The 124469-nt window shown below is 48.6% G+C and overlaps 2 protein-coding genes and 2 long non-coding RNA genes across 7 annotated transcripts; 3 read left to right on the plus strand and 1 right to left on the minus strand.

Annotated features, from left to right (window-relative positions):
- Window positions 1-15150: 15150 nt before the first annotated feature.
- On the minus strand, window positions 15151-27754 carry PRAP1 (proline rich acidic protein 1). Its single transcript, XM_043518738.1, has 5 exons — window positions 27542-27754; window positions 24611-24665; window positions 18518-18576; window positions 15517-15620; window positions 15151-15428 (listed from the first exon to the last, which is right to left on the minus strand). Exons 1-5 carry the CDS (start codon window positions 27547-27549, stop codon window positions 15235-15237), a joined length of 420 nt encoding a protein of 139 aa, XP_043374673.1. The 5' UTR covers window positions 27550-27754; the 3' UTR covers window positions 15151-15234.
- On the plus strand, window positions 22613-80161 carry CALY (calcyon neuron specific vesicular protein). Of its 4 annotated transcripts, XM_038409813.2 has the most exons (6): window positions 22613-22628; window positions 40955-41066; window positions 57371-57523; window positions 67457-67570; window positions 72515-72628; window positions 78862-80161. In XM_038409813.2, the coding sequence occupies exons 2-6, from the start codon at window positions 41025-41027 to the stop codon at window positions 79063-79065; spliced, it is 627 nt and encodes a 208-aa protein (XP_038265741.1). In that variant the 5' UTR covers window positions 22613-22628; window positions 40955-41024; the 3' UTR covers window positions 79066-80161. The 4 variants fall into 4 exon arrangements, with proteins under 4 accessions (XP_038265741.1, XP_043374670.1, XP_043374671.1 ...); XM_043518735.1 differs by lacking the exon at window positions 22613-22628 and having other exon boundaries at window positions 40844-41066; window positions 57374-57523; XM_043518736.1 differs by lacking the exons at window positions 22613-22628; window positions 40955-41066 and adding an exon at window positions 56940-57065.
- A 3366-nt stretch (window positions 80162-83527) lies between these two features.
- LOC122461044 lies at window positions 83528-85691 on the plus strand. Its single transcript, XR_006282733.1, has 3 exons — window positions 83528-84576; window positions 84712-84944; window positions 85403-85691. It is a non-coding gene; the product is annotated as an uncharacterized LOC122461044 (long non-coding RNA).
- An 18605-nt stretch (window positions 85692-104296) lies between these two features.
- On the plus strand, window positions 104297-106399 carry LOC119859075. Its single transcript, XR_006282473.1, has 3 exons — window positions 104297-104392; window positions 104560-104712; window positions 105699-106399. It is a non-coding gene; the product is annotated as an uncharacterized LOC119859075 (long non-coding RNA).
- The last annotated feature ends 18070 nt before the right edge of the window (window positions 106400-124469 follow it).

Here is a 124469-nt window from a genome sequence, read left to right on the forward strand (position 1 = left end):
TGGGTATGTCTAAGGGTGTGGGATGCGAGTGTCTATGTGTGCAGGTGCCTGTATGAATATGTGTGTTTAGCTGTGTGTGTCTGTGTGCAGAGTTTTTGAACATGCGTGTTTGTCTGGGTGTGTTTAGCTGTGTGTGTTTAGCTGTGTGTGTCTGTGTGTGGAGTTTTTGAACATGCATGTGTGCGGTGTGGGTGTGTGCTGTGAGTGTGCAGTGGGTTGTCTATGTGCGGAGAGACAGATCTATTTATTACATCCAGTTTTAAACTACAGCCGGCTCAGAGGCCCCCGAGCAGGGCCCCCGAGTTTGTCCTTGCTGTCCCTGCACTGCTGATACTGGCTGGCTATTTCATGGGATACAATTCATCTGCAAATCTCCTCACTAGTGTCCCATATGCTGATTCCATGCTGCTCATTCCTGCCCTTACCACAGCCCCCGGTAATTAGCCTTGTTACTAAGGCATCATTGCCTGTAATCCCCACATGCAGCAGGGCTGTCTCCGGTCCATGGCGCCAGGCTGAGGCCCTGAACTCACACAGAAGCTGCTTGGTTTGACTGCAGTGGTTTCCCCATGCAGTGGGGCCTGGTCTAGCCTTTCCTGCTGACACACCCTGTCACTGCCAGCACACCAGTGTCTCCAGGGAGTTCCTTGATGTGCCCCAGGGCAGACTGTGCCCCTGGGAATGGGAGGCATGGAGGGAGATCAGAAATGGACAAAGATGGAGGGACAGAAGGGCTGGTGTTTGACATCCCTTTCAAGAAGGGGATATTCTGGCTATTGCTGGTGAGAAACATTTGCACTCCAACCACGCAGACACAGAGCGAAGTGAAGATGCAGAGCACTGCGCTGGGCACCACAACTCAGCAGCAGCAGAAGGCATGTCAGCTACAGGAGACATTGTTTGCTCCCTTGCAAGGAGAGAGAGTATTTACATCTGGCCCCCTGGAATGAGGATCTGTCATACAGGGCATTGGCAAGGAACAGCACTGGATCACCTGGCTCCAGTCTCATAAACTGGGTTGGGCCCATACCCCTGCCTCCTGGCAGGGCAGTGTCCCCTGGCTGCAGGACTGCCAGCAGGAGAGCCATCCACCAAGGCCCTGCTCTGATATTCTGCAGTTTATTTTGGAGGACTTAGTCTTTGGTGGTCTCCCCCGGGACCTTGAGTGTGTCTCAAACTGAGCACCCACTCATGGAGGCGCCCCCAATTAGCAGCCACTTTTGATAGTGCAGCAAAGGGAGGCTCCTGCTCCCCATCTGTGCCAGAGGGAATCAAGAGTTTGTCCTTGCCTGTGTGCTCAGTGTCAGGGCTGGATGTCAAGCTGTCTGGAGTGGCTCATGACCATAGCCAGCCTCAGGGCAGACTGTTAGGAAGCAGAGCACACCCCCTGACTGGCTGTTAGTTCTGTATGTAGAATTCACCAACCAAGAATCAAATGTGAACTCCTCAGGCACTATACCAGCCTTATATGCACACACAGACAGTCCTCTTGGGTACACAGGTGAGCCTACCTTTGTGATAGATGGTCCCTTACACCAAGGATCACAGCAATATTCAAGTTACTCCTAGTACCAAAGGACCAGCCACTTACCCCAGGTCAAGTGCACCCTACATCTTTCACCAAAGACAACGCTTGTAGCCAATCTTATAATAAACTAGCTAAAGGTTTATTAACTAGGAACAAGAAATTAGAGTTATGTGCAAGGAGAAAGCAGGTAAACTTACACACACAAATGAGTTACAGTCTCAGGTTTCAAAAAGTAATGAAAGCTGCTATAATGTGCAAATTCTATGTCTCCTTTAGGGCTAACCCAAGCTGAACAGCTGGGGATCTCTTGCTTATGCTTAGACATCTTGCCCACTCCCTGAAGTCCAAGCAGAGTAAGGATAACAATTTCTTCTTCTCAGGGATTTTTATGCCCTTCCCCCAGTATTCAAGCCGTGATTGGATGAGCATTTGTGCACATCCCCTCTTTAGAGGTGTGGGGAAAACAATCAACAAAGTCTTTTGTCCTCTGATGTTCCCCAGTGGTTTGTCTGGTGTCTATGGGCAGGAGATGACACCTCTTATGGTAATCTAATATTTCACACTTGGTACTGCTTCTCTCCTGGCTGTTTCAGAGTAGCAGCTGTGTTAGTCTGTATTCGCAAAAAGAAGAGGAGTACTTGTGGCACCTTAGAGACTAACAAATTTATTTGAACTCCTGGCTGTGTACAGTTTTAGAGCAAACATGTTTATATTACCTTATAACATAAGTTATAAGGGTTACAGCGACCCACTAGCATTTCATGAAGTCCAAACACTAAACACAGCTCTGTAAATCTAATACCTATTTGAACACTACTAACACACCAGTGAATCAGACTGGTTTCCAACTCTGCATTTGTCAGCAGTCGGTGAGACCTAGGGGCCTTGGCATGAGCTGGCACGTGGTCTGCCAGCATCACACTGGGCAAACATCTTCTGTCCAAACCATTTTTCTATGGAAAATTAGGTAGTTCAACTCAGTGACCTGATTCCTGACAGGTCCTCACTTTCTGGGCAAAATGTCTTTTTTTTATCAAAACCCTAAATGCCTGAAAATGAAAAAATTATCAGTTTGGCTATTCTGTGTGCCTCTGTCCCCACATCCCACCCTCCACGAAGGAGCCACCATCTTTCCTGAGGGCAGCCTTGCTTCTGGACCACTGGGGAACAACGAGAGCTGGTGGCCATCTTTACTGGGAGCAGCTTCACCTTCCCCTGCAAAGGCTGTCAGGAAAGGACAGCCATGTTGGCAGTGGGCAGCCTGTGGTTCCAGTCCCACTGATGGTGGGGGGTGATGGCAGACATTCTGGCCTGGGGGACAAACCTTTGAGTTTGCAGACAGAAATCGGGAGAGGATGAAGAGGCTGAACTAAGCACCTGCTGTGAAGGGACTCATGTTGAACCTGGGAGAGGCGTCCCGGCAACAGCAGCGTAACTAGCAGGAGAAGCTGGCTCCATCCACCAAGTATTGCCTGGTCAAACTCTGTCCCCATCCCCCTGGTAGCTGAGCACTGCTGCTCTGTGAGGAGTTTGCCCGCTGGGAGCCAGGGATGGGGGATGAGGCAATGAGAGACTAAGGCCCAGGGCCTGAAAGGAATGCAGGCGCCTAACTCCACAGCAATCCAGGAGCTCAGTGGGAATGAGGCTCCTAAATCCCTTTGCGGATCCAGGGCTAAGGGACTTGCCCCAGGGGGCCTATGGGAGAGAAGGTACTTGAACCCAGGCTCCCCAGTCCCAGGCCAGCACCTGAACCATCCTTCCTCCCCAATCTCCCCAAATTCTACTGTCTGTTTTAATGGATCAGCTGTTGCTGGCAAAAGCCAAGCCCTGTCTGCATTAGGGACTCATCTGCATGCTCTGTCTCCTGCCCCTCTCAGCTCAGGGTAACCTCCACTGCCTGGTCTTGCAGGTCAGCTTGGCAGTACAGAGAGAAAGACAAAATGCTCATGTCCTGTTCTCCCCAAAGCATCTGGCCCTCCCCCTGCAACGTGATGGCTCGCTCGTGACACATCATGTTTTATAAAGATGCGTTTGAGCAGCCTATTAGTAACCAAACTCTCTGTGGCGGCGCAGAGCCCCCGTGCAGGGGGGCCACAAACCGCAAAGCCAGACTGAAGACTTGTCCATTCAAGAAGAGCCGGCATCAAAGGCTGGGAGTCGTCTCTGGGAAAATGTGCCAAAACATGGTTTGAATCACTCCGAAGTAGCCAGGGTAGTGCCGCTCCCAGCCAGACCACGGGAAGCAGCTGCATTTATTTCATATTCAGCTTATCTCTTTGCACTGGAGATTAAGATGACTTTAATGGACTGGCGTTTCAGAATGGATTTATTGAGCACATGTTGATAGAAACCAGAGGTCTGTGTCCCCGGGGCCTGAGTTACTCGGGAACGGCCTAGGGCCGCTGGAGGGCTGGGTGATGGGAAAGCTTTTGTCAGTCACTGTCTTTCCACGGGCTTTGCAGGCAGCACAATTACCAAAGACTCCCTGTGCTGCGTGTTGGCTGCGGTTCAGGCCACGTGCCCAGCTCAGCCAGCTGGTGAGTCGGCCATCTGAGGGAAGTGCTGGCAGTGGACGCTGCCTGGGCCACAGAGCTGGGGGAATGTTCAGTGCAGGTGCTGGGCCCTGCAGCTGGCAGACTAAGGGAGCCTGGACGCCAGCTGGTATTGAGATCCCTTTTCTGTCCTCAGTTACCCACAAGCCACTTCTCTGATGTCTGTGGGCCCAGGTCAAATCCCAGGGGCGCCGGCACAGGCGGAACCAGGGGGCTATGCTCCCCACCCCCCGCAACCTTTTACCAGCCATAAGAATGAGTGATGGGGGAGGAGGCAGAGAGGAGCGAGTTGAGGGCAAGGTCTTAGGGAGAAGAGGCGATGTGGGAGTGGGACCTTCGGAAAAGAGGCAGTGTGGAGGCGGGGCCTTGGGCAGGCAACACGGCACAGGGGAAGGGGCCATAATTTGGGTTCCTCTGGCTCCCCCCACTTTTAAGGCGCTTCCACCGCTCCTGCCAGTGACTCCTGGCAGCTCATTTCACCCTGGGGAGGATGTAAATTGGTGTAGAATCAGCCCAGTGCTGAGTGCGAGGACAGGGTGGGAGGAGATTGTTTGGGTTCAAGCAAGGGTTGGTTTGGGGGAGAGGGCAGGCTAAGGGGTCTGGTGGGTTATGGAGTCACCATGGCAACAAGCCATAAGGAGGTTTTTAGGGTTACTGGGCCATCTCTTTGTCAGAAATTCCCGTAGTTTTTGTTGAATTGGACACGCTGAACAAGCAGCTTGAAATTGTTCTCTTGTAACTGCAGTGAGAGTGCTTGTAATAAGCGCAACCACTACATCCTCATCCTCCGGTGGACTATCTGGTGAAGGCAAAGGCAGGCAAGAAAGGCAATCAGCGATCATATTTTGGTTTCCAGGCTTATATTCCAGTTCATAATTGAAAGAGAGTAGTCTTGCAGACCATCGAGCAATATGGTATCCTGCTCTTCCCAGTCCTTTCTTGATGAGCAACGTCGTCAAAGGGCTGTGGTCGGTGCCCAACTTGAACGTGCGGCCCCACAGGTAAGTTCTCCATTTTTCAGTAGCCCAGACACAAGCAAGTGCTTCTTTTTTCTCTCAGCATTACTTAGTGTCCTTGAAGCAAATGCAACAGTCCAAATGCATCCGATGAAGTGAGCTGTAGCTCACGAAAGCTTATGCTCTAATACATTTGTTAGTCTCTAAGGTGCCACAAGTACTCCTTTTCTTTTTGTCCTATCTGTGTTGTCCTCATGCAGTTGTGTGAGAACAGCCCCAAGTCCATAATCAGAAGCATCAGTAATTACAATTGTGGGCAATGCAGGACTGAATAGTGCAAGTACTGGACTATGTACAATCAAGTCTTTCACCATTTCGAAACTAGCTTGTGCATCTGTTGTCCACACTAAGGTTGAACTTCTCTGTAGTAATTCCCATAACGGTTCAATGACAGAAGCATAATTGGGAATGAATTTTGCATACCAGGAGGTAAGACCCAAGAAGGAACGTAAGGTTTGCAAATCTGTTGGAGGAGGAGGATTTGAAATTGCCAGGATATGATCTGGATCAGGTTTTAGTCCAACCTGTGAAATTGTATGCCCCAGAAAGGAGAGTTCAGTTTGTCTAAATTTGCATTTGGACCTACTGAGCTGGAGGCCTGCTGTGCTGATGCAATTTAGTACAGACTGCATGTTATTGTCTTGCTCCTCCGAAGTATTTCCAAACACAATAATATCATACAGACAGCACTGAACTCCCTGTTGATTCTTCAGAATCAATGACATTTTTTGAAAGGCACTTGGGGCAGATGTGAGACCATATGGAACAGGTTTAAAACAAAATAGTCCCTCATGTGTAATAAATGCTGCGAGGTCTCTGCTATCTTCATGCAACATGACCTAGTGCTATGCGCTCTGCAAATCAAGAGTAGAAAACATCTTTGCTCCATGGAGTTCTGCAAATACTTCTTCTATGTGAGGAAGAGGATGGCTGTCAATCACAATAGCTTTATTTGGCTCCCTTAAGTCCACACAAAGGCGAATGCCTCCACCCTTCTTCTGCGTCACTACTATAGATGAAACCCATTCGAGGAGTCGACCTCTTCAATAATGACCTTTTGAACAAGTTTTCTAAGTTCCTCTGAAACAGCTTCCCTGACTGAAAATGGTAAGCGCCATAACCTCTGTCGTACAGGCATCACATTATTCCGCATTTTAACTTTATGCAGAAACCCATAAGCACAGCCAAGTTTCTCCTCAACCTGGTGTTGAGTCCCAGCTGAAACTAGTGTGTGTACCACAAGAGTGCTTTGCTGAGGAAGATCAATTCATCCATTAACTACCCTGAGATTTAAAACAGCCAATAAATCTCTGCCATGGATAGGAGTGCTTTTGTGGACAATGTAGAACTCTGCAGTTACACAGCAATCACCAAAAGTAACTATTACTGGCAGGCAGCCATGTACTAGGATATGGTTTTTCAAATAGCACACCAAGTGAAGTTTGTGTTCAGTAAGAGGCACATCTTTAAAGTAATGCAGATAGATGGAATCAGGTAGTATAGATACTGCTGAGCCAGTGTCCAGTATTAGCTGAATAGAGTGTGGTTTGCCTGAGGGTATAGCAGAAACATTTACAGTGCACTTTATCTGTTCTGGAATATGTGCAGTAGTGATTTTGTCCAAGCTCAGCACAGTAACATCTGGTATTGTAACTGCATTCACCTGTTGATTGAACTGGCTACTGCGACATACTTTAGCAAAATGTCCAATCTTTTTGCAATGATTGCACTGAGCTACTTTTGCCGGACATCTGATGTAGCTTGCAAGGTGTTGTGGGGATCCACAGTGAAAACATGCTTTTACTGTATTTTGAATTTGCTGATTCGGTGATTTTTCATTAGTTTTCCTCTTGCAATTGTGTGTCTCCAGTAGTAGTGAACTTTTCTGCAAAGGAGTCACAGCCTGGATTGTGCCTCCTGTATCCATGCTCATTATTTTGGCTTCAGCTGTAGCTGACTCAATCTGGGTAGCAATGGTTATTGCTTTTTCTAGTGTAAGTTGTGGTTCTAGAAGTAAGTGTTCTCTTACATGAAGCATGGTTGTTTTCTCAATGAGCTGGTTTCTAATCATCTCATCTGCCATATTCCCAAAGTCACAAATTACAATCAGACTCCTCAGGGAAGCAATATACAATATACTCCATTATAGTTTCTCCTGGTTTCTGCTCATGCTGGCGAAATCTGTAGCGATTAGCTACTACATTCACTTTTGGCACAAAAAATTCTTTAATGCAGTGAGTGCAGTCTCATATTTATCATCTGCAAGGGGAAAAGTGTAAAATATACGCTGCCCTTCTGCTCCAAGGCAGTGGATTAGCAGAGCACGCTTTCTTACTTCAGAAATCTCTGTAGCACTGATTGCAAGCAGATAAGTCTCAAACATACGGATTCAGGTAGTAAAAGCAATTGGAGGCTCACCTGGGCTTTGCAGAAAGGGTGCAGGTGGGTTCAGAGGCAGAAGATCCATCCTCGTCGCCAAAAGTTGTATCAACCAAGCAAGGTACTAACAAGCTTCAACAGGACTTTATTTTCAAAGTGGAAACCTCTTTACCAAGCTGCTGCTGCACCCTCTGTAGGTTTCTCCCAGCCTCTCAACTCCTCCCCCCTCCTTCCTGTTTCCTGTCCTTTCAGACTCCCAACAGGCAGTGCTCCCAATTCTAATAATTACAAGCAACATCTAAACACCACACATCTCCATAGTTTACCACATCCTTTTACTCAGCTGATCCATGTGTTGGCACCCAGCCCTCCCATCCACCAGCATGACTGTGCAGGACACTGGTCCTGTGCTATCTTGAATGATAGCTGACACCCATTGCCACCCGGGGCCAAAGTTTTTAGTATAATCAGCTTCTCCAACAGTAAAACTATGTTCTTTAGCATATTTGTCATGTTGCTGCTTTTGGCTTCTGTTATTTTTACTGTATTTTCTCATTAAGTATGGATGGATAAGGGTTAACTTTGACCTTTTCCTTCCATTAGCATCTCTGCTGGTGACAGACCCGTGGTTGACTGCCGTGTTATCTGACCATTAAACAGGTAATGAGACACCTTCATATCTATTGTACCTCCAGTTATTCTTTTAATATCTTCTTTAAGTGACTGAATTGCTTATTCGCTAACCCATTTGATGATGGATGGTAAGGTGCCGACGTAATGCGTTGAATGCTGTTTTGCTTCATACATTTTTGGAATTTCCATGCTAGTAAATGAACTTCCATTATCTGATACAAGCTTTTTGTGTAAACTACGGATACCAAAAGTGGTCCTTAGTTTTTCTGTGGTGACTTCACTACTGGATGTATTTATGGGATAGATGTCTACCCATTTGGAATGTGCATCCACTAGTACGAAAAATATTTTTCCCAGGAATGGTCCAGCATAATCCCTATGTACTCTCCTCCACGGCTTCTCTGATCACAGCCAAAGATGATATGGAGCCACAATCCTTTTGACTCTCTTGACATATAGAACAGGATGTACCTCACTCTCAATATCCCTCTTTGCCCAGCACATGTAACTCTGGGCTAATCCTTTCATTTTAGCAATACCTGGGTGTGTCTGATGTAGTTCATCCTTTATTATGTCACGTCCTTGCTTTGGAACAATGACCCATACTCCTCATAATACACACCTGTCTTGCACACTAAGTTCACTGTGTCATTTATAATAAGGTGTGAGCTCCTGAGGCACTTTGGTCTGGGACCATTCCCTAAGTACCATTTTTGTGAATATGGGATCTACACTACTCCATGATTTTACCTGTAACACTATCACTGAAGGTGTGTCGAGGCAGTCCATTAGTAATGCTGTCTCTTCACTTTTGACTTTTTCCTTTGTCTCCGCTAAAGGCAAATGGCTTAAAGCAGCTGCATTTCCCAGCTTCTTCCCAGCTTTGTTTGCAATGGCATAGTCATAGGCTCTTAATGTCACTACCCATCTTTGGATTCTGGGTGATGTCATTTGTGGCACAGTCTTTATCTCAGGAATCAATGAGATCAGGGGTTTGGGTTCAGTGTAAACTGTAAACCTGCGCCCGTACATATATTTGTGAAACTTCTCCACCCCAAAATAACAGCTGATCCTTCTCTCTCTAACTGTGAATCCATATGTTCAGCAGAAGACAGAGTCTGGAATACAAAGCCATCTGATTTCTCTGGCCCACCCTCCATCCGGTGAGCTAAAATCACTCCAGGAGATGCATCACAAGTCAAAATCAGTTCTTTGTCAGCTTGATAATGGATCAGGACTTCTGAGGACTGCAGAAATAGTTAGAATCCTGAAACACTTGTTCCTGAGCTGATTTCCCATAGCATTTAATCTCATTTTAAAGTAACATATACAGAGGTGTGATGGGGTGGAGTAGGCCCAGAGGCCCCCTGCCGAAGGCCTCAGGGTCCCGCCACACCTGTCCCAGAAAAGGAGTGGAAGAGTCCTCCAAGCAGCCTAGAATAGCTCCAGGGAGCAGCCAATCAGAGCCCAGGAGGGCCATATAAAAAGGAGCTGCGTAGCCAGAGACAGTCAGTTTTATTTTTTTTTTTGCTGGAGCTAGAGGAGTGTAGATGGTGCTACTGGCTGGCCAAAAGGAACTGCAACACCATGGACAGCTCAGTGTGGGCGGGGACTGGGGGAGTCAGGAAGAGCTCCTGGCTGACTGCTGGGCCTGAACGTAGAAGAGCCCTGAGGTCAGGATGAAGCTTTGGTGAAGATTGGGGCTGCGTGGAAGTGGCCCAGAGAACTGAAAGCAGTTTAGTTAAAGAGACACAGTGACACGTGACTGCTATTCTTAGGGTCACTGGGCTGGGACCTGGAGGAGTGGGTGGGGAAGTGGCCTACAGTTGGACAGTGATGAGCCTCCAGAAAGGGTTCAGAACTACTTAGTGGCTGAGCTGGGGCCAGAAAAGACCAGAGAGGGTGAAACCATTGCCTCCCAAGAGGAAGCCCTCGGGGTATGGCTCGATACCAGGGCTGAGACTGGTTTAAAGACTGCAGACACACATGACCAGAAGGGTCACCTGCAACAGGTGGGTGCCAGAAGGTTACAGGAGGCATTAGAAGTTTTGATAAGTTTGGCAAAAACTTCCTGTAGTAGTTCAGTAAGCCTTCAGTGCTGAAATATTCATAGGTGCTGGGCATCCCAAATTGCTTTCACTTAATCTCTGACTGGGTGTAGCCCCTGGTCATCCACTTTATAACCCACAAATATCACTTCATGTGCCAAGAGGGAACATTTACCCCTTTTTAGGCACACACCTGCTTCCTTTAGCCTATTGAACACATCTGCTAGATGTTGTAAGTGTTCTGTGTCTGTGGTAGCTGTGATTTGTATATCATCCAGATATACTGCCACATGTGGAACTCCCTGGTCAATCTATCCATGGTTCTTTGGAAACTAGCAGGAGCTGAGGACACATCAAAAGGTAACCAATTATATTTCAACAGTCCTTTGTGAGGATTTACACAGACGTACTGCTTGGACTTTTCTTCCAGGATGATCTGTTGGTAGGCACAGCTCATATCTAATTTTGTGAACAATTGCCCTCCTGCTCAAACTGCAAACAGATCCTCAGTTTTTGGAACTGGTTATTGTTCTGTGAAACTCTATGTACAGTTAACTTATACTCATAATATAGGCATATGGAGCCATGTGGCTTCAACACTGGTACTACCGGCACAGCCCATTCAAAAAACTGCACAGGTTCAATAATGCCAGTTGCCTGTAATCTTTTTAACTCAACTTCAACTTTTTGTTTCATGGCAAAGGGTACAGACCTGGGCTTGAAATTACAAGGTGTGACATTTGGGTTTATAAGTAGCAGTCGTGTTAGTCTGTATTCGCAAAAAGAAAAGGAGTACTTGTGGCACCTTAGAGATTAACAAATTTATTAGAGCATAAGCTTTCGTGAGCTACAGCTCACTTCATCGGATGCATTTGGTGGAAAAAAACATGTTTTTTCCACCAAATGCATCCGATGAAGTGAGCTGTAGCTCACGAAAGCTTATGCTCTAATAAATTTGTTAGTCTCTAAGGTGCCACAAGTACTCCTTTTCTATTTGGGTTTATGTAGATTTTAGAAGTAGTGCCTTTTAAAGTGCCCAGTTCATCTTTAAATACTTCCTATGGGTATTTAAAACAGTTTTCAGAACTAGATCATCTTCTGATTTCAAGTGATACACTTTCTCTTTGCAGTTCAGTCAGCCAACCACCCTTTACTAAGCAAGTTAGGGCTAATGCCTGCAACCACTAGCAAAGGTAGATACCTTTCTTGGCTCTGGTGGCTAAACTTCACCTTAGTGGCTCTCAGCATCTTTACTACTTCTCTAGTGTAGATATTTAATTTTATCCTACATGTCTGCAATGATGGTGGTTCACCGTCTTTCCACAATGTCTCATATGCTTCTTGGTTCACAATAGTCATACTGCATCCCGTGTCGAGTTCCAATTGTACATTTTTTTTTCATTTACAGTCAATGTAATATGAATATGAATGCTTTAGGAATATTTGCTTCCATTTTTTCCATTTGCTTCCATTCTATTTGCTATAGGTAGTATAAGCTACTTCCTCTTCTTTTTCACTACTTTCCTCCTTCAGTATATGGAAGGTACCATGGCTATGAGGCTGTTTTTTATTGTGGTTTTGGGATTCCGCTTTCTTGGGTTGTTTCGATACTCTTCGAATGTGCTCAGTCAATCTGCAAATGTGACATGTTTCATGTTTAAATCTGAAAGCCATTAGGGTGTGTTTGCCTCCACAATGACAACACTCTCTGCTAGCTGATTGGATCTGTTTCCCAGTCTGCCTTGCAATTTTGTACATAGTACCATGCATTTCCTGCATGCTATTTCCATCTCCCCCAGCTCTTGTAGGTTGGGTTTGTAAATCCTGTACATTTTTTATTTGCAGACTCCATAGACTGGGCCAATTTCAGAGCTGTTTCAAATGCTAACTGTGGTTCAGACTGCAATCTCCTTTGCATTTCATCATTAATGCTGCAAATTAATTTGTCTCTTATCATTTGCGTCAGAGTCGCACCATAATTACAACCTTGAGCGCGCTTCCTCGGTTCTGCCACATATTCTCCTGCTGTCTCCCCGGATTTCCTCCAACGATAGTTAAACTAAAATTGTTCTGCTACATCGCTGGGGGTTGGCCTGAAGCAGATTTACGAGCTCATCAAAAGTTTTAGCTCCAGGCTTTACAGGGGCTAACAGATTTCTCATTAAACTAAGTCTTGGCCTCTATGCTGCCGGATATAATAGCTCTCGTCTTACCTGTAATATCATTACCAGTGAAAAAACAAGATAGTATTTTGCAGTTTTCATCCCACACTGTCACTGTCTTCACTACATCTCACACACACTCACACACACACACACAGAGTCTTTACTGTAATAAATCATTGCCAGACTTTCTTGTGAAACAAGTGATCAGTTTGAGCAGCTGACTTAGAGACCCTGATCCTTTGTATAGCCATGGGAGTCAGAACAGCTGTGAATAGGTCAATGCAAAGCCCTGTCCCAACTCCTCCCTGCATTGCATGGGGCATTTGGGTGAGAAATGGTTCTGTCCAGCCCTGACTTGTTATGGGTTGTCTGTTGCCAACATTGACCCAGCCCTGGATCTGGTGCTCGGCCTCAGTCTCAGAGGCTCTTGCAGGGTATTTGTTCAGCTGGACCTAGGCAGAGCAATTATAAACCCAGATGGACCGAACCCCGTGTGGGTGTGTGTGGGTGGGTGTTAATTCTTTCTCTCCATTAACACCTGCAGTGGGTTTAGAAGCACAGGATCCCAGGGACCCAAAGGCCACAGACTAGAAGAGACCCAAAGGCACTAACCCAACCCTCATGCCCCTACACAAGGGCTTATAGAAAAGCTTAGGGGCCCCAACCTGCTATCAGCCCAGTGGCAGCCCATTATGGGGCCTGGCCCCCTCCCTCTGGGGTGAGTGAGCAGGAAAGCAGGCTCAGAGGGCAAAGGAAGAAACTTTCCCCCAAAGCATCAGTTGGACCAGGCCCATTCTGTTCAGACTCAACCCTGAGGAGCCCTGGGGTGAAGGGGATCTGCTCATCCCATACCCACCCTGCCAAACCCCTTGGTGCCAGCAGGACCCACAGGCCATAACCCAGCAGGACGGGGCCACTGGGCCAGTAAGAGCCAGCACTGAAAAGAGCCCCATTGGTTCTTGATGGCCCTTTGGCTCACGGGGTGTCATGTGACTTGACTAGAGGCCCCGGTGCCCTGACGAGAGGACTAGAGGGTGTGGGAGAGTTAGAATCATAGAATATCAGGGTTGGAAGGGACCTCAGGAGATCATCTAGTCCAACCCCCTGCTCAAAACAGGACCAACACCAACTAAATCACCCCAGCCAGGGCTTTGTCAAGCCGGGTCTTAAAAACCTCTAATGATGGAGATTCGACAACCTCCCTAGGTAACCTACAGCAAGGGGGGAGGGTGAATGTGAGGGGTGCACTGTGTAAAGGGGCACACAGTGTGGGGGAAGGGATGGATGTAGGGCACACAGAGTGGAGGGAAGAAGTCTGTGTGGGGTGCACAGTGGGGAGGAGGGATGGGTGTGGGATGCAGCTGGGCTCTGGGTGGGGTGCACAGTGGGGAGGAGGGGTAGGTGTGGGATAGAGTCGGGCTCGGTGTGGGGTGCACGGTGTGTGTGGGAGGGGTGGGTGTGGAATGCCCAGTGTGGGTGGGAAGCACGGGTGGGGGTGGGGTGGAATGGTTTGCAGGGCAATGATTCTTTCAGGGACACATGGGGTGCATCCGCACTGCAGCAGCAGGAACCTCTCGGCCTGGGCACACGGGTTCCTGCTAGCTGGGCCTAAGCCAGCGCACCAAAAATAGCCATGTGGCCCTTGTGGCTCTGGTGCAGACCTGGGCTAGTTACCTGAGCTCAGACCCAGGGGACAGGGTGGGCTTGAGAGCCCAAGCAACTGCCTGAGCCACAAAGTCCAAGCTGCTATTTTTAGCTGCTAGCTAAAGAAGAGCTCAAGAAGAGCTAGCACAAGCCTCTGTAACCAGGCTCACTCCCCCTGCAGTGTAGACATGGCCACGGTTCCCTGTGCCTGCCTTCCTTCCTGGATTCCCCTCTGGCTGAAGCGTGTGGAGCTAGGAGCTGGGCTGGCTCTAGCAGCTATGCCTGCATTCGCACAAATGCCCTTCCCTGCCCTGTGGTGCACCAGTGGGTGATGAGGTCCCATGTTGGGGAGACAATGGCCCCCTTTGCCCCACCCCCCAGCTGGAGGAGGCTTATTTATTAAGCAGGAGCTGAGACCTTCCTGCTGAGGTTGGTGTCACTAAGGGTATGTCTATGCTGCAATTAGACCCACTCGGCTGGTGCCTGCCAGCTGCCTCGGGCTGCGAAGCTGTTCCATTGCAGTGCAGCTGTTTGGGCTCAGGCTGCAGCCCGGGTTTTGGGACCCCCCCCCCTCGCAGGGTCCTAGCAGCCCATGAGCCCGAGTCAGCTGGTACAGGCCAGCCCAGGTGTCTAATTGTAATGTAGACATGTCCCAGAATCCCCAAGTTTGGGGGAGGCAGAGAGGGGGGCATTCTGCTCCCAGGGGCTGCCAGCTTGCTGGGAGTGCACACTGATTCCAGGACTGCTGCAGTTCCAAGCTTTCAGCTGCCCCGAATCAGCATGTAGACACAGTTCAGCACAAACGAATAACAGCAGCAAGCTGCTCTCCAGAAGCAGCTCCATGCCTAGGGCAGTGCTACAGCAAAGGCCTCTCCTAGTCCCATGCTGGGGTCACAGCTGGATCACTGGGGGTGCCTGACACTTCAAAGCCATGTCCCTCAGAGAAGGGCAGATTTCATAATGATGCTTGTCGTACCAAGAGACCTCAGCCAGCCGACCATCTTCCTGCACCACCCGCCGGTCCCAGCAACTGCCACCAACTGTGCTAGCTCAGAGTAGAGCCTGACACAGCCTGAAGCCAGAGGCCTCTTATTAGCCAAGACACAGGGTCTGATAGGACAGGCGGGAGGAGGGGGCTGGTACATGCCCCCATCCTGGGAAGGAAAGAGCCAAGGGAACATACAGCCAAGGAGAGGAGGTAGAGGGGACGCTCAGCACAATCCCCTCTTCCTTTATTACTGGTGGGTAGACGGGATCAAATCTCCTCCCCTAGCCATGGTAGAGATGGTCTCTGTCTTCTTCTGGGCCATTGATGGCTTCAGCATACAGTGTCACTATCTTCATGGGGCCTTCCTCTTCTAGAGCACCGTCTGGCGGGTGGTAGATGTGGTCTCGGTCTTCCTCTGGTACCACTGCAGACTTGGCACCCAGCAGGGCTGGCGGGTCTCCAGCGCTCCTGGGTGCTGAAAATGGAGGAGGCAGGAGGAGCGTTAGATTTCTGGGCATGCTGAAGACGCCAGCAGAAGGAGTGTCATCCCTCAGCTTGCTTACCTCTTCTGCCTTGTGCGTCACTAGACAACAGCCTCATTCCAGGATCAATATCTGCCGTTTGTTCTTCATTCTCGGGTGGTTCAATAGCTTTTATGCCCAGAATACTGAAAAAAAGAAATATTAATAATAATAGCTTGGTCTTATATAGCCCTTTCCAGTTGTGCTTTACAAAGGAGGTCAGCCTCATTGTACAGCTGGGAAACTGAGGCATGGAGAGGGGAAGTGATTTGCCCAAGGTCACCCAATGCATCAGTGGCAGAGCTCACAATAGAAGCCAAGTCTCCTGACTCCCAGAGTTTTGTAACCCCTCCTCCCCCTCCCCGTTTTGGCCAGGAAATCCCTAACCACATACATGGAGTAATTTGCCTCATTAGCATTTCAAACATCTTCTTGCAGGAACGTTTCACCAAAGATCCCCTTAGAAGAGGCCTGGTTCCTTCCCAAGACCTCTACAGAGGTGAGTCTCCACACACATGACCAGAGCAGTGCTGCCCTGTTAGGAACATGTTCCAGCTCCTACTGGCCGTGTGATATTCCCTCACCCTGTGACTGGACAGGAGTAAAGCTGGGTGCATTATTCATTGTGAACAATATTAGATGCACCAGAATTTACTCTGTTTTGTTTGCATAGTCACAGATTGCTGCATCGCTTGGTTGGTAATTTTCATGCAATTCATTCAATGCTATATTTTTATTCGTAATATGTGATTGGGTATCTAAAGTCACATGGCATTGTTCCTGCTCCTTGACTGGCTACTGAAACCTATTAAACAGGAGAATAAAGAGTAGCCAATAAGGAGTGTTAGGCCAAATAACTGTTAGTGCTACAATTGTTGACTATTTCAGGATTCAGAAACATTTCCATGGAAACCTGGTGGTCATCTGAATTCTTGCAACTAAAGAACAAATAAACATGAATAATGCTTGGGAGTAGCAGAGACTTGTGATTTGGATTCATAAATTCATGAACTAGGATTTTCACGACTCAACCAGCTTAATTATAACCAGGAGAGAATTCAAAAGGCAAAGTGATGACCAGAGGATTAATTTTGGGCCAGTACCAGATACACCAGCATGTTCATTCAAGCTGATTGTTCCTGTGATGCTTGTGAAGAACAAAAATGCCATAGGAAAAAATAAACACTCTTTTTTCCACATAATAAAATTACAAGTGCTAGCCACCTGTGAGGATGCAAACATCATGACTGACCCGGAGGCAAATAATGAGATCAAATTCACTAGACTATCATAAATCTTAACTATGACTGAACCAATGGCTCAGTGGACAAGGGGACTTGTGTCTGTTTAGGCCTTTGGTGAATTTGGCACAATATCTCTGTTGTTACATACATCCTGATTTCTGAAGGGCACCCCTTTAAAGAGGCCTCTACCCCACCTCTAATTTTGTGCTTGCATCAGATGGCACGTGCAAGTAACAGGATTTAGACCTTTTCCTACCTGCCTGGCAAATACAGAGAGGGAGTGAAACACATAGATACAGACCTCCCCCCCCCCCCAACTTATGCAATCGTTCCATTCCAGAAAGCCTTGCGTAACTCGAATTTTACATAAGTCGGAAACGTATACCCATACATTACGCAAACATTTCCACAACTCGAAAATCCTATTTCTGGCTTATGGAATTTTTTCTGTAAGTGCAAAGTTGTGTAAGTCGGGGTCTTGCGTAACCCGGGGAGCATCTGTATATATTTATTTTGGCACAGAAGCCCATTAGGAGACAGTTATTTGCAAATATGATCTAATTAATTAATATTGTCCCAAGACTCAATACACTGCTATGCCCCGTGAAGGGGTAAATAGTAGTGATTTATTGATATCACATGACTGTTTTCAGACAATCACAACCCAGGGTTTTCTGTTCGTACACTGATTGCTATTAAAAAGTATGCCAAATTTTGGAATACAAGCCTCTGACAAACCCCCCAAAATCAATATCATTCTTTTAAAATTTCCTGCAAATTTTATTGTGGTTTTTTTTGGAAAACAAAAACACTTTTGGTTTTCATTTTTTTTCTTTTCTAAAACCATTTTCAGTAAAAAATGTTACTGAAAAATATTTGGTTTTTCAGAAAAAAAAAGGGAAATTTGATTGAAAGTGATATTTTTGCCATGACACTTTCATTTTTGACAAAAGCCATTTTTTTGGCAACTTTACTTTTCAATGAAAAAACTTTGTCATGCTCTAAACAACCCTAACTAACCCCAGATCTTCCACAATTAACGAACAGGCAGGATATGGCCAAATGGAAAGCAGTCATTAACCCCCCATAGCAAGCTTGGCCTCACTCATTTTTGCCTGACTGAGGAAAATCTGGGATTACCCGAGAATTCCCTCCATTACAAGAATCACTGGGTGAGGTTCTCTGATCTCTGTAATGTAGGAGGTCAGGCTAGATAATCATATGATCTCTGAATCCATAAAGAATTTGTCAAATAGATATTAATTCAAAAAAGAAAATGCAGAATTTCTTATGCATTGTAGCAGGACATGCTCCCTCCTAACTGGGGTTTTTCCAGGCTGCGCAGTTCCCAGGCCTCCACAGCTCCTCCTGCTGGGCCCTGAGCACCTTCCTGCCTCCCTAGGTTCTGGGCACTTCTGCAGCTTGCAGAGCCAGCCGTCCCTTCTCTGGGTGCAGTTTCCAAAGCCTGGGTTTTTGCGTCACCAGAGGTGGGGAATTGCCTTCACTTTCTCAGGCAATCCACGCAACACTGTCTACCCCAAAAGTCCATTCACATCTGGCCCATTGTTCAGTGCAGTCCTCTGTAGTTCGTAACATTTCGCAGTGGTCAGATCCCAACGCCCCCTACAAAGAAGGTTACATTAAATCCCAACCCACAATAAAATGTAACCTTTGCATTTAATACAATGGACCTCAAAGATGCTTAAACTTAATTAGGTAAGGTTTTTCAAGGCTATTGCAAGAAATTGTCATATCGGTCACAGTGTCAATGATAATAATATTAACAATAACCATCTTACATTTGCTTCTTAATGTCCTGTTCCAAGGAACCCTCCATTTCTTTGCCTTCTTTCAGAACCTGGAACCAAAGAGCAAGTCAGCAGCAGGGGACCTTCCCCCTTCACGGGACAGCTAATGGCCTCCAATGGGCACAGAGACAAGCGAGCAAACCCCTCCCGCCTCCCCTGCCCTGGCCAGCAGTTTTGGGCTTCGCTGTGAAATAATCCAGTCCTAGGTGGGTCAGCAGTTGTACCCGCACCGCCCCCCGTTGCACTGCGGTGGTGACCGATGCACAGAGCAGCGGTGGAACCCATTCAAGGTTGCACATTCAGCCCACAACAGATCCCAGAACGAAACGCACCTTCCTCACTTCCCAGCCTGGCGTTCAGCCCGTGCACCCAGACCTGCCCTGGCATTACAGCAGTGCAGTGCCAGAGCTCTCTGCCAGAGGTAGTTCAGGTGGTGGAGACAGCCATATTCCCAGTGGGGAGCTATCCAGAGGGGCCTTGTGTGGCGGAGGGGAACTGCCGGATCTTGTTGTGGGCCAGGAGGGTGGGGGACCAGGAGAACATGGAATAACTGTGACACTGAGTATGTTGGGTTATTTTATGTTTGGGAGTCAGGACAATGGAATATGCACCACTGTATAAGGACCAGACGGGTTGCGGGGGAGTCCCAGTGCACCAGCACAGCAGAGATAACTGGCATGCCTGCCCACCCCATCCCTGCCAGTGGGCAGTGAGTGATGCCCTGTCTCAGGCCAGCAGCGTGCTCCCCTCATGCCAGCAGCCCTGGGGCTCGCAGAAGAGAAACGCTGTCTTCTCACAGCTCAGCCAGTACCCACTCTGCCTCTTGGGCTGGGGAGCCAGCACTCCTTCAGCTCCGATCTGGAAGGATCTGCTGTTGCTGCAAGCAGGCCAGGGCGATGCAGCCTGCAATGACCATCATTTCATACTTGTGCAGGACTTTCATCGGGTCAGAGCAAGGCCTTGGCCAGGTTCTGCCAACACCACAGTCGCTAGCAAGGCTCAGGCCAGGTCCCGCAGTGGAAGGAGGGACTCTCCAGCTGGCCTTCGCGCTGGCCCGGCGCACCAGGACATTCATCCCTGTAGCAAAGCAAATCTTATGAACCAAGCCAGCATCCTATGCTTGTCCATGGGCGCAGACCCCAGGTACTTTGCCTCAAGGGCACTAGCTGTGCAGTGTGAGCGAGAGGAGAGACTGCGTGGGCTGCTACAAAGGCTGGGGCTAGGGAGCAGCTGTATCTGTCCATGCTGAAGGGAATGATGAGCTGTATAAGGCGGGGGCCCCTTTAGGATTCAGACGGGCACGTGCTGGGGCAGAGCCAGGCCCCACGAGGCCCTGTGAGCAGTCTGTGATGAGCGCTGGTGTTAAGTAGAGGGACGGCAGGCAACTGGCACATTACCCTGCTCTCAGCCTGGCCAAAGAGCCTGCAGTCGCTCCACATTGGTGGTGAATGGTCCTGCTCTCGCTGCCTGCTACTGGGGTGAGTCGAGATGAGGAGCTAGCGTTTCCCCTGCATCCTCCCTGGACTGCGGCACATGAAGTGAGAGGGTCCCAATGCATTGGCTGCTCCCACCTTCTCTCTGCGCTCCTCCCCCAGACTCCCGTCCTCTGTCCCCATGACTCACTATCCCAACAAACCCTCTGAACCCCATGACCCCTCCATAGAGCTCCCTCCTCTCTGCGCCCTCCAATGGGCAGCATCGCTATCCCACACCACCCACCTCCTTTCGTGGGGCATGGCAGCTCTGCAGGCCCCTGACTGCTTCTGGTCCAAGTGCATACTCTTCCCCTTTAACTTACCAGCTAGCGGGGCCTGCAGAACACTTGCTGTGGGAAACTGGGCCCAGCAGTAGTTCCGCGGCATGGGGAATGGGGTGGAGGTGATTACTAAAGGGCCCGGAGCCGGGAGGTTTGGGTGGCACTGGGCATCACAGACCTTTGAACACGTATCTGAGCCAAACCTCCAGCTGTGCAGTAGTTAGCCCTCATCCTGCCTCCCATTCTCCTGGAATGGGCACTCATTTTGGAGGGGAGGAACCTGCTTTTGAAGCACTTGCTGCTGAGAGCCAAAATAGCTGGCCATTTGCAAATCTGATTAAAACTCAACGCTGTGATGAATCCCCCTCCTGATGGGCAGTCTCTTCCGGAGCAGGAGAAGTCATTGGGAAGAGTTTTCTTTCTCCTCATTTCAATAAGGAAGTAAAGTAGCTGGGGTACAATTTCCAAACGTGCCTAAGTGCACATGTTTGACTTGCTATGACACTCCAACTCTAAAGTGCCTTTTGAAAAACAGGACTTGAGGTTCCTAAGTCAGTTAGGTGCTTTTGAAAATGTTCCTCTTGATCTCATCTGCAGAGGTTCCTCTCCTGCTTGGTCTCAGGGAACTGTGTCCCCTCCAGAGATTTGCATTATTTTTGGTGTCGTTATTTTCACTGGCCAATGAGACAACTTTCTGGTCTCTGAGCTCATCAGCAGCTGAGCTTTTGTGGGAAAAAGAAATGACGCACAAATAAAGTTCAAGGCCGTGATCCAGCAAAGGAATGACTCCACCATTGTTCCAACATGATGAACTCCAACCCTTTCATGTCTTCGCCCAGCACTGCCACCTGGGGCCAGAGTTCAGTAGGACCCAAGAGGGACATTTCTGGGCAGAACTGCAAGGACTGGCCAACCCACATGGGATCTCATGGTAGGTAACGACTGACTGCAGAGGACACCGCTCCAAAAATCTGTGTCTGCTGAATGAGTTTCCTCTTGCCTTGAGAGCCCATCGTGGCTCAAGGTCTCACTCATAAACACCACTGTGCTGTGCAAATAACCATCAGGGGTTTGGTGGGAGTTGGAAAGCTCTTAAGGGAGATGGGAAGTGCTCTCTTACTGTCTAGAATAGTCTAGGTATACTTAATCCTGCCTCAGCACAGAGGAGTGGACTAGGTGACCTCTCCAGCCCTAGATTTTTATGATTCCACGAGGAAGGTGCCTTCCATTCCTGGCTTGCTAGGGAACTCAGGTTCACCCTACACAGGGAAAATTCCTGTGTCTTTTGGTCTCTCTTTGTGGTCTCCTCTTTGCCCACTGAACCCCTGGCTGCAAAACCAGTTTTCTGTAGTGCAGACTGTGTGGGGAGTGCATAAAACCTAAGTGGTACCGTGTCCCAGATAATGGATGGACTTGATTCTGTGCACTCCTAAAACCTTAAAGATCAGGCACCTAATGGGCTTAGAAATGATGGTGTTAATTCTAATGCTTGACTGATGCTGTTGGTTTTGTTTTCCTCAATCAGCACACCTCACTGCTTTGCTGAGCTGCTATCGCCTCTGTGAGTGGCAAGGAGGTGTTTGCCCTGAATATTCCAGTGTCGTCGAGACAGGCTCACGTGCATGGGCACGATTTCACTACCTCCCATTGTAGAAACATGACCCATTATTACTGGGCTCCATGTCTGTGGGACTGTCATGATTTTGCTCTGCACCACACAGTTATACTGGTAGGTGTTTGCTGTTTGCAGGGGTTATGGTCATTTGGTGGGGCAGGGTCAGGGCAGCCTGTTGCCAAGCAGACTCGTGCTGTGTTGCATTTCAGAACCACATTTTCAACTACCACAGCTATCTCTGCACCTCATACTGGAGGACTCAGCCGTCCGGCTAGCAAACAATGCCATTTGTGACACGGGGACTGTAATGTCACACTGGAAACCAGTTTCTAACCAACTTTGATACTGGTATAAGAATGAGGAGGAATATTTTTGTTTAATTTGTAAGTCAGGGTGTGATGGAGTGGACGAGGCCCAGAGGCCACCTGCTGGAGGCCTTAGGATCCTGCCATACCCATCCCAGAAAAGGAGCAGTAGAGGAGTCTTCCAGGCAGCCTAGGGTGGCTGTAGGGGAAGCAGCCAATCAGAGCCCAAGAGGGCCATATAAAAAAGGAGCTGCAGTGCAGTACACAGGCAGTTCCTTGCTGGAGCTAATGGAGTGTAGGTAGTATTCCTGGCTGGCTAATGGGAACTGTAGTACCAGGGACAGCTCAGTGCTGACAGGGACTGGGGGAAGTGAGAAAGAAGATCTCCTGGCTGGATGCTGGGCCTGAACACATAAGAGCCCTGAGGTAAGGGAGAAGCATTGATGAAGGCTTGGGCTGTTGGGAAGTGGCCCAGGAAACTGAAAGCAGTTTGTTAAAAGGACGTGGTGGCATGTGGTAGCTATTCTTAGGGCCCCTGGGCTGGGACCTCATAGGCCACTGGGGAAGTGTTCTATAATTAGACAGCAGAAAATCCCCAGGAGGGGATCTGAACTGGATCCAGAAGGAACCAGAGAGGGTGAAACCATTTCCTCCAGGGAGGAAGCCCTGGGGGTAAGGTCTGATACCAGAGCTGGGACTGTTTAAAGATGAGACACACACAACCAGAAGGAGTGCTTGCTATTATACAGGGTCCAAGGTCAGTGTCTCTCTGGGCCAAGTTCACTGATGGCTCAAGTAACACATGAGGCATGATTCTCATTTGCACTGAGGCCCCTTACACTGCTCTGGCTGTGTAATGAGGCCTTTCAGTGGGTGTATGTTACCTTTACATGCACTGTAAGCCCCAGTAAAGGGGCTTCAGTGTAAATGAGAATCTGGCCCATTGAATGTTAGTGAAGGGAGTGGGGAAGGTGTGTTGCCCATACATTCAATGGGTGAGCAAGAGGCAAGGACCAGGAAAAGCGGCTACCAGTGGGCTGTTATCTAGCAGCCATCCCTCCCACCTTTCCTGGCTTGGGGAATTCCCCTAGTCTCTGCTCCCAGCCCAGGGAGCTTGGGTGGCTATGGGGAGCTCTGGACCCTTCACCTGTCCTAGGCAGTGAGCCTTGGGGGGCAGGGACTTCTCTTGGGCATTCCAGGGCAGGTGGAGGATCCAGAGCTCCCCATAGCCACCCAAGCTCCCTGGACTGGGGAGCAGAGACTAGGGGAATTCCCCACAGTAGCCTGGGCTCCTCTTACCACTGCCCAGCTCTGGCCTGGGTGAGGCATCAGGGGGAGGCGGGTGGAGCTCCTGTATGTGTTCCATTTTTGAAAAGGTGGGCACCCTTTCCTCGGTTCTATAATGAACTGAACCAAAGGCCAAACTCTGCCTGAATTCTGCCGCACTTGGAATCCAGATCTAGAGTCATAATTTGCACCTAGGACTCCCCTTTGTTTCCTCAAAAGAACCCAAGCAGCTGGCCCTTTAGGGAGTGAGGCTCAGAGCTGCTTTGATAGGCTGGAGCAGAGCTGGTAAACTTACAAGTGAAGTCAGCCAGAGGGGTTTTGCCCACATGCTCAGGGTCTAACTGATCACCATATTTTAGCACGGGGAAGGAATTTCCCCCAGGTTAGATTGGGAGAGACCCTGCGGGGTTTTCACCTTCCTCTGCAGCATGGGTCATTTGCTGGTTTGTACTAGAATGGTGCATTCTCTGTAACTTAAGTCTTTAAATCAAGACTTCAGTAACTCAGCCAGAGGTTAGGGGCCTACTACAGGAGTGGGTGGGTGAGGTTCTCTGGCCTGCAATGTGCAGGAGGTCAGAGAAGATGATCATGATGGTCCCTTCTGGCCTGACTGTCTATGAGAGCAAGAGCTAAGGTCGTTCTGCTTCTAACGGCTGACTTGAACCCTGCTCTGGAAGACAGTGCAGGCAGGGGCCTTGTGACTCTCAGCACTCTCACACATGCTTGGTAACAGAGGTGTTAAGGAGAGAATAAAGCATTCATCGGTGCGCTGCTTGCACAACATGCTTCGGCAGAAATATTTGAGCTGAACAACAAATGCACTGCAGCTATCAGCACTGGCTGTGGGGCAGTCAGGGATAACCAAGGTTGCCTTTTCATATGAACCAGAGGATGCATCAGTCCAGGATCCTACTAGGGTTTGGCACAGAGGATGTTACTATATCCGCTACGTTACCTTGAGTCAGCAGGATGGAGAAGGAATGGCAGATCCTCCTGAGCTATTGTGTGGGCTTGAAGGGAAGTTCCTGCAAAGTGGTGCCCTCGCCTATTGCAAGCACATGGTGGGGCTGTGATCACAGTGCACAACAGACAGAACTGAGAGGAGTTTGATGCAGACCTACCTGGGATGTGCTGTCAACTTGCAGAAGAAAAGCCAAGCTGATGCCAATGAGGAGCCTGGAAGGATTCCTGGAAGGGGAAGGTTAATTTTGGCAAAACAAATCCATTGGTGCTGCACCTGCTGCATGGCTGTGTCTGTCTGTTCCATTGGCTCCCACTAAACAGGCTCAGAAGTTCGAGGGCTATCGCTATTTCTAGCAGAGTTCCCCAGGATGGCTGATGCCAGTAATGTCCAACTCTCCATGTGTCTGGGGAGACAGCCTCTCACTGACAGTTTGCTATATGAGCAACTCCACAGTGAAAGTTGTACTGAGTTTCCATTTTATACCCAGGGCTGACCCTGGGTGGGTGGGCTGGAAGGGAAGATGGACACTAAACTTTGACATAACTCAAGTAAGTAGTTGGTGGTGAGTTGCTATTCCTCTGAAATGGGCCCTTTGGGAAAACTGTCCTGGCATGTCAGCCCACTTTCGTGTCACGCTAGCTAAAAAAGCATATAGCCAGGCCCCCCCCTCCTGCCCGTAGACTGAGAACTGCTCAGACATGGGGTGTCCACCCTGGGAGAGCAGTTTGTGGACAGCACCATGGGGAAGCTGTTTAGGAGAACAACCCAGGGACAGAAGATTAGGGGGTGCCCCCTGGGGCAGAATGACAGGAATGCTGTAGAAAAATTGTCTCATAATGAATATGCATGAGGGGACAGAATTAAGGTTGCATAAAGAAAGGCAACCTTCATTCTGGCATCTCCTAGCATTTCAGAGCCTGGCTTTGCAGCCTTAATTCTTTATACATAGGAGGTTTTTTTGTGAGTAATAACCTCGAGAGCCTTGCCTGCCAGGGCCGCAGAGTGCAAGGTGGAGTCAGGTGTTCACCAGGTGATAGCATGACCCAGCCCCTCAGCCTCTGCCTACGCCTGTGTCTGTTTAAAGCCTTACATTGGGGCGGAAGAGAAGTCCCCTAATGCAGTCCGATCAGAGCACAGTCCCGTTCCTGATGGAACCGACCGGGCAAGAGAGATTGGCGGGCCAGCCTAAGTTAATTGTGATGTCCCCTCACATGTACACCGCCCACTGTTACTAGAAATGGATGAACCCTCCCCACACACCCTGTATGGCAGGAGCTTAGCAGTGGCACCTGAAGGTACAACAGTGTAAAATTGCAGCTGCTATCCCCAGGGAGGTGGGGTCAGAGGTGCAGGGCAGAGGCTGGCTGCCCTATGCGATACCACTAACCACATGGCTGGCAAGCAGCAGCAGTGTGAGCGCTAAAGGCGCTAGGCCTCCCAGCAGCTTGGCAGAGGGAGTGCGGAGGCTGAGGGAGAGTCCGCCCATGAGCTAAACTCCCCGCCGTGGGAGGTGGTGGTGTTTCTAATGAGAGCTTTCTCTCAAAGAGGGGAGGGGAGGGGGAGCCTTTGCCATGGGCGTGGCTGCGTGTGTGCTCACACTGCCCTTTGTAACTGCAGATGCAATGGGACGCCAGTCACCTGATCAAAGTGCTAACACAGCTGGCTGGATAAGGGTGGAGGCGTGCCCATGGCTCAGGTACGCAGCTCCTCTCTCTGCTGTAGGAATGGCTGCAGGGCCCTGCCAATGGCTGCATAGCCTGGCTGCCAGACAGGGACGTTGGATGGCAAATAGCACTTGCCAGGACCTTGCCATGCAGATTTGGGGACACATCTGGCCAGATGCTAATGACCCTCACCACTGTTAGGGAGATGGGCCCAAGCAGCAAAATAACCCCAGGTCAGGGCCCCTCTCCAGTTACCACCAGGGCACCTGCCTGTACATGCATCATCAGGGCAGGCGGGCCATGCTGGGGCTGGGTGTGGGGGGACAGAGAGGCACATTCCTAGTGAACCTGGCCCCAGGTGCTGCATGGGACCGAGCCCCCAGGGGAAGGGCTGGTGACACAGCAATAGACTGTCAATCTCCAGGCACCAGCAGCCCTGGAAATCGGCTGGTAACTAACTGCTGCTCAGCTGTCAGCATCAGCTCATCCTATCTCCCCTCCACGGACTGAGGACCACTCCCCTGGGGGAGGGGCAGGTCAGGTGCATGGCAGCATGGAGTCTGGTGTGAATAGTCTTGGCTCCCTGGGCTGAGCCCCCTCCTCTCACAGAAGAGCCAAGCCCCCTGAAGGAGCAACTTCCCTGTTCCAGCATGGGTCTGGCATCACAGACCCAGAGGGGCCCATTCTTCTCATCCTGTGTGAGCTCCTGCAAGATAGGGGCTGGCTGAAGGGTTCACGGGGTGGGCTCGTGGGAAGACAGCTGTCACCTAGGTGGGCCGGTGCCACCTTGTTGTGGAACCTGGCTATAAGCAGGGCTAGAGGCAAGGCAGATGTGGGGCTGGGAGGCCCCTGATTAAGTCAAGTGGTGCTGGGTGGGGTAAGGCACTCAATTAATGGGGGGCTGGGAGTGCCTGGGCTGGCTGCTGGGCAGGTGTGGGGCTAAGGGAAGGCACAGCTGGACTTGGGGACACCCTGACACCATCAACAGAGCTGTACCCCACTGGGTGTCAGTCAATCTCAGGCGAGGGGCCGAGATGGCATCCTGCACTGCGCAGGGGGGGACTGGCGATGCTGTGACCATCACTCACACTGGGGCGGAGGGCTGCGTCAACAAGCAGGAAACTCCAGGAAACCCCCGATTTCATCATTAACAAATAAATCTCCTGATTTTGGGGGTCTGGCTTGTGATTTCTGAGTGCTTGGGGCTGGGGCTTCTATGGCCATGGGGCAATTATGGCTAATGGGGCCGAGGCCAGACCTCGAGCCCAACACGCTGCCCAGCCCTGTGTGCTAGAGAGACATCACACCTGTTGTTCCCCATGGCCAATACAACAAAAGAACCCATTCCCCAACCTAGTGGTGGTCGCTCTCCAGCTGCCGTGCTCCAAACCAGCGCCACCCAGTAAGGAAGGGAAGGGTCTTACCAGGCCATGTCTGTTTTCCCTGCAGTAGTACAGAGAGAGAACTCCGGTGGCTGGGGCTGATCTGCAGTGGACTGCAGTTGCTGCTTCCTGTCTTTTACGGCACTGAGGGCTGTGCAGACTGTCCAGAGTCCAGGAGCTGATTACAGGCCCTGATCTGCAAGTGCTGAGCTCCCTTCGCTCCCAGGAAGGGGAAGTGGGCTGAAGGTGCAGAAGCCTCTTTGCAGACACGTAGCTCTGTGCAGGATCCGGCCTACTACCCTTTGCCCCTTGAGCTGGGCTCTGCACAGGGGCCTATTCTGATCCCTATGGATATTCTCCCTGCCCTGCCTTCCCGACACCCTGAGCAGCTGCTCACCGCTTCCCTCATGGCCACTCCTTTACAGAGTCAGCAATGCAGCAGGAAGGAGCCCAAAACATGTCTCCCAGCAGGCTCGCAGTGGCTGCTCGCCCCGGTGGAAATGGAAGGGCCCACTCCAACTGTCAGACCAGCCCGAGCACAGCTCCCACTCAAAAAACAGGACACCGGCCTGGGGATCTGCTGCGTGGCTCTAGGAGCAGAGCTGGACCTGGGCACCTGGCTGTGTGTGTGAAGATGGGAGGGAGATGCAGTTTTGCTGCCATTAATTATTCCACAATTAATTTGCATCTGTTCATGAAGAGCAATTTTCTCATCTTATGAGAAGTGAGGTGTAGATTTTTCTGGCTGTCCAGTTAGCATTGCACACACTGCAGGGCAAGATGGGGGTGCTGGTTTGAAAGGGGCAATGGTCACATTGTCATGGAATAATCTGATCCAGGGGCAGGATCCGGAGATCGAGATGTGGGGGATAGAAGATGGGAGAGGAAAGAGGGCAGAAGCTGTGGAGAAGGAGAAGAAAGGGGCAGGCGCCAGGGAGCAGAGACAAGGCAACCAATTAGACATCAAGAGAGGGAATGATGGACAATCACAGCAAGTGACTAGCCAGCTGTTCCGGAGTGACCATTAGTCTGATAATCATCCATCTGAGCTGAATGAATAGACTGCCAGCCAATAGGCCTGGCTAGCACATGATCTGGGACCCCCAGGCTAGACAGACTCCTTCAGGTAGTTTGCTCATTTGCCAGCTCCTCTTGAGGGGCACAGGCAGAACCAACACAGGCAGTTTTAACTCGTTGTTAGCCATGCAGAGAAGGGACTGCACAGCACCAGGAATGAGCCCTAGTTCAGGATCTGAGGCTGAGATGAACAGCGTCTCTGCTTTTGTGGCCTGCCTTGCTGCGTGTCGCACATGTTGCGTTGGGCGTTCAAAGACCGTGCCATTTGATTGCTCTGTGCTGGCTTCCTACATAGAGAGCAACACTGATTGTCAATAACGTTCCCCAGCCAGGATTCCATCTTTCTAGTTACAAGATGCCCCTATGAATATTTTATGAGCTACGCTAACCAAAGGGGATAGAGGCATTAACTTGAAAGCTTGAGAACTTGATCAAAGAATATAATATGCCTGTGACCGTACTTCAAACACGGCTTAACCCCAGGGTAGCTGCTCATAAATATGTGCAAAGAAATCCCAGTTCCTGTTTACTGCACATTTCAATATTTATATTTAGCTGTTAACAGCTGTAACGTTTGAGGATTTAAAAATATGATAAGACTTTGTATTCTGGAGAGATGAATAACTGTAATAGAGTTGCAGTTATGAAATGCTCTTGGTATTTTTATATATTCTGGAATCACCATAAGTAGCTCCATAGTTAAGGTTGAAATGAGATTTGCACTTAAAGCAGGAGATAAATGTCTTTATTTTGTGCAACAAATACAGTGTATTTCCCCCAAATTCACAGCACACAATCGGAGAGTAAAGACTACATTTTCTAAGGCTACTCAAGTGAATCTGTTAATTCGTTTCTGAGTAAAAAATTAAATAAAAAGGGCCCTTTAAGACTTATTTTTGTGATTTTTAATAGTCCCTAAAGAGGCAAAAATTCACCATCTGTCATGAACCACCAGGCCAGGATCCTATAAAGATCTATGAACATAGTTAATTTTACACTCTGTGATAGTCCCATTGATTTCAATAAGACAACCCTTGGGTGAAGTCCTGCCCTACTGGAGTCCGTGATGAAACTCCCATGGTTTGTGGAGTGTAAAGTTACGCATATGCATAAGTCTTTGCAGGGGCAGAACCACAGTCATTGCTGGCACAAGCCATAAGTTTCCTTTGAAGAAAATGGGCTGTGATTAAAGCTGGTTGGAAAACAACATTTGTAACGAAAAATGTTGAAATTTCACATTTATTTCCATTCCACTGGGTAGGAAACAGAGCTGGTTTTTGTTTTTTCAAAAGTTGTAGTGAATTTTTTAAAATAAAATATTTATTGAAATAACAAAAACAACGCGGAGTCCGGTGGCACCTAAAAAACCAGCAGATTTATTTGGGCATAAAGCTTATGCCCAAATAAATCTGTTGGTCTTTAAGTTACTACTGGACTCCTCGTTGTTTTTGTGGATACAAACTAACACATCTACCCCTCTGATTATTGAAATAATTTTGTTTACAGGAAAAATATGGCTTTCAATAAACAAGATATGTCAATAACCACTTAGAGAATGTTTTTACACAAAAATTTCAATAAAAATATAATGAAAAATTATTTTTTTTTTAAAAAGGCCACTTGCGGGTGGATCATTTCCAATAGTCTAATTGTAACCAAGCCAATCTATTAATGATTCTTGTATGCGGTTGTTGTGATTATAATCAGGGCCAGGTCAATAGTTCAGGTCATCCTTAAGCAGTGTCATTGCTTGTGACATCAGAAGTCACTCAGCCAAACCTCGCAGTTCTTCTCCAGTTAATTTACATGCTCCCCCCTTCTCTTGCTTGTATGCTGCAGGAGGTTGGGGAAGGAGAGGCCCCGTGACAAGCCAAAGGACGCAAAGTTCCAAATGGAAGATGTCTGGCCTCATCTAGGAGGCACAGGACAACAGCGCTCTCTGCAATCGCTTTAACATCTGCTACGCTTTCATGGCATTGCAATTAATATAATGATGATTTCACAGTGCAAACAGAACCTGACATCATGGGTTAAACATTTATATGCCCAATGGCATAACGTGTAAAATGTGGAGCAACTAAAATGTGAAAAAAAATCCAACCTTTATGAATCTGCAGATCACTCCTCCCTCCCCATGTGTAGAGCCAGAGGCCAACTGCAAACCAGCCACAGCAACCACCAGCTTTATCTGGCCCAAAGTCACAGCAGATCGCTATGTGCCTCAGCGCACCCTCCATTGTCTTGCCTTGGCCGGTAACGTTTCCGGTGCTCCTTTCACAACTCTTTAGTCCCTCTAAGCGCACAGCTTTTTCCCCCTCCTATTTAACAAATATGCCCTCTCTGTAGCTCAGCTACTGCATGCAGTGTACACACTTATGATTCCTGCAGACTGGGAGCATCTGGATCTGACTGTTTGGATAAGGACAAAAAATGGATGGAATAGAATGGAATATTCCCATTTCAATTTCAAAGGCTGGCTAGCAACCCCTGTCCTTAACTATCCAAGGCCTGTCAGGTAGTTTACTCATGGCACCTCTTTATTTTAGAGTGTGCATTTGTTTGTCTTTATCATTAACTTTACCCAGCGTCCTTCCAATTAGAACATTGTATTAATTAACTCTTGAGCATGTGGAAGCTGTACACTACAATGACATGGAACTTTCCAGTCTGAAATTCATAATGACCGAATGAATACCAGGCTGCTGTTTCAATGCCAACATTTCGTTTTAGAAATGGTCAATTTTCAAACGAAATGTCTAAAATAACATCAAGCTTCCATGCAACAAACTCTCCCACTGCCTGACCTCTCGCATCACAACGTCCACTGCCCCGCATGGCTAATGGGAGGTTGGTGTTCTGCTAGGCTGTGGTCTCACGATCAGCTTTCAGTGCACCATCGCATCCAAACCTGATGCCCGTCCCCGCCCCCAGTTCAGCCTGCTGCCTAGACCTGAAGCCCCAGCTTACATGTGGTGCTGATCCAGATGCGGGTGTTTGTCCTTCTGTTGCTTTCTCATCATATCACCCAGGATTTTACTTTCTATTCTGGTTTCTAGTCACGTTGCTCATGGCATGACTGGAGGGTGCTCCGATATTACGTGCTGAGCACGGTACAAGAATCTATCTAGAGGAGAATGGAGACAAAACTAGCCAGTGATAAACGGAGCATGTAGTTTTGTGAATCAACATACTGAATTTAGTTCAGATCTGGAAAGTTTCCCAAATTTGTCCCAAAAGTTCATTTTTTGTTGTTGTTGCTGTTCTCCTGTTTCAAACAGAATTGAGGAAGCAGGTGCAATATCACGTGAGCTGGGCAACCGATTGTATGACAGCAATCTAAATGAGGGATACTCAGTATGACCTGTTTGCAAACTCTTACCATCTGGTGACAGGTTTCAGTGTGCTAGCCATGTTAGTCAGTATCAGCAAAAAGAACGGGAGTACTTGTGGCACCTTAGAGACTAACAAATTTATTTGGGCATAAGCTTTTATGGGCAAAAACCCACTTCATCAATGCATGCAGTGGAAAATACAGTAGGAAGATATATATACATAGAGAACATGAAAAAATGGATGTTGCCATCTTCCTGGGGAATCCTCACAAATGATGAAGCTGGTTGCAGAAACCAGGGCTGTCTCCTGAGCCATTTGGAGCCCAAGAAAGAGACTCCTGTCAGGTGGGTTATTTTTTGAAAGGTGTATTGGGATCAGCTCCATTTACATGCTTCCTTTGCCTATGTGTTGTGCTGTGATTGTGGGGTTCACTGTCCATGTCTAGAGCTTTTGGGAGCCATTCTGTGGTAGAGGAAAGATGAGGTGTCCAAAGAAATTCAGTGGGTATTGGGTACTTACCCCCCAACCTCCCAACAGTTCCGGATGTCGCGGGACCCCCCCCCCACCCCAGCCCCTCTGTCCCAGCTGTAGTAGAACATTTCCTACACTCCGGCCTGGATTAACCAATCCACACTCAGCACACTTGCACAGGGCCCAATTTTCAGGGGGCCTGCGACGGCCAGATTGGGTGGGAGGTGGTGTGATGGGCCAATCCTCAGTGGTGCTGCGACCCCATGGGTCAGGTCACAATGCCACTCACTGAGATTTGGCGTGGCAGCCCCTCCGTGTGGGGTGGGTGATGGGAGCAAGTGGAGCCACTGGGTGGCAGGGATCGGGAGGAGCCGCCATGGCCCAGGATGGAGCAGAGCACTGAGCTGTGGGGGCGGGAGGGGGGAAGAAAGATCCCAGGGCAATGAGTGAGGGGCTGGCAGTGAGTGAGGGGCTACAGGGTGAGGGGTTGGAGGCTATGGGGTGAGTTGCAGGAGCTCTGGAAGGAATGGGGGATGTTGGGTGGTGGTGGGGTGAATTGTGGGGGTTGTGAGGGAATGGAGGGTGTTAGGAGCTGTGGGGTGATTTGTGGGGACTGGGAGGAATGGGGGATGTTGGGGGCTTTGGGAAAATGGGGGATGTTGGGGGCTGTGGGAAGAAATGGGGGTATTGTGGGGGAATGGGGGATGTTGGGGCTGTGAGGTAAGTTGTGGGAGAATGGGGGGTGTTGGGGCTGTGGGGTGAGTTGTCGAGGCAGTGGGGAGGAATGGGGGGTGTTGGGGGATGGTAGGGTTGGGGGCTGAGATGTTTGTCCGTGATGGAGACAGATGAAAAATATTGCTTTCATTATTTTGAATGTGTTATTGTAATAGGCATTATACCAACCCTTCCCCAGAAGCATAATTATTGTATTGATGGTTTAGCCACTTGCAAAGTTGGGAGATGCGACTCCCTTAGGCACCCTTTAAATTCCCAGCCTTAGATATCAGTTAGCCAGTTCTTAATCCATTTAAAGTGTGCTATATTAATTTTATATCATTCCAGTTTATTAATCAATATGTTGAGTGGTACCAAAGCCAATGTCTTATGGAAGTCTATTACATCAACATTCTTACCTTTATCAATCAAACCTGTAATCTCATTTTAAAAAAAAAATCAAGGTAGTTTGACAGGATCTGTTTTCCATAAATCCATGTCAATTTGCATTAATTACTTTGCCCTCCTTTAATTCTTTATTAATAGAGTCCTGTATCAGCCACTCCATTATCTTCCCTAGGATCGATGTCATGCTGACAGACCTATAATTATCTGGGCCTTTGCATTTACCCTTTTTAAAAATTGGCACAATATTAGCTTTCTCACAGTCTTCTGAAATTTCCCCAGTGCTCCAAGACTTATTGAAAATCAGCACTAACAGTTCAGAGAGCTCATCAGCCAGCTCTTTTAAAACTCTTGCATGCAAGTTATGTGGACCTGCTGATATAAAAATGTCTAACTTCAGTAGTTTCTGCTAACATCTTCCATCAATACTACTGTAATGAAAGAGTGTTATCACCATATGATGAAGTTGTATCATGTTTTTTCCCCAAATTCAGAGCAGAAATATTTACTAAACACTTCTGCCTTTTTTGCATTATAATTGCTAGTTCTACCATTTCCGTCTAGTAAAGGACTAATACTGTTATCAGGATTCATTTTGTTCCTAATATATTTTTAAAACTCCTTATTGTCCTTAACTCTGCTGGCCATAGATTTCTCCTTGTGTCCCTTTGCTTTCCTTATCAGCTTTCTACAGTTCCTAATTTCTGATTTATATTTGTTATTATCAACTTCTCCTTTCCTCCCTTTGTTATATTTTACAGCCACCTTCACTTCCACTCTAAACCAGGTCATTTTTTTTAAAACCAGCCTGGCCTTCTTCCTCAGTTGTAAGACTGTGGCTTTTTGAGCATAGGAAGGTGTTCTTAAATGATTCCCAATGATCATTTACATTTTTCTGGTTTCAGAGTAGCAGCCATGTTAGTCTGTATTCGCAAAAAAGAAAAGGAGTACTTGTGGCACCTTAGAGACTAACAAATTTATTTGAGCATAAGCTTTTGTGAGCTACAGCTCACTTCATCGAGCTGTAGCTTGCAAAAGCTTATGCTCAAATAAATTTGTTAGTCTCTAAGGTGCCACAAGTACTCCTTTTCTTTTTTACATTTTTCTGGTTAAATTCTTCCTCCTAAGCTGATTTGAGTCAATTATTTTCAGCTTTGTGAAATTGGCCCCATTAAAGCACCAAGTACATATATTACTGGTCTGGACTTTATTCTGTTTGCACATTATAAATGTGATCAAAGCATGCTCACCTGTACCTAAGCTCCCTTTAATTTTGTTCTGTTATCAGTTCCTTTATCTGTTAGGATAAAGTATAAGAAACAATTTCCCTGTGTTGGCTGCAACACTTTTTGAATTAGGAAATTATCCTCTATAACAGAGGTGGACAAACTACGGCCCGCGGGCCATATCCAGTCCTCGGGACCCTCCTGCCCGGGCCCTGAGCTCCTGGCCTGGGAGGCTCATCCCTGGACCCTCCCCCACTGTCCCTCTTCCCCTGCAGCCTCAGCGCACCCCGCTGCTGGCACAATGCTCTGGGCGGCCAGGCAGCGCAGTTGCAGAGCCGCAGCCTGACCTGGTGCTCTGGCCTGTGCGGCTGTAATGCCGCCAGCCACCAGTGCTCCAGGCAGCATGGTAAGGAGGCAGGGAGCAGGGGGGGTTGGATAGAGGGCAGGGGAGTTGGGGGTGGTGGTCAGGGGGTGGGGGTGCGGATAGCGGTTGGGGTGGTCAGAGGGTGGGGAACAGGGGAGTTGGATGGGGCAGGGGTCCTGGGGGGCAAGTCAGGAATGAGAGGAGGGGTTGGATGGGGCGGCGGAGGGCAGTCGGGTGGGGGTTCCAGGGACGGTCAGGGAGCAGGGGGTGGTGGATGGAGTAGGAGTTCCAGGGGGGGGGTATCACAGAACGAGGGGGGAGTTGGATGGGGCAGGAGTCCTGGGGAAGCCGTCAGGGGGCAAGAAGCGGGGGCAGGGGGTGTCAGATAGGAGGCAGGGGCTGGGCCACGCCTGGCTGTTTGGGGAAGCACAACCTCCCCTGACTGGCCCGCCAATTTTGGAAACCCGATGTGACCCTCAGGCCAAAAAGTTTGCCCACCCCTGCTCTATAATGGTTAGAAATTCCAAGGATGTTTTAGTGCTGGGAGCACAAGACTCAAGCCTACATCAGTCAAATTGAAGCCCCCTGTGATCACCCAGCTTTGTTTCCTACACATTATAAATAGGTACACAAGGAGGCGGTCATCCTGTTTCCTAGTGTGATTTGGGGCCTGTAGCAGATACCAACTAGCACTCCATCTTGAGGTTTACCTGGTAGGACATAGAAGAAAATTATCTTGAATGCATATGGATCAGAGTTATTAGTGACTCAGAAACAGATAATGCCATTTTTGACATGGAGTGCCACCCCTCCCTCACTTTTTACCCACTTGATCCTTCCTAAATAGGTTATAACCATTGATTTTAACATTCCAATGGTGCAAATTGTCCCACCAGGTTTCAGTAATAGCAACTAGAGTGAACTGAAGTGCATGAATGAGCAATTCCAATTCCTCTGGTTTGTTACTCAAGCTCCAAGCATTGGTGTACAGGCAAGTCAATATTCTGACTCAGTTTGTTCTGACTGTCTTTGTTTATAGTGTGACAGTTCTCGGGGTGCCCAGGACTGTGAGTCACCTTGTTACCCCCTTGCCTCTAGTGAGACTTGCTTGTGTTTAACTGGGTGTCAGTTCCCTGACCGCATCAGCATGTGTGCCACCCAAACACTCTCCTCTATGCCAGCCCTTACTATGCTTTGCGGGTTAACGATCGGTGCACCCCTTTAAACATTCTCTAGTAACATCCAGCCTCTACTCCACTGAATACTCAGAGAAATACCAGGCCAGCTGTTCCCCAGGGACTAGTATGCACTCCAGCTTGTATGAGTCACTCAGGATCAGCTCCTTGTATAACATCGCAGTGCTGAGATAGATTTATAGTGAAGACAGCCCTAAGTTTATTATGAAACATTTGAGATTCAGGAGATACTAAGGATAGAGGAAAACCCACATATCCTCTGCAGCGTTTCAACCATGGTTGTGATCCTGTTTTCATGAGTGTAATTGCCCCACCAGATTACTTCTGAGGTGCAGGATGGAGGGCTGCCTTCCCCACATATCCCCCAATGGTCATTGTCTGTTCCTAAATCAGGATAATCCTCCATAGCTTATTCTCCAGCGTGTTGCCTCCCTGGTGATTTCACATCACTGCCGTTGATGCTGTATGTAAAGAGGCCTCCATGGTGCCGACTTACAATGCTTAGTTTATATGGCTGACTGAAAGACAGGTGAATAAACACCTTTTGTCTGGCAGAAACCTGTTTGTCAGCTCTGCCTTGATCCAGACTTCAGGAACATTTGTTCTGTATCTGTAGATAACTCCTTACATAGGATCTGTACATACCTGTCACAACATTAATGGCCAGCATGACCCCAGCTTTCATTTGAGACCTCAACCACGTTCTGTGGTGAATCAGCATGTACAGACAGCGATCAGGACATTCTGGTAACCCCCTTGCCAGCAGGCATTGGGGGCTTCTCAGGATCACATACAGGGACAGGTCTGAGACAGACACAGCCCAATGTTGTGTGTGTGAGAGCAGGCGCAGGCATATGTGCCTGTGAATATATGAAAGTATTTGCATATATGTGTGCGCTCGTGTGTGTGTCTGTGTAGGTGTGTATCTGCTCCTCCAGGTCCCAGCCCAGGGCCCTAACAGTGGTGGATGGTTCCACCACTGGGTCAGCAGGGATCCCACCAAAACACACCGACTCGTTTTCCAGCAGCACAACCAGACTAAAGCCTGGTTTCCCTGGGCTACTTCCATCTGGGAGCAGGGCTCCATAGTCCAAGGGTCCGCCATCTCCTTAGGGTACACGGTTGCTGGCAGTCCTGGCAACTCCTCTCCATGGACAGTCTCCTCCAGGGGCAGGGTGTTACACAGTGCAATTTTGGCTCCAGAGTTCTGCTGCAGGCTGGAGACATCTACTGTCTTCCCAGGCTCCAACCCAACTGAGCTACAGGGCCTGCCTTTTATACTTCTTGCCATGCCACTCTGCTTTGGGCATAGGGGGCGGGGCTGGTTTGACTCCCCCCACCAGTGGCGTGTGGCATGGTCCCTCCCTGTCAGGCTCAGATGGAGGCCACTCTGCCTCACTACAAGAGGCCTTGGTTTAAAAAAAATAGCATTTATTTTAAAGTTGAAAGTTTATTGATTAAACATAAGAAATTAAAAGAGGTTTTTATACTGAAATAGAATAAAAAATCATTAATAGGTTTTAATGAAATTTGTTTTGCATAATCACTTTGTTTTGTTTTTGGAGGCAAAATATTAAGGTTTTTTATGTTATTAACAACTTTTTGTGATGAACAGGAAAGAGTTCATTTTCCTGCCAGTCCTGATGGGTGAAGGGTATTTATTTCTCCTGTTTCTAACACCCAGACTGACACAAGGTGGAGGAGATACAGAATAGAGAAGGTGGGGGCGGCAGGGCTTTCAGGGATGCTGTTGGAGTGCTGGGCTGTTACAGATGGACACTCTGGCTGGCAGGTCAACTACGACACCTACAGTTTGGACCCTGGTTCGTGTCCCAACCAGGGACGTTCTTGGGGTGGTTTTCTGGGTTTTTTTAAGACAGGGCAGGACTGGTCCTCTCAGCTGGCTGTGCTGATGCAGTGCAGTTGTTTTCAGGAGATGCTGAAAAGGCAAGAGAGTGAGAGGGAGGCTGGGAGGAAGGAAGGTGGGGGACAGAAAGTAACCCAAGGGAAGGAAGGCAGAACAGGCTCTCTGTCTGTACAGTGCTATCACGTAGGGTCCCCCAGTGGGTGAGGACTGGATGCCATGATCATATGATGACTTTTACAGCTCATAGGTGAAAAACCAAGTTCCTTGAAGAAGAGCAAGGCCTCTTGGCGTTCTTCTCTGGAAGAAAGTCCTCTGGCCTATTGCTCCTTCTGTCTGGAGTCAGAGAAGATGAAGTGGGAGAAGATGAGCTGGGATGCACTGGGAAGATGAGAAAAGATTTTTTTTTCACAGTCTCCTTGTTAAGAACCCCAAAAAGGACCAACCACATAGTTCACCCCCTGGCTACTTTGTCCAGTACCGCTGGTTGGAAAACAAGTATTGTTCAGCAGAACAGTTTGACAAAAATGAAAAAAAAAAACTGTTTGTCAAAATTGCTCATGGAAAATATTTGTCTCTCATATGGTGAGACCAACATAGCTACACCAACCCTGCAACATGGGGCAACATGGGAAATCTTGGCTTTTCAGCAAAAAAATTAACACCAACATTTTTTATTTGCAAATACCACTGCCGTGGCTCATGGGAGTTGTAGTTACCACATTCTCCTCTATGGGCTAGGCTCCTCAGCCGGACTACATCTCCCATATGGCACAGTGATCTCTGCTCATGGTTTGTCACTGGGGTACCTCATGGGAGTGCAGTGGCCATGGTGCATAGTGCCATGTTCTTGTTCTTTTCACTGCTCAGGTATGCACTGTGGCTCACGCTCAGCATTTCTGACCTTGTGCTGTGTGGTGTTATGACACACTGGCCATTGTACAGAATCCCAACACACAAAACAATCTCCTAGCATGCTATGCCTGGAGGTGCCTGGCTATGTCTTGCACCAGCCATCCAGAATGACTCCCTCAGGGTGTCTCAGGGTGAATCATTTTGGGGGTCATGGTTGAGCTGGTTCCATTCTGTTTCAGAGATGGGCGGCACTTGGGTCAAATCAAATCAGACAGAGCTAAGGAATCTGAATTAAAAACGTTTATAACTGGACACTCACAGTGCATGTTTTGGGGGGAGTTAGTGTGTGGGGGTGACAGGTCAGAGGTGGGAAGATGAAGGTGGAGAGAAAGTACTAGAGTGGAGAGAAAATGGTCTAGTGCATGATGGGCAAAGGAGAGATTCATAGATGCTAAGGCCAGAAGGATCCATTCTGATCACTCAGGATACGTCTACACTGCAATTACACACCTGTAGCTGGCCCATGATAGCTGACTCGGGCTTGCGGTGCTCAAGCTAAGGGGCTGTGTAACTGCGATGCAGATGTTCTGGCTCAGGGTGGAGCCCAGGCTCTAGGACTCTGTAAGGTGGGAAGGTGCCAGAGCTCAGGTTGTAGCCCAAGCCCAAACATCTATACCACAATTAAACAGCCCAAGCCCCGTGAGCCCTGCTCTTTGTCTTGCTTCCAGATCTGCGAGCAGTGAGCAGGGTTACTGCTTTGGCTCAAGAGGTAGCAGTGTGTGCTGTGGTGATGAAGAGCTGGGTCCGAACCCCTTGGATAGCACAGGGAGGGGCAGGGAGAGGGGGACGGGGCCATCACACAGGATGGAATTTCTTGGCGGTTTCAGTTTAGTTTTATTTTACAAATCTAGGAAATTCCCCTACAAAGAGCTATGTTAAAAACATTGTTAAGGTTGCCAAGTCTGGCCCCAACCACTGCTTCCAGAGAGGTCTGGCAGCAGTACAGCCCCCAGCTCAGCCCTTGATTGAGAGCCCGAGGAGGCTTCATTTGCCCCAATTCTGTCATAGGTTCAATTTTCTTCTGAGCCCCAGGAATAAGGGGGTGACGCACGGAGTGCTGTGAAGAGACAGCTGTATGCCCTGTCCCCAGCCACACAGCAGGGTCAATCGCTCCATCCCAGGACCAACGAGGCCCATGTCCATTGGCCCCAAGTGCACAGTCAGCTCGCTGGGGAGCTGTGCTACAGCAGGACTCCAGTCCAGGAAGGCAGTGGATTGTGCACTCAGCTACTAGCAGCCAGTGAGCGGGGCTGCTCCCACACGGAGGGCCTTTACGAGGCCAGGGGAAGAGAAGGGGACCACGAAGCAGCATGATCAGAAAGGGCCAGAGGGCACAGTGAAGGCCCCAAGTTGGTGCTGCCGGGCAGTGAGGGCTCATATTGCCACCCTCTGGAAGCATGATGCCACCCAGAACCTCCCTGGACACAGGCTGAGCGGGCGCACGACACTGCCATTCAGGAGGTGAAGGACAAGCCCTGCCCTGCAGTGCCATGGCCCAGCTCCTGCCCAGCCCTGTCCAGGAGAGGGCAGGCTGCACTTGCCTGTGCCACGGGTGCACAGGGATTAGGATGGCACTTTGTACCTGCCCCTCCTGCCCGGTCGTCACTCAGCTGCCAGAACCCTGCAGGGAAGGGCAGGAAGGCAGGGTTCAGCCCTGGGGACAGCTCCGGGGGTCACTGTGAAGACCAAGCCCCCTGCCCCTGCCCCTGCCCCTGCCCCTGCCCCTGGATGATGCAGGAAACCAGTCACAGCTGGGAGTGACAGCTGTTTGGGGCTCTCAAGGACCTCATGCTTCAGGTCCTCAGCTGGCAGGGAGCCAGCAGGGGCTGTGAGCAGCTCTGCTCTTAAAGCACCAGGCTGCTCCTTGAAGCTTTCGAATTCTTCCCACAGCCCTGGAATACATCACCTAGGTAACCAGTCTTAACCAGCCAGCCTGCCTTCACCCCAGCAGAGCATTTACATGCAGAATCCTTGCAGGGAGAACAGCAGCGTTTTCCACCACGTAAGTGATTTCTGAATTCTTCCTAGCAGGCCGGCGGGGGTGGTGGGAATGGTCCCTGTGGAGCCGGGGCTCTGTGTCGGTTGCATGTTAATTATATAGATGGGGATTGGCATGGTATCCCAGGTGGCTTTCTCTGTCCTTTACCTTTGCATCGAGCTGGAGGAGACAGGAGTGGTGTATGGCTGGGTTTCAGGGCTGGGAGGGAGGCAATGTAGATCCAGGCGGCAGCCCGGACAGCATGGGCTCAGGGCTGGGAAATGATGTTGATACATCCATGGATTCAGTAGATGAAGTTTGGAGAAACTGCGGCATCATTGCCTTGCAAGGATTGAAGGGAATTCCTGTCTCCAACAGCAAGCTGCTTTTGCAACAACACACGGGGACACAAGATGGTTTGGAAATAGCCCACAGCAGAATATTTGCTTTTTTCTTTCTATTGTACTGGCTGGTGTTTTCAGAGTGCCACTCCATGGGATTATAAACCTGGCTCTGTCAAACTTCTCTGTGCATGGGTGTCCAGCACACTGTGCTTTCAGCCTCCGCCCTTGCAGAGCTCAGAGACACAAAGAGCTGGGGATGTTGGAAATTGATCAGATGAACCTGGATTTTCCTTCTCAGTGGCAGTCCACACTGAGATGCCGGCTGGCTGGTATTTCTGCTATCCGTGGCAGACTGCATCTCTGAGCCACAGCCACTTTGCTACAGGCAACAAAAATGGTGCTATTTTTTCCCCTCTTAGCCAAAGGTTCAATCCCTCCCCCGTTTAATGGCTCTGGGATCCGGGACTGCAGCATGGGCTGGTGTGTGTGGCTCACTCAGGCTCCGTACGCCTAGCTGATGAAATGCAAAATGCCAACGGACATCTGCACTTTGTATGTTTGCGCAGGAAAAGGCATTCACTTCACTCGACTTCTACCTCTTCCCCTCTGCAGTAAGCAGCGACTGGTGCTCTGTGTCCCCACCAGAATGGCTAAGGCTGGAGAGCATTTTCATCGCTTCATGTCGTTATCGGCAAACCGATTCCTATTTTCTGATTCCCTGCCCCTCCTTTTGCTAGCATGGTGGGTCTCAGAAATAACCCGAGCCTCGTTTGCATCATGGTGTGGGGCTGGGCCTTACTCACACAGCTGATGTAGCAGGTTCAGCTGAAGCAGCAGATCTAGCTTGTTTCCACCCAGTCGCTCACAAAGGAGTCAATATGAGAGGTGTCGAGCCCCGGCTGTCAGCCCAAAGCCAGGAACTCTGTCTCTGTTCTGTCCCTTCTCAGCCATTGTGTTAGGTTTGGACAAGTGCTTTGGTAGCATCAAATGGGAAAAAAACAAGCAAGCATAGTGCAGCCAGCATTACTGCAGGTGCATGGAACTCTAGCATGATAACTGCCGATCTCGGGGTCCCCCAGCAGCTGTGTTCTGTGCCCATCTTCACTGGCTTAGCATTGGAAGTGGGCCGGCAAATGTTTCCCAAGTGTTTTAGAGAGCATCGCCTGTATGTCTTCCAGAGGACGGATGTCACATACAGGTGGATATGAACCTTTAACGCATTCATGAGATTTTGGAAAATCCTTTGGCCTGGCCAGAGGCTCCATGATCCTGGGTGTGTCGGTTAACGGTGCGTGTCTGCTCACCTCTGAGCGGCCCGTGCTGGCTGGCCAATCAGATACATGGACACACCAGGCCCGCTGTTGCCTGGGAGCCACCACAGCCAGCATTATTCACAAGCATATGCTACGTACAGCGATTGATGTCTGTTGTGACACAAAGGATACACCTAGGCCAGGTGTTTCCTGCTGGGACAGTGAGGGAGCAGACTTGCCTGATGCCAAAGCAACTGATCACTCTAGGCTCTTTTCCAAGGAAAGTTACTATTGGACCAATTTCATACCAGGTATAACTCCTTTGAAACCCATCTGTGGCTTTCCCCAGGGAGAAGGGTTTGTGGACTAGGCTCTGTGTAGAATAACCAAGGATATCAGCCAGGGCAGCCTTGAATTGGCTGGAAAACAAGGCAGTGCCCTAGAGAATGCCAGTTTCCCAGGGCATGCCCTCCTCTGCTCTCCCTTCCCAGGGGGGTTCCCAGCTCGTTGCAATCAGCTCCCTGCACTGCTGCATTACTAATGTTGCTAGCGAGCCCTAACTGGCAAAAACCAGCAGTGGTGTGGCATTTTATCTGTAACTGTACGCCTGCCTGGCCACTGTCACCTTCGCTCACCACTCGTGTCCCCTCGTCTGCACGAGGGCTATGTTGCACTGACCCACGGACTTGGCTGCTGGTGAGCTCTTGCCCCCAGAGAAGCTGGTTGTGCTGGCCGAGTGGCCTGGGCAAGAGCTGTGAAGGGAAGCATGACAGTCTATGAGACCACACAGCTCACGTGCTACAGCCAGGGCTCCCAATCCTGCCCCTGTCGCTCGCTTTGGCTTTGGTCAAATCACTGACCCCCCAGTTCCTCATATATAAATGAAAATGCAGGGCCGGATTTCCAATTAAGCACAGTAGGCCCGTGCCTCGGGGCGTTGGCATTCTAGGGGCACCTAAAAGTTAAAAGTGGGTTAAAAGTTAAAAAGTGAATACATACAGCCGCCTTGCAGGCAGGCGGCTCCTGGCCTGGGCCAACTTTCTAATTGCACAAAACCAAATACCCCTGCCCCTTCCCCGAGGCCCTTTCCCTGTCCTGCCTCTTCTCTCAGGCCCCACTTTTGCTCACTCCATCCCCCCTCCCTCCATCACTTGCTCTCCCCGATCCTCACTCACTGGGTTGGGACAGGGGGTTGGGTGTGTGTGGGGGGGTGAGGGCTTCAGCTGGGGGGTGTGGGCTCTGGGGTGGGGGGTTTGGAGTGTAGGAGGGGGCTCAGGACTGGGGCAGAGTGTTGGGGTATGGGGTAGGGGACTCCGGGAGGGAGTTTGGGTGCAGGAGGGGACTCCAGGCTGGGGCAGGGGGTTAGGGTGCGGGACAGGGTGCGGGGTCCCAGTGGCGCTTGCTGCAGCTCCAGAGAAGCTGCAGCCAGGTCTCTGCAGTCCCGAGGCAGAGGCGTGGCCAGGTGGTTCTGCATGGTGCACGCTACCCTCGCACCTGGAGTCGCCACCCCCACAGCTCCCATTGGTCAAGGTTCTTGGCCAATGGGAGCTGTGGAGCCAGAACTAGGAGCAGGGGCAGTACACGCAGCCTCCCTGGCCACCCATGCACCTAGGGGCCGCAGGGTTCTGGCAGCCGCTGCTGGGAGCAGTACAGAGCCAGGGCAGGGCTATGCTGCCGACCAGACTTCTAACGGCTCAGTCGGCTGTGACAACCAGAGCTGCCGGGATCCCTTTTCAACTCGGCGTTCCGGTTGAAAACCGGACACCTGGAAACCCTAAGGCTGCTAAGGGTGCTGTGAGCCACGGCCGGGCAGGGCTGCTGCTGAAGGTGTGGGAGCATTCCAGCACCTTCCCAATCTCGGCCACCCCACTGCCTCCACCTCGTACCGGGGAGGGGTATGGCCGGAACACCATTCACTTGCATGGGCAGAGTTGGAACGTGGCTGTGGGAGGGACAGAAGACACCCGGGACCACTTGCTATGTGGAGAGGTACAGTCCCCACCTTGCGCTTCGCCTGGGGCAGGTGGGCTGTGCCCCGACTCGGGCTGGGAGCGCCATATGTGGCGGAGGGTCTTCTGCCTTCCCAGGGAGGCTGTGTTTACCTTTCTTTTCCTATGGAAGACACAAAAGTCAGCTGTAGGTGGGAGTGGGGTTGCTAAAGATGCTGTGCCTAAGGGTGTGTAAGGTGTAAATCCAGCCCTGCTAATGTGGTACATACCTGGCCAATAAGTTGGGCCAGCTGACTCGGGCAAAGGGACTGTTTAACTGCAGTGTAGATGTTCCAGCTAGGGCTCCGTCCTGAACTCCAGGACCCTCCCACCTGGCAGGGTCCTAGAGCCTGGACTCTAGTCTGAGCCAAAATGTCTACACTGCAATTGAACAGCCCCTTATCCTGAGTCAGCTGGCACAGGCCAGCCGTGGGTTGTTAATTGCAGTGTAGATGTACTTTGGAGGCCAAATTCCCAAAGTCATTTGGGCACCTGAAGATGCAGACAGACATCGAAACACCTGTAAAAATCGGGCCCTGGGAGCCTGTCCAGTGGTTCTGCCAGAAGTGACAGGAAAACCCACCTGGACTCTCAGACCAACTCAACTCTCTGCAGACATGGGGGCTGATCCTCAGAAGGTGGAAATCATCATCGCGCCATTGAAATCAATGGGGCTGTGGACATTTCAACGGCTGAGGATGTGGCCCATAGTTTATAGCTGATTGCTGGGACTAGCTATAATAATAAATAAGGCAGGTCCCAACAGTCCTTTCTCAGAGTCAAATCGAAACCTGAATTTCTCCCAGGTTTAGCCCAGCAATGACAGCTACTGGAGAGTTCACTGACGCAATGTACCAGAACCCATATCTGTCCTGACTGATGCTCTAGGGAGCCTGCTGAAGTCAGAAGTGGGTGGGTGGGATTTTGCTTTCAGTTTCACAGGGGTAAACCCAGAATAGCTCTACTGGGTTCTCTTCCTGAAAGAAATACTCTAGCTCAACCACAAGATATGGGCTGGATGCAGGAATCACTGGGTGAAATTCTCTGGCCTGTGCTATGCAGGAGCCCATACTACATGACCATAAGGCTTGCTGCTGGCCTTAAATCTGTGACTTCAATGGAGTTATTCCAGATTTGCACTAGAGAGCAAAATCTAGTGGGGTGTGTGTGGAGAGAAAGCAGACAGCAGTGTATGCGACTGGATGCACCCAAACTTGCTCTGAAACGGAAGAGGTGATTTCCCATTGTACGTGGCTGCTTCTCTTTGGGGGTATTAACTGGGGGGATGAGCCACGTTCTTTGGAAGTGTCAGCCAACCATTGTCAGAGGGTGGTTGCTTGGTGGGGTGTCAATACTAAGCTGCCCTGGGGATTGCACCACCTTGTATGGTTGTTTGTTGTTGAGGGATCGGTTAAAATAGCATTTTTCTTTTATGAATATATAATAACAAAATGCTGGTTGATCAGGAAATCATTCTCTCCTCTCCAGCTGCGGAGGGCCGGCCACACAGGGAAGCATCATTAACAGATTGCCCTGCTCTGCACGAACAGATTAATACACCGAGATTTAGAGGTGATCGATGGGCGCCTAATGAAATACTTTGAGTATGAGCGTGGGCACCATAGAATTAGCACCAATGAATGGGGAGTTGCTGCTGGAATCCTTGTAATGAGCTGTGATTTCGGCACCGGTGCCCCATGTCTGGAAACCCCAGGGAGGGAACTGCCTGGCTGTTACTTCCGTGGTGGCATTGAACATTTTCAATCAATAATTGTGATAGTCTTTAAACATAGCTCTCTGGCCTTAGTTACAAATGAATCCTGATTCCCCCAGGAGCTGGTTGCTTGTAGGGGCAGTGTGCTGGAAGAGAAGCTGAGCCCTGATTAGGGGGCGGGGTTTCTCTGACTACGGGTCCTATAAAGGTAGCCAGCCAGTCAGGCAGCGCACAGGAGCCAGCAAAGAGAGCTGTAAACAGAGGAGTTTGAAAGGGGAGTTTTGGGGGAAGACTAAGAGCCAGGCAAAGGAACAGACAGGCTAGTGAAGTGAGTGTGTGGTGTTTTCATGCTTTTGGGGGGTTTGTTTTGCTGTGGTTGGGTGTTTTGGTTTGGTTTGTGTTTCCCAGACTAACAGGACTTAGGTGAGAAGGCTATGACAGACACCGAGGCAGCAGTGGTAGTGACCCAAGTAGTGGAAGACACTAGGAAGATGACTGGATGTAGAAGCTGTGGCATGTACATGATCCTGGAGGGGGTACCTGTAAAGACTTTCGTCTGCATGAAGTGCCACCTGATAAGAGCTGAAGGAAGAGAAGATCCTAGGATTGGAGATGCAGGTGGAGATTCTGTTTGAGTTTAGAAGGGGGTTCAAGCAGATGATGGAGCAAAGACATGAGGAGGCTGAAGGGAAAAGCTCCGACTTGCAGATGGAAACAGGACCGAAGAACTCTGAGGGGATACTGCTGGGTGAGGAAAGTGGACAGTGGAAGCATGTGACTAGGAGAACCAGGCAGAGGAAAAGGCAGGCTAGTGAAGGAGAAACAGAGCTCAGGAACAGGTTTGCAGAGTTGGAAAATGAAGAAGGGGCACAGCAGGTGGTCACTGAAGGTGAGAGGACAAGGAAAAAGAGAAGAGCAGATAGTCCTATTGGAAGAGGGCAAGAGTCAGTGGAGATAACAACACCAAATATGAGCCCCAGGAAGATATGAGATGGGTTGCAGAGGATTGCAAGGGACAATAGGAATCGAGAGGACTTGTGGCCAGATGGAACCGGGGATAGACTGGAGAATTGCACCATTGCCAGGAAAAGGCAGTTCTACGTGATTGGGGACTCATTACTGAGAAGAATAGACAGGCCTGTAACAAGAACTAATCCAGAGAACAGAAGGGTGTGCTGTCTGCTGGGTCCTAAGATATGGGATGTGGACCTGAGGCTGAAGAGGATCCTAATGGGAGCCAGAAAGAATCCATTGATTATCCTTCATGTGGGAACAAATGATACGGCTAGATTCTCGCTGGAATGTATCAAGGGAGACTATGTCAGGCTGGGGAAGACGCTAAAGGAAATCGAGGCTCAGGTGATCTTCAGTGGGATTCTGCCTGTTCCTAGAGAAGGGCAACAAAGGTGTGACAAGATTATGATGCTCAACAGATGGCTCAGGCAGTGGTGCTATAAGGAGGGCTTTGGGATGTATGGCCACTGGGAAGCATTCATGGACAGAGGACTGTTCTCTCGGGATGGACTTCACCTGAGTAAGGAGGGAAATAGACTTCTAGGATGGAGGATGGCACAACTGATCAAGAGAGCTTTAAACTAGAAATTCGGGGGAGATGTCCAGGTAATCTCCATGCCAGTTATTCTCTTTGAGAGGGAAGAAAATGAAGTAAGAAAGAATACAGCTGTGGGTAGGAGAATGGACATAAGGCAGAAGGGCAGTGTACATACCAATCTAATAGGTAATATTGGCGGGAGAATGTCTGTGCCCAATTGGGTAAAGAATGTGAGCGAAGCCAAACAGCAAAAATTAAGATGTTTGTACACTAATGCGAGAAGCCTAGGTAATAAAATGGAGGAACTAGAGCTACTGGTGCAGGAAGTGAAACCAGATATTATAGGGATAACAGAAACATGGTGGAATAGTAGTCATGACCGGAGTACAGGTATTAAAGGGTATGTGCTGTTTAGGAAAGACAGAAATAAAGGCAAAGGTGGTAGAGTAGCATTGTATATCAGTGATGAGGTAGACTGTAAAGAAATAAGAAGTGATGGAATGGATAAGACAGAGTCTGTCTAAGCAAAGATCTGTGAGAGTGGTCGTCCTTCAGAATAGGTTGTAGATCCCTGATGATGCGCTGGAGAGGTTTTAGTTGGGGGCTGAAGGTGATGGTTAGTGGCGTTCTGTTATTTTCTTTGTTGGGCCTGTCCTGTAGTAGGTGACTTCTGGGTATTCTTTGGGCCCTGTCAATCTGTTTCTTCACTTCAGCAGGTGGGTATTGTAGTTGTAGGAATGCATGATAGAGATCTTGTAGGTGTTTGTCTCTGTCTGAGGGGTTGGAGCAAATGCGGTTATATCATAGAGCTTGGCTGTAGACAATGGATCGAGTGGTATGATCTGGATGAAAGCTAGAGGCATGTAGGTAGGAATAGCGGTCAGTAGGTTTCCGATATAGGGTGGTGTTTATGTGACCATCGCTTATTAGCACCGTAGTGTCCAGGAAGTGGATCTCTTGTGTGGACTGGTCCAGGCTGAGGTTGATGGTGGGATGGAAATTGTTGAAATCATGGTGGAATTCCTCAAGGGCTTCTTTTCCATGGGTCCAGATGACGAAGATGTAATCAATGTAGCACAAGTAGAGTAGGGGCATTAGGGGATGAGAGCTGAGGAAGCATTGTTCTAAGTCAGCCATAAAAATGTTGGCATATTGTGGGGCCGTGCGGGTACTCATCACTCTCACAGATCTTGGGAGACAGGCCAGTCCTTGCTTACAGACAGCCCCCCAACCTGAAGCAAATACTCACCAGCCACCACACAACAGAACCACTAACCCAGGAACCTATCCTTGCAATAAAGCCCGTTGCCAACTGTGTCCACATATCTATTCAGGAGACACCATCGTAGGGCCTAATCACATCAGCCACACTATCAGAGGCTCGTTCACCTGCACATCTACCAATGTGATATATGCCATCATGTGCCAGCAATGCTCCTCTGCCATGTACATTGGTCAAACTGGACAGTCTCTACGTAAAAGAATAAATGGACACAAATCAGACGTCAAGAATTATAACATTCAAAAACCAGTTGGAGAATACTTCAATCTCTTTGATCACTCGATTACAGACCTAAAAGTGGCAATTCTTCAACAAAAAAACTTCAGAAACAAAGTCCAACAAGAGACTGCTGAATTGGAATTAATTTGCAAACTGGATACAATTAACTTAGGCTTGAATAGAGACTGGGAGTGGATGGATCATTACACAAAGTAAAACTATTTCCCCATATTTATTCCACCCCCCCCATCCCCCACTGTTCCTAAGACGTTCTTGTCAACTCCTGGAAATGGCCCACCTTGATTATCACTACAAAAGGTCCCCACCCCCCCCAGCTGGTAATAGCTCACCTTAAGTGATCACTCTCGTTACAGTGTGTATGGTAACACCCATTGTTTCATGTTCTCTATGTATATAAATCTCCCCACTGTATTTTCCACTGAATGCATCCGATGAAGTGAGCTGTAGCTCACGAAAGCTTATGCTCAAATAAATTTGTTAGTCTCTAAGGTGCCACAGGTACTCCTTTTTTTCCCCCATCTATTAATTTATCCAAGAGAAAGTTCAGAGGTGACTTGATCATGTCTGCAAGTACCTACCCACGGAGAGGATTTCTGAGTATAAATGGCTCTTTCCCCTAGCAGATAAAGGCAGAATAAGAGCCAGTGGTTGTCATCCCATTTCCTGATTCCAGCAGCCAGGGCTTTAAGGAACACACCACAAATCATGAAACCTGCGATAAAGTCACCAGAGTTGCAATGCTGAAGCAAAGAATGCTGTATACAGCTGTGATTTCCTGGGCTATTTAGTAGAAAGGAACATAAGCCACAAGATTCAGATCCAGATCATTTTCTTAAACTTTTCTATAAAATATCTGCAAAATGCAGCCCAAAGTTTCCTTGTCTCTAGAGAGCTAGCTGTTTTAGGAAAACAAAACCAACTAAAGTTGGGCCAAAATTGAGGAAGAAGGCCAAACTGGTTTAAAAAAAATGACTTGGTTTAGAGGGGAAGTGAAGGCAGCTATATTAAAAAAAACCACCATAACAAATAGAAGAAAGGAAAAGCTGATAGTAATGAATATAAATCGGAAGTTAGGAATTGTAGAAAATTGATAAGGGAAGTCAATGGAAACAAGGAGAAATCTATGGCCAACAGAGTTAAGGGCAATAAGGAGATTTTAAAACATATTAGGAACAAAATGAATCCTGACAATGGTATCAATCCATTACTGGATGGATGTAGTACAGTAGAACCTCAGAGTTATGAACACCTCAGGAATGGAGGTTGTTTGTAACTCTGAACAAAACGTTATGGTTGTTCTTTCAAAAGTTTATAACTGAACACTGACTTAATACAGCTTTGAAACTTTACTATGCAGAAGAAAAATACTGCTTTCCCTTTTTTTTTGTAGTTTACATTTAACATAATACTGTACTATTTGTTTTTTTTTTTATCTGCTGCCGCCTAATTCTGTACTTCCAGTTCCAAATGAGGTGTGTGATTGGCTGGTCTGTTCGTAACTCTGGTGTTTGTAACTCTGAACTTCTACTATAGAATTATCAATAATAATGCAGAAAAGGCAGAAGTATTCAATAAATATTTGTTTGGTATTTAGAGAAAAACAGATGATATACTTTCATCAGATGGTGATAACACTCTTCCCATTTCACTAGTATCTCTGGAGCATGTTAAACAGAAACTACCAAAGTTGGACATTTTTAAATTAGCATATCCACATATCTTGCGTCCATGAGTTTTTAAAAGACCTGGCTGAGGAGCACACTGGACCATTAATGTTGATTTTCAATAAGTCTTGGAGCATGGGGAAAGTTCCAGAAGACTAGAAGAAAGCTAATATTGTGCCAATTTTTAAAAAGGGTAAATGAGATGAGTTGGGTAATTATAGGCCTGTCAGTCTGACATTGAGCCTTGGCAAGGTAGTGGAGTAGCTGATATGGCACTCAATAAAGAATTAAAGTAGAGTAATGTAATTAATGCAAATCATCATGGGTTTATAGAAAATAGATACTGTCAAACTAATTTAATACCTTTTTTAATAAAATTGAAAGTTTGGTTGATAAAGATAATAGTGTTGATGTAACATACTTAGACTTCTCTAAGGCATTTGGCTTGGTACCACACAACATTTTGTTTAAAGAACAAGACCAATGTAAAATTAATATGGGGCACATTAAGTGGATTAAAAACTGGCTAACTGATAGGTCTCAAAATGTAATTGTACAAGGAGAATCATTCTTGAGCGGATATGTTTCCATTTATGTCCCACGGTGATGGATTCTTGGTCCTATGCTATTTAACATTATTATCAATGACCTGGAAGAAAACAAAATCATCACGATAAGTTTTCAGATGACACAAAAATTATTGAGGGGGGCTGTGGGTAAGTAATGAAGAGGACAAGTCACTGATGCAGAGTGATCTGCATTGCTTGTAAATTGGGTGAAAGGAAACAATATGCCTTTTAATATGGCTAAGTATAAATGTTTATATCTAGGAACAAAGAAGGAATGCTGTACTTACAGGATGGGGGACTCTATCCTGGGAAGCAGGGACTCTGAAAAAGACTTGGGGCGTCAAGGTGGACAATCAGCTGAACATGAGCTCCCAGTGCAACACTGTAGCCAAAAGCGCAAATGTGATCCTGGAATGAATAAACAGGGAATCTTGAATAGGAGCAGAGAGGTTATGTTACCTCTGGATTTAGCACAGAGTGCGACCACTGCTGGAATCCTTTGTCCAGTTCTGGTGCCCATGGTTCAAGTAGCATGTTGATAATTAGAAAGGGTCAGAGAAGAGCCACGAGAATGATTAAAAAATTAAAAAACATCACTTATCATGATAGACTCAAGGATCTCAGTCTATTTAGCTTAATAAAGAAAAGGTTAAGGGGTGACTTGATCATAGTCTATAAATACCTACATGGGAACAAATATTTAATAAAGGGCACTTCAACCTAACAGAGAAAGGTCTAACACAATGCAATGGCTGGGAGTTGAAGATAGAGAAATTCAGACTGGGAATAAGGTGTACATTTTAACAGCGAGAGTAATTAACCTTTGGATCAGTTGATGAAGGATTGTGGTGGATTCACTATAACTGAAAATTTTTAAATTGAGATTGGATGTCTTTGTAACAGATCTGGTTTCAGAATTATTTTGGGGCCTGTGTTCTACAGGAGGTCAGACATAATCTCTTCTGACCTTGGAATCGATGGTTCTGAGTGCACCTGGCTCATGGCTCTGAGGAGAGCAGGCCTGGGTATCAGACACTGACCAGATGATTTTTCTGTCTGTTGAAGGAATCAGCCCTGTAAATCCCAGTGTCTCATTCACTGGGTGGCGTTCACCATAAAAACATAAGAACGGCCATATTGGGTCAGACCAAAGGTCCATCTAGCCCAGTATCCTGTCTTCCGACAGTGGCCAACACCAGGTTCTTCAGAGGGAATGAACAGAACTGGTACTCATCAAGTGATCCATCCCGTGTTGCCCATTCCCAGCTTCTGGCAAAGAGGCTAGAGAAACCATCCCTGCACATCCACTTATCTAGTTCTTTCTTGGCCCCTGTTATAGTCTTGGCCTTCACAACTTCCTCTGGCAAGGAATTCCACAAGGAGTGCGTTGTATGAAGAAATGTTTCCTTTTGTTTGTTTTAAACTTGCTGTCTATTAATTTCATTTGGTGACCCATAGTTAGTGTGTTTATGAGAAGGAGTAAATAACACTTCCTTATTTACTTTCTTCACACCAGTCAATATTTTAGAGACCTCAATCATATCCCTCCTTAGTTGTCTCTTTTCCAAGCTGAACAGTCCCTGTCTTATTAATCTCTCCTCATATGGAAGCAGTTCCATACCCCATATAATTTTTTTTGCCCTTTTCTGAACTTTTCCAATTTCAATATATCTTATTTGAGATGGGACAACCACATCTGCACGTAGTATTCAAGATGCGGACATACCATGGATTTATTTAGAGGCAATATGATAGGGATATTTTCTGTCTTATTACCTTTCTTAATGATGCCCAACATTCTGTTCACTTTTTTGACTGCCGCTGCACATTGAGTGGATGTTTTCAGAGAACTATCCACACTGACTCAAAGAGCTCTTTCTTGAGTGATCACAGCTAATTTCGACCCCATCATTTGGTATGTATATTTGGGATTATGTTTTCTAATTTGCATTACTTTTCATTTATCAACATTGAATTTCATCTGCCATTTTGTTGCCCAGTCACCCAGTTTTGTGAGATCCTTTTGTAGCTCTTCACAGTCTGCTTGGGTCTTAACTATCTCGAGTAGTTTTGTATCATCTGCAAATTTTGCCACCTCACTGTTTACCCCCTTTTCCAGATCATTTATGAATATGTTGAATAGGACTGGGCCCAGTACAGACCCTGGGGGATGCCACTATTTACCTCTCTGCATTCTGAAAACTGGCCATTTATTGCTACCCTTTGTTTGATGTCTTTTAACCAGTTACCAATCCAGCTACGCCAGCCCTCTCTGTGCCATACGTTAGTGCAGAGGTACAGGAGTCACTCGCTCATCGTGCATCTGTCTGTGTAGATGGCGCAGAGGCTGTTTATAATTGTGGAGTACAGGGGAGGACTGAGGTTTATTACAAAGAAGGTCTTGTAAACAGGAAGAGCATGTGGCCCAGGGGGCAGGTTTAATAGCGATGCCTGATGCACTCGGGAAGTGGATATAGCTGGTTAATGAGGAGTCCCTGCTCCAGGCGCCCCTCTCTGTGGCTGGGACCCCAGCTGGTATATGCACGGTGCTGGTCGCAGGGAGCACACATCCAGCACTTTCTGACTCTAGAGAGGCTGTGTGGCTTGTCAGGTCACTGCTGAGCTTCATGGGTCAGAGTAGTTCTGGGTGCTGGATGTGACCCTGGATGCTAAATAGCCTTCCCAGCCATGCCCTTGTCCCACCTTCCTGTCTTGCCGTACACCAGAGCCAACAGCTGGGATTCGTTATCTAACATCCCATAAGGTCCTATAAGGAATCAGAGGGAAGGAGCATAAACAGATGAATGACTCCGCCTGGCACAAGCTGCTCTCTTTCTCCTAGAGTGGAATCTGATTCTGGACTGACCCTGTGACACTCCCCCAATGACAAAGGAGAAGAAAATGGACAGAAAGACAGGGAGAGCCACTGGGACCCTGTGTCAGTGGAATGGGAGGGTTGGGAGCCCTGAACACTGCTCAGGCAGGAGGAATATATGGAAATTGCCTGTGAACAAATAACTGACAATAGCAATTATGGCGGGACTCTGAACTGGGGGCTGTACTGTGCCCCAGCCGCTTCCCATCCTAATCTCTTACGCCATTCCCAGGAGATGGAATGTTCTGTGGGAGTGAGGGCTGAGAGTACATATTAGTGGTTTAATGATGAAAACTTTCCGAGGGACGTTGCAATTATTCCCTAAACAAGAATCAGAAACCCTGGGCACTCAGAGCTAATCTTAAATGTGAAAGAATCCCAGAAGGTTGGGAAATGTGCGGCGAAGGTGCTCAAACAGCCGTAACTGGCCCTCCTTTTCTTTTGTTCTTTTCTTATTTAAGGACTGACCCTATGACTGATGGTTTGTGCTATTGGAGGTGGGGATGGATGGCTTTCATTTAGGGCTTTAAAAACTCATGGACAATGGCAGGGCACAGCCTGAGGCCAGGTGTAGCCTGAAAACTTTTGCCACTATAGTAATGATGGTCTAGCTAGTTGGTATAGTTACATGGCAATACCCTCACTCGTATAGACAAGACCTGAGTTTGGAAAAGACAGGCGGGGTAGAAGTTTGGATAATCAGCTGAGTACGAACACCCAGTCCCATACTGTGACCAAAAGGGCTAATGCGATCTTTGGATGCATGAACAGGGGAATCTCGAGCAGGTGTAGCAAGGTTATTTTACTTTCATATTTGACACTGGTGCAACTGATGCTGGAATACCGTGTCCAGTTCTGGTGCCCACAATTCAAGAAGGATGTTGAAAAGTTGGAGAGGGTTCAGAGAAGAGCCACGAGAATGATTCAAAGATTAAAAAACCTGACTTATAGTGATAGACTCCAGGAGCTCCAGGGGTGATTCAATTATAGTCTATAAGTACCTACATGGGGAACAAATATTAATAATGGACTCCTCAATCTAACAGAGAAAGGTATAACGTGATCCAATGGCTGGAAGTTGGAGTTAGACAAATTCAGACTGGAAATAAGGCATACATTGTTAACAGTGAGGATAATTAACCATTGGAACAATGTACCAAGGGTCGTGGTGGATTCTCCATCACTAGCAATTTTTAAATCAAGATGTTTTTCTAAAAGATCTGTTCTAGGAATTATTGTGGGGCAGTTCTCTGACCTGTGTTATGCAGGAGGTCAGACTAGATGGTCACAGTGGTCCCTTCTAGCCTTGGAATCTAGGAATAATTGTCCCATGACCCGGTCCCTTCCATCCTCATCTCTTTGACATCTTTTGTCACCATGTCTCTGAGGTGTTTGCATCCTAGGGCTGAAAAAGTCAGGTGTTTTGAAAGAGCTCTTTGGGGCTGATCTTCAGTCTCTTTGAGCTGCTCACATTTCTGAACGGCATCATAAAACCATGCTGAAAATACAGCTGACACTTGCAAAGCAGAATGATTAAAGTCAGGCTCCGAAGCCCACCCATATCTAGGCACCTGGGGCCAGATTTTCAGCATCTGACAGCTCCTATTTAAAGCACCTAAATGGAACAGACAGATTTTTGAAAGTGACCAACCCTCAGAAGAGTTTTTGAATAATAATTGGAGAGGCTAGCAGCCTGCAAGCCTGGCCTCTGTATTTAAGTGCTGAAGAGCTTGTACTCACTAGACTTTTGCATATCCCATGAACTGGTTGCCAATTATCTCAAAATACTTAACATCTCTGTATGGGCTGGTTCTGCTCTAGGTGCCTGACGCTGCCCTCAGAGCACCTGCTAAGCTCCTGCCAAAATCCATGGACTTCCCGTACTGCCAACTTTGGGAATTTTGTCACAAGTCTTGCAGTAGTTAGTGCTTTTCATAAAGCCCCAGCTCCTGGAGTCAGAGGAATCCCAGCTTTCATTTTTAAAAAAGTTTTAGCCCTTCTGATTGTGGAGGAAAGCATAACCCAAGTGTTTCCTAAGGGCAACAAAAACAAACCCAGCACTGACTATTAAACAAACCTCCTGGTTTTAACCCAGTATCCTGACTTTGGGACCTGACTGATGGGTTTTGAACACTCGGAGACACTGGCACATGCATGCATGAGCCCTTGCTATCCCAGTCAGGTTGGTTCTGAGCTGTAGTTTGTCTCTGGCTAGTTCAGGAGAGCTGCGCTCAGGCTGTGCTGTGTGTGTTTTTATGGCTTTGAGAGAGTTTTTGGGAGGCTTGGGCCGCTGACTGGTAGCACATTCATAATGTCATGGCAGGAATCACTGGAGGTGCTGTTATATACAGCCTGCAATTTCCTGTTCTCAGCCTGCCAGCAGTGTTCAGTCTTGGAAGGAATGCAGTGTAGTCATTCCATCAGTGTTACAGTTTCTTTGTAGGGGAGCTGTGCAAGCAGCAAGGGGCGGAGAGATTGCTCTGCCCCAATCACTCCGACTAGACCCCTTCCATGGGCCATGGTTGCTCCCCAGGCATTGGGTGTCAGTGTTGGGCACTTAGCTAAGGGGCCGGGAAGGGGAGGCTGGCAGTGGGTGGAGTTCTTTTACTGCTGTTCGGATATGCAAACAGCTGGCAACAGACGTGGTACAAAGTCCCCAATCCACCCAGTTCTGAACCTGGTGGCACTGGGTCCAGATCTGAACGTGTGGACCCAGCCCCTCTCTGGGAACACAGAGGGACGCTTCAGTGATCACGGCCTGACAAAATGGGATTCTGGGTAACCCGCAACAGTCTCTGGAAACTGAGCAACTGTCTGACCTGTTGCCTCTCCCTCCTTCCCTCTCAGCAGTGTTCTCTGACCATGGTGAAACTGGGCAGCAATCTCTGTGAGAAGCCGGACAAGGAGCAGGGTGCCGGCAGCAGCGATGACAGCTTTGACAACATCCCTTTGATAACACCACTGGACGTCAATCAGCTACAGCAGCCCTTCCCTGACAAGGTAATACCAGCGGCGCCCCTCGGTGGCCAACACCAAGTGCAAGTACCCTCTGGCCCTGCTCGCCCCTCATACGGTCTGATGGGGCAGCGGTGGTGCTTTGCTGCCTCATTTGCCCCTCAGGGGGTATTAACCACTTCCTGATTTTCCCAGGGCCCTGTGCTGTGTGTGAAACCAGCAGCTAAGCCCAGCATGCCCCCTGTGCCCGTATCCCACTGCTGGGGCTGGGTTTGCTCAAGGAGAATTGGACTGTGCCAGTCAGGATGTGCGCAGCCATGCCCCAACGTGTGCAGGGGAACTCAACGATAGTCAGTACAGCAGAATCCACCCCAGGCCAATGGCAAAGGCCACGGTTTCCTTCGTGAGTGAAAATTAACTCACGCAATTTTTTTCCGAAAAGGAAAAAAAAAATGAAGTGAATAAAATTGAGTTTCTTATGGATTCGGTTATGTGGGGGTGTGATTAGCCAGGGGCGCCTCACCTTTTCCCATAGGAGAGCCAAGCTTTCAGATGGTGTAAATTGGGCTCTTTGTGCCAGCTGGGGACCTGGCCCAGAATTGCTCTCTGGCCATGGGGTCTGTGCCTCTTTATTTGCTGGTTCCAGAACATGGACAGATGCTGTGCTTAGCCCGTAGCTAAGCTTTGAGACTAAAGCTAACATTCAGAACTGGCAGCACCCTGATAGCAGCTGCATTTCCCCATCACTCCCTTGCTCTCCCAAGGTAGGTTCCTCTCCCTGGGGCTCACTGAGCAAACATGTCATCTACATGCTGGCTAGTCAGTGTGTGCAAGCCAATGTGTGCAAATAGGTCTCTGGTTCTGTGCAACACTTTTGTTTCCCAGGAGTGAGGGATGGACACTTTTGTAGAAACGAACCAATTCAGGGAAATCCAAACTTCTTTGTGAACAGTTGGCAAACACAACAATGGGCTAGAGCCACCAAACAAGCCATCGGTTGTGGCAGAGGTAAGCAGCCCATCTTTGCCTGGGAAATACGAGGAACAGCAAGTCTTGAAGGCCCTGGGCCTGATTCTCATTTGCACTAAGGTCACTATACATTGCTGTGCCACTGTAAAGGGGCCTTACAGTGTGCATATGTACCCTGCCAGAGCAAATGGTGGAAAGGATCCTTGGTGTGAATGAGATTCAGCCCCTATGTGTTTGCTGGGGCCTCTGTGGAGGGCTGGAGGACAAGGCTGGAGTGAGGCAGGAAGCAGGACCAGGTGGGAAGGCAGGGCTCAACAGACAGGCAAATAGGCAGGGTCCATAGTAGCAGCTAGTCAAGATTCTAATACTTGCTCAGAAAAGTTCCTGTATCTCTTTCTGGTTTATATAGAGCTTCCCAGCCAATCAGTGGGGCCACACATCTCCCCCAGTCAGGAGCTTTGTGGGTGGGGCCCTTTGTGAGGTAGAGCTTTACTGGCCCCCTTCTCCAGTCATTCAGGGGAATGGCTGGGTAGTGGCCATGGTCTGAGGAGTACTGTCTGGGGATGCCCAGTTTTGAGGCCTACCATCTCACAACACATTCCTTCTCCTAGAGCACCCTTGGGCAGTCATGGGCCAGGTTTTTCAGGGTGGTTTTTGTGGAAGGCATTTACCAGGTCAGGAGCATGGACAGTGTCCACCAGTTCCCAGGAGCGCTCTTCAAGACCATTGCCTTTCCAATTCACAAAATAACCGAGTCAACCCCATCTGATTCTGGCCTCAAGGATCTTCTGGACAATATACTCATTGTGTGTTGAACATGTACTGGTGGGAGGGGCAGTTTGGAGTGGTGAGGAATGTGCCTTCGAGGACAAAGTGTCGGCCTTGCTATTTTTCCTGGATGATAGGAAGTTATGAAATCAAAGTGCAAAAAAAAAAAAAGGCCCGCTGAAATTGTCACTCGTTGAGGGCCTTGGCACTGCACAGATATTCAAGCTTGTATGTTTAGTGTACACCTGGACAGGATACCAGGCCCCTTCTAGATAGTGGCACCACTCTTCAAAAGCAGTCTTAATTTCCAGGAATTTTATCCAAAAGTTCATTATTTTGCTCTGTGAATAGGAGTTTCCTGGAATAGAAGGCAGGCACGGTTGTAGCAGTTGTTGAGAACAGCACTTTGGGATAGCACTGCTCTGATTGTCACATTGGAAGCACCACTGAGGTGAAGAAGGTGTGCGAGGTGTCGGGGTGGACCAATATCGGAGCAGAGGTAATTGTGAGTTTGAATTGCTTGAAGCCTGCTGGGCCTTGGGAGACCAAAGGAACCTGGTGTTTTTGTGGAACAGGGCACTGAGAGGGGTGATTCTCTCTGAGAACTTTGGCATGAACCCCAGGAGACACTGTAGTTCACAAACGCTCTGTGGCACCACCCACTGGAGGACTGCTGTTACCTTGCACACTTCCAGGCCAATACCAGCAGGGGACAGGATGAACCCCTGGAATTTTATGGGGGCTGAGGAAAGGCCCATTTTTCTAGCTTAGCCCATAGGCCATGTTGGCATAACCCCTTCAGGACAGAATGGACGTGCATTCTGTGGTGTTCGGTCTTGTCTCAAAAAATAAGTGTGTCATACAGGTTTGCTACCACGTATTGGTCCACAGTGTCTTGGAGCACATCATTAATACAATGCTGGAACATCACAGGTGCGTTTGTCAAACCAAAGGGCATCAAGAGATATTTAAAGCGACCTTAATGCGTTCAAAAGCTGGTTTTCTATTCGTCCCCAGCTCTAATGCGTACTAGGCGGCATGCCCCCCAGACTCTAGCTTTGTGAATACCCAGGTGATGCTCATGCAGTCCATTAGCTCAGGAATTAGTGGTAACAGGTATCAGTTTCTAATGGTGACCTGATTCAGGGCCTGATAGTCCATACGTAGTCAGAGGCTTCCATCTTTTTTTAAACAAAGAGGACTAGTGCCCCACTAGTCAACATGGATTTACAAATAAAGCCCTTGGCTGGGTTCTCCTGAAAGTAGGTATGCAGCGTGGCTAGATCAGGCTCCAACGTGGCATAGAGGTGCCTGAACAGAATGTTTACTACTGATTGTAGCTTGATCGGGCAAGCTGAATCCCTGTGCGGGGGCAAGGTGTCTGCGTTCTTTTTTTCAAAGACATCTCTGCAGTCACTGTATTGGGATGGCAGTTGAGGACCAGAATCAGTGGGTAGCTCTGCTGGGACAGCTACTCTGGCATGAAACTGCTGGGAAACTACTGCCCATTTCCTGGGGTCAAGCAGTGCTGGAGACAGTCAGGTGCCAAGCCAAAGATCAGAGCTGGAATCGGTGTGGGGGTAGGGCGTAGGAATGGGGACTGGGAACAGACACCGATTTGGGATAAGAAGAACAGGAACCAGGAACAGGTGGGAAGGCAGGGCTCAGGAGAAAGGCAAGTAGGCAATGTCCATAGCAGCAGCCAGCCAACGATTCCTCTGCTTGCTCAGACAACTTCCTGTGCCTCTTTTCTGGTTTAAGTAGAGCTCCCCAGCCAATCGGTGGGACTGAACATCTCCCCCAGTCAGGAGCTTTGTGGGTAGTTGGGGCCTTTTGTGAGCTAGAGCTTTGCTGGCCCCTTTCGCCAGCCAGTCAGGTGAGCTGCTGGGGGGTGGCCATGGTCTCAGCACTACCTGAGGACTGATGGCATGCGTTCGAGGCCTGTGTTCCCTCACAGCCCTCTGGTCAGACCATTCAGGCATGTCCGTCAGGAATGCACGTTAAACCATCTTTGACCAGAGTAAACCTGATGGGACTCAGCCTCCCGTGTCAGCCTTATTGAAATCCTTGTGCAGTTGGCTTTTTCCAACCAAAAACCATTGTCGGAAAAATGGCCAACCAGCTGTTGGCTGAGTGCCCTCTGCCCGATGGCCAGAGTTGGTGCCCTTGGGTTGGGGACTTGGGGCTGTCTCTGGCGTCTCTCTCCTTAAGCCCAATTTCTCAGCTGTGTTTTGGATGGACAGTCTTTGCTCCTCTCTGCTAACCTGGGGTCAGTCACTGGGGGGAGCAAGTGTCTGTGCATTTCAGTCTCCCCTGGCCCTGGCTTTTCCATCTCTCCTCTCGCTTTGTGCTTCACGGCCCCCGTTCTCCACTGCAGCAGAGGAGCGCTTGGACAGAGCGGAGACTGGTAGTGCAGAGAGCCAGCAACAGCTTCAAGCCCCTTGGCTGCCCAGCCCTGGAGAAGGTTAGACCCGAGGGGACTTACTGTAATGTCACCAGAATAAGCCTGGGCCCACAACACCCTGGCCCACCTTCTCCTCCCATTGGTGTGGGGAGAGGGTATGGAAAGTGGCTATGTGATCAGAGAGTCCCCAGCACAGAGAGCTCTGCTGGGAATCTCTAGCTCTTCCACGCTGCATAAGAGGCTGTATCAGACCAGAGAATAGGCCCAGTGTCTCCTGTGCCCCACTTCTCCCTCATTCAGGACCAATTTCCTCACCACTCCTATGTGGTGAGAGTTTGCCTTGGCTTTGTGCACATCTCTATTGGGAGCCCAATGCCAGGCTGCCGGTCATGGGCAGGGAGCCATAGTTTGCTGTTGCCTTATCTCTCTTGGTGCCAGTCACTCATGTGTTGGCCTCCAGCGTCACAGGTTCTGGAGATGGAGAGGAGCCGAGTTTTGGGGTGAGGATGTACAGAAATGAATGAGGGCTCGCTCTGGAGTGAGTGTGTGACTTTGGGTTGGGGGGTGTTTGCTGCTGCAGCTGGGGTGGTACCAAGGGGCTGGTGTCCTCATGCGGTGTTGATCGGGAGATCACAGCTGTTGTTACCAGGAGTTCAGAGCACAGACTTTGCTGACACATTTGCTTTTGGGACTGTTCTCCCAGTCAGGGTGATCGGCTGTTACCATTGGGCCCAGACCTTGCTCCTTATTGGAGAAGGAGTTGGGTGACGCGGCAGAAGGGCATCAGCCAAGGGCTATATTCATCCAGTGGTTTCTTTATGGCACAAGAGGTCTGTAGGGCTTCTCTGGGTCTGTGACAAGACAGTCTGCAGCTCCTCCGGTCATGTCCTCACTACAAAATTATGACGACCTAACTTATGTCACAAACAGCCACCACGGTTATTAAATCGCTTGTGTGTGTGTGCACACTCGACTTCTTGTGTCAGTGGTGCATGTCCTCACCAGGAGTGCTTGTGTCAATTGCATTGTCAGCATGGGGACGGCTGCAGGAGGCCAGTAACAGTCGACGTAACACAGTGTCTACACTGACACCTTGTCAACCGAATGACATTGAGCATGACTCCGTGCTGCTCGGGGAGGTGGCATTACTAAATCGGCATCAAGAGGCATTGAAGTGGGCGGGAGCCAAATTGAAGTGAACACACTTCCACAGCTAGGTTGATGCGAGGCAGCGTACGCCAACCTAACTGTGTAACATAGACCAGGCCTCCATCCGCCTGGTGAAGCGTGCGTGTAGCACACGTTGTGTTCAGCTACTGCTGGGTGCCTGCAGGCAGAGAGGACTTTGGTCAGGACGTGGGGACCCTTCAGGACTTGACTCTGAACTATCCTGGGGTTTGTTATTTTCCAGGTTATCCTTGGTTGGCACATTCTCCTGTGAGCGGTCATGAGAGGACACTAGTGTAACGTGCTGGGGAGTGCGTGTGACAGGTCCCTACTGCACTGATCTGCAGAGGCTATGTGCCTGTTACAGCCCCAGCTACGCAGCCCTTTTGCTTTTTGCCCTGGAGGTCCCCACTTCAATCCCCAGGGTGCTGACTGTCACAACAGCAGGACCCCGTCACCAGCATTCTGCACACCCTGTGGCCCCAGTTCTCAGCTGCCTGGTGCCCCGAGCGAAGGGAGGGCAGAGTGCTCACCCCCAGTTTGTGCTGGGGTCTGACCACATCAGCTGCAGGGAAGGCTTTTGGGCCAGTTTCTCAGCCCCACTCCATCCCATTTACATTGTTCCTGCAGAGCTTCAGGGAAGAAAACTGCACCGACAGGCCAGCAGACTAATCCCTTTGTACAGCGACTCCCTGGCAGGTGTGGACCTGGGTATGCCAGCCGAATCTCATTTCCTCTTGGCCTTCCCAGAAATAAGGTGCACTTTTTTAACAGTGAGAGTAATTAACCATTGGATCAACTGATCAAGTGCCATGGTGGATTCTCCATCGCTGGCAATTTTTAAATCAGGCTTGGATGTTTTCCTACAAGATCTGCTCTAGGGGTAGGGTCAGGTCTCTGGCCTGTGCTGCACAGGTGGTCAGACTAGATGATCACAGTGGTACTTTGGCCTTGAGATCTATGACACTGTGAACATGAATCCCCTGTTGTGATGCAGTGCCCAGGGCGGTCAGCCTCTGCAGGCTCCACTGTGCCTCTGCAAGCTAGTGATGGGCCCGTTCCAGCCGCTGAGCCCTCCAAGCGTCCCCTGGAGTGTCCAGCTCCTGGTCCAGTGGACACTCACAGTATTCACAGATACACTGCTCCCAAAGGAATAGTGCCCCCAGCCTACCAGTTCCATCTCAGATCACAGTTCCGCCTAACACACAGCACTTAGATCTGACTATCGTGAAAACAAGTACAAGTGTATTGAATAAGGTGTAGAGAGTTGAGTAGAAGCAAGTCAAAGTATTGAAAACAAATGGTGACACATCAAATCAAATCAAAACACGCCTCTAGAGTTCAGATTGAATTAACAAGATGCTCTCCTGTCTAATTCATTGTACCTCCCGCAAAGTCTTTGCAGCATTTGCCAGCCAGGCTGGCTCTGATCCCCACTCCCCTTTCTTAAGACGGAAGATGCTGAGGGTTTGGCTCCTTGGCAAAGGATGCTGGCTGTACCTCAGTACTCCCAGTTACACCCCAAGAATCCACTGTCTTTGCTTGTTAACAGGTCGCCCCCTGCTGGTTTTCTATTTTCCTGCAGCATCCCTCTCATAGGTTTTGCACTCTTTTGATTAGCATCAGGCTTGGTAATGCAGAGAGGCCTCCATTGTGATACATACAATGCATGGGACACACCTGACCAGCCAGAGATACAAGTGTTTCCTGCCCCTGCCTGAACAGAATCTGTCCAAACCCTTCACTTCCTGGTGACCTGCTTTTAATGTCAAGGCTTTAAGGACATAATTCACACTCTAAATACATAACTTCTTAACTATTACCCATACATGCATTTCACTATGACTAGGAGGACCAGTGGGCTATTGGCACTCAGAAGAGACCTGACATGCCACCTTTGGTGAATTATTAGGGATGTACCTCAACCAGGGGATCCCTATAAAGCTCCATGCAACCCCTCTGCCAGCTGGCATCAAGAGGCCCCTGGGTCACTCTTGGAGTAGGAGTCATGTTGAGGGTGGGAGAGGCATGGGGCCTTGTGTTCCGGTCATCACTAGCCAGTGGCATGGTCCCTAGGAGGCTGTTACCAGAGTGTAAATAGAGCCCTGTGACTGCTCTAATTTATGATGTGCTCCTGGCTGCCCCTAGGGTAAGGGGGATGGCTTAAAGCTGCCTTTGCTCCCTCCCCTCCCCTCCGGTTCTGAGCCAAGAACTGCTCAGCCAGACCTGAAGTTCTGGCCCTTTAAATTCGAGTTGTTTAGCAGGCGCCAGGCAGAGGAATCGGTTTCATGAGGTTCAGTGAACAGAGTGGAAAGAGAAGGCTGAGGTTAACTCCCTGACTGGTTCACGCGGCTCGTGTTTGCACCATATCATTCTGAATCGGTTCATGGATTTAATCAGCTCGTATGTTTTCCCACAGATTCAATGTTGTCGTGATTTCAGGTTCAGGTTTCAGTGCCGGAATAGTCAGAGTCTTTCTGGAGCCCAGAAAGCCAGTGCAGAGCTTTACCTGGTGCACGTGTTTGTAGCATGCACTGTTGTTAATGAGCACCATGAGGCCCAGCCATGGATGCTAGATGGTGTCTCTGGGAAGGATCCATCTGCTCAGCTTTCCCACATTATGTCATTGCTGTTCAGAACGTGCGGCTACCACAGCTGTCTCTGTGGGTCATAGGCACTCTCCTCCTTGTACATTGGGTGACGAGCGCTTCTGACCACCTCTCAGGGAAGTTTCCCAACTGGGGGGCTAGTTTAAATGGGTGGGGTTTGCCAAAGTGACTTAAAAGCCATTGAAAGTCGGTGGGAGCAGGGGGCCTTGCCGTCCTGTGTGCCTTTGAACATCTCCCCGTACTCCCCTGTTGTACCTGCGCCACTTGGGCGCTTGTGTGGATACCCCCCACTAGCTTCAATGGTGCTTCTTGGAGGCGCCCAGTGCTGTGTAACCGTGTCCGGAGTGACTGGCCCATCGCAGGTGAGTAGATCTCGATGGTGTGTTCGGGTGCGGTGAGGGCTCTTTTTAATGAGGCTGTTTGGGTGTCAGACCAAGTGTCTTTGACTTGGATTCCTTTGTGGAGGCTGTGGACATGTTTCCTTGAGATCTGGCCATCCCGCATTGCTGTCTGTTGGGTTTACGTTCTTTCTAGGCCTGCCAGAAGGACCCTCTCCTGCTGGAGCAGGGTGCTGTGTTGTAGGGAGCATATGCAGTGGCTCTCCCTGCTGGAGGCTGGAGGGTTCCAATGCTTTCTTCATCTATGGCAGCATCTAGGCAATCATTTTACTGTTCAAAGCATGATTCTTCCTCACTGGCTGGGGATTGCCTGGCTGTTCTGCTGGGGACTCTGTGTCGCTGTAAGGTGTCTTGTGCCCTAGTGTGCATTCAGAAAGGTCTTTTGGGTGCCCGGTTTTAGATGTGAATTGCTACCCCTCCACACCACGGGCTGCAGTCATGGCTGTGAGTGACTCTGCCAGCACATCGTCACCTGGGGGAATCCCTATCCACTGCTCCCCACAGAACTACACCCTTTGCACTGGGGGCCTTGCAGAGAACGGGGTAGGGCATTCGGTTGTTTCCTCTAGTGCAGTTATGCATCAACATCAAGAGATTGTACTCATGCCTGGCAGGCCCATTGTGTTCCCACTGGCACCGCTCGCTAATCATCCGTCTCCATTGATGATTTCCAGGTCATTCTTGCTCAATCGGCAAGTACAGAAAGGATGGCCCACTCTGAGTGCCTCCCTTCTGGGGCCTGGAGATGCCTTGCGGAGATCCGATTTCCGGAGAGCGACTGCTCAGAATTTGCTGAAAACAAGCCCCTTTGAAAGGGCCTCAAGTCAGGCTCCCCAAGTCATAATGACCATGGTTTCTGTCTCTTGCTAGCCCCAGCTCAGCCTGGCTCCTGATGGCCACGGTGTGTTTTCTCTGCACCATACACCATATCTGCAGCCAACTACAGCTCGCACCATGGAATCTGAACTTAGGCCGGCTTTGGCAAACGTAGGGACCAGAAGTTCGGCTCCTAAATCCACACCCAGGCATGTGAGTCAGAGATTGTAAGCGAAACTGAATAACTGGCTCCTGCTGGCTTCATTCGGTAGGAGCAGGGGGTATGCAGCACCTCTGACAACCAGATCACTTATGGAGTTACTTGCCTATCTTTAGTCATCCATGCTAGCAAATGGTGATCTGCCCTGCATTGAATCTGGCTGGAGGTCAGCTTGCTTTTTGGCTATTGGCCTCACTATCAAATGAGCAAGACTCTTGGGAGGCCACTTATTGCAGTGCCACTGAGAGCAGAACTCCCTTCTGAAATATGCTGAGCCCTCCTGGAATTGCCAGCAGCTCTGGGCTGGGGGGATTAGGGCAGGAGGAGGCTACAGGTTGCTTACTCTTGGTCTGAGCTTTGCTGCCTTACTACTTTTTCTGCCCTTGGCCCCCGAGCAGCCATTAGGGAAGCCCCAAACATTGTGAGATCCCACAGCAAACTCAGGGCAGCATTGGTGAATCACTACTTGCAAGTGGCCCAGGCCTGTTGCCCTAGGCCTTGTGAGCTCAAATACCAGGCATCTTCCAGCAAAGAGTCTGCTCTGCTTTTTGTCTCTCTGAGCAGTTGTTCCATGCAGCCTTGTCCGGCTGTATACAGGTCACCGCTCACTGATTCCTCTCCTCACAGGTGATTGTCAAGACCAGAACGGAGTACCAGCTCCAGCAGAAGAAGAAGTTACATGTCCCTGGAATTAAAAAACTGAACATAAACCTATATGATGAAGTATCAGAAAAGGTCAAGGTAAAGCATTCTCCTGTCCCCCCTCCCACCCCACCTCAGCGGGGATTGTGATTTGAGGGATTGTCTCTCACATTGACACTGATACGGGGAAAGTGAATAATCCAGATTAACTCAGACCAGCCCTGTTTTACCCAGGAGAGGGGCCAATGTGTCACCTCCCGCTCTCTGTCCTCAGGGGAGAAGCCAGCAGCCTGAAACCAGAGCAAGTCGATTTAAATTCCTTACAGAACAGTGCATGGGCTGCTCTGTGCTCTCCAGGGGCAGGAGGCTGGTGGAGATCCCACTTCTCTCATGGGTGGTGTGAGGGTGAAAGGGCAGAAGAGGAGGAGGGACAAGGGAGGGCCTGTCGCTGTAGAATGGTCTGTTCCTGGGGCTGCTTCCTCTGCTGGAGAGCGGAAAGGGTTAACAACAGTCCTACAGACAAGCCAGGAGGAGGGGGCTAGCATGGGATTCCCTTGGGGTGGCCAAGAGGCCCTGGTGCTGACCAGCCCCCCAGGAGGTCACTGCAGTGAGTGCAGGAAGGGGCCCTAGTCCAACAGCACAGGTGGGGTGTGGGGCTGCTCCCAGGAACAGGGTCTGGTTTTCTTCAGGAGACGCCACCCCCCCGGCATCCCACAGAGGCTCAAGTGGCAATGGAGGAGAGAGAGGGAAATGGGGCTTGCCGGGAAAGGGCTTGTTCAGGGAACAGCAGAGGAGTGGGGTTGTGTGGGTGAGGGGCAGACTCAGACAAGCTGGGTTTGAATTTTCAGTGCTCGGCCGAACCAAGTGCCAGAGCTGGGGCGTTTGCCCATCTCTTGAGCCCCTCCACCTTGGGGTCCCTGGGCCTGTGGCAGTGCCATGAGCCTGGACACCACAGATCCCTGTAGTTCATTCACCTCAGGCTTAGAGGAGAGGCAGGATGGAGCCTGGGGAAGAGGGGTTTGTAACCATTTCAGCACAAGGGTGTGGCTAGCTGGTCATTGCTGCTGTTCCCGCCCCCCAGGCTCACATGCCCCCTGGCTCTGACATGCACTTGGCAGGGACATCTGCAGGGAACACCAGGTGGAACCGGCCGTGACAGCAGACTCCCTTCCACACCGCTGATGTGGATTGGCATAATACACTCCATATGAGCCGGCCTCACTGCTACTGGGTTAACTGGCTGTCCGGTGACTTCTGCCTCCAGACAGGCAGATTGTTTGGAGGGCCCAAGGCCAAAGGTTCTGCAGTGTCCCAGTTTCCCTGGCGTGCTTTGTCTCCAGTCCCTTGAGAAGCCACACTGGCTGTTTCTTGTCCCTCTGATTTTTCCAGGATCATTGTCCTTAGCTGCATGTTATTTAGGGCCCGTTTTAGGACTCGACTGTCTTACCTCTCACTCCTGAATTTCGATCCTTCTCCCCATTGCATGTAGAGGTCTCTGGGGGCCAAATTCTGCCCTCCCTCTTCACACCGAGTAGGCCCTGGCTCAGGGGGAATCTGACCGTAGCTTTCTTCATTCCCCCCCACATGTGCTTTGTGGACACTTGAAACCCTTGAGCTGTGTCAGACTGTATAAGTGCAATAACGTTCCCAGTAAGGTACAAGAGACACATACCCTCAGGCTGGGCACTAACCAGACGAGATGGGTCAGGAAGACACCCCCACTCTGCCCCCAGACATCTTATTCCAGACCTGCCCATTATGCTTTCTTGCCCCTCCCTCTGCAGCCTCTGGTCCTGACTATTGTTGGGTACCGGACCCTGGGCTGTTGGTCCAGGGTGCTGAGGCCATAGCCCCATCCACACCTGTACAAACACAGCCCGGTTTTCAGTCCAGTCTCAACCTGACCACCTCTTTGACAGCCATGCAGTGACATGTGGCCAGGGGTGGTTAAAGCTGTTAGGTGCATCTAGCTGTGACTTTGCAGCCACAAACAGAGAGCCCGGTCTGAAAACCAGGCTCATGATGCATTTCCTGTGCCCCCTCCCCCTACTCAGATTCCACCTCATATCTTCTAAGGGGAAAAAGAAAAAAACGAGAACGAGCTAATGTGTCTCTAAAGATCAGCTTCATCTAATCTGGGAGTAAACCCACTAATGTGCATAAATGTAGGGTGATTGCCCAGCATCTCTGCACAGCCGAGTTAAGGTTGTTTGGATGCTTTTCCGTTATCCTTATCCTATTACTATGGTAGGATTTCTGTTAAGTTAAACTTTCCCTCTGCATTTCCTGGATTCATAACACTTATTTGGGGGATAATTGCACCATCCCTATAATGTTTTTACCCTAATTACTGACGTACTCTTAGCCTTAACTTCATCTTGGGGTATCTTTTGGTTTGCAAAAAATCACAACAATTAGATACAACAGCCTCAATAACTGTGTTTAATTATAACCTAATTTCTTCAAATGGAGCCTATGCACTAGATTTCAGTGAGTTTTAACTACATGGGAAGCCTGAAGAGGCTGGGCTGTTCTAATAAGGCCATTTGGGACAAGAACATGTCGGACGCAGCATGCTCCATTTCCTAAAGGACTCATTTGTAGTTTAATTTTAACTTCTATACTAATGAATGGGTACACTTGTAAATTCCCCGGCAATCTGTTCGATACTCAAAGGCTGAGCACTGAGGATATGGTGTGCTCTCCCAAAGAGGATGTGTCCCTGGTATGAGCACAAAACTCAGCTCGGCCTAAACTCTGGTGTCCTCACCAGCATCTCCCAGGTGTACTGGTGTATTCTGTTCATTGGCCTGGTCCCAGAGGCCCATTTCTCCCCCAGATTCCCGTGGGATATGGAAAATTCCCTCTGGCATTATAAAAACCAGGACCGTGACCTAGTCCCTCTTTCCCTTCTCTTTGATAAGTCATGTACCTGAATGCAGCATGCACTGGTAGTGGGGATTTCCTGCTTCCCGTACGGAGCTCTGCAACACGTCTAAGCATCAAGGTGAAATAAACAGCCATGGGATCCACGTAGCACTCACCTAGCATTACTTAGGAATCACAGTGAAGGGAGTGGGCTGCTTGGCCACTCCCTGGAGAAACAGAAGGGGCTGGGTTAGAATCCATTGGGTCTGCCGGAGAAGCTGTTTCCAAGAGAGGAGCTGGGTCTATTGGGGAGTGGAGGAAGCCCAAGTCATCTTCAGAAGCTGTGTGACCCTCCCAAAGTTTCCACTGGCTCTGAACTCCACCTGTGAGTTCCTCATAAGTTTGGGAACTGCAGCACATCCCCGCACAGAGTGGGGTTGCAGGGAGGTCAGTCCTAGAGCTGGGTGAAAATTTCCGGCCATAATTATTTTACTGAAAAAGGCAGATTTAGATCAACCAAAACATTCCGTGAATTTGTGTTGAATTTGCTGAATTGTTTTGATAAATAAAAATCCCCCAAAATAAAATGTTTCCTTTTGAGATGACGTCTCATTTTGAAATGGGTTTCAATTTTATTTTGGAAAAAAAAAACAACTGAAAAAGGTTAAAGCTCTAAAAATGAAACTAAACATTTAGTTGGACTCAAAACCATTTTTTGGGAACATTTTGGTTAGGGCAGCGAACTGGAAAATCAGGTGTTTGCAGAGCTCTGACCGTGCCCTCATCTACAGTGTACAACACCTGTGGGATCAGGGAGTTTGCACCAGTGCGGGTGATGGAGAGACCAGAGACTGAGCCACAGTGGCTGGCTCTGCACAAGTGGCACAATCTGGAATGGGCAGAGATGACGCAAGAGATCCCTGTCTTCACTGTCTGACTCACACCTGGGCCCTGGTGTTTTAATGCAGCTGTAAATAGCAGCTCTCACACTATGAGTCACAGCCAAAAATAGAACTTCAGAACCAACAAGCCAGCCCCCACAGGAAGCTTTCTGTTGGAGGAAGCAGGGAGAGTTCTTTGCAGCCACTGGGTATAAGACAAATAACATCAGACCATGCGCCACCCAGCCAGCCAGGCAAGGTCTGGAAGTGAAAATGAGCCTTCTCATGCAGACTGGGTGCCTTGTCTTAGCCGGTGTGCCTGAGGCAGGCACTGTGACACTGCCCATGCTCTGCAGCACCAGCAGCAGCAGGCATTTCCATCCCATGCTGTGGAAGGAGAAGCAGTTTTATTGAGCGATTTATAAATGATGTCACACAGGTTCTGTCAGGGCCAGTTCCTGCGGCCCGTTTCTCCCCCAGCACGGTATGAGTAACTTGCCAGTGACGTCACTCTATCTACTTATCTTGGGCCGACATGTATTCCCCACCCCGCAGCTGCAGAGACCAGAAGGGACAGTTCTAACCATCCAGTCTGTCCTCCTGCCCACCACAGGCTAGCAAGCCCCCCACCTGCCAGTGACTCCTGCAGGCAGCCCAGAACATGCAGTGGAGTTAGAGCAAATCCCTTTGAAAGAGACATTCTTTCCAGACTCCAAGTGATGGAGAACCCTCCATGTCTCTAGGTGAGTTGTTCCAGGGGCTAACTAACCTCCATTTAAAATGTGCTCCTTATTTCAAGTTTGTCCGGCTTTAGCTTCCATCCACCGGAACTTGTTCTCCCTTTTCTGCAATATTAAACAGCCCTCTATTATTAGAAATTTATGCCCCAAAGAGATACTTGTGGACCATGATCAAGTCACCTCTTAACCTTCTCCTAGATAAACGAAACAGACTGAGTTTCTTTAGTCTCTCACCACAAGGCAGGTTTCCAGACCTGAATCATTTTTGTCGCTCTCTTCCAAACCCTTTCCAGTTGGTCCAATTGATTAGAAGTCCAGGCACCAGACCTGAATGTGGTATCCGGTGATGGTCCCACCAGTGTCATGTACAGAGGTAACACCTCTCCTCTTGCTATAAGGTCTGTGTGGACACCTGTCCTGGCTATGGTGATGGTCTCAACAAGGCAGGGTATCCTCTCTCATTGTCTGTCAGTGCCTTCAGGTTTGGGGATTTTTGCCAAAAATCTTCGTCTGGGTTCATGCCACTTGTTCTGTTTTGTTCCCTTTCCTTCCAGCTGACAGGGTTGATTCTCATCACGGTGGCCTTCCTGGCCTGCCTGCTCATGCTGGTCATGTACAAGGCACTGTGGTATGACCAGCTAAGCTGCCCAGAGGGCTTTGTGTTTAAGGTAAGATGACCGCTGTCTTCCTCTGGCCTGTTTCAGTTATCGCCTTACTGATGGTGTTGCTCAGAAAGGAAGAATGCTGCCATCTCCTCAGAGTCAAATGTTTGCATTATACTGAGCCCGGGCTCGTGTATGGGCCCCAATCTTGCCTGGTGCTGAGGGCCCTCAGCTATCCATGCTCTCGGCTTTGCAGGATGAGCTCCCTTTGGGACTGTTGGGAGAAGGCCAATTGCCGAACCCTGACACTGGCCTGTCTCTCCCAGTAAGTGTTTTGTAAGCGATGTTCACATGGAGGTGGAGGTGAGCGTGGGTGAGTAGTGTAACCAGCTGGTCACAGTCACTGGCTGTGTTCTTCCTTGGGACACCCCACTTCCGCAGGGATCCTCCAAAGGGACCCCAGGAAGCATCTGACCTGCAGAGCAAAATGCTTGTTCCGCTTGACTGGGGCGAAGTGAAGGAGAGATCTGCTGATACAATCTGTCCCGTGGTACAAGCATAGGGATTGGTGTAGCAATTTGCCTACCTTCTTCTGATACTGTGATGTCCAGAACTGAACTTGGTGCTCTTGTGTTGTATCTGTCTATCCCCAGAGAATCTGAATAGCTCCCTCTTCTGACTTGATGCCCTTTTGTATGCAGCCCAAAACATAGGGGCTGTTTTACTGCTTTGTTTGGCAGCTCGCTGGGGCTGTGCTTTCCAGCACACTTCTAGCTCTCCCCCCAGGGCTTTTTTCCAAGCATGGGCCTTACACTGAGTACTTATATATCACGCCCTCTCCCAACCACTGGTTAGCTTGCATTTGCCCAGGATCAGTCCAGTGTGTTATTTCTCCCCCTTGGCAGCGCTCTGGCTTTGTGAGCCGTTTACACACCATTGCTGTACACACCCAGACTGGCCTCCAGCTGGTGCCCCTGCTGGGCGATTTCAGAGCGCAGTGCAGAGGTGCAGGATGCCACTAAGACTGGCCCTTTCCCAGTGGAAACACTTTTACTGCTTTGGGAAAAGAAACCCCCCATCTTCAAGCCAGCAGGCTGACTGCTGGGCAGCTGAGGTCAAAGGGCAGGGGAGGGGGGCCTCCAGGGTGTGGTGTTGGAGCAGAACTCTCCTTGTGCCTCCTCCTGGTGAGCCTTGACTCCTGTAATTGGCCTGTGGGTGGGGGGGAGGGCAGAATATCAGAGGGATGCAGCCTGCCATGTCTGGCTGGGGGCGGGTGGGGGGCGGTAAGGAGAGACCTTGCCGAGGGCCCAATTCAGTGCAGGGCTTTTTGCTAGTGGAAGCTGGTGCTGACCCAGTGGGAGGAGCCCACCTGGAGGAAAGTTCACAAGGAGGGAACAACAGTGGCACAAGGTGCCAACAACTCCGGTCCTGCCAGGGGCCCATGGCCACCCTCAATGCTGCTGTCTGGGGAGGGGCATGGCCAAGGCAGCTGGGATAGGGCTGGTCAGAAATCTTTTTCGATGGAAAATTGGGGTTTTGATGGAATGAAATATTTCATGGGAAGTGCCTGGTTTCCAAGGAAAGGTCCAAAAACGGGCGGCCTGAAAACCAAAATATTTCCATTGTGAGGTGCTGTCACGGTGCCTTGTGGGCACTGTAGTTCGGGTGCCTCTAACTCCCCATTCTCCTCTCTGGTCAGGCCACATTTCCCTAAGTGATGGGTGTGAAGGTCGAGTGGTTCCACCACTGCTGACGCTCTATGTGGGTGGGGCGGTACATGCTCACGCCGTGAAGAGAGGAGCACTGTGAAGCTGGGATGAACTGTGGTGTATCACCCAAATACACATGCTTCCCACCTCTCTCGCTGATCACACACTGTAACCCACCAGCCAGTGCATTCGCTTCGTGTCCCCTCCATGCCCAGTCCACGCAGGTTATGAGTCTGTGACAATCCGGGCCTGCAGAGTCTGGCTTCTCAGCCCAGGCTACAAAGATTCGTGTTTAGGGGCTGTGCAGTAGGCAGCCCGGCAGGTGTAATGCAGGGCAACCTGCTGCTGCAGCCTCCCCTGGCGGTACCTAATTCTGGAAAGTCCAGGAGAGGCAGGGAGTGTTTCAGGGAGTGATTAATGGCCCAGAGAGTGCCACAGCAGATGACACTAAGCTGTGGGGAGAGGTAGATATGCTGGAGGGTAAGGATAGGGTCCAGAATGACCTAGACAAATTAGAGGTTGGGCCAAAAGAAATCTGATGAGGTTCAACAAGGACAAGTGCAGAGTCCTGCACTTAGAAAGGAAGAATCCCATGCACCGCTACAGGCTGGGGACCGACTGGCTCAGAAGCAGTTCTGCAGAAAAGGACCTGGGGATTACAGTGGATGAGAAGCTGGATATGAGTCAGCAGTGTGCCTTTGTTGCGAAGAAGGCCAATGGCATATTGGGCTGTATTAGTAGGAGCATTGCCAGCAGATCGAGGGAAGTGATTATTCCCCTCTGTGCGACACTGATGAGTCCACACCTGGAGTACTGCGTCCAGTTTTGGTACCCCCACTACAGAAGGGATGTGGACAAATTGGAGAGAGTCCAGTGGAGGGTAATGAAAATGATTAGGAAGCTGGGGCACATGATTTATGAGGAGAAGCTGAGGAAACTGGGGTTATTTAGTCTGCAAAAGAGAAGAGTGAGGGGGGATTTGATAGCAGCCTTCAATTACCTGAAGGGGGGTTCCAAAGAGGATGGAGCTCAGCTGTTCTCAGTGGTGGCAGATGACAGAACAAGAAGCAATGATCTCAAGTTGCAGTGGGGGAGGTCTAGGTTGGATATTGGGAAACACTATTTCACTAGGAGGGTGGTGAAGAACTGGAATGGGTTACCTAGGGAGGTGGTGGAATCTCCATCCTTAGAGGTTTTTAATGCCTGGCTTGACAAAGCCTTGACTGGGATGATTTAGTTGGTGTTGGTCCTGCTTTGAGCAGGGGATTAGACTAGATGACCTACTGAGGTCCCTTCCAACCCTAACATTCTATGATCCCTCCAGCTGACCGCTAAACAGGGAGAACTGCTCTTTCAGTAACTTTCCAATGGGATACAATGTTAATAGACACAGAACTGAATGAGGCATGTCATTCAGCTACTCAAACCCTTCTGAAGGGTCGACCTAGAAGCAGTCCCAGCATCATAGCTTCTCCCTCTGATTCTCAGGCAGGGGCAGCTCCCCTTCTCCTCGATTCTGGGAACAGTTCAGTTACTCCAAAGCTGGATAAAAAAACGTGTGAAATTAGCAAACAAAAACTACATTCAGTGGCAGTTAATGTTGCATTAAGACTTGTCACTAATCCAAACTCTTTAAATGTGACCTCATATCTATTATATGACCAAATCAGCCCATCTGACTGTCACACATTCCATGCATTTGGGAACATATTCTGTCTTAACACAGCTGAGATCACGGGTAAGGTTTTGAGTTAGATGCAAATTTGATGCCGTTGGGGCATGTGTTGCTTTTGAGTATTGGCTGGAGATGGACGTGAGCTCTGTGGAGCACTGGAGGTGGCAAGGAATGCAGGAATCTTTCCACTTAACTGCTTATTTCCAAGCTTTTAAGTTTTTGGACGGATGCGATATGTACTGCATCAGCCTGAACAGTCACTAAACGTAGATTTTGTTTGTTTGTTAACATGTATGGTATGTTACACGCACCGATGGACAGACAGACAGACAGACACACACAAGTTAAAAGAAAATTAAGGTTGCAAAGCCAAGCACTCAAAAGTTAGGAAATGCCAGAATGAACCTTAACTCTGCCCCCTTGTGCGTATGCATTCTGATACAGTTTGTAATGATGTGATCGCAGACTATTTTTTCCACAGGAAGCAGTCAGGAGATGTGAGGGGATGGAGCATGCTCAGTGAGGGAAGAACCTTTGGAGATTTTCCTGCTAACATCTGTGAAGTTTCTATGGAGCATGTGTGAAATGCGATTTTTCTGAAGGCTTATAACTTGGCCAAATTTAAAAAAAGAATTTGCTAACCTGGGCAAAGGAATGTATTTCCCCTCCCTTTGTTCTCTGAAACAGCTGAACTGTTTTGACTGAAATTCCGCCCCACCAAAATCAGTCTGAGGCAAACAGCTGGCAGGGGAAATGTCAGGCCTGTTTGGCCAGCGTGTTGGGAAGAGTAGGGGCTGTTGGTTTGTTGTAATGCTTCCCCAGCAACAGGCTCAGGGAGCAGTGGCGGGGGCAGGCTGTTTTGGGTGCTCCATCAGCACAGCACAGACTGGCCTGTTGGGAGGCTAGTCAGCCAGGTGAGGGGTGGACAAGGGCAGGCCCCAGCTCAGCATCTAGCCCCCTGGAGAGTCCCAAGGGTCAGAACTATGAGAGGGCATCTAACCCACTCATTGGGACCAGTCTCAGATTCCTCCTGTACAGTGTGCCATGCAAGACCCATAGAGCTCGGGGTGATACAGGGGGTCCTGGCCCCAAAAACTGCCCTGGACTCAGTGGGGCCGGGATTTCAGCCCGGGGTCTTTTGCGGGACTTGTCTGTCCCCAGCAGGGTTTGTGTAGGGATCCCTGCCTAACTCCAGCAAGTCCTATTATTAGCTGCCAGTCTGTGGAGACTGCAAGGTGCCAGCAGTGGCCCCCTTCCCCCACCCTCCTCCACTTGGCCAACATTGACCATCTTCTCATGGGTCCCTGAGCACAGGGTGTCCATCTTCTCTGAGGGCTTCAGAAAAGGGGCAAAAGCAGGGAAGATGCACTGAGCTGGGATCCAGGAGCATATGAGTTCAAACCTCCACTCACTGCTATTGATATCTGTGTGCATGTCACAGCCCTAATTATTGGCCAGTGCTCGGTGCCTCGGCTGCAGTGAACAATTACATGCCTGTTACAAACAAAGGAATTGAGAGCTTGCTGGAGAGGCTCCCCTCCCATGTGACAGCACTGCTGGGGCAGAGATGAGGCAGAAGGTCCCCCTGTCCTTCCTTCCCCCAATAGTCTCCCTACCCTTCCCCTATCTACCTCCCAGACCATATTGCCTCCCACGCTGACACCATTGAAGCTAATAGTCTAGGTTTACCCCACTCAGGCAGGCAGGATTTGGCCCATCTAGCACATTAAGGACATCTGAGGCCTCTCCCCACTAGGATAAAAGGCAAGTTTTAAAGACACACTCCCTAGCAGGCTTGAACTAATATGTTCTCAAACTATAGGGCAGCTGGGGCAAGCTGCAGTTAACAGGTGTTAGCTGGTCAAGGTGAACCCTAGCGGGGAGCCACCAGCAAACATGGGGTTAAAATACAATCTGCCCTGCCTGCACGAGAGTTTTAAACTGGGTTAGTTCAAAGGGGCTAGCTGCCGTGTTTAAACATACACTTGCTGTCCTGGCATGGAAAGGCCCTATCTGATGTAGGACAGCAGCTGAGATCCTGCTACTAAATCACTTAGAGGCTTTTGAAATTCCCCACCCTGCTCCTTCCCTGGGTGGGCCCAGCCTTTCTCTTATCCTAACTCCTGCGTGTGCTTCCTGTGGGGAGAGCGGCTCGACGAGACTGGGGACCCCTCAGAAGCTGGAACCAGCTGGGCATAAGATGTTTGCCGTTAAATCCCAAACTCAGGGGAAATCACGTGGCTTCGGAACTTTGGGATGGTGAAAAATTCTCAGTTGAAATGATTTTTGACAGAAAATGGGGGTTTGGGCTTTTCAAGAAAAGTGCCTGTTTTCTGTGGAAAGACCAGAAACTCCCAAAATGAATATTTCAGCCTGGGGATCCTGATGCAGGGCCTCAAGAGAGTTGTAACTAACATGCTTCAGGTCCCAACTGCTTCATGTCCTCTATGGGCCGGGCTCCCTGACCAGATGATGTCTCCCATAATGCAACGCAGCCACGAACTCCCATGATGCGGCTGCCTCCCAGCACCAAGAGGGGCATCATGGGGGATATAGGCAGGCCCGGGAACCCAGCATATATAGGGGAATGGTGACCATGGCAGAGCTCAGAGCCCACCCACCCTGTTTCCCAGTTCGGACAATTGGACAGGGAGCAGAATTCTGCTTCCTGGTGCAAAACCAGAGGAACCCGTGTTGCCAGTGTAAAGAGACGCCGCTCCAGGGAGTGGATCAGCAGGCACTGCAATGGGTTGAGCTATCCTCCTCCTTTCTCTTGCCGCATGGAAGAGCATGACCCAGCACAGTTATTGGTTACAAGGAAGCTTGGGGCCCAGCCAGTGTCACCGCTCCCTCTGCTCTCTAACCAAAGCCAGCAGGTCTCATTTGCTCATGGCGTTTTCTGTTCTTTTCCCCAGCACAAGCACTGCACTCCCACCGCACTGGAGATGTACTATTCGGAGCAGGAAGTGGGATCCCAAGGAAGTCTCTACACGGCCATTAACCACTTAAATCAAGGGAAGAAAACCATCCCTGAACTGCCGTCCCCTTGGTTACCGGTCATTAATGCCTTGAAGGAAGGTGAGAAAGGCAAAGAGGATCCAGCTGGCATTCAGCAGTAAGGGACAGGAGCCAGACACACCTGGACTGTGGTTCCGGGAGTGCGTGTATTAACTTCAAGGAGAGTATTAACCCATTCAAAGCTAGTTTTGTGTCCCAAATCAACCAACAAAAAGACAATGCTGAAAGGGCGCCTAGGGCAGGAACAAATTGTTTTCTTTCTGGCACAGAGAAGAGATTTTGCTCCATTCTGAGAGATGCCCCTCTCCCAATCTCTTGAGCATAAAAACGTTGTCCGAATGGTTATTCTTTGCTTTTCTTTATTTCTGTGTATTTATAATGGGGGCTACAGGGAGAATCTGTCAGCGCGGTGGCCGAGTAGCCATTAGAACGCCATGCCATGCCAAGGCTGAGATGCGTTGCTCGTGTTTTTCTGCACCTCCATGGATAATTTGAGATGGACTGAAGTAATATTCTTCTTCGTGCTATACAGGGGTTAGCTTTTGTCTGCACACATTGCATTAGCCTCAGAAGGACCTTTCAGTCCCTGTAAAGTAGTGTTTCATTAATGGTTTTTTGACATGGTGGTTGCTGAGTGCCCATGACCAACTTCATGGCAGGAGGGAAGAAAATAGGCTATGGGCAGACCACAAAAATAGCAACCTTTTAGAGCAGCTAAGTGCTTCAGTGTTTCTATCCAGTGCTGTATGGAGGCAAATGTTAACACGCATTGCACTTTAATTTGAGTAAGCTTTTAAATGTCATTTATGCTTCGCTAGTCTCGGTTGCAATTTGATTGCTAATTACCAGGCTAAATCTGACACCATTTAATTACATTGCTGCTGGCTAGGGCACCTTTTTTTTGTTTGATCATTAACACATCTTCAAGTCTGTAGGATCTGGTTGGTGTGAAATCATTGTACCACTCTCGTTCGCACCGTGTGTTTGTCTGTGTGTGTGTGTGTATGTATGTGTGTGTGTGTGTACTGCTTTTAGGCCCTCGCATTGTGGAACATCATTGGCGATTTTACACCACTTTGTACATTTTTATAGAGATTGTGATTTGTCACCTTGCAGCAAAGCACTTCCAAATGCCAAAATGAATGTGGTGATCAGCAGCTTTTCTGTAAGTAAAAATAAATGTACATCTTCACCGTGGCTTATTCATTCTTCTCCCGGTTGTAATTGGTTTGGGGGTTTTTTTTGAGTCTTTCTTTGCAAGAACTCAGCAATGCTGACAGTTGTGCCAAGTCCAGTCTCCTAACACGGAAGGGTAAAAAGTGATAATCAAATTCACTGTCACTGCAGCATGGTCCTGTGTCAGGAGCCCAATGCAGTCATTGCTCTGGCATGAGGAAAAGTGCCATGGAATTTAATAGCTTCAGAGCGTCCTAGATTTTAAGGCCATTCTGATCACTCAGATTGACTTCCTGTATAGCACAGGCCAGAGAGCCTCACCCAGCGACTCTTGCACCAGTCCAGAACTAGGGCATGTCTGATTCTAAGGAATGACCCACACAATTGGCCTCCCTGTTGAAACATCTGTGCTGTTAAATATTTCATTTGCACGCCCCCAGGATCTTGGTTTTAGTTCAGTGCAAATCTGAAAAAGGCCAATTTTTCAGATTTGCAGTCTGGAGTCTGAACCCAGATTCTGTCCAGACTGAGCCTCAAATCAGAGCCCAAACCCTGGGCTTGCCCTAATCTATATTCAAACACTTCCTTACTCCCTTTCTGCTGTAGGAGTTGCTTGTAAAACAGAGTGGTTGGGAGAGGGGCCAAGGAGAATCAGTCTCCCCAGCCTTTCCCCAATAGCAACAGGCTCTTAGCACCACTGGGGCTGCCAGGTGCCATAGAGAAGGTTTACAATGCTGCAGGGTTGTCAAGATTTTTCAGTGCGTGCCGCCGTGTGGGCTGTCTCTACCTCTAATCTCTGGCTTCATTCGTTATTATCCACATTTGGCACTAGGACAAAAGTCATCCATGACCGTGACACACTCCTGGCTCTGATGCTGCACAGCACTGAACAAAGGAGCCCAGTATTGTCACTGTTTCACAGAGAGGGTGTGTGGCAGAGGTAGAACTCGAACCCATGTCTCCTACCTTAGCCACTGGCCCACATGCTGCCTGTGTTAGTTAACTGTTCCCTGGAGTGATGGAGAACCCCTAGCTCCATGGTGCTGACCCACGTAACAGATGCTGGGAGCAGGGTTTTCATAAGTGATCTGGGAAAAGGGGTAAACAGTGATGTGGCAAAGTTTGTAGATGTCCAAAGCAGACTGTGAAGAGTTACAAGGGGGGGGGTCTCACAAAACTGGGTGACTAGACAACAAAGTGGCAGATGAAATTTAATGATAAATGCACATTGGAAAACATAATCCCAATTAGAAAGATAAGGTGGGTGAGATAATATATTTTACTAGATCTTTATCAACTTCTGTTGGTAAGGGAGACAAACTGTCGAGCCACATGGAGCTCTTCTTCAGGTCTGCTTTCCTATTAGGCAAAGTGGTTAAGGATGCAACCCCATGCCCTGGGTGTCCCTAAACCTCTGACAGCTAGAAGCTGGGAGTGGACGACAGGGGACAGATCACTCAATAAATTGCACTGTTCTGTTCACTCCCTCTGAAGCCTCTGGCACCAGTCACTATCAGAAGACAGGATACTGGGGTAGATGGACCATTGGTCTGACCCAGTCTGGCCATTCTTATGTTCTTATTTCTTTCTATGTACAGTTATATTTACATGTAAATAGACAGGAAATGGAGATAGGTACCTGATACTCCATGTAATGACATGAGTGCAGTAAGAAAGCAATTTGAAGTACTCTTCTCAGAAATATACACTAACAGAATACAATTATAGATGTGAGTTCATGGCTCAGTCAGGAATTAGACAGGAACAAAGGTTCACTTTCAACTGCAGTACAATTTCCAAGGGGACCTTGTAACACTTAAACATCAGGCCTTCTGCCAGGAGTTGTTTCTCTAGCTGTGCCCAGGGCCATGTCAGTACAAAGGAAATGGAAGTATCTGCCTGGGAATTCCATGTCAGTCTAGGAGAGTGTGGTGGGAGGGTAATTAACAGGCACTGCCATGAACCAAGTGAAGCCCTGGGCTTAAACTTTGGTTTGTAGGATTTTGCAGTAAATACATGTATCAAAAAGAATAACTCTGTAGTAATTACCCTTTGGCTGCCATGTAGGTAATGTACCAGGATTCTTACAAATATGTGTTCAATATGAAAACAAAGGGGTAATATTAAGTAATTCAGGCATTAAAGTGAAGTTTCTCGTTTTCTGCAATAGCGTTAATTACAGGTATCAAAAATTAGAATCTCCCTGAATTACAAAGTAACTGTACTGTGATCAATGTCCCTGTATTTCATTATCTCTATGGCACTGGAAGAATACATGGATAAATACAAGAATAAATAACAGTTACTGTTCCAAAGAGCCCCGAGCACTGGAGTTACAGGCGTTGTTATTCACCTTGTACTCAGATACCTACTGATTGTTTTCTTTAGGAAAATGCTGAGTTTTAAGAAAGCATACGCCAAACAGACGAAGTAGATCCAGTCCCTGCTGGCTGAAGAGCCATGCACTGCAGCTGAGCTCTCCAGCATGAAGTTCCTACACTTCCTTCTTTCTCCAGAAAACAGGGGCGTTAACACGGAACACTATTCATTTCTTGAGTGTGGGGCTCCTCCCTCTCTGAGCATTGCCCTTTTGTACACAGCCTCTGTCCTACCCACCCCACAGAATGTCATAAGAATGGGGATCACATACTACAGCCCTTCAGCTGCATACGCATGTAGTCTGTGCCTCCATGAGCTGTCCCTAGGATTGCCAAGCATCCGGTTTTCGAGCAGAACACCCAGTCAAAAAGGGACCCTGGCAGCTCTGGTCAGCACTGCCGACTGGGCCATTAAAAGTCTAGTTGGCAGTGCTGCAGGGCTAAGGCAAGCTAGTCCCTAGCTGTCCTGGCACCACGCTGATCCCCAGAAGCAGCCAGCAGGTTCAGCTCCTGAGCAGGGGGGCCAGGGTGCTCCGCGCGCAGCCCCTGCCCCGAACACTGTCTCTGCACTCATTGGCCGGGAACTGTGGCCAGTGGGAGCTGGGGCGGTGCCTGCAGGCGAGAGCAGTGCGTGGAGTCTCCTGGCCCTCCTGCCTAGGAGCTGGACCTGCTGGCTGCTTTCGAGGCCCAGCGTGGTGCCAGCACAGGCAGGGACCCTGCCTTAGCCCTGCTGTGCCACTGACTGGGAGCCGGCGCAGGTAAGCCCACACCCCAACCCCCTGCCCCAGCCCTGAGACCCCTCCAAACCCGGAGACCCCTCCTACAATCTAAACCTCTCATCCCCAGCCAGAGCCCTCCCCCCCTGCTCCCTAACCCCCTGCCCCAGCCCAGGGAGGGGGAATGTAGTGAGTGGGAGGTGGGGCCTCGGGGGGGCATGGCAGGGGGGTTGGAGCATGGGTGGGGCTAAGGTGTTCGGTTTTGTGTGATTAGAAATTTGCCAGCCCTAGCTGTCCCACTAGGCCAATGAGATGAGTAAGAACTGCCTGGCAGAGTAAGGGGTGCAGGGTCAGGCACAAATTGATCTGAAAAGTTCACTGGGGAAAATCAGTTAAGGTGTAGGCTGCATAGCAGAATAAACAGACCCTTCAAGTGCTGAGGAGACCTCACTTCTCCATGTGCATCACACCGCCATGCTGGACTGAGTTAGAAGGGCCATGCTCAGGGCTCTGCTCAGCATGGTGTGTAGATATCCCAGGAGGTGGAGATCAATGCTGCTGAGAAGGCAGGCTGTTAGATCTACAATGCAAGGAAAGGGCCAAGACACAGCATAGGGAAAATCAATTTGAAATGGTGAGTTTGCAATACAAGCAAACATTGGCTACACTTTGAACCTACTGCTGAAGGAGGCCACAAGGAAAAGCTCTGACTTTGGCGTATCTGGCTTAGCTACGCCAGCCCACCTTTATTGGTTGATCCTCGGGGCTCCTAATGACTGAGAAGTGAACAATCAAGTGCACAGGTCAGCTGTTTAAATATTTAATTTAACACAGTCCAAACATCAGGAAGCCTCTGGCCATGTCACATGAGGCCCTCGTTGTTCCTATAATCATCAGATGGAAAACCAACCATACCTTCACAGCTTCTGTTGTCTGAGATTTCTGAGGCCTGGTCTACACTACAAAGTATTTTCACCATAGCTACCTTGGTCAGGGGTGTGAAAAAATCACATACCCCTAGCCGTCATATCTATGCCATCAAACCCACCCTGTAGCAGGGTGCTGGTGCAAAAGCATCTAATTAGCCCCTGCCCAGTCAGCTCCAATCAGGGGAAATAGATTGGGGCTGATGGAAAAGGCCTGATGCTGGCCTGAGGATTGGCAACACCTGCTGGCCTGACAACCCAAGGGCTATAAACGGGGAGGGAGGCAGTCAGGTTGGGAACTGGAGGCCTCCCAGCTGAAGGCTGATGCTGCCTGTAAATGAGACTGAATAATCCTGTAATGCTTGTATATTGATAGACACTGGTGGTGGGATAACCTTAAGTAAATAAAGACAAAGGTATTGCACAACCCTAAAGCCTCTCTAAGCCTCATTGGGGCAGCAAGCAGGCCTCAGGAAGAGGGGTGGGTTCATTGGATGACCCTGTTTTGAGTTGTGTTTTTTCTGGTTTCTTTTGGCCCTGGAAACCCTAAGTCCCTGTTACACATGGGGGCTTGTCCAGGATCCTTTGCTGGTGACCCGGAAATGGAGGACACTCTGCTGTGGCTCACAGAGTAACATAGAGAGATGCAGAAGACACTGCAGGCCTTTCAGCAGTCCCACCAGCTGGAGAGGCAAGCTTTACTGGCTCGGCAGGCTGAGCAGCAACGGACTTCGCAAGATTCAAGGAACAGGCAATGGTGCAGCAGCAGCTCCTGCAGAAACTGGTGAGTCCTGTGACGGGAGATGGCACCCGGCCCCTGGGCATTAGCCTCTGTAAAGTGGCCCCGGCAGATGACTCTGACTATTTTTTAGGCACCTTTGTGCGGGTGGCCCTGGGTGCGGGATGGGACAGGACAAGCTGGGCCCTGCGGCTAGCCCCATATCTTGCTGAGGAGGCGCAGGTGGCATATATGGCCCTGACAGATCCCCAGGCTAGAGACTATGATACGGTGAAGGCAGCCATCTTGGACCACCTGGGGCTTTCATCAGAGAAATACTGTCAAAAGTTTCGGGCAGCCCCGGGCCTTCGCCCAGAGCTTGTCTGACTGGGTGACGTGGTGGTTGAGGCCCGATGCCCAAACAATGGGGCAGATTATGGATCAGGTGATACTCAAACAGTTTGTTCAGGGCCTCCCAGATAGCATGCTGGCCTAGCTGTGTCAACTTCAGCCTGCTCCCATAGAAGCCTCTGTCAAAAGGACGGAGGACTACGCAGGGGCAGACTTCCCCTCGAGGGAGCATCGGACCCTGTGAGATACAGAGGGAGGCAAGAAACCCGTGAGCACCCTGCTGGGAAGCTGGTAGACAAGCGACGGGAGGAGAACAAGGGAAGCCCTAGACACCTGGGACAACTTGTATGCTGGTGCTGTGGATAGCCAGGGCATAAGAGCTGTGACTGCCTGGTGATGGACTGTGGGGACGCTGAATTTTGTGGTTGGACCAAGGTTGTGGGGTGGAAGAAGAGGTGTGGGATAGCCACCATCTCTGTGTGGGTGGGGAGAAAACCTCAGAGGGGTCTAGTGGATACAGCCTCAGCCCACTCCCTCATACAGCGGCACCTGGTAAAGCTGCATTGGCCTATCCCTGGGGAAAGGAAGCTGGTGGAATGCATCCACAGGGATGGGGAGTATAGTCCCATGGCCAAGGTACCCCTGGAGGTGCAGGGAAGGTTTGCCTGGAAGCTGGTGGGGGTAATACAGGGGTTGCCCTACCCCATGGTCCTGGGGTTGGACTGGAACCCTTCCCCAAAAGGGAAAGAGGGAATGGGGAGGAGACCATCGGAGAAAGCGAGAGAGAAAACCCTGGAGGAAGGGGGCAAGGCCCCTACGGGGGTGGACCCTGAGAAAGGGGAGTCCCCACAATCTCAAGGGGAGAAAGTTACAAACCGTAGACAACACAGCCAGGATGGGGACACTACGGGAAGAACCAATGAAGGAACAAATGTCCCAGGATGGGACCACCCAGGGGAGGGAATCCCTGTGATAGAGGCAGAGAAGCTAAAGAAAGGCCAGAGGATAGAAACCCAAAAGGGGAAGGTCTAAACTCCCAAGAGGGAGAGGGCCCGAACAGGGGACTGGGTAGGCTCGGGGCAGTTGGCTCTGATATCTTTCCTTCCCTGGTGAGGGAGACAGAAAACCTGGGGCGACCCACCCAAGGTTGCGACTGGTGTGATGACCTCCGGGAGGAGGTGGACTTGTGGAGTGGCCCACCCCCTACCCAATGCACCTTTTGTGGGTGGGCATACCAAAACCCCACAGGGTTGAGCCCAGGGACCACCCAGATGGGCAGGGAGGCCACTCCCAGAGTGGAATGCCAGGCTGAGAAAAGCAGGGCTGAGGAAGATCAGCCCTGGCATTGGCTTAAAGGGGAAGGTATGTAGGTGCTTTTGCAACAGCACCCTGCTAATTAGCCCCTGTCCAGTCAGCTTCAATCAGGGGAAACCGATTGGGGCTGATGAAAAAGGCCTGATGCTGGTCTGAGGATTGGCAACACCTGCTGGCCTGGCAAGCCAAGGGCTATAAAGGCTGTGAGGGAGCTGTAAAGCTTTTAAATAGATGGACACTGGTGGTGGGATAACTGTAAGGAAGTAAAGACACGGGTGTTGCACAACCCTGAAGCCTCTCTGAGCCTTATTGGGGCAGCAAGTAGGCCCCAGGAGGAGGGGCAGGTCATGGACCCTGTTACACCCCCATATAGACACAGCTGTGCCACCAGAAGAGGACTTCTGTCAGCATAGCTAATGTCATAAGAATGGTGGTGTTATGCTGGGCAAAAAACGCCTTATGTTGGCATAAGCTGGCCCTACGCTAGAGGGCTCTGCCAGAGCAGCTTAGTTCAGATAGTATAGATAGCTGAACCGGCAAAGAATTTGTTGTAGACAAGGCCTGAGACTCTAGCTGCATCAGATCTTGAAACACATTTGTAGAGCTGCCTGGAAAGCAGGAATTCTTCCCATGGGGATTTTTGAATCCCCTTTCAAGATTTTCTGATTGTGAGTTTCCAAGTCTTACACAGGAGGATTTGAAAAAGTAAGAAAGAGGAATCAAACCTACATTTTTGTACTGCTTTGCAATCTTAACCAGTTGGAAATCACCACACTTTCTCACACTCTGGAGTTTTCCTGCTGGAATTCCAATTTTCCCACAGGAAACTGTTTTTGATGAAACCATATTTTCCATAAAACATTTTCTGCACAGAAAATTCTGACCAGTACTCCAAATTAGGGATAGGGAGTAGATGACTAAAGAGCCCAAGTGAGCTAATGCTAATGGAATCGGACTAAATGCTTGAAGGGAATGTGGACAAAGCAAAGAAAACCCCATGGCTGACCCAGTACAGTCTGAACTCAGTCTGGCTGCCAAAGCCCTATGAGCGTGTTTCATTTCTGTGTAGACTTCTGGGCTCGGGTTGGAGCCCGAGCTCTGGGAACCGCAGGGTCCTAGACCCCTGTCTCCAGCCCGAGCCTGGAAATCCACACAAACAGCCCCTCAGCCCGATCCCTGCAAGCCCAAGTCAGCTGCCACGGACCTGGGTTTTTCTTTGCTGTGTAGACATACCATAAATGGCCACATTTTCAAAAGTGCCTCAACTCTGCTGCTTCTATGACTGCACCTGCAATTTTGCACAAGCAACTATTTATGGCTGTAATTTTGCACATGCAGTTACATATGCAAATGACAGACTGCAGGAAAGAGATTTACAAAGCTGCCTAAGGGCAGAGGTGAAAGTAAGCCAGTACGCCCCGGTACAGCGTACCAGTAAGAGCCGGTGCACCTTACCGGGACTGGCTTTCCCAGAGGGCAATTTAAAGCCCTGGGATAGTTGTGGCGGGGATTTAAAGGGCCCCAGAGCTCCAGCCACCACTAACCCCCCCAGGGCCCTTTAAATCCCCACCTGAGCCCTGCTGCCCAAGCCCTGGGGTAGCAGCGGCTGGGCTCTGGTGGGGATTTAAAGGGCCGGGGCAGTAGCGGTGGCTGGAGCCCCGGGGCCCTTTAAATCCCCGACACAGCCCGGCTGCCACTACCCAGGGTTCAGGCAGCAATGCTCAGGCAGGGATTTAAAGGGCTCGGGGCTCTAGCAGCCGCTACCACAGCAGAGCCCCAGGCCCTTTAAAGCTCTGCCAGAGTCCTAGGGTAGCGGTGGCAGCTGGGAGCCCCCAGGGCTCCTCAGTGATTTAAAGGGCCCCGGTCTCTGGTGCGGTAGCAGCAGCTGGAGCCCTGGGCCCTTTTAATCGCTCCCGAGTCCTGGGGTTCCCAGCCGCCTCTGCAGCTTTTAGCTCGGGAGTGATTTAAGGGGCCCCAGGCTCCCAGCCACCACAACTGCAGCTGGAGCCCTGGCCCTTTAAATCAAGATTTAAAGGGCCCAGGGGTTTAAGGCTCCGCCTCTTCTGGTTGAGGCCACACCCCCTGCTCAGGACTCCAGCGTACCAGTAAGTCCTCTAATTTGCTTTCACCCCTGCCTAAGGGTAGGCATTAATAGAAACTGGGCACCTAAATCCCATAGGTGTCTTTGGAATCCCACCTAAGATGTCTGTCTAGCTGGTACAATTAGTTGTTAGAAGCCTCACTTTGAATATTTGCACCTGCCTTCAAATGACTGTGCCTGCAAAAATTGCAGCCAGTAGGAACTGAGTGTAGCTTATCTTGGAGGATGCAATCTTAGAGGATGTCTTTGGAAATGGCTCTCTCTAGGCCTTTTTGCACTGCTAACTTTGATGATTCTAGGACACTTTGCTACAGTGAAAGAACAGACCATCCAAGAGCTAAGTGAGATCAATAAATATGAACCAGGACAATATGGAAGCAAATGCCAGTGAAAACTCAGGGCCTGGCAGGGTGTGACTATACTGCTTGGTAAGTCTGATGCATCTGTGTGCTGGGAATTAGCTCGTGTGTCAGACTCATTCATGACTCAGGGGCCTGCTTGTCCTCCTTGACATCCCCCTGACAGCAGTGGAACTGCACGCTGAAGGGAGAGGAGCAAATGTGTGGTGTCTGCTACCTTCTCCCATGGCTGTTTAAAGAACCTAAGGAAAGAACTCAGATCAATGCATATGGAAATGTAAACCCTTTGTATGTACACAAAAACTATGTTAATAGAACATTATTAAGTTGCAAAGTCAAGCACTGAAAAGTTAGGAAATGCCAGAATTAAGGTTGCTTGTGCAGCCTTCATTCTTGCCTCCTATGATGGAGTGGGCTAGACCCTGAGGCCCCCTGCTGGAGGTCTCATGTCGCTGCCACACCCTGCCCCAGAAAAGGGCTGAGGAAAGAGTCCTCCAAGCTGCCTAGAGTGCTGACGTGGGATGCAGCCAATCTGGGCCCAGCAGGCCCATATAAAAGGAGCTGCACTGCAGCGCTCAGTTTCTTGCTAGAGCTGGAGGAGAGAGGATGGTCTGCCTGGCTGGCTGAGGGAGCTACAGGACACTAGAGAGACGAGTGCTGGCAGAGGCTGGCGGGGAACTTGAAGGTGCACTTAGCTGGCTGCTGGGACTCAATCAGGACAAGGCCTAAGGTTAGGGTGAAGAATGTGCTGGGGTCATGGGGAAGTGGCCCAGGGAATTGTAGCAGTGATGCTGTTTATTTAAAGGGACATTGTGGGTGGCTGCTATCTATAGGGTCCCTGGGCTGGGACCCAGAGTAGAGGGCAGGCCTAGGTCCTCCCTACTGGCAACTGGGAAAGTGGCCTGGGATTTGAGGCACCCCAGAAGGGGAATTGAACTCTTTTAGTGGCCCAGCTGAGGCCAAAAAGGCCAAAACAGGTGAAGAGTCTCCAGGGATGGAGCCCTACACCAGGGCTGGGACTGCTTGCAGAGCAGGGACGATTTGAGAGATCCCAGAAGGGGCTGAGAAACAGTTTGACCAGGATACTGTGATAGGTCCTGCTGGACTGATTGAGGAGTGAGCCCAGAGATAGGGCTGAAGATGGAGAGACCTTATAGAGTGTGCTGAAATAGGCCCCCTGTTGGACGTATATCCTGGAAGGGGTTTAATTTTTATCTTGCATTCAGACTGTGTGACTGTGGCCTGAGGGCTGAGTCATCAAAGACCCACACAAACAGAGTGCAGGCTTGTGAGCGTTGAGTATGCCCCATCACCTATGTGTGTATTATGATAGGTTTCAGAGTAGCAGCTGTGTTAATCTGTATCTGCTTATGCTCAAATAAATTAGTTGGTCTCTAAGGTGCCACAAGTACTCCTTTTCTTTTTGTATTATGATAGTCGCTCTTCTTGTCCTATATTTGCATAGGTGTTAATGGGCCAGTCTACCTTGAAAGGTCCCTTACAATGTGTGTTAACCATTTATGTTAAATTGTTTGCTCCACTTTGTATTCCTGGGGGAATTCTGCACACAATACTTGAAATTCTGCAAAGTTTATTTGTCAAAATAACACTCTATAATCCCACACATTTCAATTATTTTGGTAATTTATTTCAAAATATCTGACCGCAAGTGTCTGTGGCAATACAGACACACACAAATTCCCCACAGGAGTGGAGAGTTGAGGGGGGAAAAAAAAAAAAAACAACCCTATGACAACTCAGTTCCTGTTTCTCTGCACACCCCCCTCCCAAGCCTGGCAAGGGGGCCAGATGCCTGCCCCCCTCCCTCCCAGAGCCCATCCATGGAGGGGCCCCCCAGCCAATACACCCACACTCCCTCCTGCCCCAGGGATCCAGATGAAGAAACAGCCTGATGCTCCATCCCAGGCTTGCATGGAGCTTCCTGCGTGCTGCCCTCTCCTTCCTTCAGGAAATGCTGGGAACTGCAGCTGCCAGGAAAACTCTAGCTCCTTCCCCTTCTCCCTGGCAGGGTCTTCTATAAGCGAGTTGGGTTCTGCTGGGTCCGGTGGCCCCTAGTGGTGGCCAGCCCATTTTTGTGGGGAAAGGAAATTCTGCATGCACACTAATTTCTATAAAATTCTGTGTTGCACAGTGGTGCAGAATTCCCACAGGAGTAACCTTGCATTTTGCAGTGAAGCTAGGAGTTCCTTTCCTAGACCTGAAGGAGAGCTATGTTGTTCAAAAGTTTGTCTCTCTCTCCAACAGAAGTTGGTCGAATAAAAGAGATTGCCTCACCCCCCCCCTTGTCTTTCATACCTTGGGACTAACACAGCTACAATTACACTGCATACAACAATCGCATACTGTTTTTTCCACAGGACCTCACGTCCTTCGGTGCACAGAATGGGTGGTGTGCACTTATTGAGCACCTGTTCAACATTTTTGTTTTGTTCTTATTCTTCAGTGTATGGTTCTTGGCCGTATTTACTGCTCACTATTCAAACCCTGCTCTGAAGACAGACTTATTAATTTCTTCATGAGAGACTCTACTTAGTGGGAAGACATTTTACATTAGAAATTGATTGTCTGCCCATTTTGGGCCTCTATCATTGACCTGCTGAGTGTGAGGCTGCTGTGGTGGATTATTCAGTTATAAAATGTATATAAATATGCTGGTCCAAAAGGTCAACCCAATGTGACCTTAATATAGTATACTACAGCAGTGCTGAAGCACTATGTTAACTTAGCTACCCTATGAAAGGGCAGAACTAGGGCTGCCTCGCAAGCTATTCTTCCAGAGCAGACTCTACTGTACAACTAGCTTGGACTCTGAGGAATAATTCAGCAAATCTCTAAACAAGGAAAAATACTTCCAGCTTTTTCAAAGGTTCAGTGTTTTTCTTGGTTAGTTTCCTGGCTCAAGCTGTTAGCGTTTTCATAATCCCCAGGAGCTATCTTCTTGCAGGCCAGATAGTGCACAGAGGCTGGTTCATTATGAAAGATGATTGTGTAAAATGCTTTAGCACCCTTACAATTTACAGAGTTGCACTGTTACATATATGGATTTCAGAACTCAAAAGATCAGTCATCTACTTCATCTTCTGGCTCTCCCGAGGAGATCCACACTTTGCCGGCAGCCTCTCTGTTCTGTACAAATGCTACCTTTAGGTTTCCTAAGTATACTGACTCATTTTAAGGTGCAAGGTTTTGAATGCTGAGCTTTATAAATCTGTCTCACAGCATGGACCTCTGCAGCAGAGAGAGCTACCGTTCTCATCTATTCCAAATGGCAGAATATTTGTCCCTGGATTGCTGTTGCTGTTACTTGGTTTGCTGCTCATTGAAAGACTGGAACAAGCTTTACCCAGCCAGTATTTATGGAGCATGTTACAAGCCAAGGATTTCAGACAAATGAGGCCCAGAAAATTCAGGGCCAGGTGCTGGAGGAGAAGAAATGGGTGGCTGTCAGAAAGCCAGTCACAGGTGATCTCTGCCTTGTCTCGGCCCCACATGTAGGTGAAAGCAGCCAGACCTTCGCTTGTTAACCCCCTTGAAATTGAATGTATCCAGAATAAGATGCAGACAGGAACAGCTGGCCTAAGAGGTTCATGGGGCTGATCCCCTTCCCCCACTTCCCTTCAATGTCCCAGCTGTGTAGTGGGCTGATCTACTGCAGGGTGCACTACTACCTGCTGCCCCAGGGCAGGGGTGGGAGCGCTTAGACTTCAGCAGGCAGCAGAGAGAGGAGACACAGGGCAGTGAATGCCACTGTAAGGGCTGATTCAGAGCATGGGGTGGTCTGTTCCCATAAGCCCTCCCAGCTGCCTCTGCTCCTGCTTCAGATCCAGCACCTAGGCATGGAGAGGCTCTGCAAGAGGGAGGAGTGTGCACAGTGGTGGGGTCCTGGGCAGCTGGCTGGATCAGAGTACAGAGCTGGGCCTACCCGCAGCCCCACCGGTGCTTTTGGGCCCAACTATTGCTGGAGGCAAAAAGTGGCTTCCCTAGACCCTCAGGGTGACATGCTCTAGCCTGTATGCAAGGGCCATCGACTGGAGTCACAACCCAGGATTGACCATTCCAGGTCGGGGTCAGATCCCACGTAGGATGCAGCTGGCAGAAAGAGCCAGTCAGAGCTGATCAATCCCACCATGGCGGTGGTTCCCCTGAGTCATCATGGCCCTGTCTTGGGGCCAGTGACTCTCATCAGCTGCTTCAAGGATAACACCGTCCAGCCCAGACCGAGCCTACTCCTTGGCCTATAATCAATGCTCATGCAGAGACCTCAGGTGGAGAGTAAGGGGCTGCCTGCAGGCTCCCCAGTAGAGGGGGCCTGTTCTGGAAGGGGGGTCCAATATGCCATGACTGCAGAAGGAGGTACAAAAAGGGCTGGTCATTAGGACACCAGCTCCCATGGAAATCAAATGCTGGCTTGTCATAGATCCTTGCCCCGCCAGGAGCTTGGAATGGAAGAGTGAGCACTAGAACTAGAGATTTGCAGAAATCAGGGCAGATTCACAGACAACTTGTGAACAGAAAACTGGCTTGAATTTATAACAAATATTGGGCCTGATTCATCTCTATATTACTCACTAAATTTCAGTGCAGTTACTTCAGTTTTATACCTATGCAACACGCAGTTGTGAATCGCAATAAATAATTTAGCCGCCCTAAGATATTCTCATTGTCTATTGCCCCTACACACACTATTAGCAGAATTGCTATGCCATAATAACTGTTGTTTTAAATATCTTAATATAGCCTTAAAATTACTAAAAAGTTGGAAAACTAGACTAACCCCGCAGTTTGTATTAGTTCATGTAACTTTGGTATTGTGACTGCATTTACTTGTTTGAGTCAAACATGCTAGTGTAAGCGTCTTAACCAGTCAATAGCTGAGGGAAGGGTATTTGGCAAGATTCCTTCATGGATTTGCACATCTTGAAGGCTGCACATAATATGGCCTATATCTTCTAACCGCACAGCAACCAAGGGGAAAATCATGAAAGCCCCACTTAGTATCATTTGTCATACCTATGATCACTCTACATCTGAAGTGATTGATCTTTGTCCACAGATGGCATGCAAGGTCAAAACCTGGGGGCTGGACTATCGGGTCTGTCATGAGATAGGCATTGGTTATGTTTGAAGCTTGTTCTTGCCACCTAGTACACCATCAGGAGGTGACATGAAGACTCTTTACGGGAATTATCCAAATGGAGTGTCTTGCGCTAAGATGGTAGATCAGTGGATTAGACACATCTATAAACGAGGGTAGATGTGGTATGTCCTGTACCTTAAGGAACAGATTCTGCAAGGTGACTTGTCACCTTATCTGAGAAGGGGCAATGTTGGATAGGACCAGCAGCCAGGCCAAGTTCATCAGTCTCATGGTAATCAAAACAGCTAAGGCAAAAATGAGTTGCGTCTAGCGAGGGACACAAAAGGCAATAAGATATTTTTTAAATACATTTTGAAGCAAGAGACAGATGAAGAAACATGTAGGACCTCTACTTATCAGGAAAGGTAAGATAATAATGGATGACATAAAGAAGGCTCAGATGTTTAATGCCTATTTTGCTTCAATCTTCATTTAAAAATTGTGACTAGATACTCAACACAATTAATATTAACAACAAGGTGGAAGGAATGCAAGCCAAAACAGGGAAAGAACAAGTTAAAGAACTTTTAGGTAAGTTAGATGTATTCACATCCGGTGAGCCTGATGAAATTCATCCTCAGGTACTTAAAGAAGTAGCTGATGCAATCTCAGAACCATTAGCAATTATCATTGAGAACTCAAGGAAGATGAGAGAGGGGCCCAGAGGACTGGAGAAGGGCAAACATAGTACTTACCTTTAAAAGGGGGAACAAAGAGGACCCAGTGAATTATAGGCCAGTCAGCCTAACTTTGATATCGGGAAAGATATTGGAACAAATTATTAAACAATTAGTTTGCAAGCACCTAGATGATGATAAGGTGTTACATAATAGCCAATATGGATTTCTCAAGAACCAATCATGTCAAACCAACCTATTTTCCTCCTTTGACAGGTTTACTGGCCTAGCGGATAGGTGAAAAGCAGTAGATGTGATCTATCTGATTTTTAGTAAGGCATTTGACCACAGTCCCACATGATATTCTCATAAGCAAAGTAAGGAACTGTGATCTAATTACTATAAGGTGAGTGCAACACAGAGGTCAATTAGTGATTCATTACTCTGTCAGCAACTCTTGTCAGGCCTGGCATGCTATCTACACTTAACATGCTGTTGTCATGATCTATACCAAAAGGTGGCCTATAATATATAACTGGAAAACTAATAACTTGCTGATCATTAATATTCTTGTGTGGGATGTGTACAAAGTTATGGATATGTGCTAAATTATGTTCTTAAAATGTGTTTGGCAAGTAATGCATCATCCAATGTGCCTGAGACCATGTGGACTAGGCCCAGAGGCCCCCGCCACACCTGTTCCATGAAAAGAGTAGTAGAAGAGTCCTCCAAGCTGCATAGAGAGGCTGCGTGGGAAGCGGCCAATCTGGGCCCAGGAGGGCTATATAAAAGGAGCTGCTGAGCCAGAGTCAGGTAGTTGCTGCTTGGAGCCTGAGTAGTTTAAAAAAAAAAAAAAAAAAAAAGCCACGTGGGAAGTGGCCTACAATTGGCCAGTGATAAATCCCCAAAGGTGATCTGAACTATTAAGAGGCCCAGGTGGAGAGCTGGGGCCAGAACAGGCCAGAGTGGGTAAAAAGTCTCCTGGGAGCATGGCCCCCTACTAGGCCAGCAGTGCTTAAAGACTTTGTTGAACTAATACCCCAGAAGGGGTCTGTTTGAGTTGTGTTCCATACAGACTGTGTGTGACTCAGCTGGAGGACTGAGACACGAGAAACTGCCAGAAGGGGTCACCACAGACTGAAAGAGGTGCAGACACACACCTGAACAAGGGGGTACTTGCAAGAGATGGGTGCCACCTCATTACAATGCCCCTGGACAAGAGAATGTGTATTTGCTTGTCTGACAAGCCTGGTCATCAGGCAGAGACCATGAAGGTGGCATTTACATAAAAGATAAACAAAGCCATCAAGCTAACCAGGGAGGAGGTAATCACTCAGCTGTTACTAGCGGGGGAGGAACTAGTATGAAGTCTTCACCAGACCACATGGCATCTCTTCCTAGCAGGAGAAAAGGAACTTTATTTGAGGATACATTTCAAAGGTTTACTGGTCTATAAAGCCATGGGGTTTGAACCCCAGAGAATAAGCAATTGAATCAACTGATTATATATAATAAACTGTAGTAAAGTGTCTCAAGTAACATCTTTTTCTAAAAGCTGGTGACACACTGGTGATTAATATCTGTGAAATATCAATTTTAATACTATAGGAGGAATTATTGATGCTTTGCTTTGAAATCTGTGACCAAATATAGGTTTCTCCCAGTTAGGAGTGGAAGATAGCATGGTGGAATCAAAGAAGTGGAAACCCTATTTACATATGAATAAACAGGAGGATGAGAAGCCCACAGGAAGGGAAGAACACATGAGGTCCTCACACCTCGTTATAGGATCAAGGAAATCTGAGAGAGATAAGGGGAAACAGTCATTCTGGCATCTTTCCTCTAGGAAGACCAGAGAAACCAGCACCTTGTACTTCTGGTTCTGTGTGAGTCAGCCATGGCTGGAAAGAAAAAAGTTGGTAAGGAATCTATCTTGAACCAGATCGTAGCCTGAGTTAAGTCTTAGCCATTAGGAAGCATATTTTCATTTTTTTAATTTGCTTGTAACCACTTTTTCTTTATCCCTTGTACTTAAATACACTTAAAACCTCTCACTTTTATTAGTGAATGTGTTTTACTTTTAATCTTAACCATCCCACTGCTGTTTGAATTGAAGTGATTGTTAACTCCAGTTAAAGGAATAAGCTGAGCTTTGGTCTCTTTAAATCTTAATACTTCTCTGAGTGCTCCAAAAGGAGGCTGGGCATGGCAGAAAATATGATTTTGAGGAAATTCAGGACTGGGGATATGTTGGGGTTACCCACAAGCAACATTCCCTCTAATTTTTGACAGGCTGTGTGCACAAAAAGTCTTCTGTGCAAATCTTTGTGCTTGTGGTGTTTTGCCGTGTGCGTGGGGTTTAGGATCTGTGTGTGTGCGCACCTGCGCACAGCTTAGAGGAAACAGTGCCCACAAGTAGAAACCCAGGTTGGCAGAGAGCAGGGTGGGGCTGTTGTGTTGTAGGCAGGCTGTTGGGGTCGGAGCACTGAATTAGGGCATTTGTGTCGGGGCCAGTGAGCAAAATTACAGATGGGGTTTCTGTTCCCAACTATTGACAGTTGTGTGTCTCGGAGAAAGATCCTCTAACCCCTCTCTCCAAGAGACGTACCCTTGTCTCCAAAACCAGGGAGGTGGCAGAGCGCATGCTGGTTTATGCCATATGCTACCCATTTTCTGGCCAGCCTTGAACTCTCCAATTCCATGATGAATGTTCTTTTGACACTTAATGGCTTTTATATTTTTGGTCTAGCGATTATTCAGACACTCAGCCCAATCCGCCAGGTCACGCCTCCACGTGCTGCCTCACTTTCCCCCTCTCTGAAGTGGGGATAATCCTAACCAACAGTTAGTCAGTGTTTGATCCTCAGATCTTGCTTCCCAAATCCCTGCCCTCCTTTCCCAACACCAGCCTCTCTCGCATTTCCCCAAACTTCTGTGCCTATGTTGGTGCCTGTCTCATCCCCCCCCAACTGCAAGTTCTCATACACAGTTGCCTTCCAGCAAGATGAAGCTGACCATGGCTCTGGAGCTGGAATTGCATGTCCTGAGAGCTTCCCTTGCATGGTATATTCACCGTGGGCATGAGAAAGGACAACACCCATATGCAGGTAGAACATCATCCTCCACCTCTGTCCCAGCAGCAGAATGCCTCTGATCCCTGCTCCCTCGGACAGCAGGAGCTACTGAGAGGTGGGGCTGGCAGAGCGTGAGAACAGCCCATGAGGTTAAGAAATGTGGGGGAGAAGAGCCTCTTCCCTCCATGGGACATTAGGTTGTCCCTTCTTGGGCAGTCCTTTCTTTCTGCAGGCTGTGCTTTGGTTCCTGGATTCTACCCAGAAGCCCAGCTCCCATTCCCAGCAGCTTGGTTGTTCCATGCCCTGCTGTGCACCAGACCCTCTGCAGAGAGCTGCTCTGGGCACGGACTGCAGAGCCAGCTGTCATCCCGGCAGGTGTAGCTCCAGGTTCCATAACCCTGACCCATGGTCTCCCTCTGCTGGCAGGCTCTGAGCAAGGCCTGCCCAGAGAACATGGATAACGAGCTCTAGATCCTGCTGACAGCAGCCCGCAGCACAGATGAACTCCAACACATCTTGGAGGTGAGCAGAAGGGGGAGGGGCAGCAGGGGTTTTACCTTAGCCCTGGAGACTCCTAGAAAGAAGAGACTGGAAAATCCATGTTTCTATTGGATCCTTCCGAGTATACATTTGTGATATAAACTCACTGGTTGACCTTGGGGTTAACTCACTTCCCCCTTATGGCATAAGTCTTCTCCACTATCAAATCTATCTTGGGTAAGAAGGACATAAGCCCTGACAATCACCTTCACCTGTGGCTGTCTGGTGCTGGAGCCTAAACCAACCGGACTATCTGCCCCATCACCTAAACTGCCCTGTCTTTCCCTCCTAGGGCCTTGTCCTAAGTGCTCAGCCTAGCCCCTTCCTGGATCGTCCCTGACCTTTAAAGGATTCTCCAAGCCCTTCCCATGCCTGCTCCCCTTGGGGTCTCTCTCCTGGCTGAGCACAGGCTGCCCTTATGTCTCTCAGCAGGCCTGGGTCCTAGGCACATGCTGCTTCTTGTCATGTGACCCCCACACTTATTCCCTTCAGCCTAGGGAGCTGCATAACCTGGTCTAGGTGCAGTTGAGCTCCAACCCCTTTCCTGGCCATCTCACCCTGGGACAGGTTGAAACTGGAGACCTGTGGGCTAACATCAACTGTTTGCTCTCAAAGGTGCTGAACACACAATGGAAGAGGAAATCCTTTGGCCTGGATTTAAATTATTCCAACTGAAAGTGAATGAGAGAAAATAGGTCCAGAATTATCTTTCTAGCAGCAGAAAATGTATAGATTGACAGATGTTAAGGTCAGAAAGGACCATTATGTGCATAAAGTCACCCCTCCTGTATAACTCAGGCCCTAGAATGTCACCAAATGGTTTCTTCAGCCAACCATTACATGCGACTGAGCCAGAGCACGTCTTTTGGAACAACATCCGCAGGCATTAGAGCCAGTTGGCCAACGGAAACTTTCTTCTGCAGTGACGTGAGGCTAAGGGACATGGAGGAAAAGACATGGAGGCTGTGACAAAAGTTAGAGCAGCGAGGCAAGGAAAACCAGGGCTAGGTTCCAAGACTGGCTATCAGAAGACCTGCCGTTTTCTATTCCTGGCTTTGGGACCATGAGCGGGTCTCTTCACAGCTGGGTGCCTCGGTTTCCCCAAATATCAAATAGAGCGAATCAAGGTTTTTTTGTCCCCCCTCCCCAATTTTACAGGGTGGGGAACTGAGACACAGTTGGGACCTGTCTATACTACAGGTCTCTAGTGCATTTGTAAGCTGCTGACCCCTACATGTTCAGAGCCTGTGGACAACACAGCTCCTAAATGTGTTTGTTCTGTGTTTATCTCCTATGTACCAGCAGGGCTGGACAGCCTTTTCTCACTGTGCAGTTGGGAGCAGGTCCTGTGTACTTAGGGTCTGAAGAAGCTCTCAAGGACAAAATTATTTTAAAAAATTAATCCGTGAATTAGGAGAAAACATATAATCACTGCTCATAAGATTGGTGGGTGACAAAATACTGGCAGAGTGGTAATTACTGATGAGGAGAGGGCAGTGATACAGAGCAATCTGGCTCATTCAAAGAAAACAAGTTTGACCAGAGCCAAATGCAAGGTCCTATACCTAGCAACAAGGCATGCTGGCCACATCTACAGAATGGGGAAGTGTATCCAGGAAGGCAGTAACACTGAAAAGGATTTAGGGGCCATAGTGGAGAAGCCACTCAACATAAACTCCTAGTGTGATGCTGTGGTGAACAGGGCTAGAGCCATCATTAAATGTAGGAGCAGAGCTGTGAGTAGGATAGGGAGGTGACACAGCATCAGTGAGGCTGATACTGGTATACTGCATCCAGTTTTGGTGTCTTCATTTGAAAAAGATGTTGAGAAATTGGAGCTGGGGCCGCAAAGAGCCACCAAATGTTCCGAGGGCTGGGGAAAAGTGCCTTCTGGTGAGCTATTGAAAGAGCTCAACCTGTTTAGCTGATCAAAAGCAGATTGAAAGGTGACTTTGTTGAAGTGCCTTAATGGAGAGAAACTACTGGCTATTAAAGGGCTGTTTAATCTAGCAGAGAGAGGCACAACAAGACCCATTGGCTGGAAGGTGAAAAGAGACAAATTCATATCACAAATAAGGCACAAATATTCAACAGTGAGGATGATTCATCACAGGAACAAGCTACCAAGGGAAGTGGTGGATTCTCCATCTCTTGTCATTTAATGAAGACTAGATGCCTTTCTGGAATGTGTTTGCCCCAAAAGTAGCTATTGTGGTATACAGGAGGCTTGTGATATGCAGGGGGTCAGATTAGATGCTCCAATGGTCTCTCCTGGCCATAAAGTCTACTAATCTCTGAAAAACTGAGTGTAGCATTGGGAGCAGCCTCTGATGTTTTACTGTCTAGCTGGCTTGCTTCCTAGAACGAGTGGGGTGATCCAGAGGGAGTAGCTCAAACCTCCGAAGTGTCTGGCCAGCGGCAGGACATTAGCACTGCAGGGGAGGGGTGGGTGTGGTAGTGACATCACAAAGGCCTTTTGCAGGACCTCAGCCTATTGGTCAAAGGTGGTGGGGAGGTGGTTACCTTACAGAGAGATGCTGACCTCAACCGGCAGGACAGGGGCGTGGGGCCAGGGAAACCTCTGAGACCCCTGTGGCTTTTGCTTCAGCAAGTCTCCTTCTCAAAGTCTCTCTCTGAGAACTGAGAGTATTCGTGTTCACATACATGAGCACGAGGAGGAACCTCTTTCGAGTTTTCTCCTTTTCTTTGACTGATTTTACTAGAAAACAGACATCCCTATTTAGAAGGTAAGAGCCTCCGAGAGGTTTGGAACCTGTTCAGTCTGATCCATCCGGTGCCAGCTGAATGCTAGGCATGGAAAACGTTAGCTTAAGATGGCAGAATTTTATTCCCCGCCTAGGATTTTGTCCCTTAGAATCACTGGAGAGATTAGGGTTTGTCCTTTGTGTTTTACCTTTTCCTCCATCCTTCCCTCCTTTCTCTTCATCTCTTACTACTTTTGTCCTTTTCCCCTCTGTTCATCAGGAGCCGTGTGTGTATGACGGGGGTGCTCTGCAGCTCCCATTGTGGGAAGTCCACCCAAAAATGTGGGGATGAAATAGTGCTCAGACAGTGATCCCCATCGGCAACCTGGGCTATCCTTTGAGCTCTCTGTGAGAACCCTCAGCCTCTCGCCCCTCGGTCTCTACCCTGATTGGCTAAGCAGGGGGTTATTGACCGGGAGGAGACTCAGGTCCTTGTTGTTCTCTTTTAAGACCAAGTAAATAAGTCATAACCACTCATGGGTTTAACAAATTTTGTTGCCTCTCTGCATTAATTGTCTCTGAGCAGTTCATGATTCTCTCTAACATTCCAGTTTTCCTAAAATACTTGTTGAATAATGGCTATGAACTGTTGTTGGTCTGGAGCTCATTTGAGAGTACTTTATTCAGGTCATTCAATGTATGAAATTCAAGATCCGACGGTTAGTTTGAAAGTTGGGGCTCTGGGGTCCTATTCCCAACTGTGCCACTGACTTGCTGTGTGACTTAAGACAAGTCAATTCTCCTTTCTCAGCCTTAGCTTCTCCCCCTTTCAAGTAGAGATTACAATCCACTCCTACCTATCTCAGAGTGGGTGGAGGATGGGGATCCATTGAAGAGAGTCACTAGGAGCAGTGCATAATATGAGGTGCCCTATCACGTTTACTCAGATCAGATTGACATAACAGAATAGCTGAAATATTCTATTTTATTATTTTGAAGTTAAGAGCAGCAACTACTCAGCTCAGGCTGAAGCAACTTAACTAATTTTTGAGATCTAAGTGTCTCCTCTTTGTGTGCGATGAGACAATTTAACACACTGTGCCAAACAGGAGATGCTTTTGTTTTGCAACAAAATATTTTTGCAACGAATTTTCATCCCACTTGTTATGATTTCAAGAAACCAACTGGTTTGGTCTAAATGGGATTTTCTGATAAACGGTTTCAATGAAATTTTCCCAGCATCTCGATTCCTGGGCTCTATCTCTGCCTCTGGGGGGGGGGTTGTCTGTTAGAAAAGGAGTCAGGACTGGTGGCTTCTCTTTCTGGCTCTGCCACCACCTTGCTGTGTAGGCCCTTGGGTAGGTCACTTCCTTTCTCTGTATCTCAGGCTCCCCATTTGTCCAATGGGAACAGGGACAATTCTCAGACTCTGGGCAGTCGTGAACCTGAGTGAGATAAGTGGCGTTAAAACCCTTTGTGAAAGAGAAAGGGGAGTTTCACAGTGAGCACCAAGGAATTCTAAACTTTGCTAAAATGTCTAGTCTGCGGAAACAAGAAATGGTCGGGGCCAAATTTTAATCTTTTTTTTCTTTAAAGCCCATTCAGAGATGTGAGTCCCACTCTTTTCGGTACCTGGGGTTCTTTGCCATTTTGCCATTTTTGTGGCCTTAACAAACCAGGTGCTGTGCCCCATTTCTCATCTGAGATCACCAAAAAGAACATCTTCCCATCCATTAACAAGACAGGACCTGGGATTGCTGAGGGGATTGTGCTCACACGCAGTCCCTTCACCCAGCCAAGGACTTGAAAGCTGGAGGGGGGGAGGGGAAGGGGTGTTTCTCTCCTTCCTGGTGAGCTGTTCAGGAATCAGGAGTTCAGGGAGGATGGGACCAGCCCCGACACCGAACATTGTTCCAATCTAGAGAGACAATGACAAGTGAGGTGCAGGATACAAGCATCGTCCTGGGGGCAACAATCCTCCTTCTAAAGCTCTGCGGTCAGGGAATTAAATATTCCACCCTGCTCACAATGTCTCAGCCCCCTGGGTATGGGGGGGGGGGTCTCATTTGCCAACACGTGCACCTGCCCATTGATCCTGAGCTGCCTCCTTTCCCCACAGCACATTAACTACTGGATCATGTCCAGGGTGTCGCAGGAGAGAGCCAGGGCCATTAGGAGCAGCACGGCCCTGCTCAGATTCACCATCACCCTCCCTGAGTTTGATGCAAGTGACCTCTGACCCCAGTTTCCTGACTCCAGGCCTAGGTGGGCTGGCTCCAGCTGGCTGTAGGATCTGCTGCTGCGGGGGCTGTGGGTTAGGAGTGTTCCTCTTGGGTAGGCAGAGTCAGAGCAGAGAATGAGCTTGGCTTGAGTCAAGTTCATCCTGTCCTGGTTAAGTGGTAACTCTGGGCTTTTAAGGGGACCATGCTCCAGGTTCATGTCTCCCTGTCATCCTGGAGCAGCTGTGGAAGCAAATCCTCAAGGAGGGCCCTGCCCACATCCCTGTGCTCCAGGCTCCCTTGGGGGCAGAGGAAATTAAGGGTCTAGCTCTACCTCCTATCCTCTAGAACAGTGGTCCCCAATGCAGTGCCCGTGGGCGCCATGGTGCCGCCAACAGCATTTCAGCAGTGGGGTGTCTGGCACCCGCCACAGTCTTCTGGGAATAGCAATGTGCTATTCCCACAGAAAGATTGGGGACCACTGCTCTGGCATCTCCTGCTGAGGGGAAGGAGTCCTGGCCCAGGGGGGACTGGGAGCTGACAGGAAAATGCTGATGGAGTCCCCTCTCCCTTCCATTAGAACTCAACAGAATTCCCCAGGATGGGTCACCATGTGGCACAGCTGGCTCTGTTCATCAGTGACCCAGACAAGGACATCAGCCGGCAGGCTAAGGAGGGGGTTCACCAGCTCTCCCAGGTGCCGCTTCACCAGAGGGTAAGGAACCCAGCTGGGAAATGGCACCTGAGAGAAGTGAGACTGGGACCCCAGCCAATTTCTCTCACTGACCCTGGCTGGAGGATGAGTCTCTCTCTCTCTCTCTCTCTCTCTATCTCTTTCTCTGTTCTACACCACCCCCTGCAATTCTGTTGGGCCAGGCATGCAGTGAGGACTCTGCCCACTGTGCAGCCACCAATGGGATTGAAAGGACACAAGCACTGCAACCAGAATGACAAATGTATGTGCTTGTCTCTCTTTCCCAGGGCTGACCATGCATGAGGCGGAAGACCTGTGGTGTTGGAACTGGCACCAGGACAGCAGGCTCCTGGGATACAGGAACACAGCCAGGGTGTGAGAGGTAAGGACACTCTGCCAGGGCATGAGACCACTCAGGGAGTGGGGGTGGCTGGGTCCCCTGCAGTGGCTGTCTCCTGGGGCCACTAGATGGAGATGCCGTTCTAGCTCCAGGATTTGGTGCCTGGCTCTGGGCAATCTGCTAATGCCTCACATCTTTCTTGGTTTTAGGTCTTTGGAAATTTCTTCTCAGAGGGGCAGAGAAGATTCTTCATCCGCACCACAGTGCTGGCCATCCATGACCCCCTGCTGCGTGTCAGCCATGCTGGGCTGCTCCTCACCTACTCCCTCCTGGGGGATGCCCAGCAGCTGACAGGGGACACGGTAAGCAGTTGCATTAGATTCAGGAGATTGGGGCCGGGCCCAGGTCTCGTTCCCATCCTATTGCCATTCACTGGCCTGGCAACAAGGAGCCTGGTGGGGAATGAGAGCGAGAGCAGGTGCTACTGGGAAGGGAGATGAATTCACCTCCATGAGCAAGAGGGAACCAGCTTGTCCCCAGAGCAGCTCCAACCCAGCTCTTTAGCAAGGCTAATTAATGACCAGCATTACCTCATCACGGACTTATGTTCTTAGGACACGGTGCTATCGCTCTTGGGAAGGAAAGAAAAGTCCCCTAAGTGCCCTCTGCGAGCCTCTACTGTCCCACAGAGCCGCACTCAGTTCCCAGTGGCGTAGCGTCCATGTCACCCGAGCCACCACCCAGAGTTGCTCCCATCACTGGCAACCTGGGAGGCCAAGGACTGACTGGTGATGGTGACTGACCAGGCAGGGCTGAGGCACATGGCGGGGGAAGCTTGTCCTGCTGCTGACAGGGCTGGACCCACTCTAGAGAGAACTGGAGGATTCAGTCAGCAGAGGCTGCTGAACTGCCCCATTCACCAGGGCTGCCATCCTGTGGCTTCAGCATTAGTGGCTGGGATGACCTGGGGAAAGGTCTCCACCTCCACGCATCCCACTTCACTGCTGCCGGAATCCCTCCTGCCCCCCATGCTAGAGCCCCCTCCCTGCCCAACCAGGGTGGGGGGTGGAGAAGAGGGTTCTGAGAATTTGAGCTGTGGATTAGAGGTGGAACAGCTGTCAGGGGCACTGAGGGGGAGGAGGACGGAGCTCACGCTACAAGGAGGGGGGCTGGCACTAGAGGTCACTAGAAAGGACAACACAACTCCATTCTGCGGGTCAGGAGGATGAATCCATCCCTCAGAGTTGGGCAGGTGCTAGATGGAACTGTTGCTGCTTCCAGGGGCCCTTAATCCCCCCCTGATTCCTCAGGGGGTCCAAGTCTCTGACAGGTTCTCGTTCCCTTGCAGCAGGAGGATGTCATGGCCAAAGTGATGTGCCGGATGATGTGTAGCTGGCTCTTGCGCCAGGTGCCTGAGGCACTGCAGGGGCTGTGCTTCTGAGGCCACCAGCAACTCCTGCTCCCTGCTGCAGGTACTGCTCTGGCTCACTGTAAATGGAGAGCTAGTGGAAGGGGAAATGTAGCCCCCTGGCACTCACAAAAACTCTTTCCCCCTCTGTGGAGCAGGGTCCTTCCCTCTGCCCCCCAAATTCCTTCATCTGGGGCAGGAGCTCTTTCCCTCACACCCATTTCCCTCCCCTGTTTCCTTGGTCTACCTCCATCCCATTCCTCCTGCTCCCAGGCAAAGCTCTCCCTGCCCCATATGGTGCAGAGGGGCCATTGTGTCAGGGCCACAGTCCCTAGCCCCACTGAAGCTCAGAAAGCTCCACTTTTGAGGAGGTGGGGGTGGGACAGAGGCTCAGGGCTAGCTTCACCTCCTGCCCTTTATTTTCCCCTTGGCTCTTCTACGGGGTCTATGGGTGTGAAATGAATAGGAGCCTCCTTCCCAGCTGTCTTCCAGGCCCTGGAATCTGTCACAGCCTCCCAGATGGGCACAGGCTGCAGCTGAGCCACCTCTGGGAGCAGTGGGGACAGGTCACCTCGTCCCATCAAAGCAAGCAATTCTGGGTCTCCAAGAGGCTTAGATGGAAGACCCCACTCTCTCATGGAGGTAAGAGCCATTTAGTCCTTGGGGCATGTGGGTCTCTTGGGAGAGAAATGGGATTCCCGATGCATAGCCTGGCTGGGAGCTTCCCCGTCCCTGGCTCCCAGCTCTGGCACAGAGACGTCTCCATCACCCTGGTTTTGTTCCTAGGAAGGGGCTCCCCAGAGACGTCCTCTAACCTGGACTCCTGAGAGCATTTCTGGTAGAAGGCTCCAGCCCCTCGGGCATGAAGAGAGCATCAGGTAGTCTCATTCACATGGCATCTCCAGCTCCACTTCCCGCAGCCGGGCAAACTAACCCATCAGCTCCCAGAATCCCAACTCTTTGACCTCCTTCCGCTCAGCAGTGGGGTTTCTCCAGTCCCCTCACCACACCCATCAGCCTCTGAATGATGAAAGGCCTGAATGTCAGAGTCACCAGAACAAGCAAACTCCAGTTCCAGGCAGTGGGGCCTGTGGGTACTCAGCCCCTCTGGAAACCAGGTCTGAAATGGGGATCAAGGACCCCAGCCCAGTAACATAGGCCTGCTCTGTCCATGCCTAACAGGGGCTGCACAGTCTGGGGCTTAGCCTAGTTGATTACAAAATGAGCCCTAATTCAGAGGCATCATGTACCTCCCCCTAAAGAGCCAGCTCAGAGCAGCAAGGAAAGTCTAGAGGGGAACTTGAGAAGAGAGGTAGGAAGTGTCCAGGGAAAACTGCAGCAAACAGAAAGGAGCAGACCTAGCTGTTGGGTACAGGGCCCTGGGCTACTACCAATGTCAGGGTGGGACTGGGTTCCCCTACTGTCCCCAAAGAAGGGGGCATACACGCACCCGGAGAGTGTTACCAAGCCCAGCAAGAGGGCTGCAAGCTGAGCAAGAGCTCTAGTGATGGCAGAAGGACTTCTTTCTGTGGAAAGATCTCTTTGGACTTTTAGTGTGAGACAAGCTGGGCCCCAGAAGGATGGACTAAAGGTGGTGACCTGGCTGGAGGGCTGAGTTACCAGGCAGAGAAACTGCCATGGTGCTGGAGCGACCATTGATGGGGGACACTAGCCGAGTGAGAGGGCTGTGATGCCATGCCTGGCTGCCAGGGGGGCACGTAACGATGAGTAATTAATTTATGATGGCATAGTCAGGAGGATTGACTTCCCCTTTTGATACGCGAGGGCTGATGGAAGTCTTGGTTGCTGAAGGAAGGTCTGTCCTCCCAAGCGGATGTATCGAGGGACCAGTTTCCCTGACGGAAAAGGTTTTGGTGTGTGCAGCAGCAGTAGCAAAAAGGCTACAGAAGAAGCTAAAGACTTCAGAACTGGCTCTGCAAACAGCTGTGAATGAGAATGAGTGGCTGCAGGAAGAGCGTTGGGATACTACAGCAGAGAAGGATTGCCTCTTAATTCTGGTGAGCGAGCTGGCAGTGGAGCTGGAGACACTGCACACAGGCTGTACACGCGCACAGCTGGTGACAGCGATGAGGTGACGAGGGATGAAGCTTGGACAAGAATAGAACTTCCCCCCCCCCCCCCTCCTAAGGAGGAGGGTATATAACAGGGGGACTTGGTCTGTGGGCTATACAGCCTGGAGGTAGGCCAAATGGATTACAGAATGAGCTCCAGCTGAGGGGAAAACCACAGCAAAGGTACAGAAGCAGGCCTAGCTGTTCAGTACAGGGCCTTGGGACAGAACCTAGAATCCAGGGTAGGACTGGTTCTCTATGGCCTCTAAGGAAGGGGATGTACAAGGCCATAGAAAGGGCTACCAAGGCGAACAAGGGCAAGCCGAGCCAAAGTCAGGCTGAGGAAGAGCCCCCAAAGGGTCAGAAGACCTTGTCTTCTTGGCATCTATTGGTGAGTGAACTCTGTTACAAGCCTGCTTCCATTATGGAAACAGCCTAGTATTGGAGTGTGGTGGGGATGGCTGAAGGGGTCATATAGGAGGGGCAGCAGGATCCAGCGAGAAGAGCAGGGAACAGGTTGTACTGCAGCCCTGCCACTGGGTGGTAACTTGATCCTGGCCAGGTCACTCTCCCACCTGGTGCCTCACTTTCTCTGTCTTTGAAATGGGGATCATCCAGACCCACATTAAAGTGTTTCATCCTCTGCTCTTGCTTCCCAAATCCCTGCCCTCCTTGCCCCACACAGGCCTCTGTCCTGTTCCTCAAACTTCCATGCCCATGTTAGTGCCTGTGCACTGTTAGTGCAAGGTCTCATGTACAGTCTCCTGCCAGCAAACTGAAGCTGCCCCTAGATCCAGAACAGGAATTGCAGTTCCTGTGCACTGCCCTGAATGGAGTATAGATCATGGGCATGGGGAAGGCCAACACTCACATCCAGGTAGATCATCAACCTACTCCTCTGTCCCAGGAGCAGGAAGGCCTCTCGTTCTTGCTCTCTTCAGTAGCTGGAACTGCTGAGTTGGGGGTGCGGTGGGCAGAGATGGGAAGAGGCCATAGGATTCATCAAGTGTTGGGGGAGACTTCCCCTCTATGGGAGATTATGTTGGCCCTCTGTGGGGAATCACTTCCTGGCAGATGCTGTGCTTTGGTTGCTGGATTCCACCAGGAAACCCAGCTCCCATCCCTAGCAGCTTGGCTGTTTCCTACCTTGCTGTGCACCAGGCCCTCTTAATGGCCTCAGAAACAACTCTGACATCATAATCAAAAAGGCTGACAAAGGAGGTGCTGTCGTCGTCATGAATAGGTCGGAGTATGAACAAGAAGCTACTAGGCAGCTCTCCAACACCACTTTCTACAAGCCATTACCCTCTGATCCCACCGAGAGTTACCAAAAGAAACTACAGCATTTGCTCAAGAAACTCCCTGAAAAAGCACAAGAACAAATCCACACACACACCCCTGGAGCCCCGACCTGGGGTATTCTATCTGCTACCCAAGATCCATAAACCTGGAAATCCTGGACGCCCCATCATCTCAGGCATTGGCACCCTGACAGCAGGATTGTCTGGCTATGTAGACTCCCTCCTCAGGCCCTTCGTTACCAGCACTCCCAGCTATCTTCGAGACACCACTGAATTCCTGAGGAAACTACAGTCCATTGGTGATCTTCCTAAAAACACCATCCTAGCCACTATGGATGTAGAAGCCCTCTACACCAACATTCCACACAAAGATGGACTACAAGCTTTCAGGAACAGTATCCCCGATACTGTCACGGCTAACCTGGTGGCAGAACTTTGACTTTGTCCTGACCCATAACTATTTCACATTGGGTGACAATGTATACCTTCAAATCAGTGGCACTGCAATGGGTACCCGCATGGCCCCACAGTATGCCAACATTTTTATGGCTGACTTAGAACAACGCTTCCTCAGCTCTCGTCCCCTAATGCCCCTACTCTACTTGCGCTACATTGATGACCTCTTCATCATCTGGACCCATGGAAAAGAAGCTCTTGAGGAATTCCACCATGATTTCAACAATTTCCATCCCACCATCAACCTCAGCCTGGACCAGTCCACACAAGAGATCCACTTCCTGGACACTACGGTGCTAATAAGCGATGGTCACATAAACACCACCCTATATCGGAAACCTACTGACCGCTATTCCTACCTACATGCCTCTAGCTTTCATCCAGATCATACCACTCGATCCATTGTCTACAGCCAAGCGCTACGATATAACCGCATTTGCTCCAACCCCTCAGACAGAGACAAACACCTACAAGATCTCTATCATGCATTCCTACAACTACAATACCCACCTGCTGAAGTGAAGAAACAGATGGACAGAGACAGAAGAGTACCCAGAAGTCACCTACTACAGGACAGGCCCAACAAAGAAAACAACAGAACGCCACTAGCCATCACCTTCAGCCCCCAACTAAAACCTCTCCAACGCATCATCAAGGATCTACAACCTATCCTGAAGGACGATCCATCACTCTCACAGATCTTGGGAGACAGGCCAGTCCTTGCTTATAGACACCCCCCCAACCTGAAGCAAATACTCACCAGCAACCACACAACAGAACCACTAACCAGGAACCTATCCTTGCAACAAAGCCCGTTGCCAACTCTGTCCACATATCTATTCAGGGGATACCATCATAGGGCCTAATCACATCAGCCACACTATCAGAGGCTCGTTCACCTGCGCATCTACCAATGTGATATATGCCATCATGTGCCAGCAATGCCCCTCTGCCATGTACATTGGCCAAACTGGACAGTCTCTACGTAAAAGAATGAATGGACACAAATCAGACGTCAAGAATTATAACATTCAAAAACCAGTTGGAGAACACTTCAATCTCTCTGGTCACTCGATCACAGACCTAAGAGTGGCTATACTTCAACAAAAAAGCTTCAAAAACAGACTCCAACGAGAGACTGCTGAATTGGAATTAATTTGCAAACTGGATACAATTAACTTAGGCTTGAATAGAGACTGGGAGTGGAAGAGTCATTACACAAAGTAAAACTATTTTCCCATGATATTTCTCCCTCCCACCCCACCCCCCACTGTTCCTCAGATATTCTTGTTAACTGCTGGAATTAGCCTACCTTGCTTGTCACCATGAAAGGTTTTCCTCCTTTCCCCCCCCTGCTGTGGGTGATGGCTTATCTTAAGTGATCACTCTCCTTACAGTGTGTATGATAAACCCATTGTTTCATGTTCTCTGTATGTGTGTATATAAATCTCTCCTCTGTTTTTTCCACCAAATGCATCTGATGAAGTGAGCTGTAGCTCACGAAAGCTTATGCTCTAATAAATTTGTTAGTCGCTAAGGTGCCACAAGTACTCCTTTTCTTTTTGCGAATACAGACTAACACGGCTGCTACTCTGAAACCTGTCATCCCAGACTGTCAGCTCCAGGCATCACCTGTCTGTGAATTGCATTTGCAGGAGATAAAGCAGCAGCCTGCTTTAGTTGCATAGCTGTGGAATCCTCCCTCCAGAGCCAGTGTGGGCGGCAGGACCAGCCGATAACGTCTCGTGCTCAGTCCAGCTTAGCTCTTTCAAAACGCAATAAACTTCGAATCCACTATCCTGAGGTCACAAAGCAGCGCTTCACGCCGAGCAGAGCTCTGGGAGCACTGTTCAAAGTGCCTGGCGGATTAAAAACCCCTCAGTGCTCGGACCAGAGCCTTTACTTCGAAACTTAAGATAAGAAGGAGGAAACTCAAAACATGCCTGTGGGTTGGTGGCTGTATTTGATCCATGTTAAAATTATTTTGCTCATTTTGATCAGCCTTAAGCTGTGGGAAAAGCGGTGAAGGGCGTCGCATGCCTGTGGTGAGAGTTATCTTGATGAAGCCTGCACTTTGCAAGATTATATGTAATGAAACCAAAATGAAATTCCTTCTTTTATCTGAAGATTGCAAAGAAGCATGTCTGGGCGTGCGGTACCTGGGCACCTGTTCCTCATTAAAGAGGGCCGGACGTCTGTGGCCTGCAAAGAGCAGAAAGCATATCCAAGACCTGCAGGCAGGGCAAGCAGGGTCTGACCCCAGCCTCTGTTCTCATCTAACATGCACGCCGATACCTGGGCTCAGTAGGCTTCCCTGAGTCTGGCGCCAGAGCTGAGAAAATGCCTTTTATACCCTGCCAAGACATGGCCAGCCAAAGCTTGCTTTTTTTTTTTTAAAGAGACAGGCTTCTTTTTGGTGGGTGTTTGAAAGCTGGTTTAAAGCACTAGGAAAAAGATGGGAGGATTTAGTCAGATTTTTTTTGAACGTGTCCTCCTTTTACTTGAGTCTTTGAATTGATGATAAGTTGATATCACGGTTGCCCTACATTATGTGGTTCACACAGTTCAGGGAGAAGAGGGCACAGAGTCACGCTGCAACTCGACTGCAAAATGAGATCTGAGCAGGAACAGCCCACGCCAGTTATTGAAGCAGAAGTTGCACATCACAAGTACTGCCAGGTGAAAGGGCATTAAGACCAGCATCTTGCCAGGCCAAGTGCTCCGCTAATGAGCGTGGGCTTGCTCTGAGGACTCTGCAGTAACGACCACAGTGACAATTGTTAATGCAACACCATTAACCTGGGCTGTGGAACTGCAAAGAACTCCTGAGAATCGCTGCCTTCATTTGGAATATTTCTCAACTGAAGCTTTGGCTGGCGAGGGATGCCTCACAGCCCCACATGCTCTTCGAACACTACTGAAATGCAAATTTCAAAGGCTGTCCTGAAGGCATTGACTTCAACCAGCACTGGCCCTCTGTGGTTGCCATGAGAGACACAATTATTCTCAACGGTGCTGAAAAGCCCCAGAAATTAGGAATTTCAAAATAAGATTGAAACTGCAGGCAAGGACACTATGGTTCAGGCCCCAGCCTGACACTTACAAGATCTCGGTTTAGTTCCCTACTCAGCCAGACTCCCTGAGTGACCTGGGACAAGGCTTTTAATCTTCCTGTGCCCCACTTTCCCAGCTGTGAAATAGAGACTATACAATATCTTGCTTTCTCTCATGCTTTGTCTACTTAAAATTGAAGTTCTTCAGGACAAAGTCTGTTAGACCCAGTCAAACACTTTCCCACTGAAAAATGGGATTTTGTTGGGGGAAAATTCACAGAAAATTTGTTTTCAATTAAAATATTCAGGTTTTTGCTGAAACTTGAAAAATCCTCAATCAGCTTTGCATCCTCCGTGCCTGTGAGTGGATGGGTGCAGATACCTGTTCTGTGGGCAGCTGTGCCAGCCGCAGCTTGTGGCCTCCTTTAAGAGGAAGCACCCGTTTATACCCCAGTGTATTTCTCTGGTTCCCCTCCTCAGAGGAAACAGCCGATTCTGCATGCAAGGCAGAGATTTTCAGCCAATGAAGGGATTTGGAGACAAAGAATTTAGCAGAATTGGAACATCAAGCCTCCCTAGGCAGCTTTGGAAATCTCAGTCAAAGGCAGGAGCCAAACTCACCCATAGGTAGTTCCATTGGGACTGAAGTGTGAGGCATAAGTATGGAAATTTCAGAGAGGAATTCTGGGAGGTACTTTCATGTCTCCGTGGGCCATTCCAAACACCATGTATTGCTTATCACATCTCTCCATAGCACTAATGGGTAGGGTACTGGAGGAGTTTTGCATCAGTTTAAACCAAATAACTGAAACCAGTTCACTAACCATAACAGAGTTTTAATATTAAACTTGGCTGTTAGTGGCCCAGTGTTACCCAGCCTCTCACTGCTTCTACAATGAGTGCAGGAACATAGGTAGCCATGTATTTAAATATAAGTGGGGCTGTGGTGCTGCTTGGGTAATCAATGGCCTGTCATCTTATTATTGCACCAAGTAAATTATGCATTAAATCAAGTTGTTTTAGCAAATAAGCTCTAATATGCCTGTTGTGTACATAATTTCTAGTAAGCATTAGTCATGGACATTAATGCTAAGTCCACAGGGTTGTCGAGACTAAGGGCTATTCCGGGACATGCCCATTAATGTCAAGGGGTGGCTCTGCTTTCACTCAGAGCAGAGTTTAGCCTGTACGTGCTGCGCTACCTGATTTTCATAGATTCACAGATTCCAAGGCCAGAAGGGACCATTTTGATCATTTATTCTGACCTCCTGCATAACACAGGCTACAGAACTGCCCCAAAATAATTCCCAGAGCAGATCTTGTAGAAAAACATCCAATCTTGATTTTTAAAATTGCCAGTGATGGAGAATCCACCATGGCTCTTGCTAAATTGTTCTAATTACTCTGTTAAAAATGTGTGCCTTAGTTCCAGTCTGAATTTGTCTATCTTCAACTTCCAGCCATTGGATTGTGTTTGACCTTTCTCTGGTAAGAAGAGCCCCTTCCCAATGTAGACAAATATAAACTGTAATCAGGTTACCTCTTAACCTTCTCTTTGTAGAGCTCGTTGAGTTAACCACTATAAGGCATGCTTTCTAACCCTTTAATCATTCTCAGGGCTCTTCTCTGAACCCTTTCCAATTTATTAACATCCTTCTTGAATTGTGGGCACCAAACTGGACACTGTATTCCAGCAGTGGTCACACCAGTGTCAAATACAGAGGTAAGAATCGCCTCTCTACTCTTATTCAAGATTCCCGTTAATGCATCCTAGAATCCCATTAGCCCTTTTGTCCACAGCATCACCCTGGGAGCTCATGATCAGCTGATTCCACACCATGATCCCAAATCTCTTTCAGAATCACTGTTTCCTAGGACAGTGTCTCCCATCCTGTAAATATGGCCTACTGTGACACAGTATATAAACCCCACACTGAGCAAACAGGAGTTAACCAATCACTTTTGGCCAAAGAGGCCGTGCCCCCTTGCCCCTGCTATGCATGCTCCCCATGAGGGGAACAGATAAAAGGCAACGGGTCATCTCAGTCTGGGGTGGCTGAGGAGGAGAAAGAAGGACATGTGTTGTGGTTCTTCTGCAGGAGCCCACTGACTCTTCGGACCACCAAGGCTATGGACCCAGACTCCACTGTGGAGAACCAGCCAACTTGCAATCAGTAGCAGTCTAGTCACTATGGAAAGCTCTGGAGAGCTGTTGGGAGAGTCCAAGTGGTTCTCGTTGGTGGCAGGTGAGCTGGACTGGCTGTTCACTTGCCCTGTATATCAAGCCCCCTCAAGGCCTTTCACCTATAGCCAGCTAGAAAGCTAGGATGCTTTTCATGAACTGCAGTTATGATTTTCCTTCCCACTTCTGTACTGTGGACACACCCACACTGCTGTGACTCTGGCATATGCATTCTCTCCCATCTGAAAAGTGATGTCAAACTTCCCCCATGCATGTTTTAATTCCCAGATGCTATGGGCCAAATCCCCAGCTGACCTAAGAAGATGTAGCTCCAAATTTTCTAAAAAATATTCAGCCCGGAGCAGTTGTCTGGCATGGAAAATTTCAGTCCCACAGCTAAAGTTTGGCAAAGATGTACACAACTGAAAACGGGTGCTGATAATGGGACGTGTAATGGGTAACCTCACTAATAGGCAGCACTACCAGCGTCGCCTATAATTATACCAAAATAAAAACTATGTTAAAAGAACATTGACTTTGCAAAGTCAACTGCTCCAAAAATTAGTAAATGCCAGAATTAAAGTTACTTATGCTACCTTAATTCCCTAGTGCATTGTGATACACTGTTCAATAACCTGCTCAATTTTTTTTTTTAAACAGACCCCTCCCGGCCTCATTTAATGCACAGGATGAAAGTTGCATGGAAGTTAGGGGTGAAACATTTTTAAATCATCAGGCCCAGGTAACTTGCACCCAAAAGTCCTAAAAGAGTTGGCTGAGGAGAGCTCTGGCCCACTGATGTTCATTTTCAATAAATCTTGGGATTCTGGGGAAATTCCAGAGGACTGGAGGAGGTGCTTGTGATGGGTTCGGTCACAGAGGCCCCCCGGGGACCATCACCTGCCGTGCTGGAATTACTTATGAGACTGTTTTCCCTGCCAGCTTGGAACTCCAGAACTTTACTTGTTGAGCCAGACAGGCTATCCTGCTGCAACGCAGACCCAGGTCTGGTCATGCCCCTAAAGCTGTAGACCTTAACTAAAAAATGTTTAGCAGGTCACCTATCTCTAGCAACCAGTTCCCAAGGGGATTCAAACCCCAAATAAATCCATTTTACTCTGTATAAAGCTTATACAGGGTAAACTCAAAATGTTCACCCTCTATATCACTGATAGCAAGATATGCTCAGCTCTTTGCTCCCCTGGGTATTAATCACTTACTCTGGTTTCATTAATAAACGTGATTTTATTAAGAATAAAAAGTAGGATTTAAGTGGTTTTAAGTAATAACAGACGGGGGGGGGGAGGTTAACTCAGTGATTTGAGCAGTGGCCTGCTAAACCCAGGGTTGTGAGCTCAATCCTTGAGGGGGCCATTTAAGGATCTGGGGCAAAAATTGGGGATTGGCCCTGCTTTGAGCAGGGGGTTGGACTAGATGACCTCGTGAGGTCCCTCCCAACCCTGATATTCTATGATTCTAAAGTAAGTCACCAAGCAAAAACACACAAGCCTAATACATTAAGAAACTGTTTACAGGTAAAAAACAAAACGCTTATTAGCACCGTCGTGTCCAGGAAGTGGATCTCTTGTGTGGACTGGTCCAGGCTGAGGTTGATGGTGGGATCGAAATTGTCCACACATCTATTCAGGGGACACCATCATAGGGCCTAATCACATCAGCCACGCTATCAGAGGCTCGTTCAGCTGCGCATCTACCAATGTGATATATACTATCATGTGCCAGCGATGCCCCTCTGCCATGTACATTGGTCAAGCTGGACAGTCTCTACATAAAAGAAGAAATGGACACAAATCAGACATCAAGAATTATAACATTCAAAAACCAGTCGGAGAACACTTCAGTCTCTCCGGTCACACTATTACAGACTTGAGAGTGGCTGTCCTTCAACAAAAAAAACTTCAAAAACAGACTCCAATGAGAGACTGCTGAATTGGAATTAATTTGCAAACTGGATACAATTAACTTAGGCTTGAATAGAGACTGGGAGTGGAAGAGTCATTACATAAAGTAAAACTATTTTCCCATGTTATTTTTCCCCCCACCCCGCCCCCCACTGTTCCTCAGACATTCTTGTTAACTGCTGGAAATAGCCCACCTTGATTATCACCACAAAAGGTTTTCCTCCTTTCCCCCACTCCTTCCTCTGGTAATAGCTCATCTTAAGTGATCACTCTCCTTACAGTGTGTATGATAAAACCCTTTGTTTCATGTTCTCTGTGTGTGTATAAATCTCCCCACTGTATTTTCCACCGAATGCATCCGATGAAGTGAGCTGTAGCTCACGAAAGCTTATGCTCAAATAAATTTGTTAGTCTAAGGTGCCACAAGTACTCCTTTTCTTTTTTTGCGAATACAGACTAACACGGCTGCTACTCTGAAACCTGTTTACAGGTAAAATCTCACCCTCAGATGTTCCAATAAGCTTCTTTCACAGACTAGACTCCTTCCTAGTCTAAGCCCAATCCTTTCCCTTGGTACAGTCCTTGTTAGTTCCAGCAGACATCTTAAGTGGAAAGCAGGGGTGTTCTCATGACTGTAAGCCCCCTTTGTCCTGTTCCGCCCCCTTTTATAGCTTTGGCACAAGGTGGGAATCTTTTGTCTCTCTAGGTCCCCACCCCTCTTTCTAAATGGAAAAGTACCAGATTTAAGATGGATTCCAGTATCCTGTGACATGGTCACATGTCCTGTGAGACGTTATCCTTCATTACCCATGGGCTGGCCAGCACATACACAGGAAGGCTTGCAGGTAAATAAACCCATTCACAACCAACTGTCCTAGTCAATAGGAACCATCAAGATTCTAAGCCACCATTAATTGCCCACTCTTTGCATAATTACAATAGGACCTCAGTTATACTTCATATTTCTAGCTTCAGATACAAGAATGATACAAATAGGATACATGCATACAAATAGGATGAATACACTCAGTAGATTATAAGCTTTATTATGTGTGGCAAATTGCCAGCACTACTATGATGGGTCTCGCACTTTCTCTTCTTGGATGGGGGTTCGGGGCACTGTTTCTTTCCCCTGAACTGGTTAACTGCCCCCCAGTGTCCTAGAGGAGGGGAGTGGAGAGGGAGGAACCCGGGCCTGCCCTCTACTCTGAGTCCCAGCCCAGGGGATCTAGGGATAGTGGTAAACCACTAGAACTAGCGGTTCCTTCCCCTGGGCTACTTCTCTCTCCTGCCCTTCAGCTTGTGGGGCTTCCTGCCCTCCTTCTGCACAAACCAGGTGTCCCTTTACCTAGGGTCTTAGTCATCTTAGCTCACTGCAGCACTTCTCCAAACTCTCCTCTGCTTCCCTCCAAACTGCTCTCTGCTCCAACACCAATCCACTCTGCTTCAACTCCTCCTCTTGTCTGATTGAAGCAGGGGGCTTTTATCATGTGACTGGCTTCAGGTGCTTTAATTAATTTATAGCAAACTTTCTTCCCTCTACAGGGAATAAGGCTCCCTTCTAACACTCTCCTGCTGCCCTCTGGCCATGCTGTATCACAAATGATGATACCTTACAAGAGACCTTTTGCATAAAGCATATTCCAGTTACATCATATTCACGTTCCTATGTCCATAAAACATATGGAGTGCAACATCACAGTGTTAATGTTGTGCCAATACTCCAAAAGGGCAAGTGGGATGGCCCAGGTAACAGCCTGGAATGTGATGACACCTAGACATCAGTTTTGCCTTCTGAAAAACGGATGTTATGAGGTCGGTGAAACCTTGCTCAGTGTTGAGTTAAAACCTTGTTCAAGCTGATATGTGAATGTGCCCTTCACTTAAAACAGTGGTAAGAAACATTTAAGGGGCCACACCTAAAACAGGATCTCATAGAACAGAGGTTCTCAAACATTTTTTGTTGACCCCTTTTCAATTCAATGTTAATCATGGACCACCAACTGAGAAACTGATTGACAAAAGTGTGTACTTCGTATAAACACGTACTGTTAGTAAAATGCTTTAAGAAAAAGAGTAGAAGGGTACTTACAAATATCAGTGCGCTGGGTGGGCCTGCTTCTTATAGCAGAGTCTATCTATCCTTTGTGTGATGCTTGACAAGCAAACTCATAAATCACTCTTCACTTCCAGTCGAGACCTGAACTTTGTCTTCATAGCTGGCATGGCAGAGAATGATGCTTAACGTATATATGTTTTTGGGAAAGGTAGCCACACTTTCATTGCTTCTGTAACTAAAACTCAGTACACTGTAGCACCAGTTGGTCAAAACTGACAAGGTCTCTGTTCCTGAAACTTAATTTTCAGTGTGCGGGCACAGGTAGTTTGAGCAGCTCCTGTTCTGCTTTTCCACTCAAATGGCAAGATGCCACAACAGAAGTTGAGAACGGATGATGGAACCATATTCCTCCATGTTGATATTTGTAAAGTAAACAGTGAAGTGCTCGGTCAAAGGTAAGCAACGATCCCGTCTCTCACAGTCAATTTTCATGCTGTTCGTATCCAGAAATTCTGTCCATAGTGGAAACAGATCTGAGGTTCCACTGCTCAGCCTAGTTTTCCAAATCTCTGCTTTCTTCTGAAATGCTGCACTCTTGTCATTCACCTACAGTATGGTTGTACTGCTGCCTTGTCTGGACAGGTTCAGCACATTCAACAAGTTAAAAATGTCTGTGAGATATCAGGTCAGAAAAGTGTGTGGTGATCTTGGGATTGTGCACAGAAAGAAAACTCGGCAGCTCTTTGAAAAGCTCAAAAACTTTTTCCAACACTCTGTTGTGAGATAGCTAATGCACTTCAATATCAAACAATAATTTGTCATATCTTGCACCCATTTCTAAACACAGCCTTGCAAAAAGGTGGGAATTCAAAGGCCAGGACTTTACAAAATTCACAATTAGCACATCATGTAATTCATGTTTCATTCTCTTTGATGCAAGGGCTTGGTGATACAGCATACAGTGTGTTACCATGTTGGTTTATGGTTCATATTCTTGCTCCACCACCCATCCTATTGCCTGTCATAGTGACAGCACCATCTGTGCAAACAGCAACACACTTCTTCCAATTCAGAGATTCAGCTTTCATGAAATCATCCAATAATCTGAATATTTTCTAAACTGGTGTCTGTTCTGGTAACTCCTAACAAAGAAAATCTTCCAAAATCCCCCCCCCCAGCCAAACATAATGAACAAAAACTAATAATTGTGCTGCATTACCGACATCACTTGTCTCAACAAGCTGAATTGAAAACTGTTCACACGTACGCTAGTAGGAGAATTGAAGAGCTTTCAAATTATGTAAAATGGCAACAAATTGTGTCTTTAGAAAGTGGTATGGCCTTAAGTTTCTTCACTGCCATCTTCACTTACCATCACTTCACACATTTCTACAGCAGCTGGAAGAATCAGTTCTTCTCCAGTGGTATGGGATTTTTTACTTTTTGCAAGCTGAAGATAGTTTGTCATTTGAGTTTTCTGTTGATTGTATTCTTTCTTTCGCTGAAAAAAGACTAACAAATTTATTTGAGCATAAGCTTTCGTGAGCTACAGCTCACTTCATCGGATGCATTTGGTGGAAAAATAAATTTGTTAGTCTCTAAGGTGCCACAAGTACTCCTTTTCTTTTTGCGAATACAGACTAACACGGCTGCTACTCTGAAACCTGAAAAAAGACTCTGGATTTATCTTTATACTCCAGGTGGTTTTGGTGTGAAGTGTCGTTTCAACTTTGCAGATTAGATTGCTTCGTTTGATAGGATTTGTAAGCATACAAAGCATTGTGATTGTCCGTTACTAAATCCCATAAAACCAAAATCAATATAACTTTCATCAGACTTTTTGATCTTCATTTGTTTCTTATGGTTTGACTCTGCATTGTCCATGGCTTCAGCACAACTAACAGTACTAGTATGAGGACATTTTAAAAACATATCCATTTTCAATATAATTTGCTCACACACTGTAAAAATATATTCCATTTCCATCTGCCAAAGACAGTCATCAAAAAAGCGTACATCACTTCTGATTTGTCACAAAGCAGTGAGGTTTTTTTTACATTCATGCTCATGCAATGTGAGTATTATGGCGTTGTTCACGCATCATGGAATATGTTGTGTAAACAGAAATAGTAATTTTGTCAGCTTTAATTGTGAGGCAATGAAATGTGGGGGTGAGATTTTTAAAAAAGTTCTTTCGTAATATTTTGCAGACCCTTTGTGCAGTTTCGAAGGACCCCCTGAGGTCTGCAGACCCTAGTTTGAGAACTGTTGTCATAGAATCGGTCCAGAATCTAGCATCATGTGGGTGAGGAGGTTCTACTGAGTATTATGACCAGGTGGGCATGGGCGAGAACACACACAAACTGGAAACAGAGAAGAACAGAGAGAGAGACAGAGGCAAAAAAAAGCAAGAAGGCACCTGTAACGAGTGTGATCCTGGAAAAAGCTAGAGAGAGAGTTTTGTGTTGGCTGGACTATAAGCTAAGACATTGCTCCCTTTGTTCTGGGTTCTGCCTGCATTCAGAGAAGCAGGACTTTGTGCATTCCTCATAAATCAACAAGAATGCATCAAACAAAACAACAGAGTCCATCAATTTCTATTTCCAACTGGAACATCACCAGGACTCAGAAATTTGTCTAGCCACTTGAGTTGACAAAGGGCAACACAGTTTCAAACAATTTCCTCCCTCCCAGGGCCACTGTGGGGTTAACGAGCAAACATTTCTAAAGCACCCACAAACAAAAGGCACCAATGTTACATTCCTTACTGTAGTGTGCGTGTAGTAAAACCAAGGCACAGACATGGGAACGTGAGTGCGGTGAGGGTCTGGGCTTGCTCCAGCTGCCATCAAGGGCAAAGTTCCTTTAAATACCAGTGGTGCTGGATCTGTCCCCATGGGGGTGACCAGGCTGTGAAAGATAAGCAGCTTGGCTTTTTAGAGAGTGCATGGTCCTGATCCTAGAAAGTCTTGGGTTTGCTAGCCAACACTCCATTCTCTCACTTGTTACTGGTACTTAAAGTCCAGGCTAGCCTTTGATGTAGCCAGTGCTGGCTGCAGTTGCAATTACTGTATTTACTGTATAAAGTGGCAACCCCTGTTGGATTTTCCACCCCATTAACCTTCCAGTTTTGATAATTCACTAGGGACTCCAGCAGAGACCTTTTTGTGGAGTCCCAATGAATGAGCACCAGGGACCTTGCTGGGGGGGACACAATTCTCTTCCCCAACCTAGAACCAAATCCTGGGACCTGCAATGTTGCTGCTCTGTGGGCTGTCATGGCAACTGCTGCCCCATGCTTTTGCTGCTAAGAAGTATTGGCTATGGGATTACTATCAGTGTAATCTGTTGGACATGGCCCTGCCTTCTCTGTGCACTGTCAGAGGCAGACCCTGTGTGGGTTACACAATTTCTGTGGCCCCTAGTCCTCAACAGCCCAGAGGAAGGTCAACCTAGAGCTGAGCAAAAACTGGAGTTTCTGTCCTGCAAGAAATTCTGGTATTTCCACATTTGGTTGGTTGGGTACAAAGCAAAAGACCCAACAATTTCCCTTCTAGATCACTAGCTGCTATTCAGCTCAGGTCAGTAAAGAGTGCAAACCACTGTAGGGTGACTGTATAAGTTGGCGGGGGGGGGGGGGGATGCTCTATCAGAAAGCCAGCTCCAGCACTAACAAACTAGCCTTTACAAAGTCCTCATTCATTTTTCTTCATTTAGTTGACTCTATTCCAAGCTGTGAGTGAACCAGAGGAACAGATAAAAGCACTGTGATCACAAATGGTTTATTTCTCATGTTAGCACGCATGGTTTCATGTGGTTTTTCGGTGACATGGTGCTGCTAATACACCACATACAGACACTTGATGAAAGCAGCCTCTTTAAATACAATGATTAACTTCAAAATACATCCTTATCTGTGACTCCTTGTATAATTTATTTGAACCATCACAAAGGCTATTAACTTCCCTCCCCTTCATTGGTATTTACTGGGTTTTTAACTCAAAACAGGCAAAGCTCAAAGTCCAATAGGAGTGTTGTAATCTACATGACTTAGAGCATATGCATGTTGAGTAAATTTTATACTATCCAAAAATGCCATAAAACTTTTATAGCAGGAAGGGTCAAGCTAGATACACAGCTTTTTATTTCATGCTGTAATTTCTTGTTCAAGAAAGACTTGAAACCACAAGACATTTGACCCTTCCAAATTAGGCTTATCCAGATCCAATGGGGGAAACTAGATGCACTAAGACTTGCTACTCCATGAGGAGGATTCAGGGAACTGAGCGTGGTTTTAAAGACACTTGCTTTTGTAAATAGCAAGAGAAGGTGACTACAAACAAAAGGCTTAGGTTTAAGGGCACTTTTAGCAATACGCTTTTAACTGACAGAAAGAAAAGCATCTGCAGAAGCAAAGATTAAAGCAGACAAACCTGCAGAAAGGATTCTACAGACTGACCGAAAAGCAATCTGATCTTACAACAGCATGAGCTCTGTCTGTCTTTATTTAGTTATAAAGACAGTCTTGTCTTGAACTAGACAAAACAAGAGAAGACGTCTGATAGGAGCCCAAATCGCTATTGCCCTGACCCTTGCATATCAAAATGAAAAGTTGAACCTTGAAAATTTTCATGAGCCAGAAATCCAAACAAATTTTCAGTTGGGGGGGAATCAATCAAAAGGTTTTGTGCAGATAATTTTGAAAGGTTCCATTCAGCTTTTTTTAGTCTAAATTTACTAAAATGTCATTTTTGACTCAAAACATTGAAACCTGCCATTTCAAAAATGTTGAACCAGGACGGCGTGACAATTTCAACATTTTTTTTCCCCAAAAAAATCTTTTTCAAGTTCGGAGATTCATTAAAAGTCACCCTCTTTATGGAACAGTTTCATTTTTGATGAATCAGCATTTTTCCAGGTGAAAAAACAGTTTGTCACAAAATTCCCCACCAGCTTTAAAATACACTTTGTTTAGCTCTGTGTCCCGCACCAGTGGGCTCTGTGGCACTTTGCAGGGCACTTTTTAGGTACAATCCTGCACCGGGAAGATGCCAGTGTAAGAACTTGATCCTGCAAACATTGATGTTGATGTGTCAGCCTGGGTGCAGTGGGATTGTCTCTGTGGGTGACCGAAGCACGTAAGCAAGTGCGGGCAGGGTTGGAGCCCCAGACAGACAAATGGAGGGATCAATGACATCAGGTGATAAGGGGAGAGAGAGAGGTAAGTCTTGCAAGGTGCCAGGCTATTACAAGATGCCACATATCACAGAGCAGCTCCCTTCTCCCACTGTTTTGTCAGGTGGAAGAAATGTATAAGTGGCTGGCCAGGGCCAGGGCCAGGTTGGTCGTAGCAGCAGGGACATCTCCCTCTTCGCTGCCTGTGACTGAAGATGAGGCCCAATTCTGCCGTCAGTGGAGCAGGAGCAGGCCCTGTGAGTGCCCAGTGGCAGAGGTCAGCGAGGTAGAGAAGGAGAATTCTGCATGGTTTTAGAATTTCTCTCCTCTGTGCGCAGATCAGCCCTGACCCTGCCTACACCTGGTTGATTGATCGGGGACAGTTTTGGGCATGTTGGTGCCAGTTTAGGGCAGCATTTCCACACTCGTTGGGGGCACAGGTGAGAGCTAATAAACTGTCAGAGAGTGATTTCTATGGAGTGCCTAAGACC

Source organism: Dermochelys coriacea, chromosome 7, assembly GCF_009764565.3.
Source record: "Dermochelys coriacea isolate rDerCor1 chromosome 7, rDerCor1.pri.v4, whole genome shotgun sequence".
Taxonomy (NCBI): Eukaryota; Metazoa; Chordata; order Testudines; family Dermochelyidae; genus Dermochelys; species Dermochelys coriacea.

Bases quoted from the DNA above. Each gene is read 5' to 3' on its own strand.
- PRAP1 (XM_043518738.1), bottom strand. The intron at 18,577-24,610 runs GTAGGTCTGCAT...CTTTGGTTCCAG, and splicing joins AAGTTGACAGCACATCCCAG to GTTCTGAAAGAAGGCAAAGA. The intron at 15,621-18,517 runs GTAAGATGGTTA...TCTTTTTTTCAG, and splicing joins CAGGACATTAAGAAGCAAAT to TATTCTGGGCATAAAAGCTA.
- CALY (XM_038409813.2), top strand. From the start codon at position 41,025: ATGCAGAATCCTTGCAGGGAGAACAGCAGCGTTTTCCACCAC. The intron at 57,524-67,456 runs GTAATACCAGCG...CTCTCCTCACAG, and splicing joins AGCAGCCCTTCCCTGACAAG to GTGATTGTCAAGACCAGAAC. The intron at 67,571-72,514 runs GTAAAGCATTCT...CTTTCCTTCCAG, and splicing joins AAGTATCAGAAAAGGTCAAG to CTGACAGGGTTGATTCTCAT.